A 115,729-nucleotide genomic window follows, 5' to 3' on the forward strand; every position below is an offset into this window, starting at 1 on the left:
GTGGTCATGGGTTTAGAAGGTCTTGTCTGAGGAGCTTTAGTGAGTTTTTTTAATTTCAAAAATATACTTTATTCATAAAATTATTTTGATATCTATACAATTGGTGATGCCATTCATATGTGAACATTGCATTTCTTTACATACAGAGATCGGAATTAATCATTCGTATATACAAGTCTGTACATTGATTATCCAGCTCTTCTGCTGAGGCGTCAGCAGAGCCCAATTACTGGGTGGGCCCCCTGTTCTTCTTTAGGCAGGCAGATGTTACACGGTGGTCTTTCCCCACCGCGCCTTGGCGGCAGCTTCCCCAAGCTTCAGCTCGTCCCTCAACACGTAGTCCTGGACCTTGGAATGTGCCAGTCTGCAACACTCAGTCGGGGTCAGCTTCTTCAGCTGGAAGATCAACAGGTTTCGGACCACCCAGAGAGCGTCCTTCACCGAGTTGATGATCCTCCAGGCACAGTTGATGTTCGTCTCGGTGTGCGTCCCGGGGAACAGGCCGTAGAGCACGGAGTCCCGCGTCACGGCGCTGCTCGGGACGAACCTCACAAACATCACTGCATTCCTCTCCAGACTTCCTCTGCGTAGGCACATTCCAGAAGGAGGTGTGTGACAGTCTCGTCCCCCCCGCAGCCGCTTCGAGGGCAGCGTGCGGTGCGGCTGAGAGTCCGGGCGTGCATAAAGGATCTCACAGGCAGAGTGCTTCTCACCACCAGCCAAGCCATGTCTTGGTGCTTGTTGGACAGTTCTGGCGATGAGGCATTCTGCCAAATGGCTTTGACAGTCTGCTCAGGGAACCGCTCAATAGGATCCGCCCTCTCCTTTTCCCGAAGGGTCAGGAGGACACTACGTGCTGACCACTTCCTGATGGACTTGGGGTCAAAGGTGTTTTTCTTCATAAACTTCTCCACGAAGGACAGGTGGTACGGAACGGTCCAACTACTCGGAGTTTCTGCCTCACTTTGCTGATACCCTCCTCCCAAGACTTGGCGCACGCCTCAGCCCCTCCGAACCAAATACCCAGCACCATCAGGTGGTCGGTCCTGACGGTGAAGGGGATCGAGGATTGGTCGGCCCAGTTCCCAAAGAGCACAGCCTTGCTCTTCCCTCAGTTTGCCTTAGCCCCCAAGGCCCGTTCGAACTGGTCACATATTCACATGAGTCTGTGCACGGACAGCGGATCTGAGCAGAAAACGGCGACGTCATCCATGTACAGGGAGGCCTTAACCTGCAGGCCCCCACTGCCAGGAATAGTCACCCCTCTCAGGCTCGCATCCTTCCTGATGGACTCAGCAAATAGCTCTATGCAACACACAAACAAGGCAGGAGAGAGAGGGCAGCCCTGCCTGACTCCAGATCTGACTGGGAAGCTATCTGATTCCCACCCATTGATTGAGACTGCACTGACAATGTTGGTGTAGAGCAGTCTGATCCAATTGCAGATTCCCTCCCCAAAGCCCATTTTGGAGAGAACATCTCTCATATACCTGTGTGATATCCTGTCAAAGGCTTTCTCCTGGTCCAGGCTGATCAGGCAGGTGTCCAACCCTCTGTCCTGCACGTAGGTCATCGTATCCCTGAGGAGTGTGAGACTCTCAGCGATCTTCCTGCCCGGTACAGCACAGGTTTGGTCAGGGCGAATCACCGACCCCAGAGCAGACCTGACCCGGTTGGCGATTACCTTTGACAAAATTTTGTAATCCGCCTTCAACAGTGAGATTGGTCTCCAATTTTTAAGTTCCCCCCTCTCCCCCTTCCGCTTGTAGATGAGGGTGATGATGCCTTTCCTCATGGATTCACTCATGGTACCTGTCCGAAGCATACTGACATACACCTCCAGCAGGTCCTGGCCAATCAAGTCCCACAGAGCGGGAATAGAGCTCGACCGGTAAGTTGTCTGGGAGTTTTGTTCTTTTCTAAGGACTCGAGGGCCTTGGTCAGCTCATCCAGAGATAGCGGCTGGTCCAGCCTTCCCTGCGTTCTGTCATCTAGGACCTCCGTGATAGAGGACAGGAATGACTGGGAGGCCAAGCTGTCGGTCGGCTTTGAGTCATACAGACCGGCATAGATCCTCATGATGTCAGCCTGAGATGACGTTACCGAGCCGTCTTCTTCCTTCAGGCTGCTGAGCACAGAGCTCTCCTTGTGCACCTTCTGGAAGAAGAAACGTGAGCATGTCTTGTCCTGCTCCACCGAGCGGACCCTGGACCAGAAGATTATCTTGGAGACCTACGAGGCAAAGAGCGAGGCTTGCTGGCCCTTCACCTCCTTGAGGTCCTCCGTGACATCGACCCCCATCGTCTGCAGCAGGAGGAGGTTCTGCATACTTTCCTGGAGCTGGGACAGTTTTCCCCGCCTCTCTCTCGTCTCCTGAACACCTTTGAGGATGAAGAAGCTCTTGATGTTCCCTTTTACTGTTTCCCACCAGTCCGCTGGAGACTCAAAGAGGGGCTTCACGGTTCTCCAACCTGTGTAATCCCTCTTGAGCTCCTCAATGTTTCCCGGGGTCAACAGCTTTGTGTTCATCTTCCACGTTCCCTTACCTGCCCGCTGCTCATCCTGTAGGTGACAGTCAGCCAGCAGGAGGCAGTGATCAGAGAAGAACACCGGCTTGACAACACACTGCTGCTGCTGAGCGTTGGTGGTGGAGGGAATCAGTGTTTGTTCCACCACATCCTTCCCACTTATCGGTGGTCTACACCAAACAATGTAATTGCACCCTTTTGGTTCCTCAACTTCAACTAAATTGATTCTGTGATTGAACCCTCTGGAATATCCTGTTTCTGCAGAAAATCTCACAGGCATGAGCGGTGCCCGGTAAGACAATTGGTCACTTTCAGAAACAGTGAAGAAGTAGGACATGGTCAGGCAAATATGCTAATGGGATAGAACAGCCTACAATATGACAAAAGCTCACGGTATCTCTGGGGAAACCATTTAATCCAGATTTTGACAAGAAGATAATTATGTCAATGACATCTCACTAATTTAAAAGTTGATACAGGGGCAAGTGTAAATGATCAGATAGTGTACCGTGAAGGGGACTAATATACTGGCAGGGAGATTTGCTAGAGCTGCTCGAGAGGATTTAAACTCGTAAGATGAGGGGGGGGCAGGGGAATGGATGTGGCACCAGGGTATAGTGAGGAAAGAGATCAATCTGAGACTGGTACAGTTGAGAACAGAAGCAAGTCAAACAGTCAGGGCAGGCAGGGACAAAGCAGAGAACAAGGTAGGACTGAAAAATTTAACAGCATTTACTTCAATGCAAAGGGTCTAACAGGGAAGGCAGATGAACTCAGGGCATGGTTAGGAACATGGGACTGGGATATCATAGCAATAACAGAAACGTGGCTCAGGGATGGGCAGGACTGGCAGCTTAATGTTCCAGGATACAAATGCTACAGGAAGGACAGAAAGGGAGACGAGAGAGGAGGGGGAGTGGCGTTTTTGATAAGGATAGCATTACAGCTGCACTGAGGGAGGATATTCCCGGAAATACACCCAGGGAAGTTAATTATGAGGAACTGAGAAATAAGAAAGGGATGATCACCTTATGAGGATTGTACCGTGGATGCCTAATAGTCAGCGGGAAATTGAGAAACAAACCTGTAAGGAGATCTCAGTTATCTGTAAGAATAATAGGGTGCTTATGGTAGGGGATTTTAACTTTCCAAACATGGACTGGGACTACCATAGTGTTAAGGGTTTAGGTGGAGAGGAATTTGTTAAGTGTGTACAAGAACATTTTCTGATTCAGTATGTGGATGTACCTACTAGAGAAGGTGCAAAACTTGACCTACTCTTGGGAAATAAGGCAGGGCAGATGACTGAGGTGTCAGTGGGGGAGCACTTTGGGGCCAGTGATCATAATTCTATTAGATTTAAAATAGTGATGAGAAAGGATGGACCAGATCTAAAAGTTGAAGTTCTAAATTGGAGTAAGGCCAATTTTGATGGAATTAGGTAAGAACTTCCAAAAGCTGATTGGGGGCAGATGTTTGCAGATAAAGGGACGGCTGGAAAATGTGAAGCCTTCAGAAGTGAGATAACGAGAATCCAGAGAAAGTATGCTCTTGTTCGGGTGAAAGGAAAGGCTGATGGGTATAGGGAATGCTGGATGACTAAAGAAATTGAGGGTTTGGTTAAGAAAAAGAAGGAAGCATATGTCAGGTATAGACAAGATAGATCGAGTGAATCCTTAGAAGAGTATAAACACTGTAGGAGTATACTTAAGAGGGAAATCAGGAGGGCAAAACGGGGACATGAGATAGCTTTGGCAAATAGTGTTAAGGAGAATCCAAAAGGTTTTTACAAACACATTAAGGATAAATGGGTAACTAGGGAGAGAATAGGGCCCCTCAAAGATCAGCAAGGCAGCCTTTGTGTGGAGCCACAGAAAATGGGGGAGATACTAAATGAATATTTTGCATCAGCATTTACTGTGGAAAAGGATATGGAAGATATAGACTGTAGGGAAATAGTTGGTGACATCTTGAAAAATGTCCATATTACGGAGGAGGAAGTGCTGGATGTCTTGAAATGCATAAAAGTGGATAAATCCCCAGGACCTGATCAGGTGTACCCAAGAACTCTGTGGGAAGCTAGAGAAGTGATTGCTGGACCTCTTACTGAGATATTTGTATCATCGATAGTCACAGGTGAGGTGCCGGAAGACTGGAGGTTGGCAAACATGGTGCCACTGTTTAAGAAGGGTGACAAGGACAAGCCAGGGAACTATAGACCAGTGAGCCTGACCTTGGTGATGCTCAAGTTAGATTAGATTCCCCACAGTGTGGAAACAGGCCCTTCGGCCCAACTAGTCCACACCGACCCTCCATAAAGAAACCCACCCAGACCCCACTCCCCCTGACTAATGCACCTACCTCTATGGGCAATTTAGCATGACCAATTCACCTAACCTGCACATCTTTGAACTGTAAGAGGAAACCGAAGCACCCGGAGGAAACGCAGACACGGGAGAACGTGCAAACTCTACACAGACAGTTACCCGAGGCTGGAATCGAACCCGGGTCCTTGGGGCTGTGAGGGAGCAGTGCTAACCACTGAGTCACCGTGCCGCCCCAAAAACTTAGCACATCACCCAATGTGCAGCTCAAACCCACGACCCTGAGATTAAGAGTCTTATGCTCTACTGACTGAGCTAGCCGGGCACCCCACAAAGTTGTTGGAGGGAATCCTGAGAGACAGAACGTACATGTATTCGAAAAGGCAAGGACTGATTAGGGATAGTCAACACTGCTTTGTGCGTGGGAAATCATGTCTCATAAACGTGATTAAGTTTTTGAAAAAGTAACAAAAAGAAGATTGATGAGGGCAGAGCAGTAGATGTGATATATATGGACTTCAGTAAGGCATTCAACGAGGTTCCCCATGAGAGACTGGTGAGCAAGGTTAGATCCCATGGAATATAGGGAGAATGAGCCATTTGGATACAGAACTGGCTCAAATTAGATTTCTGAATGGACTCTCAAATTTTCAATTTAATGTTATGATTTACAGGTGCCAGTGTTGGACTGGGGTGTACAAAGATAAAAATCACACAACACCAGGTTATAGTCCAACAGGTTTATTTGGAAGCATTAGCTTTCAGAGCGCTGCTCCTTCATCAGGTAGGTCTGGACATAACCATCTGATGAAGGAGCAGCGCTCCAAAAGCTAATGCTTCCAATTTAATGTTTGCGCATGTTCTCTGCAGCTATAACATTGTGTTCCTCACTCTTATTACCCTAATGTATCTTTAGTATGGTGTGATCTGCTTATACTGCATGCAAGACAAAACTTTTCACTGTACCTAGGTACATGGGACAATATTAAATCAAATCAAGCATCAGAGTTAAGTTATACAAATTAGACCTGGTTTCTTTAGAATTTAGAAAGTTAAGGGATGATCTGATTGAAGTCTTCAAGGTATTAATAAGAAAAGACAATAATGATAAAGAGAAACTATTTTCACTGGTTGGAACGTTTAGAACTAGGGAGCTTGGGGTCAGACAGAAGAGATGTTCGGAAGAACTTCTGCACACACTTGGTGGCAGATATTTGGAACTCTCTCCCAAAAATGCTGGATCAGTTGTTAATTTTAAATGTGAGATAGATACTGTTTTCATTAATCGAATGTACTATGGGATATGGGCCAAATGCAAGTTTGTGGAGTTAAGGAACAGATCAGCCACAATCTCATTGAATGGCCTCCTCCAGGTCCTATGTTCCTGCTGTTGGCTGCCTCAGTGTGTCAGAGCAGATTTTTATTCTCAATCTGCTGCCCAATCTGTGTTACAGTGCGTAGACTCATTGTTTCAGCTTGGGTTTTGATGCTTTCATTTTCCCACAATCATTGCATTATTGGTTAAACCAACAAGATTACTTCCTCAAAATATACAACTTGTCAATTGCCTCTTGCCTGGCATGATCTCTGGTGCTGATAGTGACAATACTTCCTGAAAAAAACAAGAACAAAATATTCTGCTTGAACTTACATCTTCTCAGATTCTGATGTCAGGTTTGAGTCTGTCATCAAGTTATATTGAATTCTGAATCACATTGATTGAGAATTCGTCAATGAACACAAGTTGCATTTGCTTTTCATATGCTCCCTCATTCTCACCAGCATTGTCATGTAAACTTTGCAGATTGAAAAATCTTCAGTACTCCAGAGTGGAAACCATTTTTGCCAATCTTGTATTGGCATCTTACTCACAGTATGAGACAAATTTCTTTTGCTAATATAATTAACCTCAATCTCTGGACTGTGTTTTTTGTTTGGATTTTCATAGAATCCCTCAAGTGTGTAGAGCAGGCTGTTCAACCCATCAAGTCCATACTGACCTTCTGAAGAGCATCCCAATCAGACCCACACTCACACCCTAATCCTGTAATCCCACCTTTCTCATGGCTAATCCATCTAGCCAGCATATCCCTGGACACTATGGGCAATTTAGCATGGATAATCCACCTTAACCTGCACATCTTTGGACTGTGGGAGGAAACCGGAGTGCCCAGAGGAAACAAAGACACATAGACATGCATGTGCACAGACAGACGCACACAGAATGAGCGAACTCCACACAGCCACCCAGGTCCCTGGCACTGTGAGGCAGCGGTATTAACCACTGAGTCACTGTGCTGCCCAGTTACTATGGATCTAGAAAGCCCTTTGAAATCTTTTACCGGTTAACGCATGACCATATGTTCAGGAACTGTAATTTATTTGACCATTCCCTCCAGGATTGCTTGTTGCTGAAACACTATTATTCCGATACCACAAGAGGAATCAGGTCAATACAGATATTCATGCTCATTAGTGAGTATTCTTGTCCAAGAAGAATATATAGGAGGAGAATTATGCCAGAAATGTCGAATTTCCTGTTCCTTTAATGCTGCCTGACGTGCTGCGCTTTTCCAGTAACACATTTTCAGCTCAAGAAGAATATATACATTCTCTATATCTGATATGCCTTGTGTAGCAGAATTTTTTTCGCATATCTTTAAAATCTTAAATGATATATTTCCCAGCCCATGCAGATGCACTGCATTAGAATGTAAACTGTACTTATTGAGTCATAGAGATGTACAGCATGGAACAGACCCTTCGGTCCAACTTGTCCATGCTGACCAGATATCCCAACCCAATCTAGTCCCACCTGCCAGTACCCAGCCCATATTTCTCTAAACCCTTCCTATTCATATACCCATTCAGATGCCTTTTAAATGTTGTAATTGTACCAGCCTCCATCACTTCCTCTGGTAGCTCATTCCATACACGTACCACCTGCTGCATGAAAAAGTTGCCCCTTAGGTCTCTTTTATATCTTTCCCCTCTCACCCTAAACCTATGCCCTCTAGTTCTGGACTCCCTCATCCCAGGGAAAAGCCTTTGCATATTAGAAACCTCTATGAGGTCACCCCCTCAGCCTCTGACACTCCATGGAAAACAGTCCCAGCCTGTTCAGCCTCTCCCTATAGCTGAAGTCCTCCACCTGGCAACATCCTTGCAAAGCTTTTCTGAACCCTTTCAAGTTTCACAACATCATTCTGATAGGAAGGAGACCAGAATTGCTCACAATGTCCCAAAAGTGGCCTAACCAATGTCCTGACATGACCTTCCAACTCCTGTACTCAATACCCTGACCAATAAAGGAAAGCATACCAAACACCTTCTTCACTATCCTATCTACCTGCAACTCCACTTTCAAGGAGCTATGAAACTGCACTCCAAGGTCTCTTTGTTCAGCAACACTCCCTAGGACCTTACCATTAAGTGTACAAATCCTGCTAAGATTTGCTTTTCCAAAATGCAGCACCTCACATTTACCTGAATTAAACTTCACCTGCCACTCTTCAGCCCATTGGCCCATCTGGTCCAGATCCTGTTGTAATCTGAGGTAACCTTCGTTGCTGTCCACCACACCTCCAATTTTGGTGTCATCTACAACTTGCTAATTATACCTCCTCTGTTCACATCCAAATCATTTATATAAATGACAAAAAGTAGTGGACCCAGCACCAATCCTTGTGGCACTCCACTGGTCACAGGCCTCCAGTCTGAAAAACAACCCTCCACCACCACCCTCTGTCTTCTACCTTTGAGCCAGTATCTGTATCCAAATGGGCTAGTTCTCCCTGCATTCCATGAGATCTAACTTTGCTCACCAGTCTCCCATGGGGAACCTTGTCCAACACCTTACTGAAGTCCATCTAGATCACATCCACTGTTCTGCCCCCATCAATCCTCTGTTACTTCTTGAAAAAACTCAATCAAGTTTATGAGACACACAGAAAGCCATGCTGACTGTCCCTAAACAGTCCTTGCCTTTCCAAATACATGTACATCCTGTCCCTCAGGACTCCCTCCAATAACTTGCCCACCAACTACGTCAGGCTCACTGGTCTACAGTTCACTGTCTTGTCCTTACCACCTTTCTTAAATAGTGGCACTACGTTAGCCAACCTCCAGTCTTCCGGCATCTCACCTGTGACTATCGATGATACGAATATCCCAGCAAGAGGCCCAGCAATCACTTCCCTAGCTTCCCACAGAGTTCTTGGGTACACCTGATCAGGTCCTGGGGATTTATCCACTTTTATGCATTTCAAGACATCCAGCACTTCCTCCTCCGTAACATGGACATTTTTCAAGATGTCACCATCTATTTCCCTACAGTCTATATCTTCCATATCCTTTTCCACAGAAAATACTGATGCAAAATACTCGTTTAGTATCTCCCCCATTTCCTGTGACTCCACACAAAGGCTGCCTTGCTGATCTTTGAGGGGCCCTATTCTCTCCCTAGTTACCCATTTGTCCTTAATGTATTTGTAAAAACCCTTTGGATTTTCCTTAACTCTATTTGTCATAGTTATCTCATGTCCCTTTTTTGCACTCCTGATTTCCCTCTAAAGTATACTCCTACAGTGTTTATACTCTTCTAAGGATTCACTCGATCTATCCTCTCTATACCTGACATATGCTTCCTTCTTTTTCTTAACCAAACTCTCGATTTCTTTAGTCATCCAGCATTCGTTATACCCATCAGCCTTTCCTTTCACCCCAACAAGAATATACTGTCTCTGGATTCTCATTATCTCATTTCTAAAGGCTTCCCATTTTCCAGCCGTCCCTTTACATATGAGCATCTGCCCCCAATCAGCTTTTGAAAGTTCTTGCCTAATACTGTCAAAATTGGCCTTACTCCAATTTAGAACTTCAACTTTTAGATCTGGTCTATCCTTTTTCATCACTATTTTAAATCTAATAAAATTATGGTCGCTGGCCCCAAAGCGCTCCCCCATTGACACCTCAGTCACCTGCCCTGCCTTATTTCCCAAGAGTAGGTCAAGTTTTGCATCTTCTCAGGTAGGTACATCCACATACTGAATCAGAAAATGTTCTTGTACACACTTAACAAATTCCTCCCGATCTAAACCTTTAACACTATGGTGGTCCCAGTCGATGTTTGGAAAGTTAAAATCCCCTACCATAACCACCCTATTATTCTTACAAATAACTGAGATCTCCTTACAAGTTTGTTTCTCAATTTTCTGCTGACTATTAGGCGTCCACAATACAATCCTCATTAGGTGATCATCCTTTTCTTATTTCTCAGTTCCTCCTAATTAACTTCCCTGGATGTATTTCCGGGAATATCCTCCCTCAGTGCAGCTGTAATGCTATCCCTTACTAAAAACGCCACTCCCCCTTCTCACTTGCCCCCTTTTCTATCCTTCCAATGGCATTTGTATCCTGGAACATTAAGCTGCCAGTCCTGTCCATCCCTGAGCCATGTTTATGTAATTGCTATGATATCCCAGACCCATGTTCCTAACCATGATCTGATTTCATCTGCCTTGCCTGTTAGGCCTCTTGCATTGAAGTAAATGTTGTTTAATCTATCAGTCCTACCTTGTTCTCTGCTTTGTCCCTGCGTGCCCTGACTGTTTGACTCACTCCCATTCCCAAATGTACCAGTCTCAGATTGATCTCTTTTCTCACCATCTCCCTGGGTCATTCCCCGCTCCCCCACCACTCCCCTCCCCCCACCCCCCACACCTTACTAGTTTAAATCCTCCTGAAAAGCTCTAGTGAATCTCCCTGCCAGTATATTAGTTCCCATCAGATGCAATCCAACCTTCTTGTACTGGTCACGTCTACCCCAGAAGTGATTCTAATGATCCAAAAATGTGACTCCTTCTCCCATGCATCAGCTCCTCAGCCATGCATTCATCTGCTCTATCCTCCTAGCCCTATCCTCACTAGCTCGTAGCATCGGGAGTGATCCAGATATTACTACTCTCAAGGACCTCCTTTTTAAATTCCTGCCTAACTCTCCATATTCTCCCTTCAGAATTTCAACCTTTTCCCTTCCTATGTCATTGGTTCCAATCTGCACAATGACCTCCTGTTGGCCCCTCTCCCCCTTGAGAACATTCTGCACCGTCTCTGAGACATCCTTGATCCTGGCACCAGGGAGGCAACACACCATTCTGATTTTTTGCTGCTGACCCAAGAAACGTCTGTCTGTGTCTCTGACTGGACAGTCCTCTATCACAATCGATTGCTTGGAACCTGACATATCCCTCATTACATTAGAGCCAGTCTCAATACCAGAAACGTGGCTGTTCATGCTACATTCCCCTGAGAGTCCATCACTGCCTACATTTTCCAAAACAGTATACTTGTTTGAAATGGGGATAGCCACAGGAGACTCCTGCACTACTGGCTTCCCTCTCCTAACGTTCCTGGAGTTAACTCATTTATGTGACTGTATCTGCAGCTTTTCTCCCTTCCTATAACTGCCATACATCACACCCCCTGGCTCTTGTGAATTTATTATTGCCTCGAACTGTCACTCCAACCAATCCATGCGATCTGACAGGATTCGCAACCAAAGACACTTCCTGCAGACATAATTGTCAGTAACATGGAAGCTCTCCCTAAACTCCCCTATCCAACAGGAAGAGCATATCACTCTACTAAAGACCACATTTGCTCCTTCACAATCTACAGATCCAGAAAATAGCAACGTCTTTTTGCTCCACAAAACAGTGCTCCAGGCTAACTTAGTACTTATGGCTTAAATTTTTAAAATTTAAACGAGACAGATTTCAATGAAACATATAATCAAGAACAAACCCACTCTACTCACTATAGTAGACTTACAGCAAGGTTACACATTAAAAAGTATGTACTTATCTGTTCCTGTGCTGTCAGCCCCCCCACATAGGTTCCTCCAGGGTCAGCTGTGAATTTTGCTGTTTGTTAATTTTTCCGAGATGCACTCCAATGTCCAGAGATGCATGAATTCAAACAGCAAAGGCAGTAACTGTGCAGATTCACTGCTGTGTCAGTTAGCAATGTGGGTTTCTTTCTCTACCCGCCCCCCCGCTTCACTGACCATGTGCTGCCTATTGTCTGCTCTTCTCCCTTTTGAAAGTGCTGTTGTTTTGATCTTTTTCCCCTAAAGTTCCAAAACAATGCAACAGCCTATAAAACAGTAATTGCTGCTCCTGGAATTTGAGGAAATCACCTCCATCACGTAAAACACCTAAAAAAAAAGGATTGTGAATCTGTGGCATTAACTACCCCAAAGTGCTGTGGATGTTGGAACAGTGAGTAAATTTAAGGAGGAGTTAGACAGAGTTTTAATTGGTAATGGGTTGAAGGGATATGGAGCAGAGACAGGAAATTGGGGGTGAGGGGCATATCAGCCTTGATTCAATGGTGGAGCAGACTGGAGGGGTCGAATGGCCTAATTCAGCTCATGTATCTTAAGAACTTCTGAACTTGTGCTCAAATTCCTGACCAATAAAGGCAAGCATGCAATTCACCTTCTTTAATACTTTATTGTCCATCCCAGGGGACAGCTAAGAGTCAAATCATTGCTCTGGGTCTGGAATCACATGTAGGCCAGACCAGGTAAAGATGGCAGTTTCCTTCCCTAAAGGGCATTAGTGATCCAGATGGTTTTTTTTCCTGATAATTAACAATGGAGTCATGGTCATCATTAGACTCGTAATTCCAGACTTTTATTGAATTTAAATTCTACCATCTGGCATGTCAAGGTTCAAATCAAGTCCCCAGAATATTGTCTGGGTCTCTAGGTTATTTGAGTCATAGAATCCCTACACGGTGGAAACAGATCCTTCGGATCCAACAAGTCCACACCAACCCTCCAGACCCATTCCCCTGCCCTATTACTCTACATTTCCCCCAATTAATGTGCCTGACCAACACATTCCTGAATACAATGGGCAATTTAGCAAGGCCAATCTGTCCTAAACTGCATACCTTTGGACTGTGGAAGGAAACTGGAGCACATGGAGGAAATCCACACAGACACGGGGAGAATGTGCAAACTCCACACTCAGTCGCCTGAGGCTGGAATCGAACCCAGGTCCCTGATGCTGTGAGGCAGCAGTGCTAACCACTGAGCCACCATGCCGCCCTATGATAATACTTCCAGGCCATTGCCTCCCCTAAAGAGGACATTTTATGTACGGGATTGCTGATGATGAGTTTCCCAAAAGAACAGGAAATTCCTCTATTAGAATATTAATCCATGAATTTTCCACACAAAATAAGGTGAGAATTTGTCTTCCAACTAGACTTGGAAATAAACTTCCTTCAGTGTCGCTGGGTCAGAATCCTGGAATTCCCTCCCTCAGGGCATTGTGGGTCTACCTACAGCACATGGACTGCAGCGGTTCAAGAAGGCAGCTCACCCCGACCTTCTCAAGGGGCAACTAGGGACGAGCAATAGACACTGGTCTTGTTAATGGTGTCCACGTCCTGCGAATGAATTTCAATAAGTGTCAGCAAAGGTTGAAATTTAATCATAGAAACTTAGACTCATACACTATGGAACAGGCCCTTTGACCCATTGAGCCTGTCCTACAAAAAATAGACCGCTACATTGGGGAGACAGGCCGCCTACTTGCAGAACGTTTCAGGGGTCTCCTCTACATTGGGGAGACAGGCCGCCAACTTGCAGAACGTTTCAGGGGTCTCCTCTACATTGGGGAGACAGGCCGCCAACTTGCAGAACGTTTCAGGGGTCCCCTCTACATTGGGGAGACAGGCCACCTACTTGCAGAACGTTTCAGGGGTCCCCTCTACATTGGGGAGGCAGGCCGCCTACTTGCGGAATGTTTCAAGGATTTCCCCTCCAACGTGGTCAACAATGCTCTCCACCGCATCTCTTCCACTTCCCGCACCTCCGCCCTTGAACCCCGCCCCTCCAATCGCCACCAGGACAGAACCCCACTGGTACTCACCTTCCACCCAACCAACCTCTGGATACATCGCATCATCCTCCGTCATTTCGGCCACCTCCAACAGACCTCACCACCAGGGATATATTTCCCTCCCCACCCCTATCAGTGTTCCGGAGAGACCACTCCCTCCGCGACTCGCTCGTCAGGTCCACACCCCCCACCAACCCAACCTCCACTCCTGGCACCTTCCTCTGCAACTGCAAGAAGTGCAAAATATGCGCCCACACCTCCCCCCTCACCTCCCTCCAAGGCCCTAATGGTTCCTTCCATATCCGTCACAAATTCACCTGCACCTCCACACACATCATTTACTGCAGCCGCTGCACCCGATGTGGTCTCCTCTACATTGGGAAGACAGGCTGTCTACTTGCAGAACGTTTCAGAGAACACCTCTGGGACACCCAGACCAACCAACCCAACCGCCCTGTGACTGAACACTTTAACTCCCCCTCCCACTCCACCAAGGACATGCAGGTCCTTGGACTCCTCCATCGCCAGACCATGGCAACACAACGGCTGGAGGAAGAGCGCCTCATCTTCCGCCTAGGAACCCTCCAACCACACGGGATGAATGTAGATTTCTCCAGCTTCCTCATTTCCCCGCCCCCCACCTTATCTCAGTCCCAAACCCCCCGATTCAGCCCCGCCCTCTTGACCTGCAATCTTCTTCCCGACCTCTCCGCCCTCACCCCCTCGCCCGCCTATCACCCTCACCTCCTTCCACCTATTGTATTCCCAGCACCCCTCCCCCAAAATTCCCTCCCCCACTACCTTTTATCTCAGCCCGCTTGGCACACCAGCCTCATTCCTGAAGAATGGCTTATGCTTGAAACGTCCATTCTCCTGCTCTTCGGATGCTGCCTGGCCTGCTGTGTTTTTCCAGCACCACATTTTTCAACTCTGGTCTCTAGCATCTGCAGTCCTCACTTTCTCCTGCTACTAATACGAGTCCCACTTTGTCACATTTGAATGTTATGACACTTCAAGTGCTCATCCAAACGCTGTTTGAAGATCGTGAGGTTTCCTGCCTCTCCTACTCTCCCAGGCTCCTCCCCCCGGGTGAACAACATATCCCCTCTAAAACTCCTTCCTTTCACTTTAAAATTATGCCTCTCATTATTGTATTTGATAAGGTTCCCCACGGTAAGCTATTGCACAAAATATAGTGGCGTGGGATTGAGGGTGATTTAATGGTGTGGATCAGAAATTGGCTAGCTGAAAGAAGACAGAGGGTGGTGGTTGATGGGAAATGTTCATCCTGGATTTCAGTTACTCGTGGTGTACCGCAATGATCTGTTTTGGGGCCACTGCTATTTGTCATTTTTATCAGTGACCCAGTTGAGGGCGTAGAAGGATGGGTTAGTAAATTTGTGGGTGACACTAAGGTAGGCAGAGTTGTGGAAAGCGGTGAAAGATATTGCAGATTATAGAGGGACATAGATAAGCTGCAGAGCTGGGCTGAGAGGTGGCAAATGGAGTTTAATGTGGAAAAGTGTGAGGTGATTCACTCTGGAAGGAGAAACAGGAATGCAGAGTATTGGGCTAATGGTAAGGTTCTTGGTAGAGTAGATGAGCAGAGAGATCTCTGTGTCCAGTTACATAGACCCCTGAAAAATGCCACCCAGGTTGATAGGGTTGTTAAGAAGGCAAACGGTATGTTAGCTTTTATTGGTAGAGGGATGGAATTGTGGAGCCACAAGGTCATGCTGCAGCTGTAGAAAACTCTGGTGCTGCTATACTTGGAGTATTGCATATGGTCACCGCATGATAGGAAGGACATGGAAGCTTTGGGAAGGCTTCAGAGGAGATTTACCAGGATGTAGCCTGGTATGGAGGGAAGGTCTTACGAGGAAAGGCTAAGGGATTGGAATCTATTTTTGTTAGAGAGGAGAAGGTTGAGAGGTGACCTAATTGGGATATATAAGATAATCAGAGGGTTAGATAGGGTGGACAGGGAGAGCCTTTTTCCTCAGATGGTAATGACTAGCACGAAGGGACATAGCTTTAAACTGAGGGGTGATAGATATAGGACCAATGTCAGAGGTAGTTTCTTTACTCAGAGAGGAGTAAGGATGTGGAACACACTGCCTGCAACAGTAATTGACTCGCTGGCTTTAAGGCATTTAAATGCTCATTGGACAGACATATGGATGAAAATGGAATAGTGTAGCATAGATGGGCTTCAGATTGGTATCACAGGTCGACGCAACATTGATGGCTGAAGGGCTGTAATGTTCTGCATTTTATTGACCCTTTGATTAAGGGCAACTACTGATTTCCCTTCACCCTGTCTATGCCCCTTATAATCTTATATGCCTCAATTGGAATCCCCCCCCTTTGCTGCTCTAAAGAAAACTATCTGAGCATATCCAATCTGTGTTCATGCCTGAAACGTTCCATCCCAGGCAACACCCTGGTCAACCTCCTTTGCAACCCCTCCAGCACAAGAAAAAGGATTAACGTTCAAGACCCTTCCCCAGAAAACACTGAGGGGTCAACACCAGAGTAAAAGCCTTCAGGCTATTTGTTTCCAAAAACATTGAAATATAAGGTGCATGTGAATAAAATCTGCATTGCAAACTGAGTTGGGTATCATTGGATGCCCTATAGTGTTTAACCAAAGATCCATTTTACTGTCATTAGTGAATTCTGGAAGTTTAGGAATGAAGCATATTTTTCTGAAACCAGTGTGGAAATCCCAGCTGCTCCATGTTCTGACCATACACATCACACTCAAGCTGCAGTGTCAGTAAGGCACTGTGAGGAGATCTCTCACCATAGCCCAACATCTTTAGTTGCAATTAGCACAGTGCGAGGATCATGGCTTTAATCTGTCCAAGCTGAAAATGTGTTGCTGGAAAAGCGCAGCAGGTCAGGCAGCATCCAAGGAATAGGAAATTCGACGTTTCGGGCATAAGCCCTTCTTCAGGAATGAGGAAAATGTGTCCAGCAGGCTAAGATAAAAGGTAGAGAGGAGGGACTTGGGGGAGGGGCGGTGGAGATGTGATAGGTGGAAGGAGGTCAAGGTGAGGGTGATAGGCCGGAGTGGGGTGGGGGCGGAGAGGTCAGGAAGAAGATTGCAGGTTAGGAAGGAGGTGCTGAGTTCGAGGGATTTGACTGAGACAAGGTGGGGGGAGGGGAAATGAGGAAACTGGAGAAACCCAGTCCAACCTTGTTAAACACCGACCTCAGTGAGGGATACAATATAAACTCCACAGCCTCCAGGCTCTACGTAATCCTTTCGTTCCTTATCTACACAGGAAACAATTCAATCTCTGCCCATTTGTGAGCACTCTGGGCTCGTCAATTGTGAAACCAATGTACAAACAAAGTTAATCAGTGTTGTGAGGAGTTCCTGTTGTGTGATGTCTCACCGTCAGCATGTTTATAAGAGACAGGCAGGTTATATCACAACTTCATTATAACATGTGACCTGAGGGTATAAAGATCACAGTCATCTTACTCAAGGATCATTTAAGGCTTAAAAATCACACACCACCAGGTTATAGTCCAACACTATCACCTGATGTAGGAGCGTCGCTCCAAAAGCTAGTGTGCTTCCAATTAAACCTGTTGGACTATAACCTGATGTTATGTCATTTTTAACTTTGTACACCCCAGTCCAACACCGGCATCTCCAAATCATTTAAGGCTTGACACTCTATAGGAGACCGAAAGTGAACTTAGAGAATGGTTCACTGCGCATCTCAGCCGGGCCCACAGGGGCCAACCAGACCTCCCAGTCACCACCCATTTCAATTCCCCTTCCCACTCCTTTTCCAACATGACCATCCAGGGCCTCCTCCATTGCCTCAGTCAATCAGACCGCAAGTTGGAGGAGCAACATCTCACCTTACACCTGGGCAGCCTACAGTCGGGAGGACTCAACATTGAGTTCTCCAATTTCAAATAATCTCCCTCTCCATCCCCCGACTCCCTTCCCAGTCCCTCCCCCTCCCTTCCATTGCTCCCAGCCACCAACCAGATTCATTCCTCCCATTGACCAACCAGGTTGTACCCTCTGCCTGTCTTCACCTATCTCCACTTCACCACCCTGACCCCACCACCCCCTTTATCTTCAACTCCCCCCACACCCACCCCCCAGTCCTGAAGAAGGGTTACAACTGAAACGTTGACTTGTCCACCTCCTGATGCTGCCTGGCTTATTGTGTTCTTCTAGACTCCTGCGTGTCTACTTTGGATTCCAGTATCTGTACCGGAGGATGACCATTGAGGCTAGTGTGGTCGGCCTGCTAGCCATTGTTGCTGCTGCCCAAATATACAGGAAGGCCGGATTTTGGCAGAGGACTGAGCAGACGGTCCATCTGACTTGGACAAGGGGCTCACTGTGGGCAGGACACATCTACCCATCGATCCATTGGAGGTCATGATCTCTAATGTCCCACCGTTCATTTCCAGTGAGCTCCTTCTCCCCCATCTCAACACCTCAGGGAAAATACAGTCAGGTGTCCAACCGCTCCTGCTCGGTCTAAAGGACCCTGCCCTCTATCACGTATACTCCTTTTGTTGCCAGGTGTTCATTTGCCTGGCCCGGGAGGAGGTCACGGAGGGCTCTTTCGCCCTCTTCCACGAGTGCACAGCCGACAGTGCCTTCTGGACAGTGGAAGGCGTATGGTGCCACCTGTGCCGCGAGTTGAGGCGCATAAGGAAGAACTGCCCCATCCATATGGCTGCCCAGCCCACACCAATGGCTGAGGATGGTGCCGCCGCACCCACTCCCCCTCCTCCGAAGTTACATCACAAACCCTGCCAGCAGGGGGCTAAGCCAGGGGCTTCCAGTTCATCGGACTCTGGCATGGAGGGGGGTGAGCGCTGGATGGACATAAGGAGTGGAAGAAGACCCAACATGCCAAACACGCCCCATGGATGGAATCCCATGCCCCCCTCAAAATCATACCCTCACCCTGCCCCACCCTGGTGCAACAATGCCCTTGTGGATGCACCAGCATCACCCTGGCACAGGAACCCTGACCCCATGCCCAACCCTGCCCCATTATGGCAACTCCTGGGGCACCAATGTCTGGTCCTTGCCCAACAATACCTGGTCCAAAGGTTCCTGAACCCAAGTCCTGCCCACCTCACTCAGAGCCCGGCACCAATCTTGGGGAACCCACTGCTGACCCCCATCCTGCAGCAGCTGTGTCTCTGGGGTCTGAACAGGAAGCTGGGCCCCTGCCCCACCCACTATCACCTGATAATCCGGGGCAGGCCAGGAAGGGACACAGCTGGCTCTCCCTGCTCTTGCCATGCCCCCTGCCTTCCCCCAGCCAATCGTATTCTGTGAAAAGCTGGGGGGGAGGAGCCTCAGTCCCCATGACCATCAGGGCGGGCAGGGAGTTAGCGCGTTCCCCATGGGTACTGTCACCTCAGGGAAGAGGCACTCCCCCAGGAGGGGGAGGACTTCTGCCCGGATGCTGACAGTGCTGCCCCTCCCAAGGGGGCGTACCCATACTCCTGCCTTTCCTGAACCATTGGCTGACCCACCTGGAGCCCCGGGGGTCACAGCAGAATCACCTGACGCTGTCATTCCACCAGCCCCTGGGGGATCGGCCTGTACGCCATGTAGGCCGCGGTGTGGGCTGTAGTATTTTAAAGACTGTTGGGTCATCGGGCGGTGGAGGGCAGGAGGGTGTTATCCTCACTCCTCCCTTCCAGACTGCTTTTCCAGGAGCCTTGGCCCTGGGGGAGGACCTTTTCCCCAAGGAGCTGGGCATCCTGGTGTTGGGAGAGGAGCGGGGCCCCGAGCCTCTTCCACCCGACGACCCAACCCCGGGGCATTCTGGGAAGGGGTGCACTGAGGAAGTTACCGCTGGTGACCCTGGGGGTGGGGGCTCTTGGAGTTTGAGGCCAATTGGCGGTGCCAGACGAGCCCCCACTCCCATGGTGAGCGAGGGGCCGGTTACCGAGATCAACTTCCAGGAAGAGGATTCAGGATTGGTGGTGGGCACTGGGGACGATATGGAGCTGGTTTCCAGTGAGGTTTTTGAGTCCCAGATGCCCCCACCGATCTCCCCCTCATCCCCCTCGAGGAACTCCAGAAATTTGTCAAGGAAACTCGGAGTCGCCGGGATAGAGCCCAACTGGCGCTCGACCGCTGGAGCTCCTTTGAAAGGGTTTACTGGTCAGCCCACGCTGCGCGCCAGGCACCCGGGCTCGACGTGAACGAGCAAAAGTGAGTCAGGAACTTCCTGGGGGCACTCTTGGTGAGGGTGAGGGACTTCTGCACCCCTCCCTCGTCCGCCCAGTAACTGTTTTAATTTGATTGTGGTGGTTGCACAATACTGCTGACATGAAGACAACCATAGCCAGCCTCAACATCAACGGCAGCAGGGAGTCACAGCGCAGATTCCAGACCCTCTCGGTCCTTCGGGACGGGAGGTATGCGGTGTGCTCCCTGCAAGAAACTCACACTATCCCAGGAGATGAAGCCACCTGGCTCCTGGAGTGGCAAGGCAGGAGGAGGATCTACATGATCTTGTTGGCCACACATTTTCAGCTGGAGGATACACGACAACATCCACCTGGTCCGGGACCTGATCCATTTCTGTCGACGGGCTGGTCTGCCGAGCGCCTTCCTGTCTCTCGACCAGGAGAAGCGTTCGACAGGGTCGATCACGAGTACCTGCTCAGGACTCTGCGGGCATTCGGGTTCGGGACGCAGTTCGTCGCTCGGATCCGACTTTTGTACGCCGCCGCAGAGTGTCTGGTTAAAGTTAACGGGTCCCTGACGGCGCCCCTTCGCTTCGGGAGAGGAGTGCGTCAAGGCTGCCCCCTGTCCGGCCAACTGTATTCCCTGTGAGTGGAGCCTTTCCTGCGCCTCTTGCGGAGGAGGTTGTCGGGGCTGGTTCTGCGCGGTGCGGGTACGGGGGTGGTCCTCTCGGCCTACGCCGACGACGTGCTCCTCACTTTCACCGACCCGGCTGACCTGGGGAGGATGCGCGAGTGCCAGGCCGTGTACTCGGCAGCGTCTTCCGCCAGGATCAACTGGGCCAAATGTTCCGGACTACTGGTGGGTCCGTGGCGGGTGGACTCCCTGCCGGAGGAGTTTCGGGGGTTCAGCTGGAGTACCACCCATCTCCTCTACCTGGGGGTCTACCTCAGCCCGACTGAGGAATCCTGGCCGGCCAACTGGCAGGAACTGGAGGCCAAAGTCTCGGCTCGCCTAGGCCGCTGGACAGGACTGCTCCGAGTGCTATCTTACAGGAGCCGAGTGCTGGTCATAAACCAGCTGGTGGCCGCCATGCTGTGGTACCGGCTGGTCGCTTTGGTCCCTCCTCCTGGCTTTGTCGCTGACATCCAGAGAACGTTGGTCGCCTTCTTCTGGGACAAAAAGATGCACTGGGTTGCTGCACAGGTTCGGAGTCTCCCTATTGAGGAGGGCGGTCAGTCGCTGGTGTGCGTCCGCACCCAGGTCGCGACGTTCTGCCTTCAGACCTTGCAGCGATACCTTTACGTCGAGCCTCCTCCTAGGTGGTGCGCCCTGGCAACGTATTTTTTTCCACCAGGTGCGTAACTTCAACTACGACACGCAGCTCCTGTTCGTCGACCGTGACGGTTTGGAGGTCGCCCACAGGACGCTGCCTGTCTTTTACCTGGATCTGATCACTGTCTGGAACATGGTCGAATCGCGCCGCGCCTACCCTCCGGCAGGAGTAGCGGCTGTCGTCAGGGAGCCGTTGCTCAGGAATCCGCACCTCCGTACTCGCGGGTTCGATGGCTGTCGGAGGGGAGGGCCGTGGCGGTGAGGGTGACCAGGGTCAGGGACATGCTGGGTGACAGGGGCCTGGGCTGGACGCTGCCGCAGGACATAGCAAGCAGGGCAGCGGTATACATCCGGTACGTGGCCACAGCCATCTGATGCCTTAAAACGGCGGTGCTCGGACCTGATGTAGTGCACCAGTTGGAGGATGCTCAGGTGTGCAGTGGGATCCCGTCCGCGCTTACATCTGCCTGGACGGAATTTCACATTGGCCCAAGGTCCCATACTTCCTGCGGGAGCCTGTGCCCCATAACCTGAGCTGCCTGTGGAATTTTAGGGACATAAAAAGGCGGGCCCTGTACAGACCGCTGCTGCACACCATCCACCTCTTCTCCCTCATCCACCACCCAGACACACATAAGTTTGTGGGGTGAATTTGTACTTGCAGACTTACATTGTATTTTGCTCAAAAACTGTAAGATTCTGTTAATTCGGTTTTTTAGATGAGAATCAGCCTAAACATTATGGCACAGGCAGCAGCACCCAGGGGCTAACACCGTCAAGACATTATCTGGGCTGACACCAATTGTTCAAATTCACCTGAGAATGTAACTTTTAGAAAATGGTTTGTGATTTACATATGAAAGCAGTGAAACTATCATGGTCATTCTAGCAGATGAGAGACTTAACAAACAACCAAGGTATTTTTCAATGTATACATCACTCTGTAAACGTTTGCTATAAATTCTGTGTCTCATGATCTTATTCTCCACAACCACCTGATGAAGGAACGGCGCTCCGAAAGCTAGTGCTACCAAATAAACCTGTTGGACTCTAACATGGTGTTGTGTGAATTTTAACTCCCTAAATCTGTAAACTCTGCCATCACTGAAATCCTTCAATATCCGTAAGCTCTTCCAAATTTGGCTTCTTCTCTCCCTTTGATGCTCATCTCCCTCTGCTGTTGGAAGCCTTGCTTTCTGTTGTGGAAGATGCTCCTTGAAATGTAATTCTTCCAGCGATCTTTCCATCCTTGAGTTGAGTATCTCTTTATGTGGCTCGGGATGGCAACATCTTGTTTGGTTACCACTCCTGTGAGGCACCTTGGAACTTTCCAGATGCTTATAAAAATGGTGCTCAGCATTAGGATGACTGACAGTAAACTAGGAATTGTTTTTTATTTATTCACGGGATGAATGCATCGCTGGCTAGGCAGCCTTCCATTTATTGCCCATCCCTAATTGGCCATAGGGCAGTTCAGCGTCAACCCCATTGCTGTGGGTGCTGAAGAAGATGTTTGGTATGCTTGTCTTCATTGGGCAGAACATTGAGAATAGGAGTTGTGGGGTCATGTCCCAGTACAGGACATTGGTTAGGCCACTTTTAGAATGTTACATACAATTCTGGTCACCTGCTATAGAAAGGATGTTGTTAAACTTTAAAGGGTTCAGAAAAGGTTTACAAGAATGTTGCTGGGACTGGAGGATTTAAGCTATAGGGAGAGGCTGAATAGGCTGGGGCTACATACCCCATTGAGATGTCTTTTAAATGTTGTCATTGTACCAGCCTCTACCACCCTTCTGGCACATCATTCCATACACACACCACGTTGCCCCTTAGGTCCCATTTAAATCTTTCCCCTCTCGCTTTATACCTTAGCCCTCTAGTTTTGGACTCCACTATCCTGGAGAAGACCTTGTCTATTTACCATACCCATACCCCTCATAAATCTCTACAAGCTCACCCCTTGACCTCCAATTCTCCAGGGGAAACAGCTCCAGTTCGGGGGCTTGTCTGGGATAACTGTTACGACGTAGAAATCAAACCCCTATGTCAATTAAACCAAACATCCAGAAAAACTCGCCTCATGTCATAACTTCTTAAAATAGAGTGACAGAGAACTCCTAAATTCCACTATTGAAAGAAAAATAACAATTTATTTTCTTAACTCTAATAGTGAATACTAAATAACAACTATTCACTATCCAAGTTCCCCTTTTCTTAACAACTATCTTAGCCCAACTCTATAAAAAATATGCTGTTCCAATAACACACTTATTAAACATTACACTAACTCAATCTCAAGACCACACAGTCGCTGTCCTCTTCGCTGCCTTCAATCTTCCAACTGCTCATCTCCCGAGTGGCTTTCTTTTATTTTTACTATGTGTAGGTTTAACATGAAAAATGAACTGTTGATAGAGTGTACTTTCTAGTTTCTTTGAGAACAAGATATTAGATGAACATTTACATCCTTGACTCTAGGTCAATTGCTCTCTGTTTGATGGGGTTGCTCTTTGACCAATTTTCAAGATGTCTGTGTTTTTTACAACTCCACACGACACATTAAATCCTTATAATTTGATTGGTTTCCAGGTGTCAAAACAATAAAATTCAAATTTCATTGAGTTTTAGCATCCTGTGTCTAATTTAAACTGGTTAAATTCAAAGCATTGTCAAAACAGCAGTCAACACTCAGGTATCCATTTAACAGTCATTTGCTATATGTATCTATTTTCAAACAGCTCATCTTCCAGTCTTTCCACTTGGGGAACTGAGCCTGCACTTTACTTCAAAATTTAAAATACTTCCTACTTTAAAGTGAATATACATGCTTCTGACTTTAAAACATATCTAAATTAAAGTCCTTCTGCCTCTCCTCAGTCCATTGGCCCATCTGATCAAGGTCCCATTGTAATCTGAGGTAACTTTTTTCACTATCCACTACACCTTGAATTTTGGTGTCATCTGCCAACTTTCTAACCATACCTCCTCTGTTCACATCCAAATCATTTATATAAAAGCAGTGGACCCAACACCGATCCTTATGGCACACCACTGGCCCTAGTCTTGGAGGAAAAATGCCTTATTTTCCACCTTGGGGCCCTTCAACCCCAGGGCACCAATGTAGATTTCACAAGTTTCCTCATTTCCCCTCCCCCCAACCTTATCCCAGATCCAACCTCCCAACTCAGCACCGGCCTCATGACCTGTCCTACCTGTCCATCTTCCTTCCCACATATCCGCTCCACCCTCCTCTCTGACCTATCACCATTACCTCCACCTCAATCCACCTATCACACTTTCAACTACCCTCCCCCTGGTCCCACCCCCCCTTCCCATTTATCTCTCCACCCCCTTGGCTCACAAGCCTCATTCCTGTTGAAAGGCTTTTGCCCATAACGTCAATTCTCCTGCTCCTTGGATACTGCCTGACCTGCTATGCTTTTCCAGCATCACACTCCGAACGCTAGTCACAGGCCTCCAGTCTGAAAAGCAACCCTCCACCACCACCCTCTGGTCTGTTTCAATGTTGTATGACTCTATGACTGTAGCAGGGTTTGCTTGTAAATATTCAATTGGCCATTAGGGTATTTTCCTGGTAGCAGAGTAAAACAAAATAAAGTCTATTCACAACAGTGTCTCCTTTACCTTTCAGTCTCTCTACATAAAGAAAGAAATAGGAGCAGGAGTTGACCATAAGGCTGTTTGAGTTTGTTTTGTTATGCAATAAGATTATGACTAATTTTTGACACTTTCCTGCCCTTACACCCTTGAATCATTCAATGCCCAAAACCATGGTCTTGAAATATTTTGGGCAGCCTGCAGTCCTCTTGGGCAGGGAGTTGCAAAGAGTCACAACCCTGAGTGATGAGATGTCTCCTTCCCAGCTCAGTCCTGACTGGCAGAACCTTTCTCCAGCGATCGGGATCCCATAGTTCTAGACTCACCAGGAGAAGTAACTGACAGGAAAGTTCCTGATCAAGCTCTCTTCATATTTTAGATATTGCAATAAGATTGTCTCTCATTCTTCTATGAACCAGAACTAACAGGTCCACCTTGGCAGCACTGAGGCTCACTTGTGGAGAAAGAAAGTTACCGTTTTGGATGTCCAGTGACTCTCTACCTAATTGGATAACATTAAATGTTAGAAATTTATTTTCACCAAGACACTAGTAACAGTTGATCATAAATCACCAGGTTATTACTTAGTTGCAGGCAACACGGTGGCTCAGTGGTTAGCACTGCTGCCTCACAGCAGCAGGGATCCGGGTTCAATTCCAGCCTCAGGCAACTATCTGTGTTGAGTTTGCATGTTCTCCCCATATCTGTGTGGGTTTTCTCCAGGTGCTCTGGTTTCCTCTCACACTGCAAAGATGTGTGGGTTAGGGCAGATTGACCGTGGGAAATGTGGGGTTATGGGGGAATAGCTTTGGCCAGAGTGTTGTCCTCTAGGTAGGATGCTCTTCAAAGAGTTAGTGCAGACTTAATGGGCTGAATGACCTCTGCCTGCACTGTAGGGATTCTGTGTTTGGTTTGAAAATTGAGCAATGCCATACCAATGATACCTGTGACTGCACCTAATACGTGAGTCAAGACTAAACAATCATTATCTGTCCATGAGATGCTTTGTCTTACAGTCTTAAGAATTGTGACAAGGAAACCCAATAAACAGTCGTGTGTATTTTCATAATTCACATATAATTGACAGATCCATTCAATTTTGAAAGGTACATTTTGATCTTCCTCTGTCTTGCTTCAAGACAAAGAAGGAGCTGCCAGTACCCCCTGATGAAGGTTTCTTTTAAACATACTGTCAATTCCACCAGCTAACTATGAAGCTGTGGTTGATTGGACACTCCCCACATATCTGACTTCACATATGACAGTTGCCTCATAGATCGAAGTAAAACTTTAACAGAACAGAGTACAGTACAAACAACACTAGACTTCATTGTTTGGAATCAGGAAATGCACGAGTGTAGTTCTAATCAGACCTGTTGCATTTCTTCTTGTTTCTGTGCAGTTTTATTTCTAAATAAACCAGATTTGTAACTGTAGCCTGAGAATTACTACATGTCAGAGAAATATGTATCCTTCAGTCAGTGAGGTTTGATGTTGCTGCTTCCAACAGACACGCCATATAAGTTAAATATAAGCCAAGAGGACAGTACCTGCCAGATTACTTTATGCATCAGACATGCTTTGGTTCATAGCAATTTACAGGTGTTCCTTTGTAAAAAGGCATGATAAATTCATTTTGTAGCACGTGAAAAATTGTAATACCCAACACTGACAATACATGTTACAGTGCAACCTTCCAACAACCTGGTCTAACAAACCATAAAATAGAAATGAAGATTTGCTCATATTTTGTGCCTCACTTTGGTATGTGTTGGTTTAATTAAAACATTAGCGATTTTAATCACATATGTTCCAACGTCCTGGTGAGAAGATGAATGCATCTTGGTGGCTGGTTGGCTGAAGTCCTGGTTTGCACCATGGGGAATCTTTGCCATCACCAGAAGTGCAGACAAGACAACGATTCATCCTGAGATTTATTAATAAATGCAGAACTTGGTCGTAATGTGCTGGAGGATCAGCTTCAATCACACCTTCAGATCTCGGAGTGAGTCTTGAACCCTGAATCTCTGGCTCTGCAGAAGAGATTGATATGGACTCACCAAATCAGGGCAAACGTAGAGCAGAAGAGGAAGAAAGAGAGACTTGCATGTATATATCACTTTTCACAAATTCCAAAGTACAAAGTAAATCACATGAGATTCTAAATATCTCCGGGACCTCAATGAAAGATGACAAATCATTACATAGAACACAAATGAATTTGTTGGAACCTCACAGGAAACTTCATACAACAATATTGTCACAACAATAATGATAAAATGTGACATGCTCAGTCCTGAGATGCAGAAGAGCAGAATGAATTATGGAATAGGCCAGTACAGCATAGAATCCATTCAGCCCATATCTTCTCTGTAGCAGCATTTATCTTCATATAAATGATCAAGTCCAACTCTATACTGAATATTCTTTTAAATAACCATAATTCCCTTTTAAAACAGATGATGGATTTATTCTCAACATGAGTTTGTCTTTAGAGCTTTTACACTTATCAGCCTTTCTGTCAAACGATCATTTTTTCTTACCTTCCCCATTAGATCTTTTGAAGACTGTCTGAAGTTTGTGCCTCCTTGTTGTGGTCTTACAAAGCTATAGAAGTAAATGTGTCTTCTTCAATAAGACCAAACTCTGCTTCTGTCTCTCATTGGATCTTCAGACTGGAGAAGGACATATGCCTTGACTAAAAAAAAGCAAGATCTCACAGCATGGTCCCTGGATCGTGCTCTTCCATTTAATAAATGGCTGAACTTCTACCTTAACTGCACCACCCTCCCTCAGATTTTCCTACAAAGCTCAACCATTTGATCACCCAAAGATATATTGCTGCCTTGTCTTGAATTTACTGAGTGACTTAGCACCCACTGCTCACTGGAGTAGTCAATCTCAAAGATCCACAACCTTGAGTGAAGACATTTCCCCTTATATCAGCTGTCTCCTTATTCCTGAGACTGTGAACTTGTGTTCTAGACTCTGATGCCAAGAGGAAACAGTCTTTCAGTATCTATCTGCCAAACCCTTTAATAACTATTTTTGTTTCAACGACATTCGCCACCTTTCTAAAATGCAGAGACCCTCACTACCAATTTTCCTCTCATTGCCTCTCCCCATAGTCATGTTGTCCATAGACATAAGAACAGAAGTAGACCATTCAGCCCATTCATACTGTTTTGCCTTCTACTGCTTCCTACTCCCTTTGCCAGCTCTTAATTGGACAATCCCATCAAGGGTCATATCAAATGAGCTTCTTCCCAAACCTCACCCCACCTCAAAACAGGTCAACTAGTGACGAAGGAAGGTGACACGGTCATGTCACATTAGGACATTGTAGACAATAACAGTTGCTTTGGTCTTCTCACGTAGCATTTGTGCTTCATCCCAATCATCATGAGTCCATGTGCTTCCAGTTTCAGTCTATTAAAGTGTCTTTCCGAATTTTGTGCTTCTTGTGAGGAATGCAATGTTGGGGAATGGAACACATTTCAACAACTCACATCATGACCAAACACACACATAGACCTTCTACACAGCTCCAACAATTAGGTTCAGTGCAGCCCGTGTGTGTGGCTGTGATCCTTTCCAAATCCCATCCATTAGTTGATCACCCAATGATTTGTTCAAGGATGTGGATGAGAGAGCCCATCTCATTTCACAAAGGGGTCTTAGTTTGTGGCATTGGATGTTATCAGTATGACCAGTGTCTAAGTTGCTCCATCACTTGGTTTTTACTTTTAAAGAAAGGCAGACAAACTAAGGATCAAAGGCCCATTGGAGCATTGTTACCACTCCTCCAGGTCTTGGCAAAGATAAAAGTATGCTGGGAAAAGAGTATCTACTGTAGACTATAAAAAGAACGGGAAGACTGAAGAAGTGACTTTATTGATCTCAATCTGGAGAGTAAATTTCAGCCCAGGACTCCTGCTCTGATTGCCATGTCAGTGGCTATTGCTACAGAAGATGTCTATAGATGTGTCAAGATAGCAAGACTAGTTTTGAAGGACCTGCAAATGGTCAGAGCAAATGGGGAAAGCTTGAGATCTCTGGATTAGTTAGACAGCTCTTTCAAACGAGTCAGCCCAGGGTGATAGAATGAAAGGCCGTTCGACCAAAGTCGGCTTTACACATGAAGGGGAGATTCACAGTTTCAAAAAAAAATGCCTGAAAAAAAATAACACAACTAACCCCATATCTCTTACTGCCTTCAGCTTTCAAAGGAGTGAATGCTGGCAGTTGGGCTGATTAGTCTTGATGGTAATATCATGAGGGTGTGATTGAGTAGGAGGGATAATGAATTTTGCAATAAAAGAAGGGAACTCAGAGGAGCAATGACTTTGACTCAATTCCCTCTTGTGACTCTAAATCTGGCAAAGATTCCAGGGATTGAAAACGCACAGATGATTTCAGGCGTGTTCCAGGGAAACTGACAGACTTGGAGAAATATCTTTCCCTGAGGGCACTCATTGGCAGGTTGGGGCCATTGTGCGTTTGGTTTTGACTTCTCTCCTGTGCTTCCAGTTCTCTGGCACTGCACAGTGGCGTTTTGGACCTTGTGGTGTTGCCAAACTTGGAATAATCAACCGAGTACCTTCCCTCTTCTTCCGTCACAATCGGCACAAATCTGTGGCCCCAAAGTATCTCATCCGGCAAATAGGATGTCCTCGCCTGGGTGGTGATGCCTGTGGTCTCCACCACCCCTTCAAGGATGACCACTACCTCAAGGTCCTCTTGTTGGAGGCCAGCTGCTGATAAGTCATAGAGCGGGCTCTTCTTATCAATGGTGTGACTAATGATGAGGGGAGAAACCAAGAAGATCGCATTGATACCAACTGGGTTCTCCACTTGGATGTCAATCTGGGAGATGGGGATAACCTCACCTTCCTGAGTGGTGGTCTTCTTAACCAGTTGCATTTGGATAGTGGCACTAATGATCATACTCTTTCTCAAGTCCCCTACCCGGAACATAAAGCACAATTTCTTATTTCTCTGAGCGATTACTGCATACTTGCTGAAAATGATGGTTTCTGCTCTTCGGTTCGCCTGGGCAGTCTTCATAAAGATGCAGCCCAGCATGACTGCATTGACAATGAGGCCCGAGATGTTCTGGAGGATCAGGACGGTGATAGCCAAGGGGCATTCCTCGGTCACCATTCTGCCTCCAAATCCGATGGTCACCTGGACCTCGATGGAGAAGAGGAAGGCGGATGCAAATGATGTGATGCTGGTGATGCAGGGAACAATATTGTCCTGATGGGTGTCCAGGTCACCATGGGCAAAGGCAATGAGCCACCAAAGCATCGCGAAAAGCATCCAACTGCATAGGAAGGACATCGTGAAGATCACAAGCGTGTAAGGCCACTTGAGGTCCACCAAAGTGGTGAAGACATCTTGAAGGAAGCGGCCTTGCTCACGGATGTTCTTGTGAGCCACATTGCAGCCTCCACTCTTGGTGATAAAGCGAGCTTTCCTGGACTTGGTTTGGTAGTGAGGCTGAGAGAGGTCATCTTCCACCAGCCTGGTCAATAAATACTCTTCTGGAATGATTCCCTTTCTTGCCAACATTGTCCTTGTGTCTGTGGGACCATAACAAACAGAAACAAAAGTTAATATCTTCACTGCCTTAATGCAAATTGAAATCTAGTCATTGGGCTATTTTGTCTATGGCCACTTTTGTTCTCGCCATGTTGTAGAAATGTGTGTGTCGAGTAGCCGTACATTTTTATTTCTCTTGTAATTTCCTCCTCTGCCCCATCAATTGTCTCTTTCCCAAATGGTGTCCAGTGTCTCACTGAGGATGGCAGAGACCACATGGTGCTAAGCTATTTCAATATGAGACCATCATGACTATTCCAATCAGCTAATGTCATGGACAACCATCCAGATGATTCTCTTGCCCTTTTTTTCACCTCAGACCCTTCAGATTTAGAGAATTCTATCATTGCCACCCCATTGCAATCAACACTTTCTGAATGGCAGATGAAGCCAGAGACCAAAAACTAAGCTTGCATTTTTTTTTCTCCTTTTTTTTCACTCAGAGTGAACAGAACCTCAAAACAGTCCTGTTTATTTTTTTCTCTATTTCTTCAGGATGTCTGACACTCCTTTTAAGCTTGCATTTTTATAGCACCTTCCCAAATCCCAGATGAACCAAAATGCTTCATTGCCAATTAACTACCTCTGACTGTGGTCTCTGTTGCAACGTAGGAAGCATGGCAGTCAATTTATGCAGAGGAAGATCCCAAAACAGCAGAGGCAAATGTCCAGTTCATTCTGATAAAACTCTCTTGACACGGGATTAGTGTGGAGGACAGCTTTTCAAAACTTTCAGGTACTTGGAAGCAATAATGAACTGCGAGGTAGAGTGAGGGATCCCAAGAGGAAGCAGACAAGTTGGCTGTAATGGGCAGAAAACTAGGTATGAAACAGAAAGAGCAAAGTGTGAAGAGATTCACTTTGGGGAGAAAAATGAAGAGAGAACAAAGCAATAATAAAGGGAAATATTTAAAAAGGAGTCACAGAAGTAGAGGGACTAGCGATTTATATGCACACAAGTCACTGAAGGTGGAGCACAGGTTGAGAGAAAGTGATGAAGAAAGCCCACAGGTCAAAGACCTTCTAAATGGAAGCATGAAATAGGAAAACAAGGGAATATGACAAATCTTTTCCGAATCCTGGTTTAACCACAACTGGAAGATCGTGTACATTGCTGGTCATCACACTTAAAGGAAGGATATAAAGTCTTTATAGAGAGTTCATAAAAGATTCACAAGGTAGGTCATGGACATAAGGATAGAAACTGGGACTATTCGACTTGGAGAACAGACGTTTGAGCGATTTAGTAGATCTGCTGAAAACCGTGAAGGGGCTGGATGGGATTGTTAGGGAGAAACTGTTGCCATTAGCACAGGGCTGATACCAATTTAGAGGGTGACTGGCAAAAGAAACAAGTGACACAAGGAAAAAGGTTTATACATGTTGGGTATTTAGGGTCTGGAATGCACTGGATGTGTGGTGAAGGCAAGGTCACGGGGGATCGTTGGGATTGGTGAAACTAGATGCTTGATGGGGTGAATGTCCTCCTGCTGTGCTTCAATCATTCTACACAAATGAGGAGAAGAGGTGGGCCATTCGACAAGATCATGGCTGATCGAAATATTGTCTTTATTTTTCTGTCTACCCCCATGCCATTAGTCAAGGTATTATCCAACTCAGCCTTAAAGATATTTGATGGTTCCGCCTCCAGCACTTTCTAAGGAAGAGAATTCCACTAATCACAACCCTCAGAGAAAGAACGTATCCACACCTTGGTCTCAAATAGGAGATCTCATTACTCCATGATAAACTGTTTCCATAATACTGACTGAAGGATAAATATTGGCCAAGACCCTGGAGAGAGTTCACCTTCAACTCTTCAGTTGTGGCTATTGGGGCTTTTGTATCCACCTGCAAGATAGTTTATATCTCATCCAAAAGTTCACAACTCCAACAATGCTGCACACCTTCAACACTGCGTCAATGTTTAGATTTTGTAATCATGTCTCTGTCATGGGACTTTAATGTCTAACACAGAAACCAGAGGGAGTGCTACCACCAGTGGTTCAGCAAAACTCCAACAAATTTATTAGAGTTCAACCAATTTATATGCATTATTTGAATAATTAACATGTGCTGAGGATAAAGGGGAGCTAGTAGATGTAATATACTTGAACCCCCATATCACCATGTGATGAAATATGATTAAGAGCTAATATTGGCATGGATAGGACTTTGGCAAGTTAGCAGGCAACACTATGCATAGGGCTAATGTTTTTTTGCTGAATCAAATAGAAATAACTGGAGAAACTCTGTAGGTCAGCATGGTGGTTCAGTAGTTAGCACTGCTGCCACACAGCATCAAGCACCCAGGCTCGATCCCACCCTCGGGCGACTTTCTATGTGGAGTTTGCACATTCTCCCTGTTTCAGTGTGGCTTTCCTCTGGCTACTCCGTTTTCCTCCCACAGTCCAAAGCAGTACAGGTTAGGGTGGATTAGCCATGCTAAATTGCCTATAGTGTAGGCATCCAGGGATGTGTAGGCTAGGTGGGTTAGCCTTGGGAAATGCAGTGTTACAAGGATAGGGTAGAGATTGGGTCTGGCTGGGATGCTCTTCAGAGGGTTGGTGATGGACTCAATGGGCCGAAGGGCCTGCTTTCACAATATACAATAGTTCCCTGTACCCACAGGGGTTATGTTATGTTCCAAGACCTACCGCAGAAGCCTGAAACAGCAACTAGTAGTGAACCCACTTATTTAAATGGGATAATTTGCAGCCCCCTGATCCCTGGTTCCGGAATGTTCCATTTAATATGTTCGGGCTGTGGTAAACTAGGGGTAACTGAAACCACGGAAACCAACGCCACCGATAGAATACAGAGTGACTGCCTAAGTCTGAGAGCATTGATGGAGAGAAAAACAGAATTAATGTTTCTCTACTGATGCTGCCAGACCTTATGAGTTTCTCCAGCAATTTCCATCTTTGTTTCAGATCTCCAGCATCTGCAATTCTTTGTATCATTTTTGGGTATTTTTCTAGTTGGCCAGATGTAATAAATGGTGTGCCATAGGGATGAGTGCTTTTTACAGTTTAAAAAAGTTACTTGAAAGGACCAAAGGTGCAATTGCTAAATTTGCTGATGACACAAAACTGGGGAGGCAAACAAGTTGTGAGGAGGATATTGGAGGCTATAAGAATTTAGAGGTAGGTTAAGTGTGAGGGCAATGATCTGGCAAATGGTGTGTAGTGAAGGAAAATTTCCCAATTTGGCACGAAGAATTAAAACGTTCATTATCCAAATGGTGATAGATTGCAGAGTCTGGGATGGAGAGGAATGTGAGCTATAGGGAGAGGCTGAACAGGCAAGGGCTAATTCTCCCCCACAGGGACAGAGGCTGAGGGGTGACCTTACACAGGTTTATAAAATCATGAGGGGCATAGATAGGGTAAATATACAAGGTATTTTCCCTGGGGTGGGAGAGTCCAGAACTAGAGGGCATAGGTTTAATGTGAAAGGAGAAAGATTTAAAAGGGACCTAAGGGGCAACTTTTTCACGCAGAGGGTGGTGAGTGTATGCCAGAGGAAGTGGTGGAGTCTGGGACAATTACAACATTCAATAGGCATCTGGATAGGTATATGAATAGGTAGGGTTTAGAGGGATATGGGCCAGATGCTGGCAAATGGGACTACGTTAATTTGGAACGGACGAGTTGAACTAAAAGGTCTGTTTCCGTGCTATGACTAATGCTTGAACATCAAAAGCACAGCAAGTGCAGAGCGTTATTGTTGATTGGGAGGAGACTGGATTACAAAACTGTTTCATTTATACAAGGCACTGATGAAATTCCATCTTGACTCCCATGTACATGATTAGTCTCCCTATAAAGAAGGATATTAATGCATTGGTAGTAGTTCAGAGAAGGTATGGCAGACTCATCCCTGGAATGGACAAATAGTCTTTTAGGAAAGATTGTACAGGTCAGGCTAGTAACTACTGCAGAATAAGATTGATGCATACAAGATCCTGAGAGGTCTTGACAGATGGATGTCAAAAAGACGTTTGTCTTCTGGGAGAATCTAAAACTAGGGGTCACCATTTAAAAATAACAGTAACTAACAAGCTCTGCTGTGTATGTCAAAATATCTCTTAAGTTTTAATTAAGATAATGTCTTCAATTCCTGAATTTTGTTTTTACTATGAATTATAGAAGGGCCATAACATCTCAGGAAATTCCACAAGGACTCTTACCAATCTTTATAGGTGCACCATAGAAAGCATCCTATTGATACACCACAACGTGATCTGGCAACTTCTCTTCCCAAGACTGCAAAAGCTACAGCAAGTTGTGAGCACAGCCCAGTCCATCAGACAAACCAGCCTCCCATCCATTAACTCCATCTACACTTCCCGCTTCCTCAGGAAGGCAGCCAACATCATCAAAGACCCCTCCCACCCCGGTTATACCCTCTCCAGTCAGACAAAATATATAACAGTTTGAATGCACATATACGAACAGATTCAAGAACAGCTTCTTCCCTGCTGTTGTTAGACTTCTGAACAAATCTCTCAAATGTTAACTATGATTGTTGTGGTTCTGTTCGCCGAGCTGGGAGTTTTTGTTGCAAACGTTTTGTCCCCTTACTAGGTGACATCTTCAGTGCTTGGGAACCTCCTGTGAAGTGCTTCTGTGCTGATTCCTCCGGCATTTATACTGGTTTGAATCTGCCGCTTCCGGTTGTCAGGTGCTGTCTGCTGCAGTGGCTGGTATATTGGGTCTGCAACAAAAACTCCCAGCTCGGCGAACAGAACCACAACAACAAGCCCCGAGCTACAAATCTTCTCCTAAACTTTTAACTCTGATTGCCCTCTCTCTGCACCATCTGTGCGGTTGTAACACTGTATTTTGTGCTCTGCTACCCTCTGCATTTTGGATGGTACAATTTGCCTGTATTGTAAACAAAACAACATTTTTCACAGTATCTCGGTACAGGTGACAACAAGCAAATAAATACATAAAAGAGTTGACGTTTCACTTTGATTTAGCTTAGTGTATCAACAGGAATAAATAGCAAGTGTGGCTTAAGTCTTAGAGATATCTCGGGATATTGGGATAGAGGAGGAAAAGGGACACAAAGTGCGAGATCAGCCATGAACTGTAGTATAGTTGAGCAGGCTCAAGGGGCTGAATAGTGTGCTGTTACCCCTCCTCCTAATTCATCTGTTTACATGAGTCACCAGTTTTTTATTCAATAGCAAGAAGACGCATGATACAACTTTGGGCTTTTGACCAGGTGATCTGATAGTTATTACTTCCCAATGACACACACATCTGAAAATAATGCTAATTTGATGACCTAGGCCAGAACCTCTCGAGTGTCAAAGAAGAAAGCATCAGATTTCAGCAATCGGTTCATTCTGGACAATCCCGTGATGCAGAGCTTGAGACTCACCTGCCACATTGCAGGAGTCCCACAGCAACATCTGGAATTGAATTCTTCTTAAAATGAGTTACCAAACAAAAGTCTACTCAAACCTACCAAAACCAATAGAAAAAGGTGGAAACAAAGAGGGAAGTTGGTCAATGTGAGAAATATACACCTGAGGCAGATAGGGAAACAATCAGACTGTAGGTAAGCCAAGAGACAAGCTAAATTATTTATGCCACACTATAAAATACAATAATCAGAAAGTCTGGAGGCAGATGCAGAGGTTTGTGTCAAAGTTCATCCCAAGCAGCTCCATCACATAGGACCCTGTGCTCTACGGTCTGTTCCCTGGGACACACATCGAGATAAACGTTAACTGCGCCTGGAGGACTCACTGAAGAGGACTTCCATCAACTCGGTGAAAGATGCTCACTGGTTTTCTTGAGTTTTGTTGGCCTTCCAGAGCAAGGAGTTGACACTGACTGAGTGTTTGGGTTGCCAAAAGAGCTTTGTTGAGATATTAAAGTGCATTCTATAGATGGTCAACTGTGCATCTACAGTTGTGGTGGAGGGAGTTAGATACATGCTAATCAAGTGAATTTCTTTGTCCTCAATGGTGTTTATGGATATTGGATGAATGCCTTGGCCAGTGTAAGACTCGTCAGTGTGCGTTGAGCTCCCTTTGTAGAACAAGGGCCCTTGACTGGCAGAGTGTCAAATCTGCTCATATACGCACTGTCAGACATTTTCCAGCTACTGCCCAACAGAAAGCACACGGGAGACATCAGGTGAAAACAGGATTGAGACAGCCAGCAATGACCTACGTAGTTGAATAGCCCACAACTCAATGGCCACAGTTCACACTGCAGGAGTAGGCATTTGAAGGAGCAGGGCTGGAGGTGGCCTGGATCACAAAAGGCTAACAAAAAATTGCAGCAGCTAATTGGGAAGGAAAGTGGGATGTTAGCCATTAATTCAAAGGGAATGGAGTATTTAAAAAAAGGGCCAGTGACTTGCTCTCCAGGAAAGGAAAAGATGGAGAAAAATAGATACTGAGACCACTGTCACATAACAATGTAAAATACCACATGCAGGGCTCACGCTTACTAACAGACAGTGTCTCCATTAAACAATCCTGAAATCTCCACATACCACAACAAAGGGAAACAAACATTCTCAGTACGTTGAGGAGATGGGGAGAAAATTCAGTCCTTGCCATCACAATTTACAAACCGTGAACAGATGAAGGCTGAAAGAAAGTCCAAATTGGGGATTGAGAAACAATGATGGTGGCAGTGGGGGCTGAGGGGGAATTAAAAAAAAGAGAGGGGAGCTTAATGGCAGGTGGGCCCAGGAGAGAAGGTAACACCCAGCTGCTGTAAACCACCACACCTTCGCCTGTAAGACAGAAGGCTGTAGAAATCAGCACTCCACAGCAAGGCTCCGAACACATCAATATTGACACTCCAGCGCAGAAGTGAAGGAGCCCTGTTCTGCTGTAGGTGCTGTTTTTCAAATGAGTAAAGTCACTATTGTCATAGAGTCAGACTCATGGAGTCATACAGCACAGGAATAGACCCTTCAGTCCAACTCATCCCACACCAACCAAGCTTTCCCCAAACTAAATTAGTCCCATTTGCCTGCATTTGGCCCATGTTCCTCAAACCCCTTCTTATTCATGTACCTGTTCAAATGTTTTCTAACTGTACCTGCATCTACCACTTCCTCTGGCAGCTCATTCCACGTACAAACCACTCTCTGTGTGAAAAAGTTGCCCCTCAGATCCCTTTTAATACTTTCTCCTCTCATCTTAAAAATATGCCCTCTAGTTTTGAACTCTCCCCACCCTAGGGAAAAGGCCTTTGCTATTCACTTTATCCATGCCCCTCATGATTTTATGAACCACCGCAAAGTCATCCCTTGACCTCCTACACTGCTCTCTCATTACAGAGAGTGACAACTGGTGATGGTTTAACCCAAGGGTCACAGTGCCTCAGGCGAGGGGAGGGGTTGAGAAGGTGGGTCCTTTATGGTGACCTCAGCTGACAGCAGAACTGAAGCCACTCTGTTAGTGTTTGTCTGTATTGCAAGCCAGCCATCCAGGCAACTGAGGAACCATTTACAATATGGACGGGGTGGGAGACGGGGAACACAAACAGAAATTGCTGGAAAAGCTCAGCAGGTCTGGCAGCTTCTGTGGAGAGAAATCAGAGTTAACGTTTCAAACGTGATCTCTGCAGACTCTGCCAGACCTACTGAGCTTTTCCAGCTATTTCTGTTTTTGTTTCTGATTTACAGCACCCACAGTTCTTTTTCTGTGGGTGGGGGGATCCTGCCTGGTGTTCAGGCTTGGAGCCATCCTTGAATCGATATCGCAAACACAAATCATTATCACAATGCTGTGTGAGAGCTTGCTCTGCAGACATAGGCTGCCCCATTTCCTGTATGATAACACTTGCTATAGCACTTAGAGTCATAGAGATGTACAGCACAGAAACAGACCCTTCAGTCCAACACGTCCATCCAATCAAGTCCCATTTGCCAAACCTTTCCTATTCATCCAGATGCCTTTTAAATGCTGTAATTGTACCAGCCTCCACCACTTCCTCTGGCAGCTCATTCCACACACGTACCACCCTCTGAGTGAAAAAGTTTCCCGTTAGGTCCCTTGTAAATCTTTCCCCTCTCACCCTAAACCTATAACCTCTAATTCTGGACTCCCCCATTGGGATGTGGTGAAAGAGCGCAGCACAAATGCAGCCCTTCCATCCTTTCCCGTGCATCAGAACGTCACTTGAAACGTTGAAAAGAAATCTAATTGTAGCTGTGTCTTCCTAGCCCAGCCACCAGCTGAAGCAGTCACAAGCTTACCTGAGTAAACATAGGATGCACTCAATGTAAAATAGCCTCGAACGCCCCTTTATCTTGTTGCAAAATTCTGTGGATGCACAATAAAAGGTGCAGAAACCGGAACACTTACTGACCTTGGATGCAAGGGGACTCAGATCAAGGATTGTATCCTCCCTGCGTCTTGGCAGTTCCCCTGGAACCTAGAGGTGTGAACTGAGCATCCCCTTTTCGATCAGGGACCTGGCCTGACTGGGGAGAGAGAATATTTACTGAATAGCCTGGTCCAGAAATACAAGAAAGCCTGGGGGGTTGTGCTTCCAAAGAGGGAACACAAAAGAAGCAGCTGATCTATCTATTCCCATGGAAACAAGTAATAGATAGGACCTTTAAAGTGACGGCTTAAGGGCAACTGGAGGATTTTATTTTGCCGAATTGCCCTTAAAGGGGAAGTACAACATTTAAAATGCGAGATTTTCCTCATGGATTCCCAGCCTCGCTCGTTTGTTTTTTTATTATTCTTTAAAATTGCTGACAAAGAGGAGCCTCCAAAAATCGCTTCTTCACAGAATTCTAAAGATTTACAGGAAGGTTAGGCATTACTATAATATTCTCTCATCTGTGTCTTCTCCAGGAGGCGCCAGATCATTGTCCCCCAACCTAGCTTTGTGTTACCGACACTTCATGAATGGCCCAGCTCAGAAAGACGCCATTGAGCCCATTACAGCTGTGCTAGCTCCTATCCAAACATCCCCTGTTTTGTTGTGTTCATAGCCCTAGAATTCCCTCACCTCTCAAAAGAATTTCTATACTGTGAAGGCAGGTCAAAATAGTTTTGCTGGCCCTACATTGGCATGTTGCTGACAGTATGGGACAAATTTCTTGTGCCAATATAACCAAGCTCATAATCTCTAGGGTATGTCTTTTGTTTGGATTTTCATCCAACCCCTAGAGTGTGGAAGCAGGCCACTTACCCGTCAAGTTCATACTGACCCTCCAAACAGTGTCGCACCCAGACCCATAGCCTTGCCCTATTCCTATATTTCCCATGGCTAATCCACCTAGCCTGCCCATCCCTGGACACTATGGAGCAATTTCCCATGGCCAACCCACCCTAACCTGCACATCTTTGGATTGTGGGAGGAAACCCACACAGACATGGGGGAAGAATATGCAAACTCCACACAGACAGTTGCTCAAGGATGGGATTGAGTCTGTGTCCCTAGCACTGTGAGGCAGCAGTGCTAATCACTGGGCCACCGGATCACCCCTCCGTTCATAATTTCCTCTTGAATGTCACTATTTTTTAAATCTGCTTCCACTGACCTTTTCGAACTACACATTCCAGATTGTAACAACTCACCATGGTAGAAAATGGATTTGCCCCACACCCTCCCGTTGCCCCCTTTATATTCCCCGAGTCAAGCAAAGGTGATACTTTAAAGTGTCTGCTCCATGTTTGTTCCACGTGCCTGAAGAAGGGCTTATGCCTGAAATGTGGACCCTCCTGCTCCTCGGATGCTGCCTGACCTGCTGTGCTTTTCCAGCTCTTTTTGTCTGTCTATTCTCCCACCCATTCATCCAAACCATGCAATCTTTTATTGGGAAGGACAACACGGATTTAATGAAACATTCCCATAATCTGTTTGTCTTTTCTCCTGAAACAAACAAGAACAGAAATTGCTGGAGAAGCTCAGCAGGTCTGGCAGCATCTCTGGACAGAGAAACAGAGTTAACATATCATGTCCAATGACCTTGCTTTCTCTTCACAGATGCTGCCAGCCCTGCTGAGTTTTTCCAGCAATTTTGGTTCTTGTTTGTTTCACGGTGGCTCAGTGGTTAGCACTGCTGCCTCATAGCACCAGGGATCTGAGTTTGATTCCTACATCAGACAACTGTCGGTGTTGAATTTGCACATTTCCCCATGTGTTTCCTCCCACAATCCTGGATACAGGACTGACTCAAAGGTAGAAGGCAGAAGGTGGTGGTGGAGGGTTGTTTTTCAGACTGGAGGCCTGTGACCAGTGGAGCGCCACAAGGATCAGTGCTGGATCCTCTACTTTTTGTCATTTACATAAATGATTTGGATGCGAGCATAAGAGGTACAGTTAGCAAGTTTGCAGATGACACCAAAATTGGAGGTGTAGTGGACAGTGATGAGCGTTAGCTCAGATTACAACAGGATTTGGACCAGATGGGCCAATGGGCTGAGAAGTGGCAGATGGAGTGTGATTCAGATAAATGCGAGGTGCTGCATTTTGAGAAAGCAAATCTTAGCAGGACTTATACACTTAAAGGTAAGGTCCTAGGGAGTGTTGCTGAACAAAGAGACCTTGGAGTGTAGGTTCATAGCTCCTTGAAAGTGGAGTTGCAGGTAGATAGGATAGTGAAGAAGGCATTTGGTATGCTTTCCTTTATTGAGCAGAGTATTGAGTACAGGAATTGGGAGGTCATGTTGCGGCTGTATAGGACATTGGTTAGGCCACTGTTGGAATATTGTGTGCAGTTCTGGTCTCCTTCCTATTGGAAAGATGTTGTGAAACTTGAAAGGGTTCAGAAAAGATTTACAAGGATGTTGCCAGGGTTGGAGGATTTGAACTATAGGGAGAGGCTGAACAGGATGGGGCTGTTTTCCCCGGAGGCTAAGGGTTGACCTTATAGAGGTTTACAAAATTATGAGGGGCATGGATAGGGATAAATAGACAAAGTCTTTTCCCTGGGTTTGGGGAGTCCAGAACTAGAGGGCATGGGTTTAGGGTGAGAGGGGAAAGATATAAAAGAGACCTAAGGGGCAACTTTTTCACACAGAGGGTGGTACGTGTATGGAATGAGCTCCCAGAGGATGTGGTGGAGGCTGGTACAATTGCAACATTTAAGAGGCATTTGGATGGGTATATGAATAGGAATGGTTTGGAGGGATATGGGCCGGGTGCTGGCAGGTGGGACAAAATTGGGTTGGGATATCTGGTCAGCATGGTCAGGTTGGACCGAAGCGTCTGTTTCCATGCTGTATATCTCTATGACTCTATATGCAGGTTAGGGTGGATTGGCGATGCTAAATTGCCCACCCTGTTTGGTGCATTCGGCAGGGGTGAATTTAGGGTAGGCAAATGGGTCTGGGTGGGTTACTCTTCGGGAAATCGGTGTGGACTTGTTGGGCCGAAGGGCCTGTTTCCATACTGTAGGCAATCTAATCTAATCTCCAGTTTTTTTGTTTTACCTTAGTGCCTTTTCTCCTGTCCTGATTGTTCCCTGAAGTTTGGGTTTCCATGGGATTGGGTCCACACTTACAGGCAACATACTGCAGTGGTTTGTGCTGGAGAGGGTGCAGAGGAGGTTCCAGTTGAAAATGTGTTGCTGGTTAAAGCACAGCAGGTCAGGCAGCATCCAAGGAATAGGAAATTCGACGTTTCAGGCATAAGCCCTTCATCAGGAATGCAGAGGAGGTTCACTCGCTTGATTCTGGAGTTGAGAGGGTTAGCTTATGAGGAGAGACTGAGTATACAAACTAAAAAGAGCATAGACCCATGGCCTGGGATTTGCTTGTGGAATCCATCTGTGTGACTTAATTGGAGTTTAAGTGCACCTATTCTTTTGGAATTTGAAATAAAATTCAAGATATTGCAACCAATATCCACCCAGATTTTTGGAGATTCTCTCAGACTAACAGCATCTTTATGGGATTAAGAGGGAGATTGTATAATTTGCTCACCAAAGAGTATTTGAAGAATGAAGAGCCTTTTCATTAGTTGTGTGGCTTCTAATTATCACAGCTGATTCATTACAGGATTAGACTGGGTTCACATCCATAAGTTTAGCAATCCTGTGAAGCAATTTCTCTAACATAATAGCGTTAAAGCATTTTTTTTCCCGTGCAGATGCTCGGTCAAGGTGTGACCCAAGCATGTTAAAATGAAACATTTAACAGTCCCCTCCCCCACTCAACCCCTATCCTCCCAAGTTAAAAATCACACACTCCGAAAGCTAGTGTGCTTCCAATTAAACCTGTTGGACTATAACCTGATGTTGTGTGATTTTTAACTTTGTACACCCCAGTCCAACACTGGCATCTCCAAATCATGACTACTATCCTCCCAAGACAGCCTTGTGACCCCAGAAACAGCTGCATTACCTTTACAACATCAACTTACATTCACACAGTGCCTTTATGCCCAAAAGGCTGGACAAGCATGACTGCCATACAAAGCAAGCCCACATGAAGGAGACTTGGTCAAAGATCTATATTTTGAGGAGGATCATAATGGTGACAGAGAAGCCAAGAAGGATTTTCAGAGCTTAGGGCCTTGACACTCAAAGACCCATGATCACTAATGGTGGAACAATAAATATTTCTTTAACAGAAACACAGGGGTGTGGTAGAAATACTTCACACTGTAGACAGTGTTGGTGTTGAATACACCCTCAATTGTGGCTTGTGTACTTGCAGTACCATGTGAGCCCTAGTGGGGGTAGTAATGGGCTCCACAGTGGTGGCGCCACCTGTAAGAACAATGTGGCATTGCACCCTGGATTGGCAAGCAATTGGCAACATACACAAGATCCATAAAATAAAAATAGACTTTGAGTTTGAATTTGATTGATTGATGTCACATGTACTGAGATACAGTGAAATGTGTTGTTTTATGTGCTATACAGGCAGATTGTACAATACAAAATGCATCAGGGTAGCAGAACGGAGCGCAGTGTTATAGCTGCACAGAAGGTGCAGAGAGAGACAGAGATCAGAATTAATATTTGAGGGGTCCATTCAGAAGTCTGAAAAAAGCCGGGGAGAAGCTGTTCTTGAATCTATTTGTAGATGTATCCAAACTCTTATATCTTCTGTCTGACGGTAGAGGGTGGAAGAGAGTATAACCAGGGTGGGAGGGGTCTTTGATTATGTTGATTGCTCTCCCAAGGCAGTGAGAAGTATAGACAGAGTCAATGGAAGGAAAGCTGGTTTGTGTGATGGGCTGGGCTGTGCTCAGGATTCTAGTCTTTTGCGCTCTTGGGCACAGCAATTGCCATACTGCGCTGTGATGTATCCAGACAGGATGCTTTTTATGGTGCATCGATAAAAATTTGTGAGCACCTTTATAGACATGCCAAATTTCCCCAGGCACTTGAGGAAGTAGTGATATTATTGTGTTTTCTTGACCATCACAACAATATGGGTGGACCAGGACAGGTTGCAGGTAATCATCACTTCCACCAACTTGACCTGCTTGACTATCTCCACCTCAGTCCCCCAACTGATGCAGACAAGGGGCGTGCCTTCCATTCCGCTTCCTGAAGTCAACTACCAGCTCCTTCATTTTGCTGATATTGATGGAGAGATTGGTGCCTTTACATCATGCTGCTAAACACTCTATCTCTTTTCTATACTGTTTCTTTTTTTTTTGAGATCCACTCCATTTGGGCAGTGTCATCAGCAAACCTAGAAATGGAATTGGAGTGGAATTGGGACACACACTCACGAGTGTGTAAGGAGTATAGTAAGGGGCTGAGTACACAGTCTTGTGGGTCACTGCTGTTCAGGATTATGATGCAGGAGGTGTTGTCAACTATTTTTACTGATTGCAGTCTGTGGGTCAGGAATTTGAGGATCCAGTTACAGAGCGGGGAGCTGAGATCTTGGTCTCAAAGTTTAGAGATGAGTTTGTGTGGAATTATGGTGTTGAAGGCAGAATTGAAAGCAATAAGTAGGAGCCTGCTGTAGGTATCCCTATTATCCGGATGTCCCAGGGATGAGTATAGCGCCAGGGAAATGAAGTCTGCTGTGGACCTGTTGCTCCAGGAGGCAAATTGCAAAGGATCAAGGCAATCTGGGAGGCTGGAGTTGAGGTAAGACAGGACTGATCTCTCGAAGCTCTTCATAGTTATGGAGGTCAGAGCCACCAGACGGTAGTCATTGAGCAACTCTGCATGGTTTTTCTTTGGCACCGGGATGATGATGGTCTTTTTGACTGCAGATTGTAGTAGGAAGTGGTTAAAGATGTCCACTAATATTCCCACCAGCTGGTCCACAACAGGATCTGAGTGAATGGCTGGGGACTCCCTCAGTGCAGTCTCGATGGATTGATTTGCCTCTATCTGCACTGTAGGGATTGTACAAAAGCCATGAAATGCTCATAGAATAGCGGTCAACACTATAAGGAGGTGTTTGTAGAGCTGAAACAGGATTTATACCCCCAACCCCAAAGTATGAGGGCTAGAAATTAGGGCCACTGTTCCATCAGATTATTTCCTGTTTGAAGATTGTGGTGCTGGAAAAGAACAGCCGGTCAGGCAGCATCCGAAGAGCAGGAGAGTCGGCGTTTTGGGCATAAGCCCTTCATCAGGAATGAGGCCTGTGGGCCATAGGGGCTGAGAGATAAATGGGAGGAGGTGTGGCTGGGGGGGAAGGTAGCTGAGAATGCGATGGGCAGATGAAGGTGGGGACAAAAGTGATAGGTCAGAGAGGAGGGTGGAGCAGATAGGTGGGAAGGAAGATGGATAGGTAGGACAATTCAAGAGGGAGGTGCTGAGTTGGAAATTTGGGACTGGGATGGGGGGGAGGGATGGGGAAACTGGTGAAATCACATTGATCCCATGTGGTTGAAGTGTCCCAAGGCTGAAGATGAGGTGTTCTTCCTCCAGGCATAAGGTGGTTTAGGATTTGGCAATGGAGGAGGCCCAGGACCTGCATGTCTTTGGCGGAGTGGGAGGGAAAGTTAAAAAAGATGTTGTGAAATTTGAAAGGGCTCAGAAAAGGTTTACAAGGATGTTGCCAGGGTTAGAGAATTTGAGCTATAGGGAGAGGCTGAACAGGCTGGGGCTGTTTTCTCTGGAGCATTGGAGGCTGAGGGGTGACCTTATAGGGATTTACAAAATTATGAGGGGCATGGTAAATAGGCAAAGTGTTTTCCCTGGAATCGGGGAGTCCAGAACTAGAGGGCATAGGCATAGGGTGAGAGGGGAAAAATGTAAAAGAGACCCAAGGGGCAACGTTTTCACACAGAAGGTGGTACGGGTATGGAATGAGCTGCCAGAGGAAGTGGTGGAAGCTGGTATAATTGCAACATTTAAGAGGCATTTGGATGGGTATATGAACAGGAAGGGTTTGGAGGGATATGGGTCGTGTGCTGGCAGGTGGGACTAGATTGGGTTGGGATATCTGGTCGGCATTGACGGGTTGGACAGAAGGGCCTGTTTCCATGCTGTACATTTCTATGACTCTATGACTCTATTCAAGCGTTAAAGCGACAGGGCAATGGGGTTGGTTGGTGTGTGTCCCAGAGATGTTCTCTGAAACAATCCGGGCGTAGGCGTCCTGTCTCCCCAATGTAGTGGAGACCACATCGAGTGCAGTAGATGACGTGTGTGGAAGTTCAGGTAAATTTCTGTCGAATGTGGAAGAATCTTTTGGGGCCTTGGACAGCGATGAGGGGGAGATATGGGCGCAGGTTTTGCAAAACATCAACTCTCCTGCTCCTCATCTCCAGCATCTGCAGTCCATAAGACCATAAGACCATAAGACATAGGAGTGGAAGTAAGGCCATTCGGCCCATCGAGTCCACTCCGCCATTCAATCATGGCTGATGGGCATTTCAACTCCACTTACCAGCGTTCTCCCCGTAGCCCTTAATTCCTCGAGACAACAAGAATCTATCAGTCATCACTTTCTCCTATTTTCTGTTCGGTCCTAATGACCCATGTATACTTAGACACCCAAACTTTCTTTGGCAGTCTATTACAAAAGTAAAACTCTGCAGATGATGGGAATCTGAAGTAAAACAGAAAATGCAAGAAATTCAGCTAGTCAAGCGGCGCATGTATTGGGAGAGGGCAAAGTTCATGTTTCAGGTCAATGACCTTTTGCCAGGGTTCCACTGTTTTCAGCTTGACACCATTTATGATGATGCATTTTGATAGAATCTTGAACTTAGAGCTAACCAACGTATTTCTCGATCCATCTTTCCCACATTTGCTCAAAGTGGAAACTAGATAAAAATGAGTGTGCTTTTCCCTTTAAGAAACAGGCTTCGTGGACTTCCGTCAATCTTCGGTGACTCTCCCCTTCTGCCTCTACCCAACCTCCACCCCTCCTTCGGTGGTCTCCGGCAACTCTCGGCCATTTCCGGAATCGTCCGTCCGCATCTCGTCCTTCCCCGCTTCCGCTCGGATCCCCTCTCTCCGCTGTAGCCGGGCCGCCGCTGCGCAGTGCACTTTGGGAGGTGTGGTCCCTCTGCGGTAGGTGCGCCGTCCGCTTCCATGGCAGCAGGCGGAGCTACTGAACTACGATTCCCGGCGCGCCCGGCGGTACCCGCGCCTGCGCGCTGCGCTGTGGGAGCCGACAGTGCATTGTGGTAAGATGGTGGCTGCTCCATTGTTCAGCTGTATGTTTGCAAGAGAAAAAAATCCCCTGAAAACGACCGGCGGAGGAAATAAGGCCTGAAATTCATATGTAAGGTAATATTAAACCCATCTGTACAAAAATTACTGAAGGTATAATGTATTTTTAGGGATTTGAGGTTTTGACTGTAATGGATTGGGAATATGTTAATCTCAGTGGGGGCAGAGCACCAGAACATCTTTAGGGATCTCCAGTTAGGAGAGCCAGATTATTGCAGCTCACAGTCACTGAGGATATTTCAAACCCTGAGAGCTGCTGATGCTTATCTCTGCCTCTCCATCGCCTCCCTCTCCATCTTTTTGGATTTGCAAGCCACAATCATCAGTCCAAACTTTGGAAAAATCCTCATCGAAGCCCCCTCAGCCCTTTCCACCCTGTCACTCTTTGGGAAAATGTCAGGTTCTGCTCTCACCGCAGCGCACAGTTTGTGATACCATTGCACTGTTACACGCCGAGCAGAGGGAACTTTAATATGCACTCCCCAGCCTCCTGCTCCCACCCTCCCCACTTCATCCCTGTGCCTTGCCCGTCTCTGCCACACTCTCTGAAAAATTGTCAACTTGATCTTTTATTGAGCAAAATTTAACACCATTGTATGTGCTTGTTCTTAGCATTGCTTTCTCTCTTTTGGAAAATTGTGAATCATAAGATGTTCTAGGTTGTCAATGTGTCAAAAATATTAATGCATGTAAGAGGATGTCTTGTGTGCATTGACAAACTTTAAGTCTCAGTTGAGTTGAATCTGGATGGGGGGGGGAATCATTAACTTTTGTGACTGAACTAAAGTATAATTTTTATTTTCTTTTCCTGCTCATGATTCTTTTTGTGTATTTTCTGCTGGATGTCCGAGACTGGAGAAGTCGAACTTTTGTCTGTCTCAGGGATCCAGATTTCTCATTAAGCATGCACAGCGCAGTTGGATACAGAATAAATCTTCTTTGATTCAGCATTTGGCGTGTAAGCTTGTGGTGTCATTATCTTCCAGAGCTTGAATTAAGACTAATACAGTTAAGGGTATTTACAACCATCAAATTATCACAGTATTAGACTGTGCTAGATTGGAACTTAAGATGAGGGACAAAAGCCTAGTGGACTCGAATTTCAGGAATATTTTCTTTAAAGATTTAAGCAATTCAAAGAAAAAAGTAGGCAACTAAGCATCCATGGAGAGAAAGCAAGTTTTGAGTCCATATGACTCTTCATCAGCACATTTATTTTTGTTTTCAATACAGATTCCAGCATCTGCAATAATTTACTCCTAAAGAGACAACTGACCTCAGGTCCTCTGTCACTCCAGATTTTGAGTCATCCAGGCACCATTGAGATGATTTTTCACTTCCCTCCTCTGAGCATAGCATTTGGATAATATCACCATTACCTTCCCGATGGCTTTGACGCCTAATTCATATCAGCAGGTCAACTTGCATTGTTATTCACTGAGGAATTACTCTGTTTCTTTAGCAGACCAACACCCCCGCCTGCACACTCTCTCTTAGGTATCTGTTTATTCAAGTGTGAAGCTGCACCATAAAAATATCAGAAAGTTAGCTCAGTCCATAATATATTTTCCAATCCATTTTATAATAGTCATTGGAGGCTCTGCATGTAACTAATATTATTGTCACAGTTATGGCATCGGGCTTGCAATACTGAAGTTCTGAATTGCAAACCAACCCTGACGAGTTGTGAAATTCACTTTGATAAATCTAGTAATTTTTGGGCTAGTACAGGAAATGAAACATATGAATGTTGGTGGATTGTCTTAAAGTACCCATGATAATCTCCAACAGTTAAGATGGTAATGGGCTTCAATGAAGTAAATATAGAGAAACTATTTCTGGTGACAGCGTTGTGTGACATAAGTCTGGCACAAATTTCTTAGGCTTTCAGGAGTGATTAGATTAGATTAGATTATGTATGGTAGAAATCAGGAAGTATTCCATGAAAGACAAGAGATCGATGCTAAATTTTAAATATGACCTATGTGACCTCTGCTATTACAAATGTACATTGGCCAAGGGCATGTACGTGGATTTAGGTGATTTGATGGTGATCTCATTGAATGGTGGGGAAGCTGAATGGTCTCCTTCCCTTCCTACGTTAAGGGATAGGTTCTTATCATGTGTACTTTGTCCGGTCAACATGTCTTCACTGACCTGCATGTCTGAGGCAGTCCGACACAACTGAAAGTGACCAAACTCATTTGACATTGGCTGATACTCTGTGACCGTGAAATCTCGCTAACTAGGACTGTCTGGTTTCATTGGAATTTTTGTGTGGGGGGGGCAAAGCATTTCAATGCAGACCATGAGTAAAAAAAACCTTGGCTTTGACCAGGAAGTTCTCATATTTGATTCCTCTGTAGTCTGTGTTGACCTCAACTCAAGCAAAGCCTTGAAGTGAGGTGATGCTTGCTCCGTTTTAACATTGACTGCGCATCAATGGCTGAGAAGAACTTTGGAAATCCTGAATTCTAGAGGTGCAAATTCTTCCCTTCTTCCCATTAATTTCATACATTTCAAAGTACTTGAGGTCGATTTGGGATTTGTCTGTCATGTGGATGGTGCTTCCAAGCATTCAATCCCACCAAATTTAAAGAGGAACCAACCACTAATTCAGAATGAAACCTAAATAGGACTTTAGAACTGAGACTTTGATTGTGGCATTTTATCCCTGAGTCAGGGTGAAAGCTATTTTCCTCTTACCTTGGCTCATTTGGCCTCCCAGAAAACAAAATAGGACTAACTGACCAGTGACTGCTTGGTAGTTTTTAAATGTAATCTCCAACTGCACTTGGGAGAGGAGGGGAGAAAATTGAAATGTTTCTGAGGTGCTGTTGGCTTGGTGATGATCTGATAGTCTCGTAACCCACTTGCTTCCTCACTGGTCATCACCCAGATCAGGATTTGAAATTTATACTTACTTCTGTCCCAGGACCTCAGAACACTGCGGCCTTTTCCCCTCTGTCAATGGTCCCTTCTGCATAAAATCATCAGGTTTCAATTCCTGACTCACCCCATCTTTTGTCCCACTCCACCCAAAGTTGCCAACCTTTTGGAGGGAGACTCCAATTGATCTTTAATGTCACTACTTTGGCTTACTTTTCCCTCAGCAGCAGGCGTTGGGAAATGTGGGGAACTCAACAGAAATCATAAAATTGAGCCTTTGGAAGATTTTTCCCATCCTTTGCTGGTTCTTTCTCATGGCAACTGGGTTTGCCTAAAATCCTTCTTCATAAACATTTTTGATTATTTTGTTTTCAGTGTACAGAGGAACCGTGATTATCTGGAATTCAAATAACTAAATTTCAGATTATCCTAACAAGATCGCAAGGTCCCAATGCTTGGCTAACTATGTTATCCAGCATTCGATTAACTGAACAAAATTCTCCTGCCCGTGTCCTTTGGATAATCGAGGTTCCTCTGTACTTATCTTCCTATCTTATTTACTGTTGCTATTCTCCTTATTAGGTCTACTAGATATGATATCAGGTGTATTTGGAAGGAATTGGGTTAGTGCAGGTGCAGTGGTGCCATTTAGTAACCAGGAAGTGCTGAGGAGTAACTGATCCACTTCACAAATCACTTGAGCACTGTGAAAGGGATGTCACTAGGGAACTTGCATTGCAAGTGAAAGTGTCCTTCTCATTCTTGTCTCTCCTCTCTGTACGCTTTTAATGGCTGGCGACTCTCAAACATCTTTGTCCAGCATCCGTTCTTCACCAAAGAGCCCAGACCAAAGAATATTGATTAACGATTTGACGGCGAGGAATATAAAATGGGATTGTGGATCGTCAGCCTGCATCCAGTAATCCTTCCAGATGGTGTTCAGTGTTATTGCACAGGAGGGAGAAGTTTGTCTGATTCTCAACTTCCTGTCCCCTTCCCAGATTACACCAACTCTTTCTGCGCCCTGAGCCAAGTTTGCAATGTTTGCACTACGATGTAACTAGTGATCACAAATGAATGGGGACTGGAGACCAGGATGACCCCTAATAGCTGTGATGATTGATGTGATGAACAAATGAAATAAGAGCAGAAATAGACCATTTGACCTTTTGGGCTCGCTCCACCATTCATGAAGAGCATGGCTTATTTGCTTTCGTTTTGAATTCTACATTTCCTTTTACCCCCAATGACTTTGATTCTCTTTGCTAACAAAAATGTATGTACTTTGGAATATCTGGTCGGCATGGACGGGTTGGGCCGAAGGGACTGTTTCCATGCTGTACATCTCTATGACTGTGCCCCTAACAGCTTCTGAGGCAGAGAATTCCAGTGTCTCACAGCCATGAGGCACAAAAATTCTCTTCATCTATGCCTGAAAGAGGCACGGTCCTAACTTTAGAGCAGTGCTCCCTACTTCCGGACTGCCCCAGTAGAGGAAATACCCTTTTCACATTGACTTTGTTAAGACCATTCAGGATTTTATTTGCTGCAATCAGTCACTCCTCTAACTCCAGTAGGAGCAAGCCCAGTCTGCCCAATCTTTCTTCATAAGATAACCCATTCATTCCGGGTATCAGTGTATCAAACCTTTTCTGAGCTGCTTCCTCATTTACCTAAACCCTTTGGTGATGTGTTGCCTGTTTGCCTTCAGTTACATTCACTGCTGATGAGACTGGAAAGAATGGCTTTGGTACAAAGAGATCCTAAACAGTTCTGTTGGGTCAGGCAAGAGCATCTTTATGCCATGCCAAAGAGGGACCCAGTGCCCATCTCAGCCCACTAGGAGACACACCAGATACTTCCTAACATCAAGGGTCGATTAAAGGCAAATGAGGTTCTAGGGACCTTCATCTGCCAGTTGGTGCTGGCAGGTGCCTTGGAGATGTTCCCAAGGACAGCACTTGCTTCGCTCCCCACCCCACCACCACCAGCTAAAGTGCCGTAGGTTGTCTGAATGCTGTGAAATATGCAATGGAACAAACACAATAAAGCATGCAGGATTTTTACTCAACTAAAGTCTCAGGGTCTTGCGAATCCTCTCCCCATCACACCTTCCTGAGCATTATTGCTGTTCTTGCATTGTCGCTGTGTGAAAATCCTGAAACTCCCTCCCTATCAGCACTGTGGATGTACCCACATCCCATGGACTACATAGTTTTGGAAGACAGCTCACCAGCATGTTCTCGAGGACAGTTAGAGGTAGGCAATAGCTGTTGCCCTAACCAGCCTATGTTCCATGAATATTGTAGTGTTCTAGAACAGAGACCAAGGGATTTAGGTACATTATTCTTTGAAATTTGCGTTACATGTAGAATGGTGGTTAAGATGGCGTTCAGCACGCTTGTCTTCAGTGCTCAACCTTTGAGTATAGGAGTTGGGACGTTATGTTGAGTTGTACAGGACGTTGGTGAGGCCCATCTGGAATACTATGTCCAGTTCTGGTTGCCCTGTTAAGGAATTATTAAGCAAGATAGGGTTCAGAAGAGATTTACTCGGGTGTTGTTTGAATTACAAGGGTTTGAGTTACAAGGAGAGGCTGGATAGACTGGGACTTTTTCACTGGAGTGTAGGAGGTTGAGGAATGACCACCTAGCAGTTTATAAAATCATGAGGGGGATAGATAAGGTGAATGGCAGGTGTCTTTTCCCTCGGATGGGCAATTTCAAGACGAGGGGCTTATTTTTAAGGTGAGAGGAGAACAATTTAAAAAAAGAATTGAGGAGCAGCTTATTTTTTTTACACAGTGGTTCGTGTGTGGAATGAACTTCCAGAGGAAGTGGTGGATGCAAGTACAAATATAATGTTTAAAAGACATTTGGATAAGTACATGAAAAGGAAATGTTTGGAGGGATATGGGCCAGGGGCAGGCAGGTGGGACTAGTTTAGTTTGGGAATATGGTTGGCATGGACTGGTTGGACTGAAGAGTTTGTTTCCGTGCTAAAAGGCTCTATGACTGTAAAATAACAAAAGAAGCTGATAAGCTGCTCTGAAGATGAATAAATTGACAAAGCAATGGACCCATGTGTAGAGACTCTGGTTCGAGGTTAGCGACAAATTCGAAGCAGCAGGATTTAATCGTGGATGTCTTTGGTTCAACAAACATGGGCTCCACTTGTGAGAAAAACCTAAAGTGCTTGCAATAAATATAAGGCAGTTGTTTATAAATTCTGTCGGGAGCTCAGGAGAAATATCTTGAACTAGAGCGCAGTGAGAATGTGGAACTCTCTCCCGCAGAAATAATTAAGGTGAATCTTAAATGCATTTAAGTGGAAGTTAGACAAACATAGGGAAGAATGAAATAGAAGTATATAGGTACTGATAGGCTGGCAGTAGAGACATAAACACCAACAATGCCTACTTGGGCCAAGTGGCCTATTTCTGTGCTGTAAATACTTGGTAATTCTCTTCATTATTTACAATTATTTGTGAGATCTCTTCTTATATCTTCTAACTTCTTTTTCTTCCATTGTCTCCTTACCTCACCTAGAAGGTGCTGATTCCGTTGGTGGCTGGAGATGGATATTTTCTGATCCGTCTGTCCAGAGATGTTGTTACACACCTCTGAAGCAGACGGTACTTGAACCTGGGTGTCCTGGCCCAGAGGTAGGGATACTACCACTGCAGCACAAGAACCCTTGAAGTGTTGTGATATACTTTCTGATCACCCTGTTCAGAGATGTTACTCCACACTTCTGGAGCAGGTGTGTTGGGCCTCCTGGTTTAGAAGTAGGGACAGTACCACTGCGCCACAAGTGACCTTGAAGTGCTGTGATATGTCAGTTGAATTTCCACCTCCAGTCTCGGGAAGCTGCTTAGCTCTGGGGGTATGGCACAATCTAATCTGCTTCTCCCCAGCTGCACCTTGCAAGTTGATCTGTTTATTTGATCACTAGCCCATTGGTGCTGAGATCAGTGGGCAGTGCTTGAATTACAGACCTGCCGAAAATGAGTGAATTGACCTTCCTGATCCATGTATCTTTGTGTTTCACTGTTTACCTGCTGAGCTATCAGTGGGGCTTCCATTGCGACTGCTGAGATTTAAAAAGGGGCCTGGGGTGATCTCTGACCTTGGCCTTGTGTGTTTATTGAGGCAATGGAGTCCACGTAGGAGGAGATGGATAGTGGTAATGTCACTGGGCTAGTCATCCAGAACCACAGATTAATATTCAGGGGAGATGGGTTCGAATCCCACCTTAGCAGATGGTGAAACTTTAATTCAGTATAAGTCTGGAATAAAAATCTAGCTAATGGTGACCATGTAAGCCTTAAGGAACCAGTTGGTTCAGTAATGTAAGGCAAGAGCAGTCAGGCTGTGCCACCATCCACGCCCCCCCCCCAAAAAAAGGATTAAATAGTTCTCTGAGTCTGCAGGTGGAAAAGACTCGATCAGCTGATGTATCGTGTTCCTTCAAGGTCTCCTGTGGTGCAGCGGTACTATCTCTACCACTACCTTCCCATTAAGGAAGGAAATGATTAGACTAGATTAGATTGCCTACAGTGTGGAAACAGGCCCTTTGGCCCAACTAGTCCACACCAACCCTCCGAAGAGTAACCCACCCATTTCCCTCTGACTAATGCACCGCACACTATGGGCAATTTAACACGGCCAATTCACCTGACCTGTACATCTTTGGACTGTGGGAGGAAACCGGAGCACCCGGAGGAAACCCACACAGGCACAGGGAGAATGTGCAAACTCCACACAGACAGTTGCCTGAGGCTGGAATCGAGCCTGGGACCCTGGTGTTGTGAGGCAGCAGTGCTAACCACTGAGCCCCGTGCCACCAAATCCGCCACCCTTGCCCAGTCTGGCCTTCATGTGACCTCAGACTCTCAGCAGTGTAGTTGATTCTTAACTGCCCTCCAGTGATGGGCAATAAATGCTAGTGATGCCTATTTCTCATAAATGAACACACAACAATGAATTCTGGTCCACTGGGGTAGCATAGTAGCTCAATGGTTAGCACTGCTGCCTCCCAATGCCAGGAACGCAGGTTCGATTCCACCCTCAAGTGACTGTCTGTGTGGAGTTTGCACATTCTCCCCGAGTCTGCGTGGCTGTCCTCTGGGTGCCCCAGTTTCCTCCACAGTCCAAAGATATGCAGGTTATGTGGATTGGCCATGGGAAATGCAGGGTTATAGGAACAGAGTAGGGTAGGAAATGAGTCTGGATGGACGCTGTCGAAGAGTTAGTCTGGACTTGTTGGGCCGATCGGCCTGTTTCCACACTGACAAAAAGATTATTTGCTGTTCATTTAAGTTCACAGGTTCCTTTCTAGATTTCATGCAGGTAACTACTGGCAGATCCCTCACTGGAATAGCCTGCAGCTTTGAGTGTAATTGACCCAACAGTGCTGCTATCCCATCAGTATATAACTGATCCCTCTATAATACTCAATAGTGCTGTTCTGTCACTGTATGACTGACTGGCTAACCCCATGTTAATGTAGTCTTGTCATGTTAAAGCAGACTTATCACTCTGACTTACTCTATCCCAACTTCTGTTATGAGTGGGGTGTATTTCACTCCTGTGTACTTTCACCTGAATGAGGATTTATTAACCTTTTAGTCATTATAATTCTGACCTGAGCCACCGGTAAATAGCTTCTGGATGTTTTTCTTTCTAGTGGTACACTCATTGTGTATGCAAAGACCAGAGAGGCCATGATTTGGAGATGCTGGTGTTGGACTGGTGTGGACAAAGTTAAAAGTCACACAGCACCAGGTTATAGTCCAACAGGTTTATTTGGAAGTAAAGCTTTCGGAGTGCTGTTCCTTTGTCAGGTAGCTAGCTGATGAAGGAGCAGCGCTCTGAAAGCTTGTACTTTCAAATAAACCTGTTGGACTAAGACCAGAAAGGTGATGAATGTTCCGTATATGAGCACTCAACGAGAATTCAGTATTTTCCTAATGCACCAGAGGTTTCAAGCTGCAACCCTCTCTCACATCGTGGAAAATTGAGAATGATTAATCCCAGAAAAAAATTAATAGCATTAGTCTCTTAATGTGTTCCTGGACCTTTGAGGGTAAAATTAGGGGTGCCTCTGTTCGTTTGACTGAGTTGAGTCTGAGTGTGAATTATTATTGATGGGAAACAGTATGAAGTTGAAAATGTGTTGCTGGAAAAGCGCAGCGGGTCAGGCAGCATCCAAGGAGCAGGAGATTCGAAGGGCTCATGCCCGAAACGTCGAATCTCCTGCTTCTTGGATGCTGCCTGTCCTGCTGCGCTTTTCCAGCAACACATTTTCAGCTCTGATCTCCAGCATCTGCAATCCTCACTTTCTCCTTCCAAACAGTATGAAGTACCAAGTTATTGCAGTGAGTGAAATGGTTAGGTGAAGTCAGACTTGGACTTTATTAGCTGGAAGACTGAAGTAAGGAGAGAAGATCAGGCATGGTAAAGAATGCCTTGGTTTTATGCCCAAAACTTAATTTGAGCAGGAAGTTGTGTGCAGTATTGTCATTTCAATGTAATGAAGTTTTAATGCACACAATCCATTCAAGAGCATCAGACCTAGGGTTTTTTCCACTTTCAGAAGTTCCTTGATCTGCCCCATACTTTACTCCCCCTCTCCCCAACAGAATGCAGCTGCTTACTGGGAGTGCAACAACATTGTGGAAAGTCTAAGTGACTGATACAGTATGGCTGTACAGTCAATGTAACAGTTGAGGAAAGTGTGGCTGGAGTATGTGCAGTGCAGGGATGCATACATGGTGTTAATTTATCCTTAAGATGTTCCATGATGCTATGGTATCATTCCATAAAGCTACAATGAAGTAAGAAAGACTTCCATTTGTATAGCATGTTCATGTCCTGGGGACCTGCGAGAACTCTTCATCAGCACTGAGATGATTTTTGAGTTGTCATCGTGCACAGTGTAGGGAAACAAAAGAGCAAATTTTAGAAATTTACAGCGTTAGGGACCTCTTACCTGGTCCAGCTTTGACAGCTCTGTTCAGATCATGCCTTAAGCACTGTAATCCACTTCTGCCCACTGTGGCACAATGAAAGCATTCAAAAGCTGGAGGTGATGATGAGGAGAGACTTAAAAATCTAGGTGCTTTGATTCAGGATTAATCCAACAACAAAGCAATCCCTTTCTAAACCTACAGATACGCAAGCATTTTGACTTCTGCATTTGAATTTTTGTCAGAAGCTTAAGTTCTGAGGAGCAGCTAGAGAAATGTGAACTGCATAAAATACAGGCAATAAAGTATGCAAGTTATGAAGTATTATAGTCAGGATCAGCTGGAGCAGGTCTTTGAGGTTCATCTTGAAAGTACAACAAATTAGGTAGAAGCATATGTTCAAAATGCTGAAAGTTAAATTCAGGACTGAAACTTCTGGAGATTCTTTACACTAAGTGTGACTAGCTTCCCAATAATGTGGGGCAAAGACCTGAGTTGTTGGAGAGACAGTTGAATGCTGTACCAGTAAAGCAAGCTGGTGTTGAGCTTCTTAATTGTTGTTGGAGCTGCACTCATTTGGGGTAAGTGGTATTCCATCAGACTCCTGACTTGCGCCTTTAGATATTGGAGAGGTTTTAGAGAGCCCGGAGTGGATTAAATGCCACAGAATTCACAGCTTCCGCCTGTTCTTGTAGCCGTAATATTTATATAGCTGGTCCAGTTCATTTTCTGGTCAATGGTAAGGTTAGATTTGATTAGATTCCCTACAGTGTGGAAACAGGCCCTTCAGCCCAACCAGTCCATACTGACCCTCCGAAGAGTAACCCACCAAGACCTCTGACTAATGCACCTAACACTATGGGCAATTTAGCATGGCCAATTCACCTGACCTGCACATCTTTGGACCATGGGAGGAAACCAGAGAACCCGGAGGAAACCCATGCAGACATGGGGAGAATGTGCAAACTCCACACAGACGGTTGCCTGAGGCTGGAATCGAGCCTGGGACCCTGGTGCTGTGACGCAGGTGCTGTGACGCAGTGGTGCTAACCACTGAGTCACTGTCCTGCCCAGGTATGTTGGTTGTGGGGAATTCTGAGATAGTAATGCTGTTGAACATCAAAGGTTCATAGTTAGATTCTGTTTTGTTTGAGATGGTCATTGTTTCACTCTTGTGCGTCGTGTATGTAACTTGCCAACTATCAGACCTTAGCCTGAATGTTGTCCAGGTCTTGCTTCATGCAGGCACAGACTGCTTCAGTTTCTGAAGAGTTCTGAATGACAGTGAACACTGTACAATTGACTGTGAGCATCCCATTTCTGACCTTGTGGAGAGAACGTCATTGATGAAGCAGCTGAAGATTGTAAGGGGCTAAAGCACTATCTGACAGAATTCCAGCCGTGATGTATTTGGTCTGAAGTGATTGACTTGCAATGACCACAACCGTTTTCTTATACGTTCAGTATAACTCCAGCCTGTGGAAGGTTTCCTCCCTGATTCTCATTGCCTCCAGTTTTACTCAGGCTCCGTGATGCCACACTTGGTGAAATATGACCTTGATGTCTAAGGGGCATTATTTACTTAACCTCTTGAATTCAATTCTTTTGTTCATGTTTGAACCAAGACTGTAATTGTGTCAGGAGCTGAGAGGTACTTTCAGGAACACAAACTGCATCAGCCAGCAGATTATTGCTGAGTAAGTGCCACTTGATTGCACTGTCAACAACAACTCCCATCACTTTGCTGATGGTGGAGAGTAGATTGGTGGGAATGATCATTGACCAATTTGGACTTGTCTTGCTTTTTGCGGACAGGGCATACTTGAGTAATTTATCATTTTGCCTATGTAGATGTCAGTGTTATAGCTTGGAACAGCTTGGCTAAAGATGCAGCCAGCTCTGGAGCAGAAATCTTATCTTCTACTGCCAGAACTTTGACAGGGCACTTATCGTGTGCAGAATCAAGTGTTTTCAGCCCTTTTTTGATATCGTGTGGAAGAATCAGATTGGCTGAAGACTTTAGAAGCCTCAGAAAGAGGCTGAAATGGATCATTCACTCAGCACTTTTAACTAAAGATGGTTGAAAATATTTCAGAAGTGCTGGGCCATCCCATTACTGAGAATAAGAGTACTTTTCAAGGCTCTTCTAGTTATTGATTAAATTTCCAACAATTAATGCTGAACGGGGCAGGACAGCAGAGCTGATGACTGCTATTTTGGTTGTGAGATTGCTTGACTCTAGCACATTTAGTGTAAGATTACCAAAAAGGTAGCTTCTAAGTCCAGGAAACTCTCTTAAGAAAAGCTTGCATCTGTACAGTGCCTTTCACTTCCTCAGGACATCACAAAGTTCATTACAACTAACTAAATACATTTTGTATTACAGAAGTAGAGAAATGCCAACTTATACACCAGAATGAAACAAGTGACCAGTTAAATTTCTCTTGGTGTATGTTGAGAAATATAGTCCAGGGCACTCCAATAATGCCAAGAGATCATTTTCATCCACTTAAGAGAGCGGATGGGATATCATTTTAATGTTTCATCTAAACATTTGCACCCCATACAATGATAGTATCATAAAAGTATTTAATTGGTTGTAAAGTGCTTTGAGACATCTAATTGTTGTGAATAGCACTATATAAGTGCAAGTCTTTCTGACTTTTGGGTTTATCCCTATCTGACTTTTGTCTGTCTGGAGTTTTGGAAAAGGCTGTTCTTGGTATTTCAGAGGTGGATAAATCCTAAATCAGAACCAAGACCCTTTGGTATCAACAACTGGAGTAAATACATGTTAATGGGAACTTGGACTTGAATATTATGCCCACCATCTAGCAGAAACATCCTTGAAGGGGTGCCCTTGTGCACTGTTACTTGGAAGTCACCCACTGCTGAATGGGTATTGGGTTGTCTCTGTACAGTGAAGTTGTGCTGTGGTTCATCTGACTATCATTTATCTGTGGTTAAACAATGTTGCTGCAGAATTTCAGGAAAGAACAATGCCTGTTTTGTGAACATTTCCCATGTCTGAATTATGTAAAGGAACCCATAGTACAGTTTCTGATATTGTTCATCTAAAATTTAATTGTGTGTGGAGGGAGCAGCCCAATCTGTTTTCCTAACAGGGTTGAAGTACAGGTGGTGATAATGAGTGGTAGCAATTTGAAGCAATTCTGAGAAACACGAGAGGCAAATAGTGCATCATTAAAAATCCATTGCATTAACTTTTTATTCCCTGTAATTTATAAGGTAATTCTGTGATCTTTTAAGTATGAGACTTCCTGCTGCAGTTTGTCATCACATGTCAGGTATTTTTGATGTATCCTTTGACTCTTGGTGAACATCGCCAGTGGAGATCTGAAAACACACCTTTTTTATAATACTAACAACTTGCATTTTATAGTGCCTTTAACATCACAAACATCCCAAGGTGCTTCACAAAAGAGTTATTAATCAAAATTGGACCCTGAGCCAAAGGAGATAATTGACTGAAAGAGGGAGTTTTTATGGACCATCTTAAAGGAGATGAAAATATTCAAGAGCCCACCTCTACTGCTCTCCAAGGAACAAAGTCCCAAAGGCTCATGACCATCAGAGAGTAAAAAAATCTCTTCATCACCGTTTTAAATGGGTGACTGCTGATTTTTGAATTGTGTTCCCCTCGTTCTAGTCTCTCCCATAAGAATAATTATCCTTTCTGCATCAGCCATGTCAAGTTCCCTCTGGATCTTGTATGTCTCAATAAGGTCACATCATTCTTATACACTGCATCGAAAAGAAACTGAGACCTGTCTGATTTTGCCTCATAAGATAACTCTTACCCATCTCATATATCAGTTGAGTGAGCCCTCTCTGATGTGTATACAGCCTTTCTTAAAGACCAAAATGTTTAGTAAGGGAATTCCAGAGCGGAGGGCCCAACAGTGATTGTTAGCAGTTGCTCACTGAGTCTTAGCTACGGTCTAAAACTATAAAATAATTTCCAAGCTGCAACAATCCAACTCTGATTGTTCTTATCCTGTGTTTACCCGACACATCTTTGTTGCCTTGAAGGCCAGGTCCCTGAGCAGCACAATATTACCTTTACATTCCAGCCTTCAGCATTCTTGTCCTTGTTAACAGCATGACATACTTTCAACACCGTACTTATCAATTGTGTCTCATTTCTGTAGTGGTTCTTCTCCTGATCTGGAATTATGGAAGATGATGAAAACCGGGATCCACAGCAGAACGAGTGCTCAGGGGATGAATCCGAATCGGATCAATGCACTGAATCTTACAGGGAGCGAGGTACCAGAAACAATCTCTTTCTTTATTTCCTCCAATTTCCTGCCCTCCTGAAGGTGCTAATTCCAGAAACATCAGTATCACTCTGGTACCTTACCCAAATGGGAATTCTACCTGTCTGAGTTAAGATGGTTATTACTGGTTGACTAATAGATGGAGAGATAGTGGTAAGGAGAGGGGGCTGATGTTGAGAGCAGGTCAAGTCCATCCAGTTCTTTAGGTCTGTCTGCTATTCAATTTGATTATGGTTGATTTGTACATTTTGGTTTATTTTCAGGGACTAGCCCTGCTAACCAGGTACCTGTTGAGGTTATGTTCACTGGAACCATCTGAGGTGCTTTGGGGCAAATTAGTTGCCACCAATTCTCCTTCTTGACATTAGTTTTAGTTACTTATAGCGAATGGCAAGGGTGTCATAGAATATCTCGAGGAGATGTTTGGTCTTGAAAGCTGAAATAGGTTTACTACATAGTACTGAATGGCTAGTTACATCTGAGTTACATGAGAGGTTTTTGTAAGACCTCAAGCTATACTTAAGAGTAAGTAAACTTTGCAGTTTGCTACATACACTTAGCACGGACCTAGAACTGACTTAGAATTTGTTCTTCTCTGAACAATCCTTGAGATTTTGGTGGAGCTTATCTCATGACATCAGTTAACCCTTTCAGGTGCTAACTGCAATATACAGCAACCTTGATCCCTCACCTTTCCAAACTGTTAGAGTTTTGTTAGGTATAGATACTATCTCCTATAGAAGAGCCCTATTGGACTTGAGACATTAATTCTGTTTCTCTCTCCACAGTTGACCTTAGATCTACTGAGCTTCTCCGTAGCGCTTTGGTTTTTGTTAAAAATTTATCAGTCTCAGTTTACCAATTCCAACTGCTGTCCTCAATGCCCTGAAAGCTTAGCAATATTTGGGCAGAGGGAGCATACTATGACTGATAGGGCACTGGAAAGTACTGAAGGTCCAGGGGACCTTGTTCTGAATATCCATAGATCCCTGAAAGTAGCCGAACATGTAGATGCAGTAGTTGGGAAAGTATACGGAACACTTGCCTTTATGAGCCAAAATTATGATGAAGGGCTTATGCCCAAAACGTCGATTCTCCTGCTGCTCGGATGCTGCTTGACCTGCTGTGCTTTCCCAGCAACGCACACTCAACTTTATTAGTCAAAGCATAGAGTACAAGAGCAAGGAGGTTACACTGAAACTGTATCAAATGCTGGTTAGGCTACAAATAGATTGCTACATGCAGTTCCGGTCACCACAGTATCGCAAGGATATGATTGCAATAAAAATGTTGAGGAGAGATGTACCAGAACACTACCGTGGAGGATCTGAGCTATGAGGAAGGATTGGATCAGCTGAGGTTTTTTTCTTGTTGTAGTGAAGGTTGAGAGGTGTACAACATTATGATGGACATAAGAGAAGATAGGAAAGCAGTTTTTTTTTATCAGTTGATGTGTTGACAGCCAGGAGGCATAGGTTTAAGGCACAAGGTAGGAGGCTAAGAGAAGAATTGGGGAGATTTTCTTTCACCTAGAAGATGGTGAGAGTCTGGAAATCACTTCCTGAAAGGATGGTTGAATCAGAAACTCTCATAACCTGCTAACAGTATTCTGATTTTCACTTGCATTAGAATAGTTTCAATGGATGTAAACATCTATGAGTTCTATATTTTCATTACCCTTTGTTTGAAAAGGTGTTTTGTAACCCAAGGAACATAGGCCTGTGTTTTTGGTTTTAAAAGAAACAGAAATGTTGTTTGTTTTTCACATTGGGCGGACCGGTGGGGATATAATTGCGAGTGGATATGCAGTGATGGTTCAGAACCACATGGTGTCAGTGTTTGGTCACAAGGCCATCCAGATGTTCCTTAGTGGGTTCATTCTGGTGTTACTGTTGCCTGGGTTCTCTGGTAAGCTAGGTATCATTTAGGGCTGGTTTCACATTTAGCCCAGATCAGTGGGATGGAGTGGAGTTTCCTTCACTCATTGGCTACATGCTTATGCAAATAAGTCAAGTGATCGAGTTTTAGTTGGCATTCATCCATAGCAGAACTTATCACCTAAGTTGACACTCGCCTATACCCAGCCTAACCAATAGCAGCCACCTGTTTTCTTTGGGTCCACCATTGATCCTTCTTGGCTTCCCTGACCCATCTGCCTCCCCTTTGGTTTTGCTTTCATGATGCTCTTGTTTTTTTTAAACTACTTCTTATGAGAAACCATCAAGAATCCAGAGAGTCCAAATCCATCCCAGACTTGAATGTTAAAGATCTGACAAAATGCTATCGGCCTGAAAAGCTGAATCATTTTGTTCCTCTCTCTCTTTCATGATGCTACCTGACCTGCTGACCATTTTCAGCATTTTCACCTCCTCTTTCAGATTTCTAGTATTCACCCTATTTTGTTTTTCTTTTCTTAAATGCCAGAGAGAGTACTTTTTAACATCATGTGGATGGTATTGAGCTTGCCTGAAAGATGATTCCTGTCTCAACTCTCCACACTCCTTGATTCCTTGGTCTCTTTTATTGAGAATTTCTAATTGACCTTCTCAGAGATGTTACTACACATCTTTAGAGGAGGTGAGGCTTGAACCCAGGCTTCCTGGTTCAGAGGTAGGGTCTCGACCATACTCCTCCAGAGCCCTTTTTTGTTCTGTTTTATTGCTCTGTACTTCCTTTAGCTTTCTAGTTTATCAATGGTACTATGTTGTTGTTCTGAACTTTGTTTCTAAATTCCAAAAGCCCTTGCCCCAATATTCAATCAAAACCTGCCACCCAGTCTATCTCAGAACCCAAGGAAAGCTCACGTATGTCAGTCTTTGATTCATTCTCTTATTATAGATTTTATTTAACAATCCACAGAGCGCAGCTGACTAGTAGTTCCTGATTTGTCTGATTACTTTTGCTCTTTCCAACATCACTGCCATCTTATCTTATAAGTTTCAATCCTTCAGCTTGATTCCTTAACCAAAAAGCTAGAAATAGCAACTCCACTGGGTGGAATCACAATTACATGTGTTTATATACAAGCTTAAACATAATAAAGCATTCCAAGCTACAGGACAGGTAGACCGTTAAGAGATGTGGATATCTGTCACGTTACACACTAAAATGTTGTCATAGTCCAGAGAACCATAGGGCTGCTCGCTCATTAGACCGAAACAAATAGTGAATTTAACCTGAGGGTCACTCTGCCTCAAGCGAGGTTGAGAAAGTGAGACCTAGATTGTGACCTCCGCTGTTGCCATGACTCTGCATAATAAACTAGCCATCCAACCAACTGAGCTAACTGCCCTCCAAAGTATTGGACGTTCCTCTGATGATGGTGTAAAGTCCTGAGAGCTCTGCACTGCATTTAACCATGCTAGCAGTGACCTGGGAATGCTGGAAGTGCTCAGTTCTCCAGCACTAACATCCTTTGCTTTGCTGAGATCACTCGATGACTTCTTCGAAACTTTGATTAGCCCAGAGGCGCTCCTGCTGTGTAATCCCATTTGAACTGTGATTACTTTCATCCTGCTCGTTGTTGCAATCTACTGCAAGGTGGAGAGGACGAGCAGAAGCCTGCTCACAGGCGTCTGTTACTGCCATTTGTGCGACAGTGCTGAGACCTGCAGAAACTGGTCTACAGGCAAAATTCAATTCTTACTGCTCCCTGCTGTAACACATGAACCATACGTAGTTCATGCAGAGATGTATTAACAGACCCTAGGGTACTGCACCTTGCAACAGTCCCCACTGCATTGACTTTCAATGAAAATTCACACTCTGAAAACAAGAGCCAGTATTACAAGGATGCTTATACTTCAAGAACAGGGTTACCCTGGTAAATTATTACTTGATCATGATAAAGATTATAATATTAAAAGTGCTGTCATTGTTTGTTCGTCAGTATAAAAGTGAGAGGTAGCATAGAGATCTTTAAGATGATGAGGATAGACTTATGGATATACAGATATTTGAATTAGGAACGTGAGTATTCAGTCCCTTAAACCTGTTCTGCCGTTTGATGGAATCGTGGCCTGTTTGGTTGTGGCCTCTGTTTTGTCTCCTGTCATTCCTTCAATACTTCACCAGTCAAGAATCTGTCGAACCTGGCCTTAGCAGCACTCGATGGCACAGCTTCCACTGTTCTCTGAGGAAGAGAATTAACAGATCAGTGATCTGCTGACAGCAAAACAATTCTCATCTCCAACATTAACCAGAGACGACTTACATGAAAACCATGTCCCCTTATTTCAGTTTGTCCCACAACAGGAAACATGCATTCAGTGTCAATCCTGTCAACTTGGGAGCAGATTTTTCTCTTTGTGGGGAAAGGTCAGTCACCAAGAAATCCTGTGCTGAATTAAGGGGAGGCTTCTGTCCTAGAGTGGGGTAAGAATGTTGTACTCACTAACACAGGGAGTATTGAGCCAAATAGTATATCTGTGGTCAAAACGTTGCTGGATAAATGCGAGAGAAAGGGATAGAAGGGAGAAAAGAAAGCAAAGAACTGCAAATGCTGGAAATCAGAAACTGCTGGGAAAACTCAGCAGGTCTGACAGGATCTGTGGAGAGAGAAACAGAGTTAACGTTTTGAGTCTAGTGACCCTTCTTCAGAATGTTAGCTGTACTTTCTTTCCATAGGTGCTGCTGGGTTCTCTCAGAAGTTTCTGTTTTTGTTAAAGGAATAGAAGGATATGTTGATAGGATGCGATGGTTAAAGGTGCTTTGGACAAGTTGGGCCAAATAACTTGGGCGGAAGTGAGGACTGCAGATATTGGAGATCAGAGTCAAGCTTGGCATGGTGCTGGAAAAGCACTGCAGGTCAGGCAGCATCGAGGAGCAGGAAAATCGATATTTTGGGCAAAAGTCCTTCAAGGGCGAAATGTCGATTTTCCTGCTCCTCGGATGCTGCCTGACCTGCTGTGCTTTTCCAGCAACACACTAATCTGGGCCAAGTAACCTATCTTTGTGTTGTGCACACTGTAATAATCTCTTTACTCATAATTCTTACATTCCTTAATTCTGTCATTCCTTAATCTCCTCACATCAAAACCAACTACGTAATCTCTTATACATTTTTTTAATAGAAATAAAACAGAAAATGCTGAAATGTTCACTAACATAGGTCTGATGATGTCACACACCTGAGATGTTCATGCTGCTTTCCTCCACAGAGATTTCCAAACCTGCAGAGGATTTCAGGCCTTTCTGCATCCTCAGTATTTCTTTCATTTCTAGCCTTATTCTTCTTTAAAAACATTGCCTGAACTATAGGAGCAGGAGGAGGCCTTTAGCCCCTTGAGTGTCCTCCACCCTACAGTAAGACCTTGAGTGATCAATGATCGAACACCAGGTGCCCGTCTCTGCCCTATATCACTCATGCCATTGAAAATCTGGCAATTGCGGATTTAAAGTTAGCAATTGACCCACTATCAGCTTGTGCTTGTGGAAGGGTGTTTTCAAGTTGTACCGGCATTTATGGTGTAGAAGCATTGCTTGTTCTGCTCCTGATTAGGCTATGTTTCCTAATCCGGTATTCCCCAACCAACAGAAATAGTTTATCTCTATCTATCTTATTAGTCCAGCGGAAATAGTTTCTCTCTAACTACCCTATCAGTTTCCCTTAATAGCTTAAAACTTTGATCAAATCTGGCCTTAATCTTCTAAATTCCAATTTGTGTTAATCTCTCTTTGCCATTTCGTAGATGGAGTTCAGCTTTCATTCTGATAAATCAACGCTGCATTCCCTCCAGGGTTGATATTTCTTCTGAAAATGTTTGTCGGAGTCGCATTGTACTTTTTTCTTAACTATATTCCTCAGCTTACAGCAATGCCTCCTTCAATTTCTTCCAAATCAAATTTATAAAACAGGCTCTCGTTATGAGGAGTCCACGTTTGCTGGATGTTGTTTTAAGTAGTGGCTTTGGTTCTGTGTGTTGCAGGTGCTGAACAGGTACGGCTGATCCTACAGCCACTGAGGAGGAGCCCACTCGATAAATGGACTGAGTGCAACACTTCGACACAGGCCAACTGCACCCAGCCATGTGTGCAGCAAGTTAAGGTAACGTTTAACGTTGTAATGCTGTGCGGACATCTCCAAGAATTCCTGCTGTTCTCAGGGAGCTGCAGATCTGATATTCAAATATTGAAATTGGAGACAGTGAGGACTGCAGATGCTGGAGGCCAGATGTGAGGCTGGAAAAACACAACAGGTCAGACAGCATCCAAGGAGCAGGAAAGCCACCGTTTTTTTTTAGATTCAATTATCTACAATGTGGAAACAGGCCCTTCGGCCCAACTAATCCACACCGACCCTCCGAAGAGTAACCCACCCAGGACCATTTCCCTCTGAATGATGCACCTAACACTATGGGCAATTTAGAATGGCCAATTCACCTAACCTGCACATCTTTGGACTGTGGGAGGAAAGTGGAGCACCCGGAGGAAATCCACAGACACTGGGAGAATGTGCAAACTCCACACAGAGAGTTGCCCAAGGCTGGAATCGAACCTGGTGCTGTGAGGCAGCAGTGCTAACCACTGAGCCACTGTGCTGCCCCTAACATTGACTTTCCTGCTGCTCAGATACTTTCTGACCTGCTGTACCTCCAGCTCCAAATCTGTTGACTGTGATTGAAGTTGGTTGGCCAATCTCAATCAGAAGGTTAGAGAGTTAGACTGGACCTCCTTTAGCACTACTTGAAAGACAAGTACTGGGGATGTACAACTTGGTTTCCATGCCGCTGTCGAAACCTCAAATAATATTCATAAAACAGCCTTTTAGGCCCTTACCTGTTGCTGATCAAAGGATCTGCTTCGCCTTTCACTTCTCAAATCACTTCGCGTTTTCTACAACAGTTTTTGAAGTTAGATGCTGTTAGGATGTTGGGATGATAGCTAATTTGCAAGCAGCAAGATCCAACGTTAAATAAGACAGTGAGGAAATAATCTGGTCTGGTGTTAACTGAGGGATCAACATGGTAAGATGACCTGTTCTTCAAAATAATACCAGAGGGTCTTCTATGTCTACTTGATAGAGTCGACGGGGGTCTCAGTTTAACGTCTCATCTGAATGACAGTAACTCTGACCTTGCAGCACTCCCTCCACATTTCAGATCTGCCACCCTAGAGCTCTCCAGAGAGGGATTGAACTCATACTCTTCTGACTTTGGGGTGGAATGCAATTCAGTGAGCCGTAGCGACACTGACCTCACACTGTAGCTAACATATCATTAGTCACAGTAACTCGTATATCAACTATTATTTCTGAAGTGTTTCACAGTGATGTAGAGTTGATTGAAGACAAGAGTGCTCCCATTCAGTACAGAGTGCAGAATGCTGGGTTACGGATGACTGTGAGTGAGCTGACCGTCACATCAGCCTGTGTCAAAGAGAAACCGTGATTTATTTTCCAGAACACGCTGCAGCACTTAAGAGATTTGAATGCAGCCACTCGACAACCAAATGACTGCGGAAAAACATGTCAACGAGGTATGTGTGACCCTTCATAAAGTGCATCCGAGCTTGAATGCAGTTAAAACTCTCCTACGATCAGGTCCGGAGATGATGATTATCTGAATTATTAGAGGTAGCACGTTCAAGAGTCAAATCAGAAAATGCTTCTTCAATCAAAAAGGCTGGTGGAAAACTGGACACCTCCTGTATGTACAGTCATTGGTGATGGGGTAATTCAAATTGTCAAGAGTTCAGGTCAATAGGTTTTTGTTATGCAAAGGTACAAATGATAATGGAGTTGATGTCCATGTTCCAGGGGCTGAAAGGGGCTGTATATCTGTAAAGATACCTGTCAAGTGTGTGCTTGATGTTGCCTAATGAGCTGTGGGGATCAGCAACCTTTGAAGCTTAATCTAGTGGGAGAAGTGTGCAGTTGCCAACAGAGCTGCCTTGTAACAACCATGTCCTATGGCAGGAATAACAAAGGTAATTAATTAGTGATTGAGGTAGATATTGGCACCTGTGTCTTGGAGAAGAAACCTGTAATTTTGATTTTTTATCTGCATATGTGTTAACCTTATTTATCATCTCAAGTTGGACCTGCTGCCTTTTTCATATTTGTGGGATGAGTGCTGTTAGCAAGACTAGCACTTAATAACCATCCCTAATTGCTCTACATTACCAGTGTCTGGTTTGTGCACACGGCACTATTGTGTCTGTTTGAGAGATGCAAACCCACATTTGTATGGCTGAGAGCACTCCAGTAAACATTGTGTGAAGATGTCCTATCCCAACCATTATCCTTCACTACAGTCTAGATAACAGCACAGTGGTAGTGCTGCAGGGCTACATGTTGACTTATTTAAGGTCCATTGCGTCTGTGTATGTATAGAAGCACTGTAAATACACATGCAGTCCCATTGCATCACACAGACCTGCAATATACACCAGCAGTGTGTTCTGGGGCTGTGACAGAATCTGAGATCCCAGTGATGTTGTAAGCGTAAATGTGAATCTTTATTAAGCTAAGTGGAGGCTGTCTCTGAGATAGCCCTTCTACGTTTCTATGGTGATCTGAAAGGGCAGTGCAAACTGATCAAGCAGTCAAAGGAGAATTGAGTTTCTACTTGAATATGAACAATTTACAGGATTATAATGAGAGAGCAGCAGGTAGTTTTGCCAAAGAGCCAGCACAGCTGAAGTGGGCTGAATGCCCTCATTACACACTGTATGATTTTATTTGTGGTTCCTATTGCCCCCAGATTCCAGGAAGCAGAAACAGATTAGAAGGAGGAAGACATGCACACCAGCAGGTTCAAATGCCATCACTAGGAACTCACCGGAGATTGCAGTGGCTGGTCTTCACAATACAACCAGCAATGGGAACCCGGTAAGACATTGGAGCTGCCTTTTCGCTGTTAATTTGCCCTCACATCCTAGAAACGTAAGAGTTGCTGGACACTTTAAAAAATGCACAGTCCTGCATTCTCCTTTTCAAATACTCTCCTAGGTACATGATATTATGATAACGCAATCACTGATTAATCTCAGTGATCATTCTCTGTCAATGACTTTACAACAGACATGAGGTGAGGACAACCTTCAGTGCAAGAGTTTTTTTGTGAATGCAAACTCCAAACTTGTTTTTCCTTCCAAACTCCAATGCCTGTACGTTATGTGTCAAATTATGTATAGGACAGTCAGTATATCAGCCTCTGTCAAATAGAAACCGAAACAGGTGTTACTTCTGGAAAAAATCTGTACAATTTTGAAACAAACACAGAAAATGCTGGAGAACCTCAACAGTTCTGGCATCATGTGTGTAGAGGGAAGCAGTTAACATTTCCAGTCAGATATGATTCTCATTCAGATTACCAGCATCTGTATGATTTTACTTTTGTATTTAACACTGTCTGCTTCCACCATCATTGAGACTGTGCTAGAGATTGACTTTCTGCACTCTTTACTGTTCTTTTTCCTATGAAGGAGAAGGAAGTGGTATCTGTTTTACTGTCCCACCTCACCAGTGCACTGCAACATATCGGATCCACGTATGGAGCCACTTTCCGAACACGGCTGAATCCAGAACCTGAGCCTGTTGCAGATCTGGGAGCTTCTTATTTGTAAGAATCACCTTTCTTCTCCTTTTATTGCTGAGTTAAATGCTACTGTCTCTCTTCCCTAATGCGTACACTTGTTAAGCTATAGAAGAAACAAAGAACTTGCATTTCTTTAGTGCCTTTTGCAACGTAAGAGCGAGAGTAGCCCATTCAGCCTTTTGAGTCTAATCCATCACGTTCCAAATTGCTTTACAATCATCATAGTTTGTCTTGAGTCAGTTGCTGTTGTCTTTTTAGGCACAAAGTTACCAGTTTGCACACAGCAAGCACTCACAAACAAGAATGCGATGATTATCAGGCCATCTCCATTTCCTTTTCATATTATTGGTTATAGAGTCATAGTCATACAGCACAGAAACAGACCCTTTGGTCCAACCAGTCCATGCCAGTTACAGTCCGAAACTAAACTAGTCCCACTGCCTGTACTTGGCCCTTATCCCTCCAAACATTTCTTCTTCATGTACATATCCAAATGTCTTTAACACATTGTAACTGTTCCCATGTCCTCTGGAAATTCATTCCACACACGAACCACTCTGTGTTTTAAAAAAAAAGTTCCCCCCCCCTTTAGCTTCTTTTAAATTGTCTCTCCTCTCATCTTAAAAATATGCCCCCAAGTCTAGAAATTCCCCACCCTAGGGAAAAGATACCTACCATTCAACTTATCTACATCTGTCATGATTTTATAAATCTTTATAAGGTCACCTGTCAACCTCCTACACTTCAGTGAAAACGTCCAAGCCTATCCAGCCTCTCCTTATAACACAAACCCTCCACTCCTGGCAACATCCTGGTAAACCTTCTGAACCGTATCCAGTTTAATAATATCCTTCCTATAACAGGGTGACCAGAACTGGATACAGTACCCCAGAAGAGGCCTCAGCATGGGGAAAGATCAGTACTGGCAGTCATGCCTTCAGCTCCCTGGTGATCATGGGCCCTTTTATTCCACCTGGGAGATCTGTTCAGTGTCACATTCAAAGAGAAAGGTCTCACAAGTGCAGTAAATCCTCCTTTTTGGACTGGGGGCTTATACATTGATTTTGTCCTGCAATCCCTTGCGTGGGGAGTTGAACCCTCAGACCCTCTGACTCAAAAGTGAGAGTGCTACCCAGTGAAGCCAGAACTGCAATGCCTCATATTATACAAAGTTAAAAATCACACAACACCAAGTTATAGTCCAACAGGTTTAATTGGAGGCACTAGCTTTCAGGTGATGAAGAGCAGCACTCCGAAAGTGAGTGCTTCAAATTAAACCTGTTGGACTATAACCTGGTGTTGTGTGATTTTTAACTTTGTACACCCCGGTCCAACACCGGCATCTCCAAATCGTATTTATACAGTACCTATAACCCAGTTAATCTAGTGTTTCAAAGCAGCTATATAAAGAGATTTTCAGTTGTGTGGAGGATGCAGGTTTCAGAAAGATGTGCTTCAAACCTAGGCATCTGAAGGCGCTACTGTCAAAGATGCAAAAGGCCAGACTTGGAGGAGTGCAGTTATAAAGCTGTAGGAAGGATTACGGAAATAGTGAGGGGAAGAATCGATAGAGGATAGGAACAAATAAACTGCCTGCACTTCAACACAGTGACTGACTGTCTCACCTCAAATTCTTCAGATTAGCTGTTGCAGGAAATGGAAAAAGTGCCATTGATGTGTGACTGATACGTGTAAGCAGATTAAAGGATTTGATCAGGTACATAGAATCTGCATCCTCTGGGAGAGTCCAGAACAAGCGTGCATAATCTCAGAACAAGAGCCAAGTAGTTCAGGAGCAATGTCAGGAAGCATACATTCACAAAATGGGGGTGGAAATCTGGAACTCTCTGCCTTCTCCTCCCTAAAAGAAAACCTATCGTTGAAAGCGAATTGTAAATTTCAGAACTGGGTTTGCTAGATTTTTGTTCTGCAAAATTTTGGGTTTTCTGGAATCAAGGTTAGAAGCGATTAAGGTGCAGCTCAATGGCAACATAATGAGATGGCAGCGTGCTCTATCTCTGGAACCTTTTCTAGCCCCATGATCTTTTAATTGCACTCCTCACATTCAGGCCTCCTAAAATCCTCGCATTTGATCATTTCACTGGCAGCCATGCCTTCAGTTGTTTCAGTCGTTTTCCTCCTTTAAAATGTTTATACAAATTCCCTCTTTCATTGGACCTGTCTCTCTGAATAGCTGCTGCAAAGCAGCTTGGCATGTTTTGCAAGGTTAAAGTGCTATACAAATGTGCGTCACTGTCATGGGTTAAATGCTTGCATTCTGTTTCAGTGTAATTGCCCAGTTCCATGTTGGATGTTTGCTGAGTATATGCCATCATTAGAAAAATGACACCTGAAATTTTTTAGCTGGCAACACAATGCAAGCTGAGGACCTCCTGGACTGTGGGTAAATTTGATTGGTTAAGTTGGTGGTCTTTGTTTCCATGAGGTTGAGCTTAGCTCCATTAGGAGTTCTTTAATCTCTGCATTGGTTTGGCTCCTAGTAGCAGGTTGGAGCCGGAAAGCGCGGAGGCCACAAGTGACCTGCAAGAAGACGGCATCTCCAGTCTTGGGATCCGCGTTGTGCATCACCCAGGGTTTACGCTCAAGAAGGATCGAGCCTGGAGATACAAAAAGTCAGGTGGGGAAAGGTCTTTCTTGTTTCCTTTCCACTGTCTCTCCAACAGAAGCAACTCATGATGAGTGACACCTGTCATTGGGTTGCATCACTCTGGGTTGATGTACTGTGATATCTTTCAGGTAGATCTACAAGGTGTGTGACACCACTCGTGTGCCAGACTCAAGGTATGAATGATCCTGTTAAGCATTGAATTATTTGTTGTCCTTAAATTATATTTGGGGCGGGTGGGGATGATGTACAGAATTAAATGGAATGTACATCATAGAAACAAGCCATTTGGCCCAACCAGTCCATGCTAGCACTTATGCTGTATGCCAGACTGCTGTAACCTACTTCATTTCAGCCTCGTTTATCCTTCTGTTCCTATTGTGTTTGTCTAGCTTCCCCTTGGAGCCATTCACACTTCTCGTCTCAACCATACACTCTGGTTCTCGGCATCATTGCTTCCCCACTCACTGCACATGGTGTAATCTGGTAATTTGACATTTACATGCTGAAGATGACCCTATGCAAATAAATAAGTCCCACAGTGCTGTTATTGCATATAAAAAGCTACTTTCCATACCATAAGCTTTACATGGGCTATATTTAGTTAAGTTTCATGGAAATTGCATAAAAAGGCATACATTTTAATATTACTCCTTCTGTATAAAAAAGGGCAAAGGTTCTCTGATGTTAAACCATTCGGTTCAAGAAATACCTCATTTCAATTCTTAGTCTCCACTGAAATGGCTGTCTTCAGCCAAAGTATGCATTCAGACGGTTTCATTTGACTTCCAAGTCCCTGGGCTAGATATTTTGCCATCTAATAGTTCCAGTAGTAAATGACGTGTTTGGTACCTTCTGGTGAGGATAGAATTAAACATTCTCCGTGCTCAAACAGGCCACCACTCGCTACCTGAGTTCTTACACACTGTCTAACATCTTGGTTAACTGTAACCATACAGACCAGCAGAAATCACCCTCTACAAGAAAGAAAGAGGGGAGGGCATTGCAATTAATTAAAAATGTGACTTCTGATGAGTCAGTTGCAACTTACTGATGTATGTTTTTGCGTTTCTCCTTGCAGTGTCGGCTGGCCTACCATCTTCATCACAGAGAGTACCGTTTCACAGCATCTTGGGAGAAACTTTACCTTACCAAGATTGCGTATGCAGTGGTGGACTGTCCGGCATGAGAGACAATGCAAACCCATCTGTGGAGTCCCATGGCGTTAAAAAGACAAACAATGGATTGCATTTATTGGATCGATATATGTTGTCACCAGCATCCTTGGAACTTCTGAGACAAGGTTTGCTGAAGAACACAGGCAGCCTAGAGGAATCTGAAACTTTGGGGATCTCTAGAATGAGAAACACAGAACTAAGGACAGAGACAAGTAGTCAGCCAGTGACTAAAGACTTCAGAACCCCAGTTTTCTCCCCAGATAAGGATTTGGGAATGAAGAGAAAACTGGATCTATTGGACGTGGAGCTCAACTGCCTATCTCAGAGAGGCAGTGGGCTCGGTGGAATTGCAAATCCTAGCACAGATCAAAAATCATCGGATTCTCCTTTAAAAAGGCTAGTGGGTGATACCCAGAGCTCTCAGCTCTCTGAAGGAGCCAACTGGGGCCTGGTTCTTGGGAACGGCAGTGGTATCTCAAATGGTCAACAAAGACCATTGAATGGAGGTGGGTGCTCCAACTCAGGGAACCAACCAAGTTCATCCAGTGTCTCTCAAACATGTCCGGAAAAGGCTGAATCCAGCTCTGTATCTTGCCAGCAGAACATTACAAACCGGATTCCTTGTTCTGATAGTCGATTGGGGCCTGATACCTATGACCCATTCAGTCCAACTGATGAGGAGAATGTCAATGGAGAGTTTATGGGTGGTGACTTCTCCCCAAAAGACAGGATTGAATTGGATGACGGTGAGGAGGAAGCTGAAGAGGAGGAAGAGGATGAGGAGAAATATGACCCTTTTGATCCCACAGGGTCCATTGCAAGTTCTAATAATTTAAGTCCATTAGGAGATGATTCAGAAGGTGAGCTGAAGATTGTTAGTGATGCAGGACTAACTGAAGAGGAGGATTGTGAGAGTCCTGAATACGAAGAAGACCAGTCACCGGAATCGACAACATGTGCTCTGTCAGACGTGGAACTGCAGATTGACTGCGGCAACGTGGTCAAATCCGGTCTGGAACCTGACCTCTACAGCTCCCCCGAGTACAGAGATTTAGAATCGGAGCTCCAGACGGGATTTTCAGAAGGGTTAAGCTGTGCGATCAAAAATGAATTTGAAAGTGACTCCAAACTGCAGATCAATGTTCAGCTGGACTCAGTCTCACAACAAGAGACTGAATCGATTGACTCAGAAAATGATATTCAGTCTCAAAATGAGCTGGCTAGAGAGGGGACCAGCGATGCAATGTTTGAAGATGAGGAGCCATTGTTATCACCAGTTGGCATTGATTATAGCTTAATGCAGAGTCCTGATCCCAGTTTACAAATGGAGAATGAAACCGTGAAGCTTTCATTGAAATCGGTGCAGAAAGAAGTCTTAGTCTGCTCCTTGCAGGAGGGAGACCTTTGGAAAAGTGAACACACAAAAGAGCTGGGTCTTGAAGCAAAGGGCAATTCTGGCCCCCTGGAACCAGCGAAACAAGAAACAGATGAAGGTTCGCTCAGTGCCCCCAGGTATCAGAAGAATTCTGAAAGGACCATCTCTGAGCCAGTGGAATCGCTGGAATCCCAGAGCCGGTTAAAAGCAAAGTCGAGCTCAAGTAGCTGTGTCACGTCCAAATCTGCATCGAGGCAGCGGGCAAGAACTGAAGTGGTTCGAAAGGACAAATCCGACTCCAAAGTGCATTCAAAGGCAGAGCACAAGAGCAAGTCTGCCTCTGCCTCCAGGTACCACCACAAATCCCACCGTACTGTGGAAAGAAAAGATAATCTGGTCTTCACGGTGAACGTTTCCAAGTGGCCGGAGGATGCGCGTAAATACGAAGACTCTGAAATCGAAGAGGGCGAGATTGTGCAGCAAGATGAAGAGAACTTCAGTCCTGCTAGAACCTTTCGCAGTCGCGGGCGTATCTTTGAGCGCCTGAGGGGAGTTGAAGGAGACGATTTCATCTCTCTGCACGCCGATTCCGACGAAGGGGCACTGCAGATAGATCTGGGCGAGAGCTCAGCAGATGGAGGGCGCAAGAAAGTGGACCAGAGAAGAAAAGTGACCAACCAGCAGAGGGAGAAGTATGTGAAAGAGTCCAGGTCACCGGCAGAGTCCAAGACCCAGTCTGGGTCGCATTCCGAATCCAGCTCCCGCAGCCGGAAAAAGCGCAAGAGAGAGCACAAAAAGGCCCGGTCGAAAGATCGCAAACGATCCAGGTCCCAGTCACGGGAACGTAAAAGGTCCTCGTCTAGAAGTAGGTTGCGAATCCATCGCAAAAAGTCCAGATCCAGATCCAGATCCTGGGAACGAAGGAGGTCAAATTCCAGATCACGTCATAAGGTATCTCGGTCCCGGACCCGTTCTCGAGAGCATCGTAGATCCAGATCGTGGTCACCCTCCAACAGCACTAGCATTTCTGCGCTCGGGCCTCTGAGGGCTTCAGCCGAAAGGTGGAAAAACCGCGTGCCCCAGTCGAAGGAGAGTGGGTCATTCCATCGTTCCCGGTCAAGCAGCAAGTCCAGGAAGGAGAGGAGGAAGAAGGAGAAACACCGGGAGCTGGAAACAGTAAAACGCCGAAGGCATTCAAGGTCCAGGTCCACGGAGCGGTCACAGAGGGAGAAGAGAGCACTCAGCCCTTCTCCCAGAAGATCGAAAGAGAGGAACGAGAAGGAGAAGGACAGAAGTAGAGAGAGAAACCCCCCAAGTGAAAAGAAGCATGAGAAGACTGTAAAGGGAAGGCGGGACAGCAGAATAGTGGTCCCCCCCTCAATTCAAGACCTAAACGATGATGACATCTTAATTAAAGCTCGCTCAATTACCAGGACCATTACTGTGAATCCAGGTGAGGAAGACCAAGATGATCCCATGGAGGTGGCAGCTCTGTCTCCAACCCGGGAAGCCATGTACGACTCTGACGAGTTGGGCTTTGAGAACAGTTTCTCTGACGTCGAAGCTGGGGACCACGCGCAGGAGAGTAGGGTTCCTGGAAAGGGGCAAGGGAGCAAGAACGAGAGGCGGAGCAGTCACGAGAAAAGCCACAGAGCCGGAGACCCCGGGGCAAAGCTTCTCAAAGTCAAAGACCGAAAGCGAGCTCATGCAGACGAGAAGTCGGGCAAAGAGAAGCGAAGGAAAAAGCTAGCGGACGGGCAGAAGGGGGCAGCCGGGTCAGAGAACTTGAAGGCAGAGAAAAAAGGGAAAGAGCACTTGATTGGCAGCCAGTCCGGGAAAAAGATTAAGTCTGTGCCCAAGGAAAGCAAACAGGTGCCCAGGAAAGTGAAGCTCCAATCCAAGGTAGCAGTCCTAATCCGAGATGGGGTGAGCTGTGCTGCTTCAATGAAGGAAGACCGTGGCAAAGGCGGAGGCTTGATTGGCGTGAAGTTCAGCCGTGATAGGGAGAGCAGATCGCCGTTTATGAAAACCGAGGAGCAGATCCATGACTCCAAGCCCGGCAGGCACCGAGCCGTCAGTTCGGAGAGCAAAGGCATCGCCTTGCGGGCGCCAAAGGGAAAGGCCGTGGCCAAGCCCCGCTCCGCGCCCAAGAAAACGAAAGCAGCCGGCGCCAAGATGAAGGGATCCGGGAAAAAGAAGAAGGAAGCCAAGCCGAAAACGGCCCTGAAGAAGGCAGCGACTGACAGTGGCAGCAGCAGCAGCAGCAGCAAAGAGTCCAGTCCCTTCAGGATCAAGGAAGAGCTGTCGTGGTCTTCGTCGGAGAAATCCGACGACAAAGTCAACCTCCCGAGCCCGTCGAAGGAAACGGTAGAGCAGGGGCTGTCCCCCCTCTCTCAGATCTCAGAGTGTGCCCCCCAGCCCGTGGAGGCTGCCTTCACGCCAAAGGAGCCAACTGTCCACCAGCAGCCCCCTCCCCCACCCCCTCCACAGCAACAGAAGGACTATCACGAGCACAGCGACACTTCAAAGGTCAATGGAGACAAGCCGAGAGCACTGAGCAAACCGTTGTCGTGGGACCTGCAAACAGGCGGAGGAATGTTAGCACGTAAGTGACGTCTCTGTGTAGCGTTGGCGAGGAGGCCCTAATGAAGCCTGGCTCTGGCCACATGCCACACAAAACTGAGCTGAATGATCCTGTGTTTCAGACCGATGTGCACACCTTTCTGAGTTGCACTGTATATTTTATCCTCAAAGTGAAACCAGTGTTAGAAAAGGGACTGTTACTAAGATCAGTATACTTTGTATTCCTCTCACTGACCTCACCTCAAGGTGTTATTTCAGGCAGGCATGAGGTTGACACTGCCAGAGGTGGTGTCTGATGTCTCCATTGAGTGATTGCTTTAGGGGAAGATCTCCCTGTCAGATTTCTTTGGGCTTGTCTCGCTCAATTCCGATCCTCTGCTTGTGTGTGCCTGGGTTGGGGAAGGCAGGACTGATGTTCCTGCAGCGAATGGGCAGTATGGTCAGTCCTGTAACTCCTGCCTCTGCTCCCTCACAACTTAGCTGAATACTGCTGTTGTTTTTTTAGATTAGATTACTTACAGTGTGGAAACAGGCCCTTCGGCCCAACAAGTCCACACCGACCCGCCGAAGCGCTACCCACCCATACCCCTACATTTACCCCTTACCTAACACCACGGGCAATTTAGCATGGCCAATTCACCTGACTTGCACATCTTTGGGACTGTGGGAGGAAACCGGAGCACCCGGAGGAAACCCACGCAGACACGGGGAGAACGTGCAAACTCCACACAGTCAGTCGCCTGATGCGGGAATTGAACCCGGGTCTCAGGCGCTGTGAGGCAGCAGTCTAACCACTGTGCCACCGTGCCGCCCCTGTGTGCAGGCATTGCCGGGACTTTGAGCAATGTATGATATTTTCCCAAGAACTCCTTGGCAGAATCACTAAGCCCAGCCCCTCGTTTCCTATTGCACGCGAGTTATCATCTCATGCAGTCAGGAGCATTTGAAAACTTGAATTAAAAGGACTCAAACCTGTAGGCACATTGGCAAAAGTCATAAATATGAATGTGGGAGGCAGCTATCCCAGCCGAGGCCAATACTTCCAGAGTGTACATCAGTAAGCTGAGCGATTCCATCCATACCTGGTTAGGTAGAGCACCAAGTTCAAGCAATGGTCGGTTAGTTCCTCGGAGACCTTTGGAGTGGTTTGTTGTCTATAGGTTCTATCACAGTTAATAATTTTATTTTCCCAAGATCAGCTCATTCTGCAAATTGCCAATAACATGGCATTTGTAGTTTTTTTTGATGCCCACGTTTGTGTTTGCAGATCACTTGGCATCATCCGTGAGAAACTAAACACTCCCTTTAAAAAGGTCTTCCCTTTCTACTGTTAGATTCAATGGCTATGGAAGAGAAATGGTTAGGACTGTCAACATACTGACACACACATCTCTTCCTTTGATATGAATTCAAGATTGAGGTCAGGCAGGAAACAAATTCATGTAAGTTAACCTGTTTGGGCATTATCCGTGTCTGAGGGGGTACTTGTATCTGGGCCCTCTGGGTGAAAGTGAGGACTGCAGATCAGAGTCAAATTAGGGTGGTGCTGGAAAAGCACAGCAGGTCAGGCAGCATTGAGGAGCAAGAAAATCGATGTTTCAGGCAGGAGCCCTTCATCAAGGATCCCTGATGAAGGGCTTTTGCCCGAAACGCCGATTTTCCTGCTCCTCGGATGCTGCCTGACCTGCTGTGCTTTTCCAGCCCTACTCTAATCTGGACTCTGGGCCCTCTGATCCAAAGACCCACATCATCATTGTACCCCAAGACCCATGTATGTATGTTGGAATTAGGCCCATTATGTCGGTGTTGGCTTTTTGGTAGAACCATCAAGATTGTGCAACTTCATATGCCCTTTGCTCTGCAATCTCTTCTCCCTTAAAGTATTTAACCAATTACTGTTTAAACCAAGGTTATTCATCGTCTTTCCATCTCTGTTCAATGCAGCGCTGATGGGAATTGTGGTTGAGGGAATGGGGCCAAGAAAATGTGGTCAACTTTCCTAGCCATCGCAAGATTCCTATTTTGGGGTGGCACAGTGGCTGAGTGATTAGCACTGCTGGCTCACAGCGCCACGGTCCTAGGTTTGATTCCACCCTTGGGTGACTGTTTCCTTCCATGGTCCAAAGATGTGCAGGTTCGGTGGATTAGCCATGGGAAATGTGGGGAATTGAGTCTGGGTGGGATACTGTTTGGAGGGTTGGTGTGGACTTGATTGGTCAAATGCCCTGCTACCACATTGTTGGGATTCTATGACTCTTTGCCCAAATGCTTGTACACTGTGGAGAGCAGCCAGAATACTCCTGAAAGGCCTGTTGCCTCAGTTCTATATTCACTGCAGCCTCTGCCAATAGTATTCTTGTTGGTTATTGAGTTCTGAGACTGCCATTTGTGCTTTGAACAGTACAAAGCACAAATGGCAGTTAATTTAATGTTAATTTTCAAACATTATCCTTGTGTTTTGGTTCTTAGTTACTGCACTGCTGTTCAAGATGGAGGAAGCCAACCGAGCAAAGGCCCAGGATTCTATTCAAGCAATCACCCAGGTAATGCTGCTGCAACTGACAGCTCCAAATCGGTACTTACGGATTCTCCAGTAAAGCTGCAGTTAATTCCAAAGAAAGGTTTTCTTTATTCTTTCATGGGATGTGCATTTCACTGGCAAAGGCCAGTATTTGTTATCCATCCCTCAGTACCCTTTTAACTGAGTGGCTAGTTTAGCCACTTAAAAGGGAGTAAAAAAGTCAACCACATTACAATGGGGTCTGAATTCACACACAGGCCAGTCCTGGTAAGGGCGACAGATTAGATGGAGTTTAATTTAAATAAATATGAGGTTGCTGCATTTTGAGAAAGCAAATCTTATCAGGACTTACACACTTAATGGTAAGGAATGTTGCTGAAAAGAGTGTAGTTCGTAGCTCCTTGAAAGTGGAGTCGCAGGTAGATAGGATAGTGAAGAAGGCGTTTGGTATGCTTTCCTTTATTGGTTAGAGTATTGAGTACAGGAGTTGGGAGGTCATGTACATGACATTAGTTAAGCCACTGTTGGAATATTGCGTGCAATTCTGGCCTCCTTCCCATTGGAAAGATGTTTTAAAATTTGAAAGGGTTCAGAAAAGATTTACAAGGTTGTTGCCAGGGTTGGGGGATTTGAGCTACAGGGAGAGGCTGAACAGGCTGGGGCTGTTTTCCCTGGAGCGTCGGAGGCCAAGGGGTGACCTTATAGAGGTTTACAAAATCATAAGGGACATGGATAGGATAAATAGTCAAAGCCTTTTCTCTAGGGCGGGGGAGCTGAAAATGTGTTGCTGGTTAAAGCACAGCAGGTCAGGCAGCATCCAAGGAACAGGAAACTCGACGCCCTGGGCCAGAGCCCTTCATCAGGAAGGGTGGAGGAGTCCATAACTAGAGGGCATAGGTTTAGGGTGAGAGGGGAAAGAGACCGAAGGGGCAACTTTTTCACACAGAGGGTGGTATGTGTGTGGAATGAGCTGCCAGAGGAAGTGGTGGAGGCTGGTACAATTGCAATATTTAAAAGGCATCTGGATGGGTATGTGAATAGGAAGGGTTTAGAGAGATATGCGCTGGGTGCTGGCAGGTGGGACTAGATTGGGTTGGGATCTTTGGTGGGCAAGGACAGGTTGGACTGAAGGGTCTGTTTCCCTTCTGTACATCTCCATGACTCTAGTGAACCAAATGGATTTTTCTAACAATCAATTATAGCCTCATGCTCACCGTGAATAAATTCCAGATTTATGAACTGAATTTCAATTCTCCCAGCAGCTGTGTTGGGATCTGAACCTATAGCCCTCCAGAACAAAAAGCTGGGCCTCTGGATATTCATTCAGGAGGCATTGCCACTCTGGCATAAATACCCATATACTGCCACAGCGACCATCACAGTGGGACGGTAACTCACTACTGCCACAGCGACCATCACAGTGGGACGGTAACTCACTACTGCCACAGCGACCATCACAGTGGGACGGTAACTCACTACTGCCACAGCGACCATCACAGTGGGACGGTAACTCACTACTGCCACAGCCACCATCACAGTGGGACGGTAACTCACTACTGCCACAGCGACCATCACAGTGGGACGGCAACTCACTACTGCCACAGCGACCATCACAGTGGGACGGTAACTCACTACTGCCACAGCCACCATCACAGTGGGACGGTAACTCACTACTGCCACAGCGACCATCACAGTGGGACGGTAACTCACTACTGCCACAGGGACCATCACAGTGGGACGGTAACTCACTACTGCCACAGGGACCATCACAGTGGGACGGTAACTCACTACTGCCACAGCGACCATCACAGTGGGACGGCAACTCACTACTGCCACAGCGACCATCACAGTGGGACGGTAACTCACTACTGCCACAGCCACCATCACAGTGGGACGGTAACTCACTACTGCCACAGGGACCATCACAGTGGGACGGTAACTCACTACTGCCACAGCCACCATCACAGTGGGACGGTAACTCACTACTGCCACAGCCACCATCACAGTGGGACGGTAACTCACTACTGCCACAGCCACCATCACAGTGGGACGGTAACTCACTACTGCCACAGGGACCATCACAGTGGGACGGCAACTCACTACTGCCACAGGGACCATCACAGTGGGACGGCAACTCACTACTGCCACAGCGACCATCACAGTGGGACGGTAACTCACTACTGCCACAGGGACCATCACAGTGGGACGGTAACTCACTACTGCCACAGCGACCATCACAGTGGGACGGCAACTCACTACTGCCACAGGGACCATCACAGTGGGACGGTAACTCACTACTGCCACAGCCACCATCACAGTGGGACGGCAACTCACTACAGCCACAGCGACCATCACAGTGGGACGGCAACTCACTACAGCCACAGCCACCATCACAGTGGGACGGTAACTCACTACAGCCACAGCCACCATCACAGTGGGACGGTAACTCACTACTGCCACAGCCACCATCACAGTGGGACGGCAACTCACTACTGCCACAGGGACCATCACAGTGGGACGGTAACTCACTACTGCCACAGCCACCATCACAGTGGGACGGTAACTCACTACTGCCACAGCGACCATCACAGTGGGACGGTAACTCACTACTGCCACAGCGACCATCACAGTGGGACGGCAACTCACTACTGCCACAGGGACCATCACAGTGGGACGGTAACTCACTACTGCCACAGCGACCATCACAGTGGGACAGTAACTCACTACTGCCACAGCCACCATCACAGTGGGACGGTAACTCACTACTGCCACAGGGACCATCACAGTGGGACGGCAACTCACTACTGCCACAGCCACCATCACAGTGGGACGGTAACTCACTACTGCCACAGCGACCATCACAGTGGGACGGTAACTCACTACTGCCACAGCGACCATCACAGTGGGACGGTAACTCACTACTGCCACAGCGACCATCACAGTGGGACGGTAACTCACTACTGCCACAGCGACCATCACAGTGGGACGGTAACTCACTACTGCCACAGTGACCATCACAGTGGGACGGTAACTCGCTACTGCCACAGCGACCATCACAGTGGGACGGTAACTCACTACTGCCACAGGGACCATCACAGTGGGACGGTAACTCACTACTGCCACAGCGACCATCACAGTGGGACGGTAACTCACTACTGCCACAGGGACCATCACAGTGGGACGGTAACTCACTACTGCCACAGGGACCATCACAGTGGGACGGTAACTCACTACTGCCACAGCGACCATCACAGTGGGACGGTAACTCACTACATTGAGGCACTTGACTGGGAATTTTCGTATTGTGTGTGTGTGGTGTCCTCTGAAGGGTTAGTGCGACCTCACTGCTCTAAGGAACATTTCAAGAGCCAGTTCTCTATAAGAAGAATCTGTTATTGTACCTAAACTGCACTTCATAGTGTGGTGGTAGTGGGTTACACTTCACTCTGGGAGTCCTCAAGTTGCTGTGGATGCTTGCACCTTCTCCTGCTCTGGATCGTGACGGGAGAGGCTCCAATTTTCTCTCCGTCACCACAGCTGACCAGGAATCTGTCCCACTCCCAGCCCCAGCCGTTGGTGTGTCCCACTCCCACCCCCAGCCGTTGGTGTGTGCTGGAACGAATGATGATTTGGCCCTGGTATGAACTCTCCTTCAAGTTTGGGCTTTGAATTCAGGCTGACTCAGTGGCAGTGACTGTACAGGATGTCCACTGTCCATGGAGAGCAGCAAATTCAGATGCAGATTCTCTGCAAGAAAGAGCAAGGGTGTGACATCCCACCCCTGTGCTCACTGTGTAGTATTTTCAGTGTTCATGGGCCCATTAGTCTTTACAGGTCTAATTGCTGATTAAGGTAGTGGTAGTAGACACTTTCAAAGCATCTCATAAAAATTATACGACTTTAAGGCATGTGGACATGAAACTTTAGTTTGTGTATGGTTAATACGTTAAATTTGCAGGGTTTTGGGGAAATGAGGAAGGCTGGTGTGTGACCGATAGGACACTGCTTTCAAACCCAGTACAGACAAATTGGCAAATGGTCTTGTGTGATCTGTAATTGTCTGAGCAACTCTGGATATTGTGACACTGCAATTTGTGATACCTTGTGTTGAAGAAGCCTCAGTAACACACAAGGCATGCAGCAATCCTCTCTAACTGCTCTGTTGGCCTACAGATTCTCAGCCAGACTAAGCCCCCCGTGCCACCAGTGCCGACCAGCTTGTCCTCCCACCTTCCCGCCAACCAGCCGGCACCCAAGTTTCTCCGGCAGGGCTCCTTGTCGATGTTGGGCTGCTCAGCAGGGCTGCCTGCACTGTCAGGGTCTGCAGTTCAGCCTCCGACCTCCAGCTCTGGGAAGCTGTATAGCACGTTGGAGAGCACAGAGCCCAGCAAGATGGAAGGCACCACCAGCACAGATGGCAACATGGACAGCGACAGGGTAAGCCTTTTGCGTGACCTGAGCGGAATGCCCCAGTTTCGTCCCATGTACAAAGAGTCTTATTTATGATAGAAGCACAAGTGTGGTTGGGCCTGGGTGAGAGGATGGGTAGATGTCAGTGCTCATCCCACCTCTTGGACACCCTTGTACCCTCAGCCTGGAGTCACTGCTCTCCTGCAAGGGGATTGGAATAAAAGCAGGCATGGGAAATTTCACCAGAAACCCTGCAACTCCCCATCCCAAACAAACTTTACTTGTGAAGCATCAGCACACACAGTTAACCCCTCTCCTTCACCCAAATGAGCACACTGTTTTGACACAGCATTTAACCAACTGCTCATAAGAACATATTGAACTGGAGGTGTAAGCTAGATCTTCCCTTGAGCTTTTTCCACCATTAGGTTTCACAACAGATCATTAGCCTCTGTCATCGATGTTCTTAACCACTGAACATCCACAGCTGCCTTGAGTATAGAATAGCAAATGTTCACAACTTTCTGTGTGGAGTAGTGTCTCTTGATGTCAATGTTAAAAAACCCAATCCTTATCCTGAGATGGAGGGTCTAGCCAGGGACAGAAAAAAACCTCTCATCATTACCCTGTCAACCCTCGAAAGAATTCAACAAGATTAGCTCTCCTTCGAACAGCCATAGACTGTGAACTCATTCCACTCTCTCTTCTCTCTCCACCTCATTGTTGGCTCCTTTATTCTCCTCCTTCCATTCCGCTCCCCACTTTTTAATCCTTCCCTGTACGGTTCACCCTCCCTCCTGGTTATCATCTGCAGCTGATTGACTTCCTTATCCTCACTGGATCCTTCCCACAAGACAATCATGGCTCAAAGCAATGAGGCTTTCTACCTCGCCTTTTCGCTCCCTAATCGTATAGAACAGGCTTTTCAGCCCATCGAGCGAGAGATACACCACTCCCTACGTTAGTCCCACTTTCCCACACTAGGCCCATATCCTTCAAGTGCTCATGTGTCTCAACCACCCTCCCAGGCAGTGCATTCCACCCCAACATCCTCCGGGTGACAAAGCATTTCCTCAATCCCCTCTAAGCCCCTTGCTTTTCACTTTGAAAGTGAGTCCTCTTATTCTGGCCCCTTTGACTGAAGGGAACAACTGCTTCCTGTCCATGCCCCTCATCATCATATACACCTCTATCTGGGTTCTCCCCTTTCCCCCTCCAACCTTCTCTGCACCAAAGAAAACAATCTGAGCTTTAGCCTCTCTGAAATGCTACATCCCAGGCAATAAATCTCCTCTGCACCCCATCCACGATATATACAGTATCGTCTTATAAAGCACACCCGTGCTGAACCGGTCTGTGCTCGGTGACAGAAGGGATGCCCAGGCAGACGAGGGAAAATGTTTCGCGGAGAGAGGGTGTGTGCTGACCATGTTTCTCCCTCTGATCGCAGTACCTGAAGAAGCTGCACACGCAGGAGCGTGCAGTGGAGGAGGTGAAACTCGCCATCAAACCCTTCTATCAGAAAAAGGAGATCAACAAGGATGATTACAAAGACATTCTCCGCAAAGCCGTACATAAGGTAAGCCCTTCTCAACCGTTGGTGATGGTTTCTGCAGCGACTCAAAATGGTGAGAACTTTTAACACCCATCCCCAACTCAGTCTAAAAAGTATTGACTGTCATTTGTTCCCTTTCTCTTGGTCTAAGTGTCAGAACTGAAACAGAATAAAAATAACTCAAATGCTGCAGATCACAGCGGGAATGCTGTCTGAACCCCTGGGATCGCCAGCAGTTTTGTTTTCACTACAGTTTCCAGCATCTGCAGTAATTTACTCCTACAGAATAAAAATAAACTTTGTTGGATCCTAGTCTCCAAAGGGCCCCAACATGCCAGACTGCCAGCTGTGCAATTTATATTTCTGGCTTTCTGAATGTGACTGGTCTCTGAGGAAAGTCATCACCTTTTCACTGGGGAGACCAGCATTTATTGCTGTTCCTAGTTGCCTGTTCAGAGGTTATAGTGTCACAGAGATGTACAGCACGGAAACAGACCGTTCGGTCCAACCCATCCATGCCGGTCAGATATCCCAACCCAATCTAGTCCCACCTGCCAGCACCCGGCCCATGTCCCTCCAAGCCCTTCCTATTCATATACCTATCCAAATGCCTTTTAAATGTTGCAATTGTACCATCCTCCACCACTTCCTCTGGCAGCTCATTCCATACACGTACCACCCTCTGCGTGAAAAAGTTGCCCCTGAGGTCTCTTTTATATCTTTCCCTTCTCACCCTAAACCTATGCCCTCAACTTCTGGACTCCCCCACCCCAGGGAAAAGACTTTGTCTATTTATCCTATACATGCCCCTCATGATTTTGTAAAATGTTGGTGGTGAGGCATGCAGCTGAACTGCTGTAGTGACACCCATTGTGCTGCTAAGGAGGTAGTCTCAGGTTTCAGACCCAATGTCAGTAAAGGAACAATCGACATTATGTTCTGGGCTGTAAAAAGACTGGTGGGTCATAGCTCACGCTGATGTAATCAAAGTTATTAATGGTGGTTATATACTCTCAAGACTAGTCCTTCCACCAAATGTGAGAAGTATTTTGTGTTAGGGAACTCCTAAATTGATGTGGGTTTGTAATTTTCAGTCACCTCACCCCGCTGATGGAAGATGGAAGAAAGGGCGTGTTCATATATAGACAGGAAATGACATCAGAGACAAGACGCTTTTCTACAAAACTTGAACGTTAGGAGCTGGAAACTACTCAGCGCTGCTGCACTGTTAATCAAAATCATGACTGATCCATCTCAACTCCATTTTCCCACACTATCCCACGCCTCTTAATTCCAACACCTATATTTTCAATTGACTAGTGGACTGAACAGCCCCAGTTCTCTGCAATAGAGATTCACAACTCACAGGTGACGAGGAATTTCTTCACTCTCAATGCTGACTCCATTATTTTACAACTTGTCCCCTTAATCAATATATCTGCATCCCTCTGCAGGCTTTTTGTATTCGGCTCCATGGGTCCCTTAATCGCACTAAACGCATCTTTCACATTGCTCAAGTCAATAACAGGACACTCGAGTGTTGAGAGAAAGTGGGTGGGGAACTGTGTCTGGAGGGCAGAAGGGGAGCAAGTGAGGTCTGCAGATGCTGGAGATCAGAGCTGAAAATGTGTTGCTGGAAAAGCACAGCAGGTCAGGCAGCATTCCTGTTCCTTGGATGCTGCCTGACCTGCTGCAATTTTCCAGCAACACATTTTCAGTTGGAGGGCAGAAGGGTCTAGGCAGGGAGGTTGAGGTGCTCTCTACTGCAGAAGAGGAGTAAAAAGTCAGGTCTGCAGATGCTGGAGATCAGAGCTGAAAATGTCTTGCTGGTTAAAGCACAGCAGGTTAGGCAGCATCCAAGGAACAGGAAATTCGACGTTTCGGGCCAGAGCCCTTCATCAGGAATCATTCCTGATGAAGGGCTCTGGCCCGAAACATCGAATTTCCTGTTCCTTGGATGCTGCCTAACCTGCTGTGCTTTAACCAACAACACATTTTCAGCACTGCAGAAGAGGAGCCCAGCTTTATGATACAACCTCCCCAAATCCCAGGAATCAAGCTGGGAAGCGCTCTATGCAATCCTTCCATAGCCAGAACTTCCTCCTTCATATAATGAGATTAAAACTGTACATAATACTCCAGGTGTGGTCTCCCCGCTGTCCTGTACAGTTACAGCAAGACATTGCTGCTCCTGTACATGAATCCTCTTGCTGCGAAGGTCAACATAATCATTTGCTGCCTTCACCGCCTGCAGTTATAGAGATGGACAACATGGAAACAGATCCTTCGGTCCAACCTGTCCATGCCGACCAGATATCCCAACCTCTTACTTTTCAGTGGCTGGTGTGCGAGGGTACCCGGGTCTCCCCTTTCCCAATCTATGGTCATTCAGCTAATAATCTCCCTGCCGGGTTTTTGTGGCCTAAGTGGATTTATCCACATTATACTGCATCTGCCATGAATCTGCCCACTCAGCCTGGCCATACCACAATATAGCCGAGCTCTCGGAGTATTTGTAGAGCTGTACTCACTCAGGCAACTTCGGAATATTCCATCATACCCCTGACATAAGCCGAGTGATGGACAGGTTTCTGGAGTCGAGTACAATTTCCACTCGCTGACCAGCTCTTGAAGCTGCAGTATTTATGTGGCTGGTCCAAATATGTTGCTGATCGATGGTAACCCAGGATGGGGGCCGTTCAGTGATGGTGATGCCATTGAATGTCATGAGATGGTTAGCTTCTTCCTTGTTAGGAATGGTCATTTCCTAGTATTTGTGTGACACGAATGTTCCTTGCCGCCTATCAGCTTAAACTCAAGTGGTTGTCCACGTATTGTTGAGGTCAGAGTGGTGCTGGAAAAGCACAGCAGGTCGGGCAGCATGCGAGGAGCAGGAAAATCAACGTTTTGGGTAAAAGCCCTTCATCATTGAAGGGCTTTTGCCCGAAACGTTGATTTTCCTGCCCCTCGGATGCTGCCTGACCTGCTGTGCTTTTTCCAGCACCACTCTGATCTAAACTCTGGTTTCCAACATCTGCACTCCTCACTTTTGCGCTGTCCTGGTATTGTTACTTACCGAAGGTGCCCATTCTCAGCCGAACCTCACCTCACCTCCTCTCTCTCCGCTGCAGATCTGCCACAGTAAAAGTGGCGAAATCAACCCTGTCAAAGTTGCCAACTTGGTGAAAGCGTACGTGGAGAAATACAAGTATGCACGAAGACACAGCAAGAGACCCGAAGAAGGAGGACGCCAGAGCAACGGGAAGGAGGCCGGGAAGTTAGACAAACATGGAAAAGCTTCAGCACAGACGTAAACGGGAACGAGAGACAGTTTTTATTATTTACCAGAATCCAATAATTTTGCGCACCTCCTTTTATTTTCATTTTAATAAGTGTGAAGACTTTTTTTTAAAAAAGAAAACTTTAGAAAGTCATTCTGACGTTCCTGGGTTTATCTCATTGTGGCAGTGCCTAATGATCCTGAATTAGATGTAAGAAACTTGGGACACTTTTAATGAAATGCTGAGGGGTGGGGAGGGAGGGAGGGAGGGAGGGGGCAGAATATTCTTGGAAAGTAAAGGACAAAAAATGAACCTTTTAAGAACTGTTTACTGTATCTCCTGATCGCTGTATATAAGATAGGAGCCACTGGCAAGCTTTCTCATCTCCTCCCGTGTCCTGTTGATTTTTATTTGTTTTTCTCTTCCTTCTCCTCCTCCTCCTCCTTCCTTCTTCCCTTCCCTCCCTCCCATTTTCTTCATGCATGAAGTTTTTTTGTAGGTCAGTGAATTCCATACAGCTGCACTGTCTTTTAAATGGTAATAAACGATATTACACAGTCAGCCATTCTGAGAGAAGGCAATGTATCAGAGAGAAATGATTTTTCCTGTTGATGTCTATGCTATTCTACTCTTTCTGTTAAAGAAGTATATATATACACACATGTATAGTACAATGTTGGAAAATGGCAGAGGGGAATTGATTAAGTATTTTCATTTGCGTATTTTAACTAGGGAAGATTAAGGAAAGCACTGTTTCAGGATTGCAGTCTCTGGACACTTTTAGTTTCACCATCCACCCCAATACTGGAGTTAGTGGCCCATGAGCCATCTATGGCCAAAATATTTTCATCCCCTGCAAATCACTGTTGTAAAGTGAGTGTTAGTTCTTGGAGAATGGGCCTGTTTTATTCTGCATTAGGGACTGTCTAATCACACATCTGGTACAACGCTATGCCACCATCTTCCTCCCACAGAACCATTTGTGAGTGTCAGGCGTTAGGCACAAGGTCCACAGAAGGGACTAAAAGACTTGCTCAGACTTTCTGGCGAGGGTTAAGAGTCTCATCCCCAAGACAGAATTGAGGAGCCCTCATGAAGAATGAAGGAATACCTTTAATTTGAAATTTCTGGCAATTACTTAACCAACCAAAAAAAAAGAAAAACCAAAAGATTTTGAACCCAGATATTTTATGGTAAGCTCGGGCAATCAAATGGCTGTGACCACCCCCGCCCCGCGGTCTCTCTGGGTTTCTGAGAGGGAATTTAGGCAACACTGCGGTTTTAATTTTAGTGCTTTTAGTCAGCAATTGTGCCCCATGCCGTTCCCATACTCCCACCCCATCCCCCCTCCCTCTCAATCTGCTGCCAATCATGTTATAGAATACGGGATTAACTCAGGCACCTTGCTCGGCATCGCACCCCCATTGCACACCTCAAGGTTGAATTACCACATCTGACTCTGTCGCTGTAATTTGCTTTTTTTGTTTCTGCCCAGGAAGAGTCTAGCTCAAAGGTGCAAAGCAGTTCAGTCGTCTTGTATGTGTGACCTGCTTTATGTCATTTCTGGCAACGTGATAAGGGGCTGGGTTTAAGATTTGAGCTGGGGCTATGACCTGTACATTCTGTAATTTCAAGGAGTGGTTTGTGGGGGGAGGGAGGTGATGAAGCTGGGGAGGAGAGGGAGGGTGGGCTGAGAAATTCAGTGTGATGACAGTGCAACATTCCCAGCCTTTGTCTGACTGTCGTTTGATGTCGTCTATACCTCTGGATGGATTTGCCAGTGTGTATGTCTGTCGAAAGGTGGTTATTTGATGAGTGAGACTGCGTGTGAGTGTGTGTGTGTGCGTGTGTGTCTGTGGAACCAAAGCAGGTTTCACTGACCCAAGGAGTATATATATATTGATATTTGGGGTTTTGCTGGCCTTTTTAAATACTAGATAATAAAGAATGCACATTTAAAAGGAGGCAGTAGGGCCCCCCTTGTGAAATTACAGTATATCATTAAAAACAATTTTTTTTAGTTAAAAGAAATAAGCTCACTGCCTCAAGAAAATTGGACAAACTGTTTTGTAAAACAACTAATTTATTTGGGCTGTTTATATTCGCAGTTGAGGGGGCCCGCCCTAATGTTTCCACACCTCCCACCCTGAATAAAAATAGAACTATTAAACAGTATTAGCACCGCTGAAATGAGGAACATACTGATGTTAGGATTTGCTGAGCTAAATGAGGTGAAATGTCTTCAGAGTTTTAATTGTTATTCTTCCTACAATTCCCACTGTGTCCTTTCACCAACGTGACTGGCAGCCTCTGATGTCACAGCACCAACAATGAAATAAATCACTGGGCACTCAGCAAAGATGCTGCTTTGGATGAGGTGGGTACCGCAGCAGGTCAGTTGCCAAAGAGAAAAGGAACGGACAATTATTTTTAAAAAAAAACAGCGATTCCCTCCCCCCTTGCGTGGCTCTTGATAAAATCAGGCAAAGTGAAATCATTGTAAAAGTTTGAATCTCTACCTAAAGAGAAATAAATTCCAATTGTACAGTCATCCCCACCCAGAAGTGATAATGGGCCTGTTGTTGTTGGATTGGTGGGGAGGTGGTCAGTTTTGGTAGACAGCTCCATCAGCCGTGCTAATATTGTATTTATCTGCCTGTTATTGAGAATATTGTAAAAATAAAAGTCAGATTGTTACAGAACAGGAGTGCTTGTCTCTTTGAAAAACAGTAGGAGTCATGAGACAGCATTTTATTTCGTTTAGTTCTCTCTCTCTCTCTGTCTAGCACAAGTTGGTGGATTACTGATTCTGGGCTATCGACAAGGGCAGCAGTGTTGGCTTCACCAGCAGTGAGCTAGTGAGAAGGAGCAGGTCTGTACAGGCAGGTGCTTGCCTACTTGCAGTCCTGGGACCACTGCATTCCAGCGCTGTGGCGCATTGTGAAGAACAACTCGGAGATTGCTTTATATGCCTGGAGGAAACCTAACTCCAGCAGCAGCCTCTGTGTGACTGATGTACGGACAAAGCATTTATACCTTTGCTTCAGAGTGCATACTGGTAGCAGATCTGTTCCCAGAAGCTCATTGATTCATGCGTTTGAAACTTCACAGCGTTCAAAGGGGGAATTACAGGATAGAAATAAATGCATAATTGGACCCACAGTCAATTTGAAAACTGGCTGCTTTAGCAACTTTTGCCTTTGGCATGTGGTGCCATGGATTCAGCCAAGCCCAGTTCTCAGCAGGGTTTCTTCATTGAAAGGTAGGAATGTTATTTACATAAATACATTAAGGCTTCCAGTGCAGCCTCTTCAGAATTGAGTCTGCCCTCCCCACAGTCACTGACCTGCTTTGGTTTTCAATTGTTAGTATCTGGCCTCTCCGATTCCCTTCATTTCTCTGTTGATCTGGAGCGCTCTTCGCCTATACTTAGGCTTGCACCCTTTCTCTGATGTTTATTGCCCTCCTATGGGCTTTCCTGACCAGTGGTTGACAACTTGGTATGACCGAGGGTCTCATTTCAGAGGGACTGTTATGAGTCAAGTGTTATTGGTGTGGGACTGGATCACCTATAGTTTCTCACTTCCCAGCCTATCGACACAAGTTGGGCTTTTACAGTGATGCAACAGTTTCACAATCACTTCCCAAACCACAGCCAGATTACTTTTCTTTCCAAAGTTTTATCATTTCACCCCCCCCAAAAAATCATGACATTTGAACTCCCAGTCCCTGGATTAATGCGTCCATTTCGGTACGGTCACTCCCTCTTGTCACCGCAATGGTCATCAGAGGTACTGTCTGTGTACTCGACATCCATGCACTGTTCCAGTATGGACAGGAGGCTGGAGGAGGAGAGGGGGTCAGAAAGCTGGAGGTTTATAGATTCACTATTCAGTGAAGAGGCTCCCACTCCATGTGCCAGTTCATGTAACAGCTTGAAGGTTATAGGTGTCACCTGAAAGGAGGGGAAGAAGAACCCATTAGTCCAGCTGCTGGAATCCCCTGCCATAGTTAAAACATATTTGACGCTAATTGTAGTTCTGGGCAATCAGTGCTCCTGGGCAGCTCATCGCACCTTTGAAACGTCTCTACACCACTTGATGTAACCTGCTACAAATAGACAGCATGGAAACTGGAGCTAAGGCAGGAGAATGCATATTGAGGAACACATCAGCCACCATCTTACGGAATGGCAGAACAGGTTTGAGGGGATGAATGGCCTCTTCCCATTTCCAGTGGCAGTTACAGGAGGTTGTGTTGTAGGCTGCGAAGTGGATATTGAGTAGAAATTTTTCAGTGGTCATGTTTGAGGGAACACTGTCCAGTCCCTGTCATATTGGACTGAGGCCCTTTCCCAGCTGGCAGGGTTTAAGCATCTCCAGCCTCAGCTTGGATAATGTGGAATGTACAACACTAAGTAGGCCATCTGGCCCAACTACACGGGCTCTGAAAGTTCCCCTGTCAAGAGAGGAAGAGCGATTTCAGAGTTTGAGGAATAGGATTGTGGTAGTGGTGGGATGGGGAAACGGAGAGAGATGCCTTGGATTCAGTGTGGAGTCAATGGAGGGACAGGCCGAAGTCAAGAAGTAAAATCCACTGTGAGTATCACAGGCTGGCCTTACCTGCACCATGATCATCTTCTTATTCCAGGGTCTATAACAGTCTGGCCAGAGCTCCCCAAAACATAGCCAAATTGAATACTGCGGAGAGCCACGCTCAGAGTTCAGAAAGGCACACAGTTCTGTGGAGAAAGGTTTTGGAATATTTACAGTGCAGCAGAACCAAATAGCAGCCCTTGTGCTGACTAAACAGTAATGGAACTACAGGAGGTTTATACCAGTGTCTGGTTCAGACCTCACCATGTGCCCTGTCTGTGTTCCCACACCTACATCTCCCTTCAACCTGTTCACCTGCCTCTCCCCTCAGTGGAGAAAGTAAGGACTGCAGATGCTGGAGATCAGAGCTGAAAAATGTATTGCTGGAAAAGCACAGCAGGTCAGGCAGCATCCAAGGAGCAGGAGAATCGATGTTTCGGGCATGAGCCCTTCTTCAGGAATCCTGAAGAAGGGCTCGTGCCCGAAACGTCGATTCTCCTGCTCCTTGGATGCTGCCTGACCTGCTGCGCTTTTCCAGCAACACATTTTCAGCCCTGATCTCTAGCATCTGCAATCCTCACTTTCTCCTAGAAGATTTTAACCTACTGCGAATCCTCTTGCAAGGATGCCTTCCTTGAAGAAGCTCTCTTCCTCTCCCCTCAGTGCCCTTACAAGTGGACTCCTCAAAAATGTGGAAAAAGTTTTATTATTCTTTTGTAGGATGTGAGTGTTGCTGGCAACACCAGGAATTATTGCCTGTCCCTAAGTGCCCCTGAACTCATTAACTGTTCCGGCTATTTTCTGAGGGCAATTAAGAGTCAAACACTGTGGGTCTGCAATCACGGAGACCATCTTAGAGAGCTTCCTGAAGGGACACTGATGAACCAGATGGGTTTTTACAACAATTGATGCTCACCATTACTGCAACTAGTTTTATACCTCAGTTTCTTGTCAAAATCATCCTGATTTTTGTGGCCATTTCTTTCTTGACACCTAAAAGCACAACCTGGGATCGTAGGTTTGACTTATTGAAAAGGTAGAAACTACACTAAGTCATTGAGTGTATCTAAGACAGAGTTGGATAGGTCCTTGATTAGCAATTGATCAGGCATTAACAGAGAGAATGGAGTTGAGAAACCTATCAGACATGATTGAACAGCAGAGCAAATATGATGGGCCAAACGGCCTAAATCTACTCCTGTATCTTATGGTCCAAGTGTGAGTCGAATGGTGACAGGTGTGGAGGATGTCTGTAATGTGACAGTGAGATGTGTGCTATGTCAACTCCAGCACCAACCTTGGTGAAACTGGGGCAGGTCATACAGGACAGTGAGCTCCCTGTTGGAGATCTGTCGAGGGTCCTTATTGCTGGGGTTCTCTGTCATTGACCAGAAGGTCCTACAGCTCCCGTGTCTCTGCGCGCAGATCTGATTATTCTTCACTTCCACAGTCAGCCCTTGGCCCATCCCCTCCAACAACTTATTTGTGTACATGATTTGTTGCTGGTCAGACAAACAGGAGGCTGCTTCTGGGAACTGGAGGTCCTCCAGGTACGGGAATTTAGATTCCGATGTGTAAAACAGTCGGAATCCATTGATGTTCTTCAAAGTCTGCTCCTTCACCCTCTTGCCACGATAGTAGATTGTTATCTCAAACTCGGTTGCTGTAGAAACACAAGCTTTGTGTAAATATTTAAATATTCCACGTTCACTGTGATTCTTTATATCCCAAACCTTTGAACCACTGTCTCATTTCACCCCAGTGAAACTGTAACCTTGTAAAACAAGACATGTTTGTTTGTTACGTTACCATACCATGACCACACTGTTAGTTACCAGGGTGGCACAGTGGTTAGCTATTGCAGCCTCAGAGCGCCAGGGATCCGGGTTCGATTCCACCCTTGGGCAACTGTCTGTCTGGAGTTTGCACATTCTCCCAGTGTGTGTGGGTTTCCACCTGGTGCTCCAGTTTCCTCCCACAGTCCAAAGATGAGCAGGTTAGGTGGATTAGCCATGGGAAGTGTAGGATAGAGGTTGGGTGTGGTGGGTTGGTGTAGACTCAATGGGCCAAATGGCCTATGTCCACAGTGTAAGGATTCTACGGTGCTCTGACTCATATTGGCAGAAGTCAGCCAACACACAGGACAGTGAAGATGGTGTTTGGTATGCTTTCCTTTATCGGTCAGAGTATTGAATAAAGGAGTTGGAAGGTCATGTTGCAGCTGTACAGGACATTAGTTAGGCCACTATTGGAGTATTGCACGCAAAACTAGTCTCTCTGCTGTTGGAAGGATGCTTGAAAGTGAAACTTGAAAGGATTCAGAAAAAATTTACAAGGGTGTTGCTGGGTTTGGAGAGTTTGAGCTATAGGGAGAGGTTGAATAGACTGGGGCTGTTTTCCCCGGAGCGTCGGAGGCTGAGGGGTGACCTTATAGTGGTTTATAAAATCATGAGAGGCATGGATAGGATAAATAGACAAGTTCTTTTCCCTGGGGTGGGGGGAGTCTAGATCTTGAGGGTGTAGGTTTACGGTGATGGAAGCTGGTACAGTTACAACATTTACAAGGCATTGGGATAGGTATATGAATAAGAAGGGTTCACAACTCTATTTTGATTTAATCCTTGCCCTCCCCTTCACTGTTTAATCACCCAGCATTGTGCTTTGATGTGAAGGGCACTGCTTGTCACTGGCCACTCGGGTGTTTCCTATCTTCCTGGTGGTGGAAAATGAATAAAGATTTGTGCACCTTGTGTCTCTCACTGTGTCTCACACCCGCGCGCACACACAACATGGGTGCTCGGAAAAAATAAGCACTACCGCAGTTAGGCGGTAGTGTGGGAGGGTATGGGTGGGTTGCGCTTCAGCGGGTCGGTGTGGACTTGTTGGGCCGAAGGGCCTGTTTCCACACTGTAAGTAATCTAATGAAAGAAAGGGTTTCAGAGGGATATGGGCCAAGTGCTAGCAAATGGGACTAGATTGGGGTGGGATCTCTGGTCGGCACAGACTATGACTCTACCCCACCATTCAATGAGATTATGGTTGTTGTGGTTCTGTTCGCCAAGCTGGAAGTTTTTGCTGCAAACGTTTCGTTCCCTGGCTAGGGAACATCATCACAGTGCTATTGGAGCCTCCTGTGAAGCGCTGCTTTGATGTTTCTTCCGGTATTTATAGTGGTTTGTTCTTGCCGCTTCCGGGTGTCAGTTTCAGCTGTAGTAGTTTGTATGTGGGGTCCAGGTCGATGTGTCTGTTGATGGATGTTCTTGCCGCTTCCGGGTGTCAGTTTCAGCTGTAGTGGTTTGTATATGGGGTCCAGGTCCATGTGTCTGTTAATGGAGTTTGTGGATGAATGCCATGCCTCTAGGAATTCCCTGGCTGTTCTCTGTCTGGCTTGTCCTATGATGGTAGTGTTTTCCCAGTCAAATTCATGTTCCTGGTTGTCTGAGTGTATGGCTACTAGGGATAGCTGGTCATGTCGTTTTGTGGCTAGCTGATGTTCATGGATGCGGATTGTTAGCTGTCTTCCTGTTTGTCCTATATAGTGTTTTGTGCAGTCCTTGCATGGTATTTTGTAAACTACGTTAGTTTGGCTCGTGCTGGCTATTGGGTCCTTTGTTCTAGTGAGTTGTTGTGAGTGTGGAAGTTGGCTTGTGTGCTGTTATGAGTCCTAAGGGTCGCAGTAGTCTGGCTGTCAGTTCTGAGATGCTCCTGACGTATGGTAGTGTGGAAGAGTAGTAGCCATACACTCAGACAACCAGGAACATGAATTTGACTGGGAAACAGCCAGGGAATTCCTAGAGGCATGGCATTCATCCACAAACTCCATTAACAGACACATGGACCTGGACCCCATATACAAACCACTACAGCTGAAACTGACACCCGGAAGTGGCAAGAACATCCATCAACAGACACATCGACCTGGACCCCACATACAAACTACTACAGCTGAAACTGACACCCGGAAGCGGCAAGAACAAACCACTATGAATACCGGAAGAAACATCAAAGCAGTGCTTCACAGGAGGCTCCAATAGCGCTGATGATGTTCCCTAGCCAGGGAACGAAACGTTTGCAGCAAAAACTTCCAGCTCGGCGAACAGAACCACAACAACGGACACCCGAGCTACAAATCTTCAACCAGACTTTAGATTATGGTTGATCTGATAACCCTAATTAAAATCTGCCTTTGCCTGTCTATCTACATCAGACTTGAACAGCCTCAGTCTGCCAACACAGAACTGATGTAATTACTTTCAGCACCTCTTCACCCGTAGACAGCATTAACTTTTGATTAATTCCCTTCACAGCCAGGGTCACACCCTAGTTGTGTACTCCAAGGGTTAAGTTATCAGATGAGGTGATGTAAAATAGCACTGTGTACCTTGGAACAGAGGACCAACAGTAAAAGGGATAATTTGAGTGGTGTTTCCTGTTATCTTCAAGAATGTACAAAGAATCCCTATAACTCCAGTCACCAAGACCCCTTTACTTACACATGGAGAGTCCTTGGCACTGCCCCAGCTCTCTCAGAATGAACTGATCCTCTGCCACCCCTGTTTTTTTAAAGCTGCTCATGTTGCTTAAATAGTTGTAATTCAGGGAAGAAGTCATTCACTACACTATCCATGATTAAATATTTGTTGTTGAAAGTTTATGGATAACTTTTATTAAAATGGAATACAGGGCTTGTTTGTTTCTCAATACTATTTGTCTTCCTGTATTCTGCCTTTTTAGACTCTCTCTCCTTTTGCTTCGATTTGACTGTATTTTTCAGTGTTGTAGCCTTTCCACTGTGAGTGAACCTGCTTCTGAGGTTGGGTCTTTATGAATAAAGGAAAGTCACCAGGGAGCCATTGCTCAGGAATCCGCACCTCCGTACTCGCGGATTCGAGTGGCTGTCGGAGGGGAGGGCCGTGGTGGCGAGGGTGACCGAGGTCAGGACCTGCTGGGTGCCGGGAGCCTGGGCTGGACGCTGCCGCAGGATAGAGCGAGCAGGGCAGCGGTAGACGTCCAGTACGTGGCTACTGCCATCCGACGCCTTAAAATGGCGGTGCTCGGACCTGACATAGTGCACCAGTTAGAGGATGCTCAGGTGTGCAGTGGGATCCTGTCCGCGCTCACCCCAGCCCGGACATAATTTCACATTGGCCCCAAGGTCCCGTACTTCCCGCGGGAGCCTGTGCCCCACAACCTGAGCCGCCTCCGGAATTTTAATTTTGTCCCTTTTAAGGGCATAGGGCCCTCTACGCGGGAGTCCTCCCCCTTTCAGGGATCTGAGGTGGAGGGTGCTGCATGCAGCAATCCCCTGCAAACGCAGATTGCGGTGGTTCACGGATTCCCAGCCCAACTGCTTGTTCTGTGGCACTGTGGACCATGTGTATATTGGGTGTGGGCATTTGCACCCCCTTTTTGATTTTCTCAAAAACCTCCTTCTCTGCTTTTGGTTGCACTTCAGTCCCACGCTCCTGATCTTCGGACACCCGGTACGGAGGAGGGAGGGCAGGTCTGAAGACCTCCTCGTGGTTCTGCTCCTGGGCCTGGCCAAACTGGCCATAAACAGGTCCAGGCGGTGGGCCGTGGAGGGGGTCATTAGAGCCGACTGCCTGCCCCTCTTCCACGGTTACGTTAGAGCCCGGGTGTCCTTGGAGAAGGAGCACGCGGTGTCCACCAACACCCTGGAGTTGTTCAGGGAGAGGTGGGCGCCGCAGGGAGTGGAGTGCATCATTTCCCCCTCCAACTCTATTTTGATTTAGTCCCTGCCCTCCCCTTCACTGTTTGATCACACAGCATTGCCCTTTGATGTGAAGGGCACTGCTTGTCACTGGCCACGCGGGTGTTTCCTTTCTTCCTGGTGGTGGAAACCGAATAAAGATTTGTAAACCTGTTGTCTTTCACTGTGTCTCATATCTACACACACACACACACACACACACATGGGTGCAGGGGAAAATACTGCAATGAAGCAGCAGTGTGGGGGAAAATATGGGAAAACCCAGAAAAGGGCTGTTGTAGCAGGCTTCGACCACTAGAGGGATGACATCGCAAACTTTGGTGCCAAATGAAGGAAATAAGATGGAACTAATAGATCTCTACACACACATAAGATTCTTTATGTCAGAAAATCAATTCTTCGTGCTTAAAATGCTTTTCTCCCCCCAAACAGAGGGATTCCAAAGCTAAATTAACATTACACCTTTGAAATAACTGCACAGAGGACTCCCTGATTGGTACTATTAATCCAATCAGGAAACTCATAAACCATGGAAGTCTCCCTGGCTGACCTCACTACAATCACCGCACTCTACAGTGCAGAAATAGGCCATTCAGCCCACCGAGTCTGAACTGAGACTCACCCCCATCACCGACATGAGGTGTTTTCCATGGCTAAACCACTTAATCTACACATCCCTGGACACTACAGACAATTTCCCATGGCCAATCCACCTAACCTGCACAGCTTTAGACTCGGAGGAAATCGGAGCACCTGGAGAAAACCCACGCAGACATGGGGAAAAGAGTGTGCAAACTCCACACAGTCACCTGGGGCTGCAATTGAACCTGGGTCCCTGGTGCTGAGAGTGTGCTAACCACTGTGCTGCCCCAGTAGATGGACAGAAATTGTTTTCACTGACACGCAAAGTCTACAGAAGTGAAATTAGATATAACCTTCACACACATGGTGTAATCTAGTTTTGAAACTCTCCCCCTCAAATGGCGATCGGTTTGGAGTTGAGGCCGAGATGAGATCAGTTATGATGGTATAGAATGGTGGAGCAGGTGTGAGGGGTCGAATGGCCTACCCCTGCTCCTAGTTCTGATGTCCCCTCACTCAGTACCGTACCGGAACAATCAGTAACTGAGTGGGATTCACACTTACAATCTTGTGCCTCGCACAACCGCAATTAAAGATACAACTTGTACTTTCACTGAACCTTTCACGGGTTCCCGACCTGCTTTAACAGCTTCCAAGGAGAATCAGAATTCCTTATTGGACGAGTCAGCAATCTTTGTCCAGACCCTGGCTGTCTGGAAGTTAGAGGGGCTTGAAGTTAAACCTGTTAAATACCCACCTGTTTGTGTACAGAGCGCGTAGGCTGAAGGAGAGAACAAAAGACCGGAAAATTAAAACTAACCTAAGTGTCCATTCTGGAAATAGCCCCTCATCTGTGTTTGGAACTCGCCAACGTTTGGGATGACCATGTCGGGATCTTCGACAGCAAGTGGCATCGCACAGGCAGCATCTGCACCGGCAGTGGGCTGGCCACTGGGGTCTATTTGACTCAGGTAGTTTGGAGCCACAGCATAGTCCGGAGCATAGTCGGAAGGATACAGGGCTGCTCCCACTTCCATCATGGTTCCTTCTCCACCGCCCCCTGAGATGAGATAGGCACCAGATCAATATGTGACAAGGTCCACTCCTGTTCTTGCTGTCCGCCATTGGGCCTTTTGGACCTTCCGTGGACATCAGCTGGTGGCATAGAGAATGGCCACCATCCCAACTGGGTGTGAGGCCAAACCCCCAGCCCCTCACAGGCCATCAGTCCCGCCCAGACTCAGTGGAATGTCTGAGGTGAAGTTAACTTGCCCCCGATCTCAACACCCTGGGGGAGCATTCCATTGTTGGAGGGGGGACAGTTCAAAGTGAAGTGCAAAGACGCTTGGGAGTTCTAGTCCAGGATTCTCTCAAGGTAACCTTGCAGGTTGAGTCAGTAATTAGGAAGGCAAATACAGTGAGGGCATTTATTTTGAGAGAACTTGAATATAAAAGCTGGGGTGTACTTCTGAGATTCAAGACTCTGGTCAGACCACATTTGGAGTATACTGTGCAGTTTTGAGCCCCATATCTCAGGAAGGATGGACTGGCCTTGGAGTATGTTCAGGGAAGGTTCACGAGAATGGTGCCAGGAATGAAAGACATAACGTATGAGGAATGTTTGAGGACTCTGGGTTTGTACTCACTGGAGTTTAGAAGAAGAGAGGATCTAATTGAAACATACAGAATATTGAATGGCTTGGACAGAGTAGATGTTGGGAAGATGTTTCCATTGGTAAGAGAGACTAGAACGCAAAGGCATAGCCTTAGAGTAAAGGGAAGACCTTTTAGAATGGAGATAAGGGGAAACTTCTTCAGCCAGAGAGTGGGGAATCTATGGAATTCACTGCCACAGAAGGCTGTGGAGGCCGGGTCATTGAGTATATTTAAGACTGAGATAGATAGGTTCTTGAGTAGCAAGAGGATAAAGGGTTACAGGGAGAAAGTGGGAGAATGGGGTTGAAAAGCCTATCAGCCACGATTGAATGGTGGAGCAGACTCGATGGGCTGAATGGCCTAATTTCGGCCCTTATGGTCTTATAGTTCCTGGGCCAGGGGAGCAATTCCAGGAAGAGTGGCTAGACAGTGGATGACAATTGTCAAGGATAGTCTATTTAAGGGCGGAGCAGAATTTTGGGATCAACGTATTCAGGAGAGATCACTCCACACGGTGGTGGGATTTGTGCCTGGGACTCCTGGCTCAGATGTAGGGACATTACCATCACTTCAAAAGAGCTCCTGAGAATGGACCAGACCTGTTTTTCTGAACAACCTGTTCAAAAGATGTTATTACCCCCACTATGGAGAAGGTGAGACTTGAACCTAGACCCCCTGGTTTCGGAGTAGGGTCACTACTACATCCAAATAGCCCCATAGCATGTACCAGACCACGCTCCACAGATAACAGACAGCAGTGTATGCTCATTGGAGCATATGTTTAGGGGCTAGTTTTCTTTGCCCATCCCTAATTACCCAGAGGGCAGTTAACAGTCAATTCACATTGCTGTGGGCCTGGAGTCACGTGTAGGCCAGACCAGGCAAGGATGGCAGTTTCCTTCCCTAAGGGGCATTAGTGAAACAAATTTGTTTTCCCGACACTCGATTCATGGTTATTATTACTCATCATTTCCAAGTTTTTATTGCATTCTAATTCCGCCATCTGCCTTGTGGTGAGATTCAAACCCAAGTCCCCAGTACATTTCTTGAGTCTCTGGATTGGCAACTCAGCAATAATAGGACTAAGCCATCGCCTCCCCTTCCTCTCTAAATACCCCAGCTCCTACCTCCATGGAGACTGGTCCTTCAACCCCATCGTCATGCTCCTGTTGATGCCCTCAGTTCCACAGTCCCCAGGTATTTAAGGGAAAACCAAAAAAAACCCTTAAAATTCCATCCCTCCCCCACCATTTTCTGTCAGACGGTAAAGTCTTATTGCTCAAATGTCCAAAGCAATGCATGAACCCTGACCTTTGGAGGTCAGAGGTGAGAGTGTTCGCCACTGAGTCAGCAAGGGGGAGGGAGCTAATGGAGAAAAGACAAACTAATTAACCCCAAAGGGATAGCGACGGTTTGCCCCCGCCCGACACCCAATGCCTAAAGGTACAAAACTAATTGGTCACTCCCATTGAATCTTGAACAACCCTAAGATTGGGCTGGGGGGGGTCGGCGCTTGAATTGGCCTCAGTGCCCTTTTGTAAAAATCCACTTGCGAATGACTATTTTCGTCGGCGGGGAAAAGCTGGAGGGTTTTAGCAATATCAAAGACACAGAGAGCTATATTATGATAGAGACGAAACAATGTTGTTTACCTGACTCCCAGTCGAATAACGTCATGTCTTGCAAACTGCTCTCCAGGGTCCCCTGCTGGAAGACAGAGTTAAGATTATCCCACGGAGTGAACTTACACCACTCCCTCAGAAAACACAACTCCGATTCCAAGCCTGATCAACTTGGTAATGACTCTAACAAGGTCAGCCAATGGATCTCATAGCATATGAGTTCCCTGATTGAACCAGCTTAACAGCCCCAATCAGGGAGCCCTGGCTGACAGATATATACTAGAGTGTCAGAGGTTCTGTCCACTCCAAGAGCTGGCTCCGAGGGAGCGAGGTCAGTGTCGAGGACTCTCCATTTGTAAATAAAAGGGATCCTAGTGATGGGATACCAGCTTCTGTGAAGATATTTCAGACACTTTCATGAGAATCTTCCAGCCACTGAATATTGTGAAGGGATCCTCTAGCCTCAGTGGGTAGCCGTGGCAACTTATGAATCTCTGGGGAACGACTCAAGATCCAGGTAAGTATTTTCTCCCCCCACCAGGAACAAGGTAATGGAGTGGCCTAATCTAACTTGTTAATATTACAAAGGGGTGTGTGACTGGGTGGACTCAGGAAAGATGTCTCCACAGGGAATGAGAGAGGAGCGAGGGATCAGTTACACAACTTGGCAGTGTACAACACTCGGAAGTTAGCAACCTATTTAGTCTTGTTCTGATATCAAGGTGTAACAAATCGGACAAGAGGTTTTCTGGATAGGCTTTTGAGTCGATCCTAGGCTCATTGAGGTTTACAGCATAGAAACAAACCCTTTGGTCCAACCAGTCCATACCAACCACAGTCCCACACTAAACCAGTCTCACCTGCCTCTACTTAGCCCATATACATCCAAACATTTCCTATTCATGTACTTATCCAAATGTCTTTTAAACATTATAACTGTACCTGCACCACTTCCTCTGGAAGTTTATTCCACACACAAACTATTTTGTGCCCCTAATGCCTGTTTAAATCTTTCTCCCCTGACCTTAAATATATGCCCCCGATCTTGAAATCCCTCACTCTAGGGAAAAGACACCTGCCATTCACCCTATCTATGCCCCTCATGATTTTATAAACCTCTACAAGGTCACCCCTCAACCTCCTATACTCCAGTGAAAAAGGTCCCAGACTATCCTCATAACTCAAACCCTCCATTCCCAGCAGCTTACTGGTACATCTCTTCTGAGCCCGCTCCAACTTAATACTATCCTTCCTATAACAGGGCGACCAGAACTGGACACAGTACTCCAGAAGAGGCCTCACCAGTGTCCTGTACAACCTCAACGTGATTAGATTAGATTCCCTACAGTGTGGAAACAGGCCCTTCGGCCCAACAAGTCCACACCGACCCTTCGAAGAGTAACCCACCCAGACCCATTTCTCTTTGACTAATGCACCTAGCACCATGGGCAATGTCCCATGGCCAATTCGCCTAACCTGCACATCTTTGGACCGTGAGAGGAAACCGGAGCAAACCCACACAGACACGGGGAGAATGCCTGAGGCTGGAGTCAAACCTGGGACCCTGGTGCTGTGAGACAGCAGTGCTAACCACTGTGCCACCCCCAACATGATGTCCCACCTTTCACTGGATGAAATCCATGGCCATTACGGAGCTGCAGAAATCGAACGAGGTAAAAATATTAAACCGGTTGTGCTGAAACACGTGAGCACGAGAAGGAAGCGCTTCAGAAAGTTCCAGAAGAAAATCGGTCAGCTTCAGGAAAACGGCAGAAGAGGAACTGACCGATGGTGGAGCTAACAGTGAGAGCTGTGACACCCAAGCGGGTGTGCTAAGGGGAGAAGGAAAACCAGGTGGAAGAAATGAGAGAGAGTAAAAAGAGATCAAAGAACAAAGTGAAGGTGACCTCCATGTCAATTTTGGTTTTTACTTTGTTCAGAATTTGAGGATTTTCAAACCTGCACAGAAGTGTTTGATTTTTAGACAGTCAGTGTGGGAACTCCCCCTCATTTGTAATAATGCTGGAAAGTGTGGAACACTGAACAAACAGGGTTTTGTATCCTTTTTGTAAGGAATGCAGTGCATTATTCTTCCCTTGCCTCCCAAAATCCCTCCCAGACCCCAGAGTAGATAACAGCACACCGACCCCGCCCCCTCCATCTAAACCCCAACAGCCCCTCACCCACCAATCACCCAGAGGGACAATTAAGAGCCAATTAGACAGCTGTAGGTATGAGGTCACTTGTAATGCAGACTGGGTAAGGATGGCAGTTTCCTTCCCGACAGGAAGTGAACCAGATGGGATGTTCCTGACAACGGATTCATGGTCATCATTCAATTCCTAATTCCAGATCTTTTTTCGTAATGAATTCAAACTCCATCCTTTGATGTGGCAGGATTTGAACCTGGGCCCCCAGACATTAAAATTCCAAACCTCCCCCACCATCTTCTGTCCAAACAGTTGAACCTGGGTCTCTGGATTAACAGTCCAGCGATAATACCACCAGGCCGTTGCCTCACTTTTATTCACGTGAAGCACAAGCAGCAGCTTGGATCGGATGGGCTGAATGGCCTCCATTGTTGGGCTGGAAACTGCTCATTCACAAAACCCCACAGTCAGTGGGTCATCGAACGTCGTAAATTGTAACACATACCACGTTTGGGGATGAGCCCGTGGAGAGTCCAGGGCTGGCGCTGTCGATGGCAGGGCTGACTTCCTCACTCTCCTCCTCGGCACTGGCCCCACTCTGCTGGCCTTTCAGTGAAAAAGAACAAGGCTTTCAGTGAGACACAGTCAACTTTATACCTTCACACAGCAGGAGGGAGTACAGAAACCTAGGCACTCATACTACGTCAGTGCCTTTCTCTGTCATCTCTCAGGAGTCGCTAGCCTGGGGAGTATTTATTGCCCATCCCTAATTGCCCTTGAGCCGAGTGGCTCCCTAGGCCACTTTAGAGGGCAGTTAAGAATCAATGAGGAGAAAGTGAGGTCTGCAGATGCCTGGAAAAGCGCAGCAGGTCAGGCAGCATCCAAGGAACAGGAGATTCGACGTTTCGGGCATAAGCCCTTCTTCAGGCATTCCTGATGAAGGGCTTATGCCCGAAACGTCGAATCTCCTGTTCCTTGGATGCTGCCTGACCTACTGCGCTTTTCCAGCAACACATTTTCAGTTAAGAATCAATCACAATCACATTGTCAGGGGTCTGGAGTCATGTGTAGACCAGGCCGGGTAAGTGCAGCAGATTTCCTTCCTGAAAAGATTTTAATGAATTAGATGGATCCACAGTTGAATTCGACCAGCTTTCTCAGTCATTGAGAGGCATCAGCAAAGAATCTGACCAAAAATCAAAAAAAGAAGTGTTGGAGATCACAGCAGGACTGACAACATCCGTGGAGAGAGACAGAGAGACAGCCAACTAATGTTTCAAGTCTAAATGACTCTTCGTCAGAACTGAATCTGATACCCAAGTCTGAAGATTGGGCAGGTTCAAGGGGGCAAATCTCCTCGCTGGGTGGAGTCATACCTGGCACACAGATAGTCACGGTTGTTCATGATCAGTCACGTCAACTCCAGGACATCTCATCAGGGGTTCCTCAGAGTCAATACTTGCTAAGCAAGTTGTTCAGAAATGGTATTGCACACTTCTGAGCCAGGTGGGGCTTGAACCTTGGCCTCCTGGTTCAGAGTTATGGACAATACCACTGCACCACAAGTGCCCCGATTCCCCACATTAGTCTCCTAGGCCCAACCATCTTCAGCTGCTTCATCAATGACTTTCCCTCCACTATAAAGGTCTGAAGTTGGGATGTTCAGCACCATGTTCAAATGCAACAAGATCTGGACAATATCCAGGCTTAGACTGACAAATGGAAAGTAACATTCATGTCACACAAATGCCAGGCTATGACCATCACCCATAAGAGACAATCTAATCACTGCCCCTTGACATCACCAAATCCCCCACTATCAACATCCTGGGGATTAACACTGACCAGAAACTCAGCTGAACTCACCACACAAACACAGTGGCTACAAGAGCAGATCAGAGGCTGGGAATACTGTAGTGACCCACCTCCTGATTCCCCAAACCCTGTCCACCATCTACAAGGCACAAGTCAGGAGGGTAATGGAAGACCGCCCACTTGCCTGAATGGGTGCAGTCCCAACAACACTCAGGAAGCTTGACACCATCCAAGACAAAGCAGCCGCTTGATTGGCACTACACCCACAAGCATCCACTCCCTCCACTCGACAGCAGCAGTGCGTACCATCGACAAGATGCACTGCAGAAACTCAACAAGGCTCCTTCAACAGCACCTTCTAAAACTATGACTTCACCCACCTAGAAGGAAAAATGTAGAAAGAGGAACTGGAGTAGGCTATTCAGCCCTTCAGGCCTGCTTTGATATTCAATTATGACCATGGCTGATCATGTGGCTCAATAGCCTACTCCCACTTTCTCTCCAGACCCTTTGATCCCTTTCAGCCTAAGAACTACATCGAACTCCTTCTTGGAATATTTTGTCCTCAACCAAAGGACAAGAACAGCAGGTACATGGGAACACCAGCTCCTGCCAGTTCCCTTCCAAGCCACTCACCATCCTGGCTTGGAAATATATCGCCGTTCCTTCAGTGTCGTTGGGTCCAAATCCTGTAGTTACCTCCCTAAGGACATTGTGAGTTTATCTCCAGCCCATGGATTGCCGCAGTTCAAGAAGGCAGCTCACCCCCACCTTCCCAAAGGCAACGAGGCAACTAAATATTGTCAGAATAATAAGTAAATCGTCCCATTTCAGAGGCTTGAGAACATAGTCTCTTGTAGCCTTGAGAGAGCAGAATACTCACCAATGCTCCGGATCTCATAAATCAGGTGAGGTGTCTCAGAATTCCTACTGTCAACCACGCGGTGAAAATGCTTCTTCCGATTCAGAGCACTGCGAAAGTTTCTCTTCCATACAATAGGGTCAGGAACATCAATCCCTGGCCTATATCGGCCACTTGCTATCGCCCAAGCCTGCAGAATATTTAAAATGTATTCATCCTTACCCTGCTGAACTCAGCTTCCACACAGATTCACAGGAACTTCAGCAATCATTACTACTGATCTTGGATTGCACAGAAATGAAAACAAAAATTGCTGGAAAAGCTCAGCGGGTCTGGCCGTCCCTGTGGAGAGAAATCAAGAGTTAACGTTCCGGGTCAAGACCTGAAACATTAACCCTGATTTCTTGCAGCACTGGTGGTATAGTGGGGAGCATGGCTGCCTTCCAAGCAGTTGACCCGGGTTCAACTCCAGCCATCACAAGCTGAGTCTTTTTTTAAAAAAAGAATCAACAACAATCCTGATTTCTCTCCACAGAAGCTGCCAGACCTGCTGAGCTTTTCCAACAATTCCTGATTTACAGCATCCACGGTTCTTTCAATTTTTTACTTTGGTATTCTATATAGTGGAGGAGAAAGTGAGGTCTGCAGATGCTGGAGATCAGAGCTGAAAATATGTTGCTGGAAAAGCGCAGCAGGTCAGGCAGCATCCAAGGAACAGGGGAATTGACGTTTCGGGCATAAGTCCTTCTTCAGAGCTTATTCCTGACAAGGGTTGGACAAGGTGGCCGAGTGGTTAAGGCGATGGATTGCTAATCCATTAGCCTGTGGCTCGTTGGTCAAGGGGTATGATTCTCGCTTTGGGCTTTTCATTGTGTAGAGTTGCAAGGGGTCCAGGTTTCAAATCCCGGATGATTACTTGTTTTCATGTTGCAGTTGTATAAGACTCTGGTGCGGCCTCATCTGGAGTATTGTGTGCAGTTTTGGTCGCCATACTATAGGAAGGATGTGGAAGCTTTAGAACGAGTGCAGAGGAGGTTTACCAGGATGTTGCCTGGAATGGTAGGAAAATCTTATGAGGAAAGGCTGAGGCACTTGGGGCTGTTCTCATTGGAGAAGAGAAGGTTTAGGGGAGATCTGATAGAAGTGTATAAGATGATTAGGGGTTTAGATAGGGTAGATACTAAGAACCTTTTACCGCTAATGGAGTCAGGGGTTACTAGGGGACATAGCTTTAAATTAAGGGGTGGTAGGTATAGGACAGATGTTAGGGGTAGATTCTTCACACAGCGGGTTGTGAGTTCATGGAATGCCCTGCCCGTATCAGTGGTGAACTCTCCTTCTTTATGGTCATTTAAGCGGGCATTGGATAGGCATTTGGAAGTTATTGGGCTAGTATAGGTTAGGTAGGATTCGGTCGGCGCAACATCGAGGGCCGAAGGGCCTGTACTGCGCTGTATCCTTCTATGTTCTATGTTCTAAAGGCTTATGCCCGAAACGTCGAATCTCCTGTTCCTTGGATGCTGCCTGACCTGCTGCACTTTTCCAGCAACACATTTTCAGCGCTATTCTATATAGTTACACAGTAAGAAATGTTACCCTGCTGAATTAACGGATACAAGTTTGTTTCTCTTGCTATGTATTCAGAAGTGCTGTTACGCACAAATGAGCGACCCTCCCACCTTCAGAATCACCATGACATTTTTTCTTGCTTTTTTTAAAAACTACTATCCACCACCAGTCCTGTGCAGACAATCCAATATTCACACACAAAGTCCATTACGGGCACTACATGCCAATGGGTTTTATTTTAAAGCAGGAGAATAGAATTAGGCACAATCAGGACTACTGCAAAAATCAAGCCACCAATCATTTCTGGACAAGTAGGGAGTTGACACAACTGCACCTCAAATATTTTGAAGTCATCTTCAGAAACGTCCTGCCTCGAGCGATGTTTCCAAGGGATCTGGAATCGAGTTCTCTCCGCATTCAGCCAATGGAGGCCAGGGTACAGCCCACTGTTTATCTGCTCAATAAGCCAATCGCACAACAACGGCTTCTGGGAACCCATTCTGTCGGGATCAAAGGAAAAAGTAGGAATTTTGAAAAATTTTGTTCATGGGATATATGTATAGGAAGGGTTGAGAGAGACATGAGCCAGTCCTTACAAATGGGACTAGGTTAAATTAGGGGTGTCTGGTCAGCATGGACAAGTTGGGCTGAAGTGTCTGTTTCAGTGAGGCAGTTAAGAACCAGCCACATTGCTTTGGGTCAGGAGTCACATGAAGGCCAGACTGGGTAAGGATGGCAGTTTCCTTCCTGGAAGGACACTAGTGAGCCAGATGGGATTTTCTGACAATCAGCAACAGATTCACAGTCACCAAATTAGACTCTTAATTCCTGGTCCTGTTATTGAATTACAAATGCCACCAGCCGCCCTGCTGGGATTCAAACCTGGGTCCCCAGAACATGACCTGGGTCTCTGGATTAATAGTTCAGCAACAATGCCACTGGGCCAGCATGTCCCCAGGAGGTTGCAGCTCTGGAGTAAAAGCAATGAGGAGAAATAATCTGGGTGGGTGGGTGGGTGGGGGTCGGGTTGGTGATGAAGAGGCGCAGAAATAAGTATGCAGCACAGAGAGGACAAGAAATACACTTTTGGAAAATGTGACGCAGCGCGAGACAGATTTTTCCCATCAGATCTTTCTTCAACGTTCCCTCAGCTCCATGTTCATACATGGAATCCCTACAGTGAGGCAAAAGGCCACTCCCTTACCCCAAGCCCGTGATCCTGTAACTAAGGGAAGCACCTCTCAGCGTCCACTCGATCAAGAAAGAAAGGCGTACATTTACATAGCAACCCGTCCCAGCCACTAGATGCCTCAAAATGCTTTATTGCCACCGAAGTTCCTTGGAAGCGAGCCACAAGGTTCCACAGACATAGTGAGTAGATTGTTTGTTTGGATGCGTTCTGGTCCACCTGCTCAGAGATGTTATTACACCCCGCTGCAGCAGGTGGGATTTGAACCCAGGCCTGTTGGTCCAGGGGTAAGGACACTACCCCTGCACCTTAAGTGCCCTGAGTAAATTTGCTTCCCCCTCCTCACAATGCCTTCCATTCCAGCAGTAGGGACACCACCACTGTACCACAAGAGGACCCCTGTGGCTCCGAATGTTTTAAAATTTTAACCCATTTTCAGAGACGTCATTGCACAGCTCGAGAGCAAGTTGGGAGTGAACCCATGCTTCCGCTCAAGAGGGGGGACATTACAACTATGCCACAAGTGCCCTTAGTTACTTTCTTTGTACTGATGGGAATAATTACCAGCTCCAATCATCCAAGAATATAATCGGCTGCACTTTCTCCTCGAATTGTCCAGCACTGAAAATATCAGGCTGAACTTTAACCCTGTTGTCAGGAAACGGAGGGGAATTTGGGAGTTGTAGGGAGTTAGGTCTAACTCCTTTGGGCACATTTACGGCTCTCAGTCTCCCAGCTCCAAATCCAAGCATGATATTTTGCCAATCCATTAATGAAGCAACCCTGAATTTCATAAAGGCTGTGAACTAAAGTGTCCTGTGCTTTTTCATAGAAGAATCGTAGAATGTGGAAGCAGGCCATTTGGTCCATCAACTCCACGCTGACCCTCTGATAAGCTTCTTGTCCAGGCTCACCCTCATCACTCTGCATTTCCCATGACTAATGCACCTAACTACACATCCCTGGACTGAGAGGGGAAACCCACACAGACACAGGGCAAATGTGCAAACTCCACACAGACAGACAGTCACCCAAGGCTGTAACTGAACCCAGGTCCCCAACGCTATGAGGCAGCTGTGCTAACCACTGAGCCACCCTCCTGCACTTTTTCCCATCCCTTGTGTTTGCAAATGAAAAAGAGCTATGTTACCATAGTCCCATCAGGCCATAGGGCTACTCCCTCATTGGAGACAGAGTGAGAAAGAGAGACAACTGGTGGGGTTTTAACCTAAGGGTCACCTCACCTCAGGCGAGAGGAGACAGTGAGAAGGAGAGTCCCTCACCAGCGCGGGAATTGAACCCACTCTGTTGGCATTACAAACCAGCTGTTCAACCAGTTGAGCTAAATGATAAAATTTAAAACAAACAGCTAAAAGGGGTTATTATTTGCAAAGGAAACTCATGGTTAATTACGGAACCATTATGGTGCAGAAAGAGACCATTGGATCACTACATGTGGAGCTGATATCATTGCGCCTTGTGGTGGTGATGTCACCACAGCTGTGCATGGTGTCTGGTGAATGACATTATCATCCTGCCCCAGTGCATGCGCAGCAGTGCAGCCAATGTGTCTCCATGTGGACCATTGGCGATTCCTGCAGAAACGTTCATCACCTCCACCATCCCACCATCCTCCCGTTAAAAACGCTAACCTTTACTCCCAATTCCTCCACCTCCGCTGCATCTGCTCAGAACATCCCAGATGGCCTCCGATTTCAAGGACTGCAATTTCCCCTTCCACGTGGAAAACAATGCTCTCCAGCACATCTGCACCATTTCTTGCACCTTCAATCCCAAACCTCCAACCACAACAATGATAGAACCCCCCCACCCTGGTCCTCACCTTCTATCCCACCAACCTCTGAATACAATGCAGCCTCCTCTGCCATTTCTGCCACCTACAGTCAGATCCCACCACCAGAGGTATGTTTCCCTCACCACTCTTTTCTGCATTCTGCAGAGGCCATTCTCTCCGCAACTCCCTCATTAGCTCCACATCCCTCACCAACCCACCTCCCCTCCTGGCTCCTTCCCTTGCCACCGCGAGAGGTGTAAAACCTGCGCCCACACCTCCCCCCTCATCTCCATCCAAGGCCCCAAAGGATTCTCCTATATTCGGCAGAGATTTTCATGGTCTCCTCCACATTGGGGAGGCAGGACGCCAACTTGCGGAATGTTTCAACCCACTGCCCTGTGGCCGAACACTTCAACTCCCCCTCCCACTCCCACTCCACCAAGGACATGCAGGCCCTGGGCCTGGTCCATCACCAAATCATAACCACCAGACTCCTGGAAGAAGAATACCTCATTAGATTCCCTACAGTGTGGAAACAGACCCTTCAGCCCAACAAGTCCACACCAACCCTCCAAAGAGTAACCCACCCAGACACATTTCCCTCTGATTAATACACCTAACACTACGGGCAATTTAGCATGGCCAATTCACCTGACCTGCACATCTTTGGACTGTGGGAGGAAACCAGAGCACCCAGAGGAAACCCACGCAGACACGGGGAGAATGTGCAAACTCCGCACAGACAGTCGCCCGAGGCTAGGATTGAACCCGGGTCCTGGCACTGTGAGGCGACAGTGCTAACCACTGAGCCTCCTTGGGACCCTCTACCCACACTGAATCAAAGTCGATTTCACTGGTTTCCTCCACCCTTCTTATCCCAGATCCAACCCTCCAATTTAGCACCACCCTCTTGACCTGTCCATCTTCCTTCCCACCTATCACCATTACTCCCCACCTTTATTTACCTATCGCCTTCCTAGCTACCTTCCCCCAGACCCAACCCTACCATTCAATCTCTCAATCCCTTTTGGCCTAAGCCTCATTCCTGATGAAGGGCTTATGCTCGAAGTGTTGACTCTTCTGCTGCTCGGATGCTGCCTGACCTGTTGGACTTTTCCAGCACCACCCTTTTTGACTCTGACCTGCAGCCCTCACTCCCTCCACCGTCCCGTCTGTTTTATTACCACCAATTACTGGAGGTCGATCTATTTCTGTTAAAGGCTTGATTCGTGTTAATCGCAGCCCCCCGTCCTATCTCAGGGAAGTAAACGAAAGCATCTTTACCTAGAGCTTTATTTTCAAACTGTCCCTTCATAGACTCAAAGAGTCTACCTCACTCTTGCAGCAGCCACTGAACTGTTGCAGGACACAGCGATGCTAAATTTCTGAGCCAATTTCCACCCCCAACACCAGATCACTTCTTACTTTCACTTCGAGATTTCCTCTGGCCAGCCAATTGCTAATAAACGCCAGCTAGCTCCACCTTCCCTGACATCAGTTCCTCTGGTTTCTCATGAAGTCTTAAAGGGAATTTTCCCCAGCTCTGCAGGACAATGGTTCGGACTGTTTTGGATTTCAGGATTACCCAAGAGCGAAAATTTACCAGCAGAAATTCCTGTGACGCAGAAAATGGATTATCTGCCCTTTGTTTAGAATGCAAGTTAGAAAGTTCACCTCTGGAAATCATGATGGGGAGGTGCTGGTGTTGGACTGGGGTGTACAAAGTTAAAAATCACACAACACCAGGGGGTGGGGATGGTTTAACCCCTGCCCTTCTAGAGATGGTTAAAAAAAAATC

At 46.1% G+C, this 115,729-nt stretch overlaps 3 protein-coding genes across 6 annotated transcripts; 1 reads left to right on the forward strand and 2 right to left on the reverse strand.

The window, feature by feature from the left end:
• Positions 1–29,251: 29,251 nt before the first annotated feature.
• LOC132831179 (ATP-sensitive inward rectifier potassium channel 11-like) lies at positions 29,252–38,934 on the reverse strand. Its single transcript, XM_060849191.1, has 2 exons — positions 38,881–38,934; positions 29,252–30,507 (listed from the first exon to the last, which is right to left on the reverse strand). Exon 2 carries the CDS (start codon positions 30,494–30,496, stop codon positions 29,252–29,254), a length of 1,245 nt encoding a protein of 414 aa, XP_060705174.1. The 5' UTR covers positions 30,497–30,507; positions 38,881–38,934.
• Positions 38,935–47,086: 8,152 nt separating this feature from the next.
• Positions 47,087–90,610, forward strand: scaf1 (SR-related CTD-associated factor 1). Of its 3 annotated transcripts, none has more exons than XM_060849594.1 (12): positions 47,087–47,194; positions 61,169–61,286; positions 67,225–67,343; positions 68,698–68,773; positions 70,000–70,127; positions 70,724–70,860; positions 73,338–73,474; positions 74,544–78,620; positions 81,068–81,141; positions 85,293–85,556; positions 86,980–87,108; positions 90,216–90,610. In XM_060849594.1, the coding sequence occupies exons 2-12, from the start codon at positions 61,193–61,195 to the stop codon at positions 90,396–90,398; spliced, it is 5,418 nt and encodes a 1,805-aa protein (XP_060705577.1). In that variant the 5' UTR covers positions 47,087–47,194; positions 61,169–61,192; the 3' UTR covers positions 90,399–90,610. The 3 variants fall into 3 exon arrangements, with proteins under 3 accessions (XP_060705577.1, XP_060705580.1, XP_060705578.1); XM_060849597.1 differs by having other exon boundaries at positions 73,341–73,474; XM_060849595.1 differs by having other exon boundaries at positions 47,087–47,189.
• Positions 90,611–91,716: 1,106 nt separating this feature from the next.
• On the reverse strand, positions 91,717–115,376 carry LOC132831443 (interferon regulatory factor 3-like). 2 transcript variants are annotated; one of them, XM_060849599.1, is made up of 9 exons: positions 115,357–115,376; positions 111,282–111,447; positions 109,400–109,568; positions 107,207–107,307; positions 104,582–104,636; positions 102,094–102,333; positions 96,258–96,623; positions 94,988–95,106; positions 91,717–94,320 (listed from the first exon to the last, which is right to left on the reverse strand). In XM_060849599.1, exons 2-9 carry the CDS (start codon positions 111,444–111,446, stop codon positions 94,123–94,125), a joined length of 1,413 nt encoding a protein of 470 aa, XP_060705582.1. In that variant the 5' UTR covers position 111,447; positions 115,357–115,376; the 3' UTR covers positions 91,717–94,122. The 2 variants fall into 2 exon arrangements, with proteins under 2 accessions (XP_060705582.1, XP_060705581.1); XM_060849598.1 differs by lacking the exon at positions 115,357–115,376 and adding an exon at positions 115,216–115,350.
• Positions 115,377–115,729: the final 353 nt, after the last annotated feature.

This window comes from Hemiscyllium ocellatum, chromosome 33 (genome assembly GCF_020745735.1).
Source record: "Hemiscyllium ocellatum isolate sHemOce1 chromosome 33, sHemOce1.pat.X.cur, whole genome shotgun sequence".
In the NCBI taxonomy this organism is placed as follows: Eukaryota; Metazoa; Chordata; class Chondrichthyes; order Orectolobiformes; family Hemiscylliidae; genus Hemiscyllium; species Hemiscyllium ocellatum.

What these genes read in the sequence shown, in the direction of transcription:
- LOC132831179 (XM_060849191.1), bottom strand. Translation starts at nt 30,496, where the DNA reads ATGTTGGCAAGAAAGGGAATCATTCCAGAAGAGTATTTATTGACCAGG.
- scaf1 (XM_060849594.1), top strand. Translation starts at nt 61,193, where the DNA reads ATGGAAGATGATGAAAACCGGGATCCACAGCAGAACGAGTGCTCAGGG. An exon ending in GATCTGGGAGCTTCTTATTT is followed by an intron (nt 70,861 to 73,337) that starts GTAAGAATCACC and finishes TTTGGCTCCTAG; the next exon opens with TAGCAGGTTGGAGCCGGAAA. An exon ending in CTGGAGATACAAAAAGTCAG is followed by an intron (nt 73,475 to 74,543) that starts GTGGGGAAAGGT and finishes TTCTCCTTGCAG; the next exon opens with TGTCGGCTGGCCTACCATCT.
- LOC132831443 (XM_060849599.1), bottom strand. Translation starts at nt 111,446, where the DNA reads ATGGGTTCCCAGAAGCCGTTGTTGTGCGATTGGCTTATTGAGCAGATA. An exon ending in ATGACTTCAAAATATTTGAG is followed by an intron (nt 109,569 to 111,281) that starts GTGCAGTTGTGT and finishes AATATTCTGCAG; the next exon opens with GCTTGGGCGATAGCAAGTGG. An exon ending in TTTCCAGAATGGACACTTAG is followed by an intron (nt 96,624 to 102,093) that starts GTTAGTTTTAAT and finishes GTGTTTCTACAG; the next exon opens with CAACCGAGTTTGAGATAACA.